This window comes from Blennius ocellaris (assembly GCF_963422515.1).
Source record: "Blennius ocellaris genome assembly, chromosome: 5".
Lineage (NCBI taxonomy): Eukaryota > Metazoa > Chordata > Actinopteri > Blenniiformes > Blenniidae > Blennius > Blennius ocellaris.
Window position 1 is genome coordinate 25,292,004 of NC_137654.1, and position 112,425 is coordinate 25,404,428.

Consider the following 112,425-nt stretch of genomic DNA (forward strand, 5'->3'; position numbering starts at 1 on the left):
TTTCTGAGATGCATTGGTAAAACTTATTAATGGCTTTCATCGCTTCTTATTCACGATTTATTGACCTAGCTATTGTATTTTCACCTTCTTCATATGTATGTTACTTGGACACATTAACCACACCCTTTATATAGTGAATATTGTTGGTAAGAAATGGAAAGCTGGAAATTAATCAGAATAAATTTGGCTTCCGTGCAGTCAACAGCTGCAAAGGTGGGTCCAGGATTCACCAAAGTCATTGGTCCTCATTAGGTACAAAATAGTGTTGAAAATCCATCAAAACTCCACCTCATTGTTCCCGAAAAGACAGAAAAGAACTAACAAGCTACAGCGATATTTCCCCTTGTTATTATATTCATCTTGCCGGCACAAGTGTGTTAAATAATGTTTTTTTTGCTTAAAAAAAAAAAAAAAAGGAGAAGCACCCAGATAATGTGCTAGAATGGAACAGTCCCACATTTCTGGCAGTCTGTGTGAGCTGGCTGGAGAACATCAACAGTGTTCAGGCTTGGCAGATAATTGTTACCACAACTTGCTTTACCTTTTTGGCCAAAATAGATTTTGAATGCTCCAAAAGTGCCGCACTCCCAAACACGGGTTTATTTTATGAGCTCATCCAATTATCCCTGCAGGATGGTGCACCGCTGCTAACAAGGGAGGCAAAACAGTTTGGAAAGAGGGGGGCATTAAATGTCACTTCTGGAGATGCAAACAACAACTGACATAGTTATTCCAACCTGGAAGGAACAATGCTTTCATGCCACTGAACCATGTTGATAATTGAGTGCTGCAGTGACTTATGATGTAGTTAATTCTTGTCTTTAATCAGCTTACTGAACAATGCCCGGTTCACATAGATTTACTACCACACTGCATTAAAAACACAAAACCATAATTTCAAAGTTTACTGCCTCACAAACAGATGTGATCCGAGGCCCCGACGATTAAAAATCAGAAAGCCTTGAAGTAACACAAAACACATACCAATCCTTTCTCTCAATCGACAATATGTGAAATCCAGCACGGCCAACTGACAGTATTCTATCAATTATTCAGGAGTGAAAAAAAGGCTCACAAAAAGTACTGCACCGGCGGCTATGCAGCAGTAAATCACCGTACAGCACACCATCTGCTGCCTGTCAAAGCCAACGGTAGCTACGTGCACAGGAGTGTAGTACAACATTGATCCTTAAGTCCGGGCTGATTTCCATTGTCGATGATAAATTGGAACGCGTAGACAGGACTGTGCACATGTGTGAAGAAAATATGTCTCATTCCCTGGATATTTTTCATACCGTTGAATTTTTAAAGCCATAAGTTAAGAGGTGATTTCTCAACATGCACAGAGTGAGCAGGTTTCACCTGGGCTACAGGGGAGGTAACATTCCTCTGGCTGTTACAGTCGTATTAAAAGAAAAAGAAGAAGAAAAAAAGTCTATCATTAAATATTAAGCATCTGCAAGATAGGATGTAAGGATGATTCGTCCTCTCGTCTTTGGCTCCTTCACCCTCATTGGTGTTTCGATGCTTAACCTCCTCCAGAGACGAAATGTCCCGTATTCAGGCTTCAATAATGCAACGCCTTCGTTCTCTGGGCAAAAGGCTGGCTTGTCTGACATCTGACTAATCGCTGACAAAACCACGGCTTCAGTTTACAGATTGCTGTGCTTTGACTATTTCTGGGCAAACAGCAGAATCACCCACTGTAAACCCCCCACCCCGCAGTTAATATGCAAAGTTACATCAAATAAACACATCTTTATGCGTGCCTCCGAAAAACCTTTCAAAGTGAACATAATTTCTCTGGTGAACACAATTTCCTCCATTTTTTTTCGGCTCTGCAAAGTAAAAATAGAATCACCTCATTTACTATCTATCAATGGACAATGGCTCAGTCCCAAAATAACTGAGCCATTTAAAGGACTCGTCAACTTAACAAATGTGTTGGAGCATATACAATACTCTCCCTCCAGCTCTCAGTCGGCGGCATTATGTTCCGATGAGAACAGAAATGCTGCGTTCCCTATTATACTGCTGATTATCAGTTATTCTGCATGTCAAAGTCAATACGGTGTTTTGTCATTCACCCGGTCACACAGTGACTGATTTCATTGTTGGCTGTGTTTGCGTTTCCTGATGTCTCCATCGCATTTTGCCCGTTCTATGTTTACACTCGCTCTCCTCTGAAATGTTAACTCGGAGATCCCCCACAGGCAAGAGTGGACACAAAAAAAATGCTCTCTTTAGAATGAAAATTACGGCCTGATTTCGGTTACCTGGTTAGAGCTTCGCAGCACGTCTCCCTCCCCCAACACTCAAATATCTATAATCTGTGATTGAACACAGGTCAACCATAACGTTGTGACGACTGATAACACTGATTGTCTGGTAGTGGTCGAGTTAAATTACTCAAAAAGTGAACATTTTGTCCTCCCAGCTGATGTGCAGATGGATTCGAGTTTTATCAGGGTCGCATAAAACATTGTGATTTGTGTCTGTTCCCGGTCTGCAGTGATCAGTATCTATCAAAGGTTTCTGGAGGAAAAACAGTGAACTGGGAGCTAAAGCTCATTGATATAAGGAGTCTCACTGAAGCACCAACTAAATGATACTGCTGCCAACGATCTAGTGCTGGTAAACATGGCATTCCTTCATAGGTGTAGTGAATAGTGATGCAATAATTACCAAAAATGTAATACCTGCTAAAGCCAGTAATGTATTAAGATGTCAATAATGTAATAAAATAGAAAAACAAGCTTCCATCAATTGAAATGGTAGTAAAGTATCCTCAGTAAACAAATATGTCAACTATTCCACCCACTATACCCTTTTTTTTAAATTACTACACAAAAAGTACAATAAAATATTTCCTTTTCAAGAAACTTAATATATTTTTAATAACTTAATCATGGAATAATCAGCAGAGAGTGCAATAATAAACTTGTAAAATGATTGCCTCAATGTTTATCAGAATACTGGCACGTCATGATATTATTGGCTATATTACATCAAATGTTTCGATACTAGCAGGTACTACATTATCAGGGAGATCCAGCGGAGTCCATACCTCAACAGGTCAAGGCTATCTGAGTAACAAAACATCTACCGCCACAATATGAGACAAGTTGTTTGATGTATATTTAACGAGATCGAGTCTCCACTTTTTGAAATGCTCCACCGTCTCTACACTCTTTACCCTCCGCTGTCAGGTGAGCTTAAATAAACTTTCAGGGTAAAAAAAAAAAAGAGCAGAGGACTCCGTTTCTATTCACCAAGATATGAGCCACAAAAATGTACTCCATCAGATAAAAACTCCACTTCAAAGTGACTCAGAAAACTCTGTTTTGGGGAGGAATGGTACCAATCAGTTTCTAAGCTGTGCATTATTTATTGTCTACATGTCTTCTGGTTACATCCCCTCTTATGGACTGGTCTTGTTTATTGAATCTTATTTGATTATTGACTGAAGACAAATGCCTTTAAGTTGAGTCATATGCTTAATTCCCATTTTAAATCCATCATAAGCACACTTCTGAGTGAACAGGGGGGTGGGGGGGGGGGGGGGGGGGGGGGGGGTTGGACCACTGCTTCATTAGAAAAGAGATAATTGTCCATCATTGGAACCCCAAAGCATTGCTCTGGAGAAACTTTTTAATTTACAAATTTCCGCCCCTGGGATCGCATTAACAACAGCAACACCAAAAGTAGAGACTGTTTCACCCGAAGAGATGCGAAGATAATTTAATAACATAATAATGGAGTTATAATAGAAAAATAATAATAACCACATTCTTGCACTTTCAAAATGAAGCAGGCTTAGAGATGAGTCACATCCATACATTGTTTCCACTCGTTGAGCTGCACTGGCCCTTTAATAGTCAAACAAACTAATAAGGCTTTAGTCTGCAGTCACTGAGACCAAGACGGGAATTTACGTCTCATTTGGTAACAGTAACAGCAATTTAATAAGCAATGTCCTTCAGAATAGCAGTGTACTTCCGACAGCAGCACTCAATTATTAGCTCCACCACATTTAACACATTGCATCGTCGCAAAAAGCGCCGCTGGCAGGGTTTTAATGTCTTCCAATATTGTCGTTAAATACTGATATCTGCGAACGATTCTGGCTTCGGAGAGTCAGAGGAGACGTAATTCCAGCCAGTGCGCTCTTAGTCTGTCATGCCCGTCTGATCTGTGGGTGTTAATGTGTGTGTCACAACACGGGCAACAACAGCTATAATTTCACAAAGCGCAGCTTTCAGGAGGAAGGTAAAGCGAGGACATTTTAAATTAAAGAGTTGACTCAAGCTGTATTGAACTGACTTCTGTCATTTTCTGGAAATTCCAACAACAACAACAACAAAAAAAACTGCTTCCGGTATCAAAGGCTCAGTTTAGCACCTACTACCAACATTATGTCTTAAAAAATCCCACTGGGAGCATAAAAGCTTAGCTGGCAGCCCGAGCAGTTTAAAAAAGTGCACCAACACATAATGCACAGTTCAACTTCTATGGCTGCTTAACTTTCCAATTTGGATTCATTTCTTCATCTTATAATATCAAAATGGTGAGGCTGCAAAAATGAAAAGAGCGTTTGCTGAAAAAGATTCTTAGACGTTTCAGCCGCATGCCATGAACTAGATAAGGGGAAAATGTCAATCTCAATGCATGTAAGAATTACTCAGTAATTCACAGTTTTGCCGTATGCATTCAGACCGAGAGCGGGACAATCAGCTAGTCACCAGAGGTCCATTCATTTCTGGTCGAGCCGAGGCTCCGGGGAAACCCGGCCAGCGTGGGGTCAGACGTCAAGCTCGCCAGCTGAGATGGAGCCAAGCTGAGAAGTTGTCCACTAATCACGTATAACAAACACATTTACACAGTTTCTTGTTTTTCAAGCTGATTCCCTTTGAAAAACAAATAATCAGTCCAGAAAGTGACAAATGAACAGAGTTCAAAGTTTATTTACACGTTTATAGTTTTAAACTAAAGCTTTGATCGGTGAGCATGTCAATTAGAAGATATTGATGTGAACAGCACATTCTCATGAATAACAGTGTTTTAATGAAGTTATTTGAAGTTTAACTGTCCAATTAACTTTTTTGTTGCAGCATTTCTTCTCAGAAATTAACCGGAACAATTTCCAGAGGAAAAACGAATCCCCCTGAGCCTCAAAGGGCTCACCCCACACTTTGACAACCACTGAGCTAATGAAAGCCTGTCCATGTAAATGTTTCTTTTTCCTATCATTATAATGATATCAACAAACCCCAAACTGCATTAAAGTGTTTTATGTGTGCCCAAAACAAAAATATGGGGTTAAATCCAGAAACTCCTGCTGTGTGAATTCGGTAAAAGCTAAAAAAATAAAGAAATTATGATAATGAAAATGGTTGCACCATCATTATCTTAATTATCTTAAACATTGTCCCTGAAGTTTATTGTGTGTATTTGATGCCTTTAATTACAATGTTGCACAAGTGTTTAAAAGCTGCTGACGTATAAGACACTTTGGTGTGAGGTGAGCATTTTGCGTCCCAGCACAGCGTGTGTCAAACATAAAGCCCGTGGGCCAAAGCCAGCCTGTAAGAGGCTCCAGTCCAGCCCCGAGCTCACACCACCGAGTAAATGTTAAAAGTTTTTGTTTACAAATTCTTAAGCGTAGCGGACAGAACACTGAGACCTGAATTGAGATTTGGACAATGCTGCCATGAAAGAGAGACCTTGTGTCATGAAACTAGTCTCAAGGTGATCTTGTCAAGGTGAGTTTTTAAAAAATACCATTAATGCAACAGCTACAGGAAAATGTCACTGTATTTTGCATCAGAAGGTTTCATGACAAATTGGCTTTATGTTGAGATCGTTGCCATTTTCTGTATTAAGTTTAAAAATATAAACATTTTCCTCATGTCTGCTCTATTCCACAAAAAAACACTTAAAATTTTAAGATTAAAGTTTATTATGGCAGAATTTGATCAGTCGTGCCTACTCAAGATGAAGCTGACCTGTATGTGACACCACTGCTGTAAACCTTAAACTAACTGAATTGAAGACAGATTGTGAGGGGTCTCAGTCATGATGAGTGATGTTAAGAAAATACCTATAACTCCTTTGTCTTACCTTATAAGCTGAAGGTTAACCTCATCCATTTTTCCTTTGTACCAGTATTGTATCGGTATCAGTGGTGTTAGCTATGGTTTTGTTTGGTATCAAATAGGAAAGGAGATCAGTTGTGTCACATTGCTCGCACTGCTAGTAGCATTAGCCATTGTTTAGTGAAGGTTAATATAGAAATGCTTGAGCTGATGTGGTTGTCCTTTGCTCTTGCAGGGAATTTTCTTTTTTTTTTTGTTACAGCCTTGCTTCCATCGTCCAGAAGGAGCATTCTGAGAAACTGTGCTGGTTTTAAAGCTGCCATTTACTCGAGCACTTGAGCTCCAATAGTAGCAAAAGGGAGCGTTAGAATTAAGCAGCCTTGCATATTGATAAAACTGTAGTTGTATAACTGACTAAAACTTCTGATGTTGACAAGTGAGGAGGAAAATGTAATGCAAATGTAATGAGTTTTGAGCGTGGACTTGGCCCAATATTTTTTTGAAACGTGTCTCACATTATAATGATTAAATATGATTTTTTTTTTTTTTTTTAATCATGTGATGTGTCCTTTGTGTTCTATTGTGAAACAAACATCCCTTTATGACATTTTGATATCATTGCATCTTGGATTTATTTACCTTTCATATAATATCCCAACATCTTTGGCATTGTTGCAGATTGTGTTAACATTTTAGACAAAAAAAAATGCAGATTGATGATTACGTTCTCGTGCAGCACGTCTTCAAACTCATGTAAAGAGAAAAAAAATACTTCATGGACAAATTGATGCCAAGATAGTCGGTGTAAAGCCTGACAACTACACAGAAAAACACAGCGACAGCTCGGTACAGAAGGATGTCAGTAAGAAGTGGGGGTGTTTTTCTGCATAACTTCTCTAAAGGCCTTCAAGTGTGATGAATGCAGTGAGGGCTGCAGTGTCAAAAGGTAGACGGTTATAAAAGAGAGGAACATTTGCAGGCAGAGTTAGAAGACCTTGAGGAATAACAAGAGAGAGACTTGGGGAAAAAAAGTAGCTCTACATCAGTTTCAAGATGATACCAATTCATTAAATTAGACCTGAATCAGCCACGATAGTGATCTTCATGATCCACTCTGGACATGTCTAATCTTAATCCTTCCCGCCTTACTACTGATAACAGCTATCAATGAGCAATCACTACACTCAACAATGGGGGTGATAACTTCTTTTTCCACATCACAGTGGAGAAAAAACATGTACGTCCTTTGTTATCCCTCCTACATGCACCCTGTCCCTGCATGCTACCAACGAACCAGGCGGGAACTACAGGTATTTGTGTATTTCTTCAGGTTGAACAGCAAACTAAATAAACTGTCCAATGTGTCAAGGACATTCTAATGAGGGAGTAAATGTGGGAACAAAACCACAATAATTTGAAAATATAATACTTTCTTTTCAGACGCATTCCAATGAGGGGGCAGAAGCCAGCCATGTCCTAGATAAACAGTAGCCTGCACTGCATTGAAAGACTCTCTATGGCAGTCAGGTTTACATAACACCAGACAATGCACGGGGATGCACATCACTTCCAGAGCTCCAGATGAATTTTAAAAAAAATACAAGCTGAAAAGCCTGTCGATGAGTTTCTTTCCAAAAATAATCTTCATGATGACTCACAAAAACATGTGTAAGAGATTCACTTTGTGGAATATATAATGTGGAAGGGTGGAGTGTAGTATGATAGATTTTCCTTTTTGTGGAGAGCAGTGACTGTAGCACTGCTGAACTGATTTAATGATTAATGAGTGATTAATTATATAAAGTTAATGTTTCAATGGGCTTGATGCTTAATATGTTTGTCCTCTATGAAAATATTTGTAAAGCTGCCGTGATGGTATGTCTCACTGGCCTATTAATCTACTACGTTTTGTATCACATAAATCTGTATAGTTACTATTTCACTAAACTTTGGGTTTTTTTGCATCGCATAAACATTAGTTAGCCTTTCTGGGATTTCTCCACATTTTCCGTTTGCCGATAAATAAATTTCTTCCATGACACATCCCAATTACTGACTACTTCCAATGAAATGTAAATAATGAATCTCTGACTCCAATGTGTCACAGCAGCACTGCAATAACGTGATGATGCACAGATTTGTATTACATCCTCTTTAAAGAACACAAATGTGGTAATACCATCCAATTAAAACAAATATGGAAAAGGTAACTCAATTAAATACATTGAGGATGAGCGATGGAACAAAATGTAAAGAATAATGCGTATGTAACGGAGTCCATACATCTTACTGATTGTTTCTGTTCCTGCATGAGAGCAAAGAATGTTTGGTCCATTATTAGACAAGAAATTGATAACAATCATAGATTGGAACCCTATATGCAAATAACTTGGTGCAATAAATATATCCATTAATGAAAGGAATAAATAAAATAAAAAAAGATTCTACAGATGCCCATGCTCCTTAACTGAATAAAGGAAAAAGGTTCAACCTATGGCACAGGATTCTACTTGTATATGTACAATGAGACAAGTATGTTAGTTTCTCCATATTTTTCAGAGGGTTTACATATAGGACAAACATGAAGAATTCAGTGTTTTGATTTGTTCACCTAATTTTTTCATTTTCAGATGATATGTATTCTGTCAAAATGTGAAATAGTGACGATGTGTGTGTGTGAACCATATTGTGTTGTGATTTCTTTCCTGATGAATACATCATTGGCAACTGATCTTACTTTAATCTTTTACATTAATAACACAAAAGATACATTTTACTTCTAAAAGCCACCAACTAAAGTTGTTAAAAGTTATTCTTTCAAGTGCTGCTTACTTTTTCCAGCAAGTATTGAATTAACTCAGCTACGAAAAAAAAGTCAAAAAAAAATTAATCTCCAGCAATTTGAACAACAATGGTCGTGAAAATATGTTTTGAATCATTTCTAGTTCGCATTTTTTTTTTTGCCACAGCAATCATAGAATATCAGAAAGAGACGGTTTTTAAAATAAAATAAAAACACTGTGCTTCATGCTGGGTAAACAGTCTGTGCTGGAGACTAGAAGCCGTTTGTGGATCGAGAATAGGCTTATTTATTCGGTGAAATGGTGATTTCCCTGCCGTGAATATTGTTGTCATGTTGAGACTGTTGACTTGGAAGTGTTTGTGTCCCCAGCGTTGACTCGGCCGCACAGTCAAACACTGTATGACAGACCGCCGCTTGTAGCTGACAGGCACAAAAGACAAATATTTGAGAGGGTCAAGCCTCAATTGGGGAAGAATGACAGCAGAGAATAAAGGTGGGCACTGCTCTGGCCTCACAGAGATGAAGATGGACAATGCACAAACGTCTGTTCCTTGTTTGTCGGATTTCTTACCGCGTTTCACGGGAAAGTGTTGTTTGGAGACACAGATGTGTGAATAGTAATAAATAAATGCCGTGGTGATTCATGAAATTAAACGTGACAAGATTTTACTCCTACAGCAGCCTCTTGGTTTACCTAACTCTCCTCCCGAGCTGTCAGATATTATACAACCACACTCAAGCTCCTGGCGAATAACACAGCGAAGCTACAACTCACAACTCAAGAGGGACCCGGTTGGTAAGATGGTGGGCAATGTGGATCACTGCATGTTTTGTTTTTTGTTTTGTTTTTTTCCAAGCAATGAGTCAGGAAAATTCCCTAGATGAGGGAGAAGATAGAAAAAAAATGCATTCACAAGGAGCTCTCTATATCACGATGCTGCAAGAGAAGTTTTAGAGAAGAATGGGAGCAATTATTTTGATCAATATGGTACAATGAGTGGCTTGTCCTTCTCGCAAGAATCAACTATTACCAGCCTTATCATGGAAGGAAATGGATTTTTGCAGCCCTCCATCATACTCATGGAGGCGCCAACCAATTTGCTGTCAAGTTAATAATATCTTTGGGAGAGATTGAATCTCCAAAAACTTATGTCTGGAACATTAAAGTACTCGAACTTCTACATATCTTTCAAGAAAAATCTTAACGAACTACGAGTAGCTGTTTGTGCATGTTTCTGAAACCTCTCGGAAAAGATCCTGATTCGCCACATGTTGGCTGAATGCTAATGAACAGCAGTAATCTATTATTCTGAGAACATCAGCAGCACAATGACCTGAGAGGGGAATGAGGGGGGAAGATGGTTCAACACTCGGTGGAGCACCTTCAGCCTCACAAAGCTCAATAAGTGACCTGCCACTCGCAACTTGAGTTGTTAATTCACAAAAAAAAAGCTCCGGTGGCACAACGGAGGTCAAACCTCCAGGAAGAAAACCCAGGGGATACAACGTCTTTGCATGATGAATATTCAGAGTTAAGAAATACTACACTCTGGTTTTTCTAAACGTATGGCGAGAATCTTGAATCTTAGTGGATATATGACTAACTGGATGCCCATAAGCCACATATGTGTAAGGCTACATTTGAACAAGGTAAAATTAAAATGATTTCGTATTACTTTATTACTGAGTTTTCCTGGTTTAGTGGCTTTGATTTTCACTGCTTAGCAGAAAGACTTAGGTTTGATTCTCAGAACCCATTGACAAAGATTCAAGTGAAAATGTATAGTTTTTGCACTTCCATTTCAAGAAAGATTCACATTTACACAGCAATGTTTTGAAAACAGAGTTGGTTTAGACAGAAAAGGCAGAAATGCTGAAAATTATGTAGTTTTCATGTCAGGCCACTTAACAATGGCGAGTACAAAGCTTATGGACAGATGATGAAGTTGGATCGCTATTACTGTTGACCATCCATCCATCCTTCCATCTTCTAAAGTGCTTCATCCAACTAACGATCAGAATGGACTGGAGCTGATTCCAGGTGACTATGGACGAGGGCAGGACACCCTGGATGGATCACCAGCCCATCACAGGGTAAACACAGAATTACAGACACACTCACAATTCAGCGTCACCAACTGAGCTCAAACGTGTTCTTTTCAAACTGTGGGAGGAAACCGGAGACCCAAGAGAGAATCAGAAATAACAAAATCCATCCAGAAAGACTCCAAAAGTCCAACCAAGAATATTTTTGCTGGGAAGCAAAAGCGCTAACTGCTTACCCACTGTGCATCCCCCACACTGTTATCGTGAGTTCAATAAATTGGGTATAGAATGTGAATGGATCTAATCTTTAAATAAATCAACATACCGCTCTACAATAAATAAACTACATTTACATCTCCTCGCACAATGTACTTCATAATTTGACAAGCACAAGCATGCTCTTGCCTTTACTTAGACTATGTTGTGCTTTCTTATCTGTAAGTCCAACCAGGGGGAATGTGGTTGGACTGCTGTTGGAACTCACAGGGATTTCAGATTCAGCATGCTGCATCCGTCTGCACGGTGGCCTACAAAATCTCAAAGAAGGAAAAAAAAAAAGAAAGAAAGCAGCCGCTATCACGCTGAGCACCTACTTGCACATCTAAAGTATTCTCCTTTCTCTCATCCATTCCTTATCCTTATTTCTACCTCCCGGTGAATATGTTGCACAGCACTCGTCTCTAGTATATCTGATTTGTAAGCAAGCATGAAAACCACAAAATTACTGAATCTCAAAGGTTACACCTACAGCAGTATAAAGATAAGACTACTCACCAGAGCGCACTGCATTTTAAACAGATTTGAACAATGTCCACAAATAGCACATTTTAAAAAATTAATCTTAACGCTTGAGTTCATTTTAAATAAATAAATTTAAAAAAAGAAAAGCTAGGTTTTTTTTGTTGACGTTTGCCCTGCTCCGAGCATTCTGCATGCCATGTGGCAACTCCCACTGCAAAACCCTGCGGGAGTGAAGAGGGAAAGAAAACATGTCTAAGATTCATATTCTAAGATTTCAGGGGTCTGAAAAATATGTTTAATGAGGCTTTGTGTTGCTTCCTGGAGCAATAAACAACAAAAAAAGGTGAAGACAATTTTTTGGAGAACATGAGGTAAGGATAAGTAAAATAAAAAAAAGAACCCTTCAAAAAAATTATACATAATTTTACGAACCCGAAAGTAAGTTTCTTAAGACAACGGCTTGCAAGCAATCATTCAATCCATTTAGACCATGTTTAGACCTACTCATTCAGTTTTACTAAGCTCTACGTTCACTGAATAATCTCAAGGCTGAATTAGTGTCGTTATTATGACGAACAAGGCAACATACCTAGTTGCAGCATCCAATTCCAGCTCCATTTATCTGTAAATGTTGTTAAGCATACATGTATATATTAGTCTATAGTTATTGAAATGTGCAAACAAACACAGTGGTCTCACACACAGACTCCCTGTGTAACATAAGTTACACAAACAGGTTATAGCAAACAGAGCTGCAACCAGGCTTGCAGAACGCAGCTTTGCATGAATCTACAGATGAGAAGAGAAAGTCCTATTAACATTGTGAGAAAAGCCAGAGGTACAAAGAAATTAAGTAGTCGATGTTGGATTACAAGTTACAAGCATAAGAGACCAGGTGTGGAAGTTATCCCACTGGAGCTTTTGTGGACAAAAAAGTGGAATATTTTGGATTATGGAGGACTCGTTGGTGTGTCATGAGACACGGGGGATATTTGTGGCTTTCTGACTCTCCAGCAGTTTTATCCCCCAAACCATCATGACTATGAACTCACTCAGGATACTTTCTCCTCATCATATTGCAAACCAGACAGCAAGAAGCGATTTCTTTTTTCAAACTGGGTGTTTCTCCAAGACAATAAAAAGGCTTATTTGAGACTACAGTCACTTGGTCTTTGTTGATTTTTGATGTTCCCTGAAAAATCATGTTGTTTATATATGAGAGTCAGTTTTTGAAGTTGTCTATGCTGGATAATCTGCTGTATGACACAGGGAATTGTTTGAGGCTATGGGAGCTTGCTTGATATTTGTGGTTTTCTGCTGTAGTCTGAAATCAGGACAATGATTGTCGTGACAATGGTAGTCAGCACCACCTTTTGGGAGTGTTCTATATATGTGCTGAGTAACAAAGGGAATTATTTGGTACTATGAGGGACTTCTTGGTGTTTTGTCGGGCGACCGTGGCTCAGGTGGTAGAGTGGTCGTCTTTCGGAGTGAGAGGTCGGAGGTTCGATCCCAGTCTACACTGGTCTATGAGTCGAAGTGTCCTTGGGCAAGACACTGAACCCTAAATTGCTCCCAGTGGTCGACTAGCGCCTTGCATGGCAGCTCTGTCCCATTGGTGTGTGAATGTGAGCGTGAATGGGTGAATGACTGATATGTGAAGCGCTTTGGGACTGCACTCAGTGTGGTTAGAAGGCGCTATATAAATCTAGACCATTTACCATTTTACCATTTTGTGCTTTCTGTTTGACTTTGTGGCTGCTTCAGGGGCTCATTCAAGATTACGTCTCCTCAGTGTAAAAAATACAATAAAATAAGGTTTCTTGTGTCTGTTAAACCATTATTTGAGAAATTTTAGGCTATGAAGGACCGGCTGATGAGTCATAAGAGACTGTTGTAATTGTGAATCAACATGGTGAGATTCATATCACAACAAAGCTGACAGATATGAGTCAATCTTAGAGTTTTGTGTGAATTTGCTGGAAAATGAAATAATTGGGACTATGGAGGGTAAATTTGATTCATGAGGAACTGTTCGGGTTGTGGCTGTATGATGAGCTCTGCTGGGATTTTTTTTTCCGCCTTGACAAGGCAAAGCCGACTAAAATAGCTGTCAGTTTTGGTTTTTTTGGTTTTGTTTTTTTCATTTTCTCTGCTCTGTGAAACAACTGTACTGATGTTGTGTCTTCTGTTGTTTTTTTTTTATTGTTTTTTTGTTGCCACTAGGCCAAGTTTGAGTCCCTTAGGATATAGGTGCCAACAGAGAGTGCATAGAGACAATATAAAAACTGATTTTGATGTTGCACCATTGGCACTGGAATGAAACTGGCGTTTGTACCAAGTTCTTAGCTGTGCAAAGGACAGTTCGTATCAACACAGGATGCATTTCAAATCCCTTTGTGCAATCCTTCCACCGGTTCGACAGGGACAGATCTCCACAGGAGCTTTAGGTGTACACCTCTGTTTCAAGTCCAAACGCAAAAGATAACAGGCATATGAAGAACATTGAGACAGGCCGCTTCAGTTTTATTTCCTGTAAAGATTTCCTGTGAAGGTTTGAGAGTGTTGTAGCAGTAATAGTTGCCAGGACTCTGGAACAGAGATGGTGATGATGATGAGGTTTCGTGACAGGGGTGCAAGTGGAGCAATGTGATATAGATGTGGTTAGGAGCCAGGCAATATCACCCTGGAGACAGAAGAGCAATGCATGTTCCTGAGCTCTGACAGCAGCGAAGACTTACATGCTTATACACACACTAAAGCCTGAATGCATTCAATGCATACCGCCATAAATATTTATTCACACCCAAGAGTGATCAGCAGACCTCTGACAGCATATTTGTCAAAGTGTGTGTCTGGGTGTGTGTATATAAATGCAAATGTAGATTGCTTGAGCGTGTGGACTGAATGATCGGTCGTGCAGGCAGAGGTATGTGATGCAGGGAAACTGCGTTTAAAAATAAAAAAAACTGCATCGGCAAGAATCTCTCTGAATACAGAGAGCCTTAAAACAGTAGGTTTCCTGTAACAGTGCTTCCTTTAATTCAGAGAGAACGCAGTCTCACCATTTAAAAAAGAAAACAGCAGCATTTGTAAGAAAGGGGCAACAAAGATGACTAAATATAACTCAGTCCTTCCGATCAAAAGCAGCTCCTCCTCTTGCCTCGTGGTCCAATGCAGACTGACGAGATGAGATTTACACCAGATGTGTCATACGGGAAGGTGCTTTGCTACAAATTGGATGATTAACAAAGCAGGGGAGCCAGCATGGAGACATTTGGCAGTGGCGTGTGGCTCAGTAGAGAGTGCCTGGCTTTGAGGGGCCAAGGGAGCAGATGGGACGGGCAGAGAGAGCTGGACCAAGCAACTGAGTGTGCCTCCTTGGTTTTGCATCACAATATCACTTCCGCCTATGTCTGTGTTCAGTCTGCCTCCGAGGAAGCAAATCCACATTTTTGAAAAAAAAGAGCTCTCTCCTTTGTGGCAGAATTGCAGCGGCTTGCTCTTCAGAGAAAGTTATCTCCGCCTTTAGCTCCACCTTCTTAACATTAATTATGCAGCTCAATGCAGCACTCCGAATCCTGACTGCAGCTCACCCACACTACAATGCTCTCTCCGTCTCTGTCACACACACGACCACATCGTGTCTCTCTCAACCATCCATCGTCAAAATGAGCCTTTTCCTTTTGCATCCCCATTGTGAATCGTGTCCCTTTGCAAAGAGTGAGAATGTGACTTAAGATTTTGCAGCTTATCTTTTCATATTTTGCAAGGTTAAACAGTCACCTACTGATGAAATATCAATTCGGTTTGCACACTAGTGTTTTCAATCTGATGCATCAGCTGCCCGACAAAGTCAATAACCCAAGCAATGTAGACATAATGTTAAAGAGCATGAATCTGAATTAATACACTCACAACAAAAATGAGCTGCCTGCTATGATTAGCCACTGTATGAATCACAAACAGCGTATATTTTCGTCGTATCGTTTCCACAGGCTGGTGCCGATTTTAGTGCAAATCAGAGGCAAACACAGTCTGATGCGGTGAGGCAAACACACTTAGAAGATCAAACACCTGTCTGGCAAGGTGTAATTGAGTCGACCACTTCAGAGCACAGCTAGAGACACAATCCGACCATGTCACGGGAAGCACAGAGACCACGCGACATGCTCTGAATAAGCCACATCAGCAAAGAAGAGGGGAAACCAGAGAACATACAACGGGGGAAGCTCTCACGCTTCAGCCAACCACCCCCCAGGCAGGCAGTGGGACGGAAACGTAGCAACTGTTTATAGGAGCAGAAACAAGCTCCTCCGTCGTTTCCTAGAGCTTTTCACATGATTAAGATTCATTTCACATCTGCATGCATGTGTTTATGTGGCATGTGCTTTACTGTAGCAGAGGGACACTATTGCAACTGTGGCCAAAAGCTGTACAATTAATCCAGCAGAACTTAAGTGTATGTCTACACTGTGTGACTCATTCATGCATACTGTGCACTCCCTGACTTTTAAACTGAATAAACTGCAAGGCGGTTTATTCTTCTATGCAAACTGTAGACCCTCTCAGCACTTATCTGAGGAATCATTATTTCTTATCTCGCACACGGGACTTCATCAACAAAACGCCAAACTGCAGGCAGGCAAACACTAGATATTTAAAGGCACATGCTGTTTGCCTCCCCATTGTTCCCATTTCAATAAGTTCAATAAGGTGCGTGCCTATGTTTGCAAGGATGCTACCTCTGGAACAAAAGCAAACAGCGAGGCAGATGTTCCTAATGAGGAAAACATGGCCAGGCAAGGAGGGGGATCGTTCAGCTGGTATGTGGCAGAGTGAATGTGTTATACGCTTACATAATCCAGGGGGAGCGTGAATTGACTACTCCCTCTCTCTCTCTACATGACAATGCGCTGGCAGGCGCAGGTCGCCTGTGTGCTCGTGTTTGCCACGTTTTCATCCATTCTCAAATTCATCGGATGTCCAGGACGCACTGTGGAGGGTCAAAAAAAAAAAGCTCTTTGTGGGGTTGTTGTTCATCGGCAGGCAGTGCAGCTCTGCTGCTGCGGGGGTCTTTTCAGTGCATGGAACCGGATGGTGAGCGGAGCACACAGCGGGGGCTGGGCACTGCAATGTACTGCAGTGCTCGTAAGCCTCGCTATGCACACCCACTCTCGCCCATTCTTGCTCCTCTGACAATCTCTCAATCTCTTACTCCATCTCTCAACCTTTCTCTGGCCTTGGGAGCGTCATTTATCTTGCGCTCCTCTTCACTTTCCTCTCTGTGCTTTAGTCCATTTCATGGCCGCTCCTCTCTGTACCGGTAATGGGGAGTGTAATCCATGTGTCTCGCGCTGTTTTTATGTTCTCCTTATAAACTGCTTTTCGCTGATACACTCATGTGCACATTAACAAGCGGACTTAGTAACATATAAACAGAAACCCCCATAAGTGGACCCACAACCTTCAGCTGGAGAGTTGCCCGGCGTGGTTATCGAGAAGGTGCAAACACACAGCCGTGTCTTTCTCACTTCAGAGGATGATACACTTGCTCAGTTACTTATTTCCTGCAGACATACCCCAGCCATAACATTACTCGGCACACTGACAGTAACCTCAACCGTCCTTTAACCTCACTTTAAAGCTTAAAGCTTGTGTGCTGACCTCAAAAACCCAATAATGTGTGGGAACATATTTTTGGCTCAAAAAGGAAACAATATCCAAACAAACGTGGTTTGCCACAAAACAAACTGTACTAATTGAATTGCCACTCTCAAGCGTTCTTAACAAACTATCACCCATATCATCCGCAGCTTTTAAAACACCTCTCATCTGAAATTAGAAAGTTAGGGGATTGTTGCCAACTGCAGTATATCAGTGACAGCCGTTGCTGCTCTGCTATGGTGCCTCCACCATCATTCACAGGGGCATGCTGAACGCCCAGGCCACACAGCCAGGGACGGAGGGTGTCACGGTTGGCATGCTTGGAAGGATGAGCAATGACGAGCACAGCAGCTGCTTACTTCTTCCAAAAACCTTCCTAAGAAGAGACACTTACGCCATAAAACTTTTCCGATTACTGCACCAACAAAGACAAAAATCGCAAAGGAAAGCAGGCCGCACGCCACAAATAATCTCCTTCCAAGCATTCACTGAAGTAGATAATTCAACATGACCAGAATTGTTTACGCTGTGACGCTGACAAGCCCGATTGAACTGGCTGCTCAAACACTGAATAATTCAATTTTGATGAATCAGTTTAGTAAAAGGTCCATGAGTTTAACCCGGCCAATGTGTCAGCTAATCAGAAAAAAAAAAGAAAAGGCTGAACCTCCTCCACCTCCCACGGGCTGTGTTCGTCTTGTAGGAGGATACTGGCTAATTCATGAAACGGCGAGGGGTCCAATTTCTGTTTGCCATTAAAAAGCTGAAGTTTGTGATTATCACTGTCTGAATGGGTTTCTCGGTATGCCAGCAGCATCCTGTGGGGACACTTTTCCTGGTTGCTCTCAACCATGACATGAAACAAAGCTTTGTGTCTCAGCAGGAGCCGGAGCTCTCAGAGCTGGATCACTACATGTTTTCTTACACAGATGTAACACGACAATGATGCTTCCAAGTAACTCTGCGGTTATTTTTGAACACATTGTCTTCATTTCCAATCGATCTTTTCTCCTACAACCCCAAGGGCATAATCAATCATGTGCATTAATCATTTAGCTTTACTTGACTACACAGTCAGCCACTCAGAAATCCATACACCTCAAATTTGCACACAGTCAATGTAGGTCCAATAAAGTGGTAAGACACTAGATGGCTTTATGGCATTCCGAGATAAAACTATCCATAATGCTATTCATTTACTCGAAGAGATATTTCTACAACACTTTTTTCTTTTGATGGATTTACTCATATACATGTCAAACTCAAATGATCCTGCTGCTGCTGCAGTGAGTTTCATTGCACAGTTTGATGTGTCATTCGGAGCTTTGCGGTGAAAAAGAGAGGCAGAACAAATCAACAGCGGTGACACTCCCACCTGATAAGACAGGTAAGACGAGGACGGTACAGAGGTTTGCAGAATGAAAACAGCAAGTATTTCAGCATCTCTGTGTTCTAGAAGGGAGAGGAGCATGAATAATGAAGAGTGTTGTCTTCACATCTTCACTGAGAAAGCAGAGGAATGGGTGTGTTCAGCTGCCGACATTGTCAGACAGAATTTTGGGAAAACTCGTGTAACAATCTGTTTATGAAACCCACTGAGCAAAACATCCAGAAAGCATACTTCTTAAGCGTGTTGGTCTGACCCGGGCAGCAAGTCGGAAGCTGGGATAAACACTTCCTGCTTTGTGCTCTGTCCATGGTGCTGAAAATGGATTAGCCTTTCTCCCCAGCCCGCTCTGTAGTGCCACAAATAACCAAAACGTGAATAATTGACACATAATTGAAAACCACTCACTAGGATCAGCAATTCTGCTCAGGTTCAAGTACATCCTGTGCTTGTTTCCACAATCCAACAGCGAAAAGACATTAACCTCACTTCTAACGGAGGCTAATATCTTTGCAATAAAAATTTGATAATCATGTCAAACACTGTAAAAAAATTTTTGTCATTCCCACACAAAACTCTGTCATTTCTTGCTGGTCTGCAGCAGGCGAGTGTTCACAGAGAAAACACACAGTGCCCACTGCTGGACAGCATCAAATGTTCATTCACAAATGATGAAGGTCAGACTTCGAAAAAGAGAGTGGGAGGTAATACATATACTGTGAATGTGTTAAGAGAAATCTGCTAATGAATTCACAATTTTAGATAAAAACTGATTGGCTTCTTTATCTCAAAAACCGGAAGTTTTGGTATTTGACCTAATTTCACAAATATGATAAACCATACCATCAGTGTTTTTTTAAAACACATTTTACGATCAAAATACCCAAATATGATCAAAATATTGTATTAAAGCAATATATTCATCAATGATTTAGTACACATTATTAAGTAAGACCTGTTCAACCAATCAGAGAGTCTACTTTTGCTGCAGGCTCAGGCTGAAGGAAGTCCCTGAACACTGGATAAACCAAACAAAAACTAATCACCGAGCTCAAAAGCTACCGGAGACAATTCAGCTCGTTATCTGAGGAGCTCCACTGACACCCAGGATACACAGCGTAAGCGTGGAGCACCAAACTGAAAGAGGCTGTGGTGGGCTCTTTAGAATTGCTGAGATCATCAGTGAATTTAACAGGAAAGGGGACAAAACTCTGATTGTCCCAAGCGGGGACAGAAGAAAAACAACAACAACAGGGGGAATTACACCAGTAAGAAGCTGGTTTGGATCCCTCAGCCCAGCACTGGCTGGATGCTGAGGCAGCTCTGCACAGGGATGTAATGGGATACTGCAGCACTAGAGAACCGTGTGCACAGAAACTTGCCTAGGAGCATCAGGGAGTCCCGCACTAACCTTCCCCCTCCCTCCCTCTCCCTCTATCCTTTCCTCTGCCTCTCCCTATCGCTGCTTTTGCTCTCAAGTCTTATGTAAAGAAAGAAAAAAAAATCACCCCCCAAAAAAGTAGAAATCACTGCATGATTTACAAGGTTAAAACACTGAAAGAACAGCTGGATCATTCACAACCAACAAACAGCACATTTTTTCAAAAAAAAAAAAAAAACAACTTCAGAAGTGGAGGAACCCAGCATGGTAATTTCAAGAGGATGAAGATGCTTACCTTTTGTGCAGGTTGCTCTCTTGTGGACAACGAGCTCTCTCCCTTCTCCACAGGCTCCGAGACACTTTGAGATAGAGAGAAAAATAATCAATCTCCTCTTACTTTCTCTTGTTTCCAGTTTGAGAATGAACAAGTCTTAACACACAGCCCTGCAGACACACCTTCACTCTGTCCTCTGTAAACTCTGCCACATACACACACCCACACAGACACCCATTCAAATGGACCCCAAGACTGGAGGACCCAAACTGATAAAGATCTAGTCAGGGGAGGGACGAGAACTACACACACTCACACACTGCAGTTTTTTTTTCTCTTTCTCTTGCCCACTCGCTCTGCTGCTTTTTTTTCCTCCTGCTGCCTTTGCCTGCACTGCCTCCTGATTGGCTAAGCTGCTCTTCAATAACATAAGCTCTCCTCTTTAATTGGAAGGGGGCCAGTTATGTGGTACACCAGAAACCCTCCCGCCCAGCTCCATCTCTTCATTTTTTTTCCTTCTTTTTTTTTTTTTGCTTAAGTGCCTGTGGAGAAGAATGCTGAGCTCTGCAATTTCATACGCATCGTGCAAAAAAAAAGGGAATGGAGGACAGAGAGAGGAGGAGGGTGGGGGGGTGAAGGATGTGAGAGAGGGAGTGGGAGTGAGACGAGCGGGTGGGCGCATCAGAGATGGATGGTCGACTGCAGTGGGACAGGCACAAGCTGCAGGGGGAACAAAGAGCCGCGAGGGGTGTCAGGTGGAGGGAGAGGACAGATTGGGATGCACCGTCCACCAGCCGCAGAGTGGGTCAGATGGAGGGAGACCTCCCTGCACTGGCTGCAACACGGCGAGGTGGCTCTGCTGCAGTGTGCAGTGTAATTGCCAGGCATGAAGGGGGATGGGAAGGAGGGAGGGAGAAGAGGAGGAGGAGGAGGAGGAGGAGAATGGGGATTGGTTGCAGTGATGCTGAAGTACAGTCCTCCAGCCAGTCTGCATGCATGTATGAGGGGGAAATGGGAAGCCCGCCGCAGTGTACACAGCGGTTAATGTCTTTTTACTCATGAATTATTGAAGGTGCCCCGAAAGGAGAATGGGAGGGTCACAGGAGGCACACTACTGAGTATGTTCAGACAGTCTCACTGCTACCGAGGGTTACGATCATTACCGAGACCTGAGGTACTGTGTGCTTTAACTGCATTTCCTGATCTCACTCCTCCAATAGACTGTGCCGTGTAAAGACTCTGTGCCATTATGTCGCCTCTCTGTCACTCCACTTGAGTTTTGTGATGCGTTAAAAGGACTTTCCCCATGCAGGAGAAAATGGATGTGTGGGATTGACTGTGGTGTCAGATTCCTCGCTCCTCCGTCCCTTCACCCACATCTGGTCCATTGTGTCCCTGCTGCTTTAAAGTACATCTCCAGAGCGGATCAATAATGGATCCCACAGCCATCTGTACGGGCTACAATGAGCACTCCAGAAGTTGTACAATGGCCACAGACAAATGCAAATAACACAGTTTACCCAGTCAACAGTGGGAATGGCTCGTGTATGAATGGGCAAACCAGGGAAAAAAAAAAAACTGGTTCTTCAGACTCGGTGTCCAAGTATATATTAACATAGAGAACACAGGAGGTTAAACTTGTGGTGTCATGAATTCAGAACAGAGAGATATTGCAGAAGTTCATGAGGCTTTTGGTTTTAGTAAATGTTTATTTACATTCAATCAACAGCATTTCCCCATAAAAAGATCGATATTGTCAAACTGTGTATATGAAAAGTGCACTAAGAGCATGAACCCTGAATACTTCCTGCATCATTTCATCTGCGTATGAATTCCTTCATCACCATGGTCTGTTCTTTCTCATGGAAGACTGTAGACTGTGATGGAGATGTTTGTGTTTTTGAACACATTTCCCAGGATGCCAGACACTTTGTCCCACTTTAGTCGGTCCAGGCCGCAACCGATCCTGTCAAGAGGACACATTCGTCGCAACTGAAGTCGAAACACGCAGTGACTTTCAAAAACATATTCTAAACGAACACAAGGATACCGACCGAGGCATTGAGATTCTCGTGACTCCGTTGGTCACACAGTGTGCCTTCATGTCCTCCAGGCTCTCTTTCAGTTGGGAATAGGTCGGCTTCTGGTAGGCCTTTTTCTTTGTGACCTGCAAAGAATAAAATGAAGGCAACCATTTTTTAACAAACTGACTCACTTATCGAGATTTATCTTAGGCTCTCAAAATGGTTGAGAAGACTGTTAAATCTTTACCAGGTTGTAGATAAAACGCTGATCCCTTTTCAGTATGGCACACTGTCCAGGTTTCTTCTCTGTTGGAAAACAGGAAAGGTATTTGCATTGAAACATGTAACCGAAAATGGTTCATAAATCAAAGGGCATATATTTACATCCAAGAATAATAATTTTAGGTATTAAACCCCAAACTTTGAGGCACTTCTATGCAATCACTATTGTGATTGAGGTTGGAGAGCCTCCTAGTCTGTATAGCAGTGCACCACCTGATTGATCCTTTTAGTTTAGCGGTGTCGTGAAGCCATATTTGAACATTTAAAACTAGTTTGCCAAATGGCTCTAGAAAGAGCAGTCAGGCAAATCATCTTGCAGTAAGATTGTGGCACATTTTACATGAATCTGGCAAAAAATGTCTATCCCGAAAAGAGCCATTTTCATGCGGAAAGTCACTTTTTGAAAGATATATTGCCTAATAATGAAATATAGAGCCAGTGGTTTACTGTGTTGAGAAAAATCATAAAGTATAGGTCACATATTGAAATTACAAGTGCTTCTCACTTTGTTGAATCAATATAGAAGTAGACAAATTTGTGTATCAATATAAAGTGTAAAAAAAAAAGTAGAGGAATGGTGTACATAAGACAAATTATAAGGCAATGTGAAACAGGATTGCAGTATTGCACTACCACAATATGAAATAGTGAAGACAGAGGTTTTGTTATATATATATATGTGTGTGTGTGTGTAAAGAGGAAACTGGGTGGGGTGTATAGTGTGCCTGTACTGGCAAAATGAGACATATTTGTCACTGATGATAAAATAATTAAAAGACTGACGCACCCTGTTTCTTTAAATCATCCACTCCTTTAAACGTCTTCCTGAACATGACCGCTATGCCTGCCCCCATGCGGCAGTCCTCGCTGATGCAGTGAGCCAGAGACTCGACTTCCGGACAGGAAAACAGATCCCCGGAGACATAGTTCAAACTCCAGCCGCCTTCTGATGTCTGACCGGCAGGGGGCGGCTTTGGATCGCGAGATGGAGCCTGGTGACAGAGGCAATAAACAAACCACATGCCACGTCTTTTGTTAATCACTATATGTCCAATTACGTCTTCGCAGCTGAAATATACGAAGCTTAAGTAAATGAGCTATAGTGTCCTTACCTTAACTGTGTAGAAGTCAATTCGTTTCTGGACTAGAAGCGACATTGCTGAGAGAAAGTCCACTTGTATTCTGGATTGAGTCGAGAACTGCAAACAACGCCTTATTGTCTGCATTTATTGTTGAAACGTATTTGATCCTTTAAATTACCCAAACAAAAACGAAAGTACTACTTACAAACAGCTCGAAGTGCGACCGTGTCCGTGGCAGACGTCAAGAACAGTAAGAAACGCGGACGTTATTTATAATCTCGCGATACCAAACGAGAATGGGACTAGCCCATTTTCACACTTCCGCGTCTAAAACCAGATGTGGGGATAACCAGCGTCCATTGGCTATCGGTTTAGCATTGGACAGTGATACTCATGGCTCAGTCTCGACGCACTTGTTGTTGTTGTGTTCTTGGTTGCTCTTGTGCTGCAAGAAAACAACCTTATCTCTCTTACCACGCCTTTTCTACGGACCCGGACCAACGTAGGCAGTGGATCCAAGCCATTAGAAGGGAGGAGGGTCCGACGTTCTGTATAAAGACGGGGGGCACTTTTGTATGCAGCCGGCACTTCGCCCCAGAGGATTTTGTTAGCGGGAGTTTGTTACCACGGCCCACTTTGTTTGGAGGACTACATTTCAGAAAATTCTGAAGACCTATTTAAGTTAACAATGTATAATCTAAATTGATAGTGGATTATGCTGCAAATGAATATCCACCAAATCAAAACATGAATGTTTGCTAAATATTTAGATAATACATATTTTGTAATGGACATGTCTACCAGGTTTTAATATATATTACCTGCCCACCCGATAGTTGTAACCTTGACCAAAAAAAAGCATTTTTAAAACACGTTGCATTTCCAGTGACACTTGCAGAGACAGAAGATGCATAAGTTGACCAAGTGTGGGCACAACGCACATGTTGGCAAGACTGTGCTCCATCATAGGAATGGCAGGAATGTCTGGAGCCAGATGGTGCAGCATGATGCCACCGCAGGACTTGTACTGGTACTGGTAGGACATCGGTGAGCCCCGTGGCACAGGCCCAAATTTGGATGGGACCAACTCCAAAGTTGAGAGGCCATCTAAAACAAGAGCCATGAGTGGGTGGGACTCCAGTTGGCGTAGTTTTTCTCCTGATGCCAAGATGTCGGGATCAGGAAGTGGTCCTACAAACATACATGAGTGACATAATCACAGTAAGTTATGACAAAAGAAACATTACAAGCATAAAAATATTACCAACCAATACCTCTGTAAGCTCTGTACAGCGTGAACTGAAGACATCGTTTTCCGACCGTTTTGGGCTTTTGCACCACCACCTCACTGGCAGGTTCAGGATGGATCCCCTTATAAGAAATAAACAAATAAATATGTCAAATAAATAAATAAAGGGACAGGTGAGCAATTTGGTATGACATGGATGGATAGATTTCTGAGAGTTAAGATTCGTACTTAAATTACTAAAACTACAAAGGAGATTGTCATATGCTAAATGATATTACAAAAGAAAAAAAAAAAAAAGGTTCCACTTTTTCTTTTTTTGCCTGTGTTCTTGGTCTCTGTCATCTTTGCAGCCCATTTGTGCAGGCCAGTGCAGGAGGAACAGTTGGCAGCTGGAGCTGGGAGTAGTGTGCGGTCTGATAAAGGAGGGCAACTACATGGTTGCAAAAGCCTTTACCAGCAGCACAACTACAGGAAAAGGCCAACAACTCAGCCTTATCAACACCCAGTCAGATCTAAAAACAGATAGGTGTTTTTTTTTTTTAGCAAATATATAAATTGATACTTGTTAAAGCATAATTAGCTTTAATTAAGTAACATAATCATGTTTGAAGATGAACTGCAACCGCAGCAGAAGAGAAATAGTAAGCTCTCAGTCATACAGGAGTTGTCCATTGTACATGAAGGTTCTTCAGCTGGCATAAACAGGAACTGCGAGGTTCCTCATTTTTCCTCATGGACCTGAAGCATTTAGCTCTGACCACTACGTGTCCCTCCCTCCCTCCACAATATTTGATACTATAAGCATGCAGAAGCAAAGCAGGGTTAAGGTGAACATCTGGCATCATCATCATCATAACTAATATCGAGCACGTTTTCTTTCACATATTAATAGCAAACACATCAGAATGTTAACATATCATTTCAAAGTCTATATCATGCCTCTATTAAATACATCAAATAATTTAGCACACTAAATTAGACTTCTTAATCACGACATTATGTACATCATACGAAGCTAGCGGTTAGCTCGCTCAGCTACGTCTTTTCTTACCTTGATAGCGATGGATATATTCTTCATGGGAGAACATATACCCCTTTTCAAGTTTATTTGTTTGTGGATTCGCCGCTGCGATTGCCTCCGCATCGGCGAATGAAAAAGCTGGCAAGTCAAGGAGCGCTGATGAAAAAACACGGTCCATTTTCAAAGAGAGCGGCACAAACAGGAAGTGACTTGGCGCTATTTCCCGTTGTCGTGAAAAACGTCCGATGGATCCAGAGACGCATAAAGTCTGACGCTGCTGACGTACCACGCGGCCGCCATATTGGATGGGGCACCCTGCGCCCCCAGTGCACTTATTTTTTGAGAGAGAGAGAGAGAGAGAGAGAGAGAGAGAGAGAGAGAGCGAGAGAGAGAGAGATAGAGGTCTTTGATAGGGGTTGTGGATGTTTATTTATTTTAGTGCTGTCAGTCGATTAAAAAAATCTGTAATTAATTGCGATTAATCACATTGTTGAATTCAAAAACTATTTCTATAGTGTCCTTTTAGCTTTTGAAACGGTTTCTCTCCAAGATTAGCAAAATAATAAAACTGTAAATAAATATATTATTTACTTATTGAGGGAGGCATATTAAGGAGAAATATGTTTCCCTTAATATTGTAAAAATGTTATCCACATCATAAAGTGAGTCAGTAATTTATGGTTTGGACTTGAACTTGAACTGCTTTAATTTGAATAACATTGAAAGAATGTGTTCTAAAAGTTTGGACTGTTTGTTTATATGTATATTTGTATACAGTTTATGGTATTCATGTATGAGTGCTGTTGTCCAAGTCATTCATAGTCTCCTGTATATAATATATTTCTCCAATTATCAGTACAAAAACAATGTATAACATTAAACATATTATGATCACGTTTAATTTCTTGTTAAATATTTTTACATTGACCAGATGTTACATTTTGGGTTTTAATTTAAAAAACAATTATCACATTTCGGGCTCAGCACTTTTGTTACATTATCAACCTACTATATGTTCCATAGGGAAAGAAGAGGAATAAGTATTTACTGTGCATGCCCATAATGTAAAGGCCGTGGCCTCACAGTGAAAACGTTGTAGATTCAAATACTGGCCTGAACTTTCCATGTGGAGTTTATATATTTTCTCAGTGTGTGCATGGGTTTCTTTTGCAGCTACTCCGGTTTGCTCCCATGGTCCAAAAACATGTATGTGAGGTTAAATCAGTGACCCTAAAGTGCCTGGAGGTGTGAATGTTAGTTCAAGTGGATAAAGCAGTATAGAAGATGAATAGAAAAAGAAACCCCTCTTCAGTCTATGTTTGTGTGTTTATTGAACAGCTTTATGACACAAAACAGAACAAGATGAAACAAGTGCATTATGATGATAGCATACTTCCAACTGAACCTACAAATCCAGCTACATCATCATAGCAATAGATAGTTCTGGAGTATCTACGGCTTCTTCGCTCCATAGCATGATTTTATCTGAAGCAAAATACGTTTGTAAGCTAAATGCAGATTTTCTGTGGACGAACATCTAACATCTAACTGCAGTGTTGTTTTCTTTTATGTACATGTATACTACAACAGATTTTTTTTTAAAGAAATCAGATAAAATTATCTCACAGGAGTATTGTGCTTGACAGATTGTTAGTCCATGTCTCAGTCTCAGCAGTCTCCGCTGCGCCGTCGTTCGTTGATCCAATCCCCAGGGTTCACGTCCATCTGCAGCATCTTCATCACCCACTTGTCCCTCCGTGCCCCATCAATGAACTCATCCAGCGAAAGCTCCCCTAAGAGGCGACTGACAGTTACTTTTCAGGATTATGTGACGATATAGCTGTCTATTTTTCTTTTTAAAATCTTCATTTCAATCAGCAGAAACACATTATAGAGTGAACCTTTCCTTGCAATTTAGACAAGCAACAAAACCCACATGAGCACTGGCACACTGATCACCGCAGCCTTTCACAGACTTTGTAAATCAACTTTTAAGCCGTCAGAAAGCTGCCAGGAGCACTCACCGTCTCCATTTTCATCAACCAGCTCAAATATCCGGTCAACCACTTGGTCTGGGGACAGCAGGTTGCATTCTTCATCCAGCTCTCCGTGGCAGGCTTTCTTCAGCCGATAAATAGACTGAGAGACACAAAAGGATGTAGCAGTGTCTATAATGCAAACCTTCCCAACAATTTATCTCAAGATGCACTTTAAAATGTCCGGAAACCTTTGTCAGAAGGATACATAAAATGTTGTTATTGTTTTTTTTCTTATCTTGAAAAAAAAAAAAAAAAAAGAGAGAAGAGAATTTTACCTCCACAATTTCAAGAAGCTCTGTTTTATCGATGCAGCCGCTTCCGTCCTTATCGTACATTTTGAAGGTCCATTTGAGCTTATGCTCCAATTTCCCCCGAAGGACTAAGTTCAAAGCTGCCACGTACTCCAGGAAATCGATGGTGTTGTCCTGTGTGTGTGTGAAGAAAAGGGGCTCAAATGAAATGTAGGATTACCTCGATATTATGTAGAGATAAATGTTCCTTTACTTTCATCATCGTGATTTAAAAATGAAAAGCTTCAGGACAAATATTGTAAATATCAGATTGCCATTAGTTATTTATTTACTTGTCCTTGGAATTGAACCTGTATTGAATAATTGAAAAACCAATTAAATCCAGCACTGACATTCAGGCATGGCTCCGTGCATTATTAAAAAAATAATAGCTATTGCAACCATTCCAAATCTGGAAACTATACTTTCACTTCTTTTTTAATTGCTTTTTACAAAACTCTACGTTCATAACTGCAACAGACTATTTTCCTCCCCATCAATTAATAAAAATGTCTCATAAAAAAAAATCTATCCAGCAAATGTCATTTCAAAAGATAAAATAACTCTAAATGAGACTTATTATTCCTACAAATTAAAAAAAAAAAACATTGTACTTACGCCGTTCTTGTCAAAGGCTCGAAACATGTTTTCAATGTAATCTGCAGCCTCCTTGTTGTCGGTGACACCAAAGAAGCTCTTGAACTCGTGCATGAACAGAGTTCCACTCGGACACTCCACCACAAACTTTTTGTACCATTCCTGCAGCTCTGCCACGTCAATTTCCTTGTCTGGGTCACTTTCCTCACTCAGGCGCTGACCCATTGTGAAATTATATTTATTATTATTATTTCTTTTATATATATATATATATATATATATATATATATATAACTCCCGAAATGTTCTTACATCACCCGGGACTGCTTAACCCAGTTAACTACTTTAAAGATTTTCCTCTACATTAAATAAAAAATGTATATATACATATATAACAGTCACGGCTCAGTTAGACAGCCTAGAAATTATTTAAAAAAAATTGCAAATTTGCCAAAACACAAAGTTTTGGAAAGTCCATCCACACTGGATTGTAATTTGGCTGCTCTATTGTAGAAAATCCCATCTGAATGTGAGGATGAACCTGAGACTGCTGTGGATCACATGATGAGGGATTAGAATTGAACTCTTGTCATAATCAATTAGCAGCGAAGTGATCATGGCCCTGTTACCTTGTGTGGCTGCTTGTTTCTGCACCAAATTAAGAACCGTGTCTATATTCGGGATATTGACTGTATTTTGACTTAAATCAACCAGACTCTCTAAAGAGTCATATGAAATATCTCTTCATATTTGTTCCATCCATTTGTCATTTACACAGGTTATACAGCTCAGGGTCATTGGATGCTGGACCCAATCCCACCAGACATGTGTGAAGGCAAAGTACATCCTGTACAAGTTATTAGCCCATCAGAGGGAAAACAAACAGAGAAACACATTCATGCCTACAGGCAATTTAGATACAATTATTCTTATTATTCTTATTATTCTTGTTATTCTTATTATAGACAAAATGTTATAGCACCAAGCTGTCACGTGGACACAAGTCCGCTCAGATTTGAGCTTTTCGAGTAAAAGATGAAGATGATCAGCATGGATAGAGATGTCATTAGTAGGGTTGGGATAACTAATTAAAATCATTAGTCAAATAGTCGGGTGCCTTCAATCGTCGACGAGTCGTCAGTTAATTCTGATAGTAAATGAAGTTCAAATCTAAAGCTCCAAAATGAACTGTATTTAAGGAACAAAACTGCAAAATTGTGCATACAAGAAGAGAACATGGTATTAACACAGTGACCTGTAAGGCAATCTTTGCCAAGACATTTATTCAAAGGATTAAATTGTATATCAGCCCCACGATGGAAATATACACATTTAACCTGTCATTGTAAAGCAAACATGGAAACCACAAACATACATCGCCTGAATAGTTATAAATCATGATAATCAAAAGATCTGACTCATCAACTAGTAATAGTTGACTGTTGTGACTTGTCATCCCAACCCGAGTTATTAGCACAAATACATAAAGCATTCTTTTATGACTGACCATAATAAATTCTTCCACACAATTAACCTTTGAGCTAAAAAGGTCAGAATAAGACTGTCTCAAGCCTAAGCATTAGCAGAGGGAGCAACACAGCCAATAATACACACGGGGAACAATTTACCAGTGATGGAGTTTTACAATCCAACAGGTCCGAATGAAAATATGCATTGTGGGAGACAAAGAACAGGATTCAGGGAAACCCACAAATTCCCTAACGTAGAAGGAAGTGGTAAACAATATGGTCACTGCACAGCCTCATGTATTTACTTCCATAATAGGAAGCTCCAGTCTGATGATTCATTTGGGGTCAAATATTCTGTTATCCCACAAAGCCTTGACCTTCAGGTACCAAGTTATTTACTGTCATTAACTGCAGCCCAGATTGCTCTTTGCACACTTCCTGTGGCCTCACTTAAGTCCATAATACATGTGTTGTTGCTAATGATAGGCTTCAAGATTGCACAAAGGGTTGATGGGTTTATTATATTTTGTGAAATTGTAAGAAACTTTGACCCATCAGTCACCATTATGCAGCTCAAAAAAAGTGAAATTGGAGAGAGTTTAACTGTTGAATTAATATTGAAGGCAGTGAAACGGACTTCATGAGATGCAGGAACACATTGAATAGTAAATTATGTGGGCACATTCTGAACTGTATATATAATTGTGTTTATTTGTACATATGTAGTTATGTTCTTATAATCAACATGTCTGATATAATTTATTATCTTCATCATCATCATCAACTTGATGTTTTTGAAGGAATAAGAGCATCAGTCTGCCACTGTTTACAGTTGGGGGCTCGGCCTGGTGCGACACCTCGCTGGCCACTTCACCATATGTGCTGACGACAGGGACAGCGATAATCTTAGCTTAGAGGTTTCAAGGCCACCGGGGAATCACCGTATGTTATCCGCTCATTGAAATGATTCATACAGTCTGTTTCTTATGCAAGAGATATTTTAAATATCGCCTGCAGTTTTATCCTCCTGCCAAACAGCTCATAATTATTGTTCCTGTCACAACTACCCCCCCCCCCCCCAAGCAGAAATCAGTTCTCGACACGAAATGTTAATATTTCAGCTTGTGAGTGACGAGCCAGCAAAGAGATTGGTCAGGGTAACAAATGTGCCACATGTGGTCCAGATCAAGGCATGTGGGTATCAAGACAGCAACTGGACAGCTTTTTTGCTCTCCAGAGCGTTTCACTTCTCATTCAAAAGCTTGGTCGATAAACTGAACTGATGAATGCCACAATCCATCAATACAGATTAGTTCAAAACCGCACTTTCCTGCGGCGAATTTCAAAGCGGCCTTATTCTTGGTTGATTTTAGCAGTTTTATTCGCTGCCACACTGTGCAAAGTTGATCTTTTGTAAACCTTGATGACAGTTTTATTCAACACATCTGTGAACAGTGCCATCAAGATAATAAATGCACAAACCCAGAATCAAACGGTTCTTCTAGTAAGCATTCACTGGTGTCATTTTGACTAGTGCATTATTTTCTACTGCACTGGTTGTTAGTGGCTTTAGCTCATGGCAGCAGTAATGCACAGGGCAGCCGTCCACGATACGACATAACATCAAAGATTTGAAGCCACTATCAAGGATATCGCCACAATTGTCCACTTTTTCTCTGAGATTGACAAAACCAAAAATTGTGTCGCTGCCTTTATTTGGCAACTCTAAATGAACAGTGATTGTCTTCATTTTCTTACCCTGTGATGGGCCATTGACCTGCCAATGATGTCCCTTGAATCAATCGGTCACTCTTAACGTACAGAGCACTTTTCACCAACAGCTCACCACCAACTCTCAAATGAAAGGACTCTTTCGTTCAAATTCAGTTAGTCATTGAGTAATCTGGTTGGATTCCATTTGAATATCTGGTGAAAATGAACTTCTACTTTTACTCGTGGGAGTGAAAGACAAATGGATGCCACACTTCAGATTTTTTGTATTTATTGCTTTCCATGAATACTATGATACAAGCTCAAGCCTTCACTTTCCAGCAATTATCAGATTTACAAAGGCAGTGGACAAGTATAACAAGTCTACAAAAACTGATTTACTGTAAAAAACCTTAATTATCAAAAGTGTCTGGTTGTACACCTAAGGTATGACATAGAGGAAATGTAGAAGTACCTTGTGTGTCGTCTACACAGTTGAAATGGTTACTTTTACACAAAACCAATATTCATTCTAACCAAACGCGATACAACCAGCAATATTGTGTTATATTGGCTTCATACAGTGATAAAGCAAAACTACAACATTTTCCACATCCTTCAAAATCAACGCTTACAAGTGCAAGATAATGTTAATAAGATTATTTTCATGGTATGTACTTCAGAGTAAAAGCAAGAGAAAAGGAAAAAGACCAATTGTGAAATGATGCTTCACGTTCTGACGGATAGATCTCGTCCTCCACCTGAAGTGACACACATTCATCAGGAAGGGAGTCGACGCAAATGTGCTGAGGCCAAAACACCATCAAATTAAGCTTTTCTGGAGAACGCATGCCAAATGACAAGACAAAATTGCTGAATACATTAGTTATCGTGGTTAAATTACAATGTTTAGATTAAAAAAAAAAAAAAAAAAAAATGATTAGAAAACTTTTTTTTTTTTAGTCTACAGTGAAAAAGGCAGTCTCCATAATCGTCTCCTTCCAGTTTGAATACTTGTGGATTCGAGATGCTGAAACTGCAGAGGACGCAAAGATCCCTCTTTGAGGAACTGTGAGGTCCACATGGCCTCTGGTCCTGAAGCCTGAAGGTCCACAGTGCTACAGATATACCACCGCTGTGGTATCTTACAGTGTAAAAAAAAAACCCCAAAAAACTGTCACTTTGTGGGTTGGCCAATCAGGTCAGTCATGTTCTTCAGGCTCTTTTGCAGTTCCTGCACTTTCTGAGGTGTCGGCACCGCCCTCTGTTGACAAGTCGGGTGAATTACTGGACGAGGGGGTTTGCTTGTCACTGCTGAGGCTTTCTCCATCACTGCTGCTGCTGCTGCTGCTGCTGTCGCCATTGTCCTGCTCGGAGCTCGTCCTCTTCTCCGACGAGATAGTCTGCTCTGATTGGTCCTCAGAGCTGTGGCTCTTCGGGCTGTGGGCGGTCGCTGCGTCACAGGCGTCTCCTTGTTCTTCAGAGGATTCAGTCTTTGTGCTGCTGGACTCTGAATAGTAAAATAAGCCATGGTTTACTATTAAATCCAACAAATGTCTTAGTACGAATAAGTTCAATGCAACTGATGTGTTTTATTGTGAGCCAAAAAAAATTAATCTTTCGAACAACTACACTGATCACAGAAGTAGATCCGATGGTTCTCACTCACTCAGAAAATCTGTTTATAAAACTTTACAATCTTTAAAATATATATATTCAAAAATATGATATATGTGCAGATGGGGTTGTGTTCACTGTGAGGAAATATTTTCAACAGCGTCTGTGGTCACACTTAGCCACTCGTGAGACGGAAAAAAAAAGGTGCAGAAATCTAGACAACACAAGAGAACATAATCTACTGATTCTTTATCATCATATTTAAAACACTCTATTTCAGGAAATGTTATTGACTTTGAGATGATGCAAGTAAAAGATTCCTTCATGCATCATTATAAGTGGATGGCTCTGAGGCAGAATTCACACTGGTGTCGTCATGTCATTCAGTTTTGGAACGTTACAGAAATGATCAGACACAGAACTCTTCGCTTCACATCTTGTAGGACAAATGTCAGAAGAAGAGTATTTATTCCTCTATCTGACCAGCAGTTTGGAAAGTAAACACCCACTGCTTTCAGTCCTAGATAACTTCTATTATTACACTGTTGTATTGCCCCGTACTTCTGGTGATTGTCGAACAAGCACGAGTGGTGTGTCTTTAACCCAAAATCAATCAGCCATGAATTCTGCACAAGAAATGTCTGTGTTGTTCTTGTTGGTGTCCATACAACCATTTCTGTGTTAACTTTAACTGACCGTATCAGTATTTGTCAACCGAGGATGAATTTCCACTTACCACAATGGTCTGAGACGGCGGGTCTGTCGCAGGGTGCTGCACTGTCATCTCCTCCACCACTTGAGTCTTTGGACGGCTCCTCCGCCATGCTTTCCGGCTCTTTATGACAAGATGGCTCCTTCTCTTCACTCGTTTTCTCCTCTTCCTCCTCATCAAACTTTAGCCTCTTGACCTCCTGTTTGTCAGCATCGGAATCCTCCTCTTCTTCTTCAGAGTGTTTGTTTTTGATCCCGCTGTTTGCCGTTGTCTGATTATCTGACACTGTAGTTTCACTATTAAAAAAAAATAAACCAATTAATCTGATTTATCCAGTCAAGTATGACATAACATGACACTCGGGATAAAACAACGTAGAAACTCACACCAAACTTCGTTACCTGATATGATGCTGATCCTCTTCTTCTTCCTCTTCATCCTCCTCCTCCTCTTCTTCCGTGGTTGGCTCTGGCTCTTTGCTGACCGGACAGTCAGGAAGCCCATTGGTGGAGAGTGAGGATGACATTGACAGCTTTGGTCTGGTGAGTGATTTTGGTATGCCTGGTCCATTCACATTTCGACTACAACAAGAAGAAAAAAAAAAAAAAACGTTACCACCATAATTCAGATGAAGATGAATCATAATGTACACAACATTGCCTTGGACCCCGAGTGAAAGACCAATACTGAGAAACTATATTTAGTTAGAAATGCAATGCAGAAACACAGTCTTCCCCCAGGCTGTCACTCTGATGAACATTACTGAGTCACAGAATTTCAGACCTGCTGCAGTGGAATAACCTGGAACAAAACTGTCACTTTAAATGTACGCATACTATTTAATTTAACTGATCATCTATGCACATTAATGTAAATACTGAAAGTTTAACTACCTCATGTTTACCTCATCATCCTTTGCACTTCTCACCACTGCACCACTTAGTCTCTGAATGCTTGTTTATATTTTTTGTTGATTATTACTTCTGTACAAAGAGAGCACAATCTACCAGAGTCAAATTCCTTGTGTAAAACACACATGGCCAATAAAGCCGATTCTGAAATAAATGAAAACTAGTATATAATATTACCAAAATATCCCAAAGGCTTATACAATAAAAAAGGTGATTTTATGAAGCCACTTTTAATGCTTGTTTCTAAAAACATCCAAGAATATCTTTCGACGAACCTGACGGCTATGTTTACATGTGAATTATTGATATTTTTCTGCATGTTCTGGCCTGCTGCATTGTGAGTGATAACAAGGAGCTGCACCTTCTTAGGATGAGTTCAGGTGCCTGTCATCTTGCCATGTACATTCTGATCAATAAATAATCCTCATATTAGGAGTAAACATATGAACTGTCCATAGCTGATTGATACACACCAGAGAGAACCACTAATATTGACGATACACAGAAAGTAATCCCTGACCAAAAGTCGGTCCCACCTGTCTGAATATAGAGAGGAATTGCCAGGAAACATCACTCCATTCATTCTGTTTACAGTCGATGCTCCATTTTTCCTTCGGGAAAAAAAACGAAAGGCACGAAAACAATTGTATGTTAATTATATTTCTATGTGTATAGTATAAACAATTTTTTTTAAAACAAAACCAGCAGCTATTAGGAAAAGAAGGTAAACGTAGCTGAGTTGTACTTACTCTGATGTGGCGTACACACAGCTGACCACCATTACATTCTGGAAGACATAAACAAATACACATTTAAAAAATACAGTTTACACCCATAGATTGACCATTTAATACAAGAATAATAATCAGCATGGCAAGTCAATGTAATGTTGTGCTGACCTTCTCCAAACCCCTGAGAAACTTGTCTGTTCCTGCGTAGTTTCGTTTTGGGTCCGTCAGGAGTTCACAGAGTCGCTGGATGGTGAATGGGATTCTGAAACGATCAATCGACATAGTGTATTCTAAGTTTACGAATGCATGTCGATCTCAATAAATTAAAAAAAATAGAAATAAATGAATGAATACTATTATCGAGGTGAAAAATAACTTATGTTTCAATTGTAAACCCTTAAAACAATTTTAAACGAGCAACGGCTGCTTTTTGGTATCGTTTTGGTTTCAGTCAGTTTCATCTGAACTAAACTTCTATTTGAAGTATACAAAATGTGAATGATGAATAAACTATAATAGCTGAAGAGAAACCCGGCTACCTTTGGCACGTATTACTCAAGTCTTCATCATTCTTTGTGAGTTTTTTAATCTGTAAACGCTTTATAAATAAACTTGACTTACTTACTAGTTGTTTTATTCAATAAATACAAACACTGATAATATTCGAAAATCGGTGTCATGTACATGATTTCCAGGGTTGTTATCAAAATGCACTACATTACTTATTATGACATCATCACTCACCCATTGTAACCATCTACGATCTTTAAGATCCTTGTCTTCATTTCTTCAAAAGGGATATAGTCCACGTTGGGATTATGCAGTCCCCTCTGCTCTGGTGCAGACGCCTGGAAATCGTCCATGACTTGTTCCAACTTGAACAGGAAGTAGGTTCTGAACTGTGACCACGAGAGCCTGCAAAATATCCAAAGTGCAAGCACGTCTCCATGTCATTCACACGTAAATGACTTTAGAAGGAAGACATGTGACTTATGATTAGGGCTTCACGGCAGTAGTTAAAAATGAAATATATCATAATGTTGAGAAATGTAACCAAGATACGACTTACGATAAACAAACATTTATGTGAATAAAACATTATATGCTAATGTTTTACTGTATGGCTGAAGTTCCCACCAGCAGCATTTCCAGAGTTGCTTCCCTTTGTTCTCTGACTCTCAATAACTGACATGCGGAGCACATGGAAGATAATGTACGCAGTTCAGTCTGTCTTTGGTGATATGTATGTTGCAAGTGTTGATATTGGCCATAAGTGTGCAATACATAATGCAGCCCCAATTAAATTAAAACATTATTGATGAGTTCAATATTATTTTGCTGTTTTTTGACGATGCAGCCCGTCCTGAAAGTTTCTACTCACGTTGGTTGTCCCGTCTTGGCAACATGACACAGGAACTGCTCTAACACAGGGCACGTCTCTTTCTTCCCTTTCTTCTCGAAATCTGTTAATGGCCACATAAAAAACAACAACTGTTTGTTAATAACTTAACTGACATACAAATCACATTCAAGGTAAAGCTGACAAAAAGTTATTTACATATGAATTGCTTATTACAAAAAAGATAATTGTACATCTATTGTGACTTTCAAACTGCATGGAAGTATTTTGTGTTTTGGTTACAAAGTTTTGCTTACAGAACAGCGGACATTATAATTTGACTGAACTTGTTACTACTTGGTAGGGTGCGGTTTGCAGAGTTGGATGGGCTCCTTCGTTTATTTATCTACCCTGGATAATGACAAATGACTAACCCTAACCCTAACCATCAGGATAGGAGAGAACACTTCATATCATCTTAAAACAACGAAAAGTTCGGTTGTCACCACTGTTTTCAAGATTAAAGTCATGCAATAGCCCTGAGCCTTTTCATAAAGATATTCTTGTCGATAGCAGACTGAAATGTCAACCGTTGAAAGGCAAAAGTCTCTGCAAGAAAATCCACCTGAAACATAGTTGATGCACCTGGACTTCATTTTAGATGCATTGAATCATTGCACTAAATTTGTCACACTTTTTAAACGCAAACTCGTTGACTTGATACAGAGCAGGCCTCAAAGTCAAAACGTCCACATTGAAGGGAGGAAAAACTTAGTTTAATCTGAGGGATACGCACAGAGACAAGCCTGATCCAAGCGGGAATTAAAACGTAAACACATGCATCAAAAACATTGTTACGCATGACCCAAGAGGGTATAAATAATCAATGACTAAACTTGGCGCAGATCATCGTGGAAAACGACTTAAATCAGACTACTTCTGACACTCCGGGCAAAATTAGCGTCAACTAGGTCATTATAAATAAATGCCCATCACCTGTGCGGAGAGAAAACACACTCGATAAGGACAACAACAGATTAAACCTCACATTGAACTTCAGTTTCAATGAACAATATGCAAACTTCACAGAAGTTAAGTTAGTAAGTTGGAGTTTGATAGTTAGCAGTATGTGCGACACTACCGAGCTAGCTCTTTACATAACCCGCCAAGTCTCGGCAAACGAAAAAAAGCGTCAAAGGTAAGGACCTGAAAGCACTCGTTTCGTGTATAAAATACCACTTAAAACTATCTAAAAACCCGCAGACGCTGGGAACAGAGTCTCTGGGCATCTCTTCTGAACGCTGCTTGTTGTTGGTAAGCTAAGTTACGGATGACGCTCGAAACGCAGTTAGCAAACATCGCATGTTCTGCCTGCTCGCGCCCAATCACTTGGGGAAATTATTAACTAAAACAACAGTGAGTCACTCGTGCAGAAGAGGATAAGCATTGCCTTGAAACGCTTCCAATAAGGCGTCGATGTCCATCGCTGTGTCCAGTCACAGGCAGGAAATACTGGCGAGTTAGCGGGTCGTTAGCGCCTAAGCTAACCCAACAAAGCTGGTGGCAGCGCGCACTGCGCAGGCCCGCTGTGACGTCATCACGTCTGCGGAAGAAGCGGAGATCAACAAAGCAGCACCAGTGTCCTCTTGGCCTAATAATAAGCGTTTTAATTTTAAATCGCTGGTGGTTTTTGATTGGTATAGCCGTTGCAGATACATATGTTTACTTGCAGCAGGCAGGGAGTCTGTGGAAGCTGCGTGCGCGCTGTAGCCGCCGCGGGCAGTGAGCGGGCGTCATCGGTTTTTTCTGTGTTGTGACGGCGCAAACCGGCGGAGGGACCAATGAGTCAGCAGCTGATCGGGGTTAATTTCACCTAACCAACCTATATATATATAACGATAGCGGCAGGGGGGGATAAAACGTCTGCGCTAGAGCTCCGCTCAGTTGGAGTATTTTTTTTTTTCTTTATTCCTCCCTCAGTTTTTTTTTAGCGGTAACAATGGCAGCCCCTGCGTTACAGCTGAGCACCACATCCAGCCCGGGTCTGCTGGAGCACAACATTCACATCAGAGACACAGATCTGGAACGGATTCCGACTGAAAATGACACTGACACGCTGCCTTTACATTCTCCCTGGACTTTCTGGCTCGACAGGTGAGAAACTTGTACTTGTTTTAGGCGCTCTGTTATTTTAGAGGTACTCAGCCGGTGACAAGTCAGTGAACTCTTTGTCGCTGACCCAGTAAAGAGAACAAAGACCGGAGATGAGGCCCGAAATAACTCGGGCTTACATCCTGAACGAAACCAATATTGATATTAAGAAGGCATGGGTGATTTTCAACCTTTAATAAATGCCCCCTCTCCCAAAAGAACAGAAAGAAAAGAAATCACGTAACAAGGCCAGTTGGTGATTGGTGTCGACACGTCTTTGAGCGCGTTTTCTCTCTGACCTACATACTGGCCCTCTACTCAGATTCATCCTAAAATAAACACAAATACACTTAATTATGACCGATTGTCAAATATAATATAGTTATACAATTATATAATTAAGTTTTACAAGTGTTATGGTTCTCAACTTGTTGAGTCACATGTTTGCAGGCATTGTGGAAGTGCTCTCAGTTCCCCCACTCAAATGTAGGTCAAACGTCTTCTTAATGGAAAGTAGCAGATTTATTCATTAAAACAAACTGCGATGTCATTAATACGGAGGGATTCTCGAGTAACGGTGGGTTACACAAGCGTCATTCACAGTGTGTTGCAAATCCGAGGGTGGTGTGTTCAAATGGGGTCAGTGTTGTTTACTGTTTACTAGCTTATTTGTCATCTGATTCCAGTCGAACAGCCTCCCTCCCTCCAACCTGTCTGCTCACAGGCCACAGCTCTGACCATGTCTGATGACCATGACACATGGAAAATATCTGTTTACAGAATATGAGATATGGTTATATAAACTTTTTAAAAATGTATGTTTGTTTAGATCACTTCCAGGAACTACAGCGGCTGAATGTGAGTCCAACCTGAAAAAGATTTACACCGTGGAGACTGTACAGGTATGATGGTTTTACAATCTTTTGCGAGGACATTGTGTCTTTTTCCACTTGTGATTACTTTGTGCGAGAAATTACATGCCGGATTATGTTGTAACTGGCGCCAATCATACATGCTATGTGTTCACGGTATACAGGCCTAGCCACATTTTTTTTTTCTTATGCACTCATCAGCCTTGCGGAAGTTAAAAAGCAATGCGGAGAACACCTTATTTTGGCCCCTGTAACAAATGTGAAATATTAACAAGGTCAACTGTTTGCACTTGCTCTACCGGTAAATTGCTCAATAAAACACTTTGTTTCCTGTCTTCGACTTGGCACTGGGATAGAACTTTTGGAGAGTTTATAACAACATACCTGGCGTCTCCAGCTTGCCCCTGAGATGTAGTTATCATCTGATGAGAGGAGAAAGAAAACCACTCTGGTGAGTTGATCATGACGAATATGTGTGTTTTCATATTATTCAAAGGTACTGAGTGTGTAATACGGCAGCATATAACAATGTTTATTGATTGATCAGATTTGGTTTTTGTCATAATTTATTTATTTATTTATGTATTTTAATTTCTGCTCCTTTATGAGTAAATAAACCATTTGGATTTTGACAGGGCAAATAAGAGCCCAAACCCCTGCTTGTATACTGTGCTAAAATATCTAATAAGGGGGTAAACAGTACATCAGATGCTTGTCAAAATGTCCCAGTGAAACAACCATCGCTTCAGGTCAGCAATGATTATGTTGAGGAATGCAGTCAGTCACGACAGCTGCTTGTCGTGATGGATATGATGCCCTTTCTGTCTTTCCCATCATGTATACACACACGCTTTCACTCCGACATTTCTTAATGAAACCTAACAACAGCAAGTTGAACCATTCCCTTTTTTGGAAGTGACGTTTATTTCCAAAAACAACACTGAAAAAATTATACATTACTGCTATTAACCGCCAAACAAACGGTACCATCAAGAGAGCTGCAGGACACACAGACAGCTGGAGCTGATGGGTCAGCCCAGACGCCATCTTGGATAGGTCCCCGCTTCATCTCAATTTACTTTTATTGAGAAAGGAGGACTGAAAATTCATTTTTAATGTGCGAAAACATGCTGGAATGAAACTAGCTTTCTGGAAAATAAGTTGAACATTTTGAAGAGTTTTGATTATTTTGATGGTATAAACACCTCCTTCTTCAATAGTGAATGCACTGAATGGGATGCGAGTCTGTCTGATGAGTTTATCTATCTGAAACAACAAATCTATATACATAACATGTTTGTAATCTGTTGTCAACAGTTTCCCGAATACATTTTCTTAGATTTATTTTGGACCCGGTGTTGCAGCCCTGGTGCGAAATATGTAACATTTCCTCCATCTTGTGTGCAGGGAGGAAGAAAGCAATGCTAAAGGTGGTGTTTGGAAAATGAAAGTACCTAAAGAGTGCACTGTGAGTGACATACCAAATTATTCAACATGTACAGTTATTTTTTCCATTCAAATTTGTCACATGCAATATTATCGGGAATAACTTTCATTTGTGTCATATTTATTTTTACTGATATGTCTCTTATTTTCTATGTTAATTTTTAAACCTGCAGTCTGCTGTGTGGAAAGAGCTGTTATTGGCTACTATCGGTGAACAGTTCACCGATTATTGTCCGTCAGGTAATCTATTTATTTTATTTTTTTTTTATTCTTAAGCATTCATGTCCTTATTCTTTAATGCATTTCTAAATCATCAATGATTCAATATCAACACTGTGTTCTGGTTTGTCAATGCTTCTGTGTGATTGTGTGCTGCTCTGACAGACGACGAGGTGGTCGGGGTCAGCGTCAGTGTAAGAGACCGGGAAGACATCGTGCAGGTCTGGAATGGAAACGCTTCTTGTGCTAATGAGTCGAATATCTTGGCAAGAATCTATGAGCTTCTTCCACAAATACCGTTCAAGGCAGTGTTTTATAAGCGTGAGTATTTCCTTTTCTTGTATTCCCCATGATGCAACATCAGTAGTAATGCTATTCAAATGGGTCTGCATTGCTTAAATTCTGTTTCCTTATTTTGCAGCCCACGAGGAGCACCACGCTTTTGAAGGAGGTCGAGCAAGACATTAGCACACTCTGCACTCAGAGCCATTGATATACACTTTGGGGTTTTTTTTTTGTTTGTTTTAATTTTTTAGTTTATGAGCTAATGCTGGGACAACTTTTGAAGCGGTTTAGATGCTTTGTGTATCATGTATAATCTTGATTGATTACCTCAACGTAGCCTAGCGATCATGACTCAAAGTCAATAAAACGTCACATCTTCTTGGAGCGACTGTCATTCATAACCAAATATTGTTTTAGTCGAAAGTGCAAAGAGAAAAGCAGTTTATTTGATCTCTGGCTGTGTTTGTAGGTTTTTATACTGCATTATTTCACACAACTGTAACCAAAATGGTAGATCGTGTACAGTCAGATTTTTTTAGACGTATAACAGCATACCTGTTGCAGTTTACCGAGTCCACACAAATCTAATTTTAAGGTTTAAGAGGAGGCCAAGTTTGAAAAAAAAAAAAAAGAAAAATCTCAAAAATACATTGTAGTGTTTTTATAGTTGCCTCCATTCTGTCTCTCTCTCTCTCTTTTGTAATTTACAGCCAAAATACTGTTGCCTGTACTGGAAATGTGGAAATTTTTAATAAGCTGTAAAGGTAATGTTTGAGCAGCGAATTGCACATTCTTTTTTTTTTTTTATTTCCTTGTCTAGGATATGAGCGAAAGGTGGGAGAAATATATTTTGTTGTTACAATAAAATGACCTCACTGCACAAAACACCTTGAGTAGATGCTGAGAAATATATGCAATCATTTCTATTCTGTTGAGTTTCTGACAAATTTGCTGTGTCATTGTTGTCGTTTAGTCTGAGCCTCCGCCATGAATCAAGCACTTTGTTTCCGTCTGTTTGTCTAAAGCATTAGATAGTCCGGCTTGGATTCAGTTGTGACCCATAAAACCAAAAACACCTTGGTTTGGTGTCACCTTTTCTGATGAGATGTAAGGCTGTATTCTTTTTTTTTTTTTTTTTCTGTTTTGTCTGTCTTTGCTCTATTTGTCTTCGCTTTCATTTATGTGATGCCTTTTAGTGTGTAAAACGTAGCCTCAGAAAAAAAAAATGGACGCAAAAAAAGAAAGACGTACGGCTACATTAATATTGAATCCATACTTTCAAAATGTATCTCATGATGTGATTAGCTGTCTTTCTTTTACACAAGATCATATTTACTAGTAATTTAATCCTCACCAAAGGCGCCTTTCCTATGCGTTTCTGTGTTTGTGGCTGAAAATATAGTTGTTTTCTTTCTTTCTATGAGTACTGTAACACTTGAGGTCATTTCTGAGGCGCTGCCTGGAATGCATTAAAACCCACAGAACAACTGCTGTGATTTTTTTTTTCTTCCCCCAGTTGAATCAAATGTTTTGTGTTTGTGATGCTAAATGTTCAACTAGGTTTCTGTGCTTTGATCAATTTGAGTTACCTTTCACACCACACACTTTGCCAAACTTGCTTCATTTCTTCCCGTATTGCGAGGCTGTTTATTTAATATTGTTTAAAGCACATACTGTTAGATAACGGAATAACAACACTGTTCCCTCGCACATACGCTGCTGACTTCAGATCTCGGCTCATGTAACTGATTGTTATCTTGGATGGTGCCTTGGGTTTTATCAGCAGTTTACAATGTTAACGTCTTCTGTGTTCAGCATGGTGAAATTGTGTTTAGTCAACTTTCTCTATTTGTTTTACACGTGTTACAAATAAAACGATTAAGACTAGTTACACTTCCTCTTTTGTTTCTTTCTTTTTTAAATACTGAGACTAATGTCCTATTTCACCTGATATCAAAATAAAACGCAATATTGTATTTGGTGCTGTTTTCATAGATGTTATACCCATTTAGCTTTGCCTGTATGTTAGGGTTAGTATTATTAGTGTCATTATCTTAGTTTGCTTCATACTTTATTTCATTTTCACCATATATATATATATAATATACAAAAGTCTGTCGTAAATACTAAATATACATGGTATAGCATTCAATGGAAGGGGAACATTGAAGGGTGATATTTTTTAAGACATGGATAGGTCCTAATTTTATAGGTGTGTGCACATAGTGCACTTGAACCTCTCAATTTTATAACCTCTTGTAACGGAGCTCTATTGTGTATTCAGTATTCAGTGCTTATATATCAATAGTTGAAGACAAATCCTGATGTTTGCTGTCCAGCATATAAGATTATATATGTGGTTTGGACTATTAATGGAGTGGATTGTTGTAAAGAAAAAACCATGCCATTTGTTCTTTGTAATCTAGGATTCTGGACACTGGATTATTTTCTTTTCAAGTACATTTAGTTGTTCACGGTAACCACCATTTCATGGCAGTCGGTAGTAAAATGACTCCCTCTTGTGGTTACACAATATTAGAAGGTGTGACAGGACTTTATCTCAAATCAAAACCGAATTATATTGTCTGGTTTACTGATTTAAAGGAAAAATAAGATTTTCTGCAGTGGCTGCTACTATATGTAGTATCATCCTGTGCAATCGGCTCTAAATCATTGATTGAAGAGGGCAAAACATCCTGTTGTAAAGAGAACATATCTCTACAGACGACCTCTCTATTCTACGAATATAAGTAAATTTTTGAGTTCAATATTTTTATATTACATCTTTCATATGTTTCAATTGAGAAATGCATCTTGTATTAAACGTTCTTGCTACAAATCCTGACAACCACTTGTAACAAAATAAATAAATACATGTATTACGTTAATAGTAATAAGCCCGTCACCTTTACTTTGAAAATGAGATTGGCATGGTAACATATTTACACTAGAGACGCTTTTTGTTGCAAATGTGTTCTAGATAACAGACCTGAATGAGCTAGTAACCCTCATAAGTCACGTCATTTAATTGTGACGTGATAAGATTAGAAGCTGTTTGGTTAGATTTTATCAGTTCTGCACAATATAAAATGGTGCTACATTTTTATAATACAGAGACTGTGTGTGTGTGTGTGTGTGTGTGTGTGTGTGTGTGTCAGAGAGAGAGCGAGAGAGAGAGAATTTGTTGCGTATTTGTATCTATCTATCTATCTATCTATCTAGCTATCTAGCTATCATCGACCTCCCTACCTGCAATCATATATGATATCCCTTGAAAATAAAACTAATAAATGTATATATTTGTATGAATTTACATACATATACACAAAATAACTAAATATATACCCAATGTAGACTTACATACACATAGAAATACTCATATAACACGTCTGAAAAAAGGTAAGGAGGAAATAAAACTTTAGGGGCATAGATGATGACAGATATACAGGATTTTTAGTTAGAAGAGAAGAAAAACTTTGTATATGTATGTCTTATGCGCTGGTTGTTGCATTTATGAATCAAAAAATCTAGTGATATCTTTATCAGATTGATAATGTCAAACAAAATTGTATTTTCTGGGTGTGATATGCGTCAAAATTCAAGTCCCTCTCAAGCAGTCCGCGTGTGATCATGACGTCACCATTGTTTACTTTTACATAAGCCCCGCCCCCTCCGTTAGCAACTTGTGGCTAGCTCGCGACCGAGGAAGGCACACAAGCGCCGAAGATCCTCTTCAGACACCACCCGAGCACCAGCCTGTCCGCCTTGGCATAACTCTGTAAGTAACCGCGAACACCCCGACAGCTCGCCGACTCTTGTTAAATTTGTGTCCGGCTCTTGTGAGTTGAATTCGTTGACATATTCACCGAGTGTTGTAACGAAGAGGGGGCGAGAGGAAGAGACAATTTCTCTCATGCTAGCGCCAGCACCGCTGCTAGCTTTTGTTGTAGCTGCTGGTAAATGTCTCCCCCCCCCCCTCCTGCGATGTCGGTCCACCGCTGCTCTCTCCCGTGTCGATAAAATAGCCAAATCTACAGCAGCCGCACATAAAAGAGACCGAGCTGTCTGACCCCGGGAGACCGTTAAACCTCGTGTCGTATCCGGGGTAATAAAAAAAAAAAAAAAAAAAAAGACATGCATTAGCTTCGTGCTCAGCGGAAACCTTCCCCTGCAACGGTCGGCGTGAACGGATATCGAATCCATTCATATCGCGTTAAGGTAACTTATTGACAAGTAACACCCTTATTCTCCCATAAATTAACTCCACGTGATAACGCGATCGTTCGTTTGTGTGTTTATATCGCTGGAGGTTTTGGTCAGTCCAGCTCTAAGAAGGTAATGCCGTCTAACACCCACTTAACTTGGGTCAACGTGAATCCGGCTAAACAAACGTGCGACTTTATATATGAATGACACTGAGATTGATGGGATGTAACTTTGTGTTATTTGAAATCACACGCGGACATGTTCATAGAGCCATCGCTTTCGTGGTCGTAATGTGAGCAGTATTCAGACAGCGACGGCAGAATGAAGGCAGATCTGCACCTCGCACTAAAAACAGCCATCGGCTCAACGGGGGATATTATATACTGATAGATGGCAGATAGGTTTACTCGATGTTTTTTCTTGCACAACAGTGATGATCTGTGGGTATACATTGCCGTAAGCCCCCCCTCTATCTCAGTAATGTAGGCACTATTCATCATTGTAGATTTACGTCTGTCAGCCGGGGTAACTTTAAGAGCTTGTGGAGGTTTTGTGGTCTCATCACTTGCCTTTAGGCACTGTTGATCAAAGTGTGCAAAAAGTTCCTTTAATCAGTACTCCTCATCTTATAAGATCTTTATTCCTTGAAAGATTACCAGCCACTTTAATGATTGTTAAATAATCTTTCACAATCTATATTTTTGTTTTTCCATTAAAAAAAAAAAAAAAAAGGAATCTGCTGCATCTACTTAACATTTTTTTGACATTGCCTGTTGTTACTGCATTATTAAAACGCAGTAAAGAAATTATCATCGCCCTATTATTCAGTCCATCCCCAGAACAGTCACACGGCAGAGCACAGTTGGGTAATTTCTGTTTTGTTGTATGCATAATGAAATTGATGAGGAGTAGGAGACACAGTAGTCGGTCTGGTTTTTTTTTTTTTTTTTTTGGAAGCAGAATCACCACCAACCTTTTCACAAATGTCTTCAGGAGACACTGCCCTTTGTCTTCAGTGCTAATCTTCTCTCTAATGCAAGAGTAAACAGTGGAAACCTCACAAACAACTGCCAGTTTTCATCAGATGGCCTTTCATTTTTTTAGGTGGTAAGAATTACTTCATTTGCAACCATGCAAGTTATGACATGCTCGTTAATGACACTGTGATGAGCTAACTTTTTAAGTTGGTTTCTTTATTTGTATTTCTTAAAGATTTTTTTTTTCCTACTTTCTGGTAGTGAACTGTTCCCTTTTCAGTCATTTGCATAGACTGATCAGATTGTCTGTATCTTACGCTTCAGTTGTGGCTAACCGATTCATTTGATTGAAAGATTTATTTTTATAAGTAACTTTTAGTAATACTGCAAGTAGTGACATCCTTGAGTCTACATGGTCTGTTTCTTTTCAGGCTTTCTGTGCAGCTTTCCATCTGCTTATATTATTTGTTTGCCTACTTTATTTATCTTTGTTTATGCTGCCTTAGCTTTCGACTCAAACACTCCCAAGCTGTATACATAAAGGCCTACTTGTGCATTGTACTACCTGCCACAGCCGTTTATCGCACCACCTGGTTAATGGTAAATTGTTCCAGAAGGAAGATATGTTTGCACATAAACACGGACCCAGGGCCCCTGTGTTTACAGTAGTCATGGCAGCACTCAGTTATTCAACAAATAGACCTTACATCTTCCTCCCTCACTTGTAGAGGAGCATGTTTGCACTGGTGGGTAGTGCTGCTACATGGTTGTTGTTCACTTTTAATGCTTCAGTTTTCACATAATTATACAGCGCAAGATTCATTCATATGAAGCTCTCGTTTCAGACTATGAAAGTTTTCATAATGAATCATGAACCTAATATAACCTTGAGAAGTTTTAGTCTTGGTAAGAGCATCCAGGCTGTGGTCTTCTACTACTTGTCTCCTCTGTGTTTTGATTCACCCTGATTTCCTTTTGCAGGTCAGTGAAGTCCAGATGCATGAGTCTCGGTCAGAACCAACAAGCTACAACGTTCAAGCGAGTCACTCAGAGAACGGAAATCCTGCTGAGAATGACAGTCGGCTGAGCCAGACTCCTCCTCCAGAGGCACCAAGGGTCAGTCTTTCTCAGCCACGTTCACTCAAAACATTTTGTAAACGTGCAACTTTGACAGAATCGTTCCTTTCATATTCTACAAAAAAATATATATTATTATGAATCTGAAGCTAGGGGGTTGGTTACTTCTAATAAAGGCAGTGATACAGGTTATATGTAGAAAAAATACATTTGCAGATTGAGACAGTCTGGAGTGTTTTTTTTATTTGATCTTTCTTTGTGTGTGTTTTATTTTTTTTGTTATACCAACCAATCAGGAGTCAAAGCAAAGACTTTGAATTTTGGAAGATTTGTGACATTTTACTAAAAGTTGCTTTTCAAATCACCTTCAGCTTTATTTTCATATTACCAATTAAAACATAGCCAGCGCGTGCCACTTTTACAGAGGAATATACAACAATTCCACATGAACAAGCAAAGGCAGCAGCGTGGGAAAGGAGTAAGTCAGAGGTGGCATTTCCTCAGCTCCACCAGTAGGGCTAGAAAAAGACGAATAAACAATCCTACATCAGAAAGGAGGCAGAGATCACAAACTTCCACTTCCACTATCCGAGATCCTACAGGAAAATAAAGCTGTAGACAGGTTATTAGTGATATGTAATGGTGGTGTGGAGAAAGTAGAGAACTTCAGTGTTATAAAGCAGTTCAATCAGCAGTCTAAACCTAAAGCAGCTTCACTAGAAAATGATCCAGGGTAACTTGAGACAACCCCGACTGTAAGATGTATCAAATAGAAGATGTTAAAATGAGATATGGTAGTTTTAAAAGTTCCTTTCTAAACTGTCCTGTTGTACTTTGTATCGTGTTGTTTTTATAGATATTCCTTTTTTTGAGAGAAATCTTATTGGAATCAAATGATTAATCAGAACAGTCAAATTAAGACATTAAATAAAAGCACAGCTCAATTCTGTTTAGAGGAGCTTATTTTTTATTTATTTTTAAATCTCTTGAGTACATTTAGTTACTGTGTTGCACTATTTTCCAGACGTATGGGTGCGTGCGTAAAGGTTTGTCCTCATCGCTACAAATATGTGTTGCAACTGATCTGGCTGCTTCTCCGCTCACCAAAGTGTGAATAGTGTTTTCCTGCGTCTGAAATTGTTTGCAGCTCATCTGGTACGCGAGCGCCACAGATTTTCTTGTCAGTATTCATGCACACGTCAGCTGGGTGATGATAAGGGACGTAACACAGGCTGAGTTTGAGTTACCTTGTTGTGTAAATGCATCGCAGAAGCTCTGACTCGGGTTTGTCACAGTTTCTCCAAACGGCAATGTCTTATATTTCTGTTGAAAAGAGGCGCGGGGAGGTGGTGGGGGTGGGGGTGGGGGTAGTGGGGGTAGTGCCGAGGTTGAGAAGGGGGAGGAAGAGCACAGCTCCTGCTGGGCGGAGGGATCAGTGTTATATTGTTAGTTTTGTTTATGCTCACATCATGTAGGTTAGTGAGGCTGTGGCAGAGAACATTGTTGCTGAGAACTGTTTGTCTCTTCCAGTACCCAGACAGACTTTTCAATGGAGACTATCAGGTTTGTCCAACTTGGATCTCTCTCTCTTTTTTTTTTTTTTATTGTTCTGTTATAGTAGCAGGATTTTTTTTGTTTTTGTTTTCCCCTCAATTGCTGGCTTTGTATTTATTTTTTCTAAACTGTGTTTGTGTGTCTGTGCATGGAAATGATGTCACATCATTGTGGTTTGTGTGATTTCAGATTTCATCCAATAAACTCAACTTTATTTGAGTTTATTGCCAGGAACATGCGTTTTCCTAAATGTGCTGTTTTCTTGCGCCACACCCATTAAAGGGCACATTAGCGAGAATTAAATCACATACGTGGAGACACATTGTGTTTGTTTTTCGGCAAGTTTTCTGCATTTCTGTTTGCTGTCAGTCATCTCGGAGTTCACAAGACCAGTCTTGCGGGAACAGATCTGTGTTTACACTCAGTTGCTCGCTGGTATGACTTTCAACAATAACAACAACAGAAGATGTTTGGACTTGCTGGCTGCCATGGCAACGGGGATTAGGCAGAGGCTGTTGTTGTGTTGATGGTGTCCACAGAAAAAAATAGAGGGGCCAACTGGCTCTGTCTGTGGGATAGACCTGTTTTCATTGCTTTGGTGGCCACCTCTGCTGCATTGAATTTCATAAGAAAGGACGAACTAGGAGGCAGTCATCTGTTATTGTTAGCCCAAAGCCTGTGTGAAATTCACTGTCAGTTTGTTTACCCGATTCAAAACAGACTCTGCCTTGGAGAGTAATGTTTGTTTGTGGTTCAGACCTTAATTAAAATACGAATCTCAAGTTCTGTTTTCGTAAACAGGCTCTGTATGCTTTTTTATTCATTATTTATATCTCTGTGCAATTTTGATTACTCTGTTTATGTTTACTGTAAACATCCCCTGAGCTGTGAGGCTTGACAGTGAGGGGGAGGGTGTGGTAATTTGCTGCGTGCCTAGCCAAGGAGGTTGTTGTTGTTTTTGTGGTATGGGCTGTTGTTGTTGTTTTGATGGAGCTCTAATTCCCCTAAGCCATCCAGTGGTGGTGGTGGTGTTTTTGTTTGGTTCATTTTTAGCTGAAATGGCAGTTGAGTCAGTTCAGCTTCCCAGACTGACCAATGAAGTGGGAATAATAATCAGTTCTGTGAGTAGCTCCAAATCCTCCTTTATTTTTTTTAATATAGAAATTTGAGCACGATGTAGAAGTTACAGCTGAATTAATTAGTTGAAGATGAAATATTTTAATTTAAATCTATAAAAATAGACATTTATTTATCTGTTTTCTGTGATGGCAAACTGAGTATGTGTCACCTTATCAGCTTGATTAAATCTGTTCTTTCATTGCCCTTCCTATAGTGAAGTTGTGGGGAAATGTAATTACATTTAAGTGAGATTGTGGCAGAGCGTTTTGGTTTTAATAATAAATATGTATTTATTATGGTTACAGAAACTGTTTTGTTTTTGTTTGAGTTGATACATATAATTATTTCCAGTCTAATTTTTTTTAACTGCAGTTATTTTTGAATTGATGAGGAACACTGTGTTTCTTCCATGTATCTGAAAAACAGTCAAATGTAAAAAAACAGCGCAGTAAGATTTTTTTTAAATCATTACTTTGAGGGAGAATTGTTTTGTTTTTTTCTTTTCTTTTCTTTCAACCACCGGTCTTGAGAAAGCCCCTTTCAAAAGGAAGAAGCCTCTGACACCGCCCGACCCGGCAGCGGCCGGCCATCTGTTTCCACCGGTTGGGCTTAGGGGAGGGGGACGGCAAAGAGAGAAAAGACCGTCACAGAGAACAACAAACGGCAAACTACAAAACAATCAGCAGGCTGATGGGGCCAAAAACCACAGATCACAAATCGCTCAGCTCTGCAGCGACTGATACCTGTCGTAAGCGTTAGAGAGAACTGAGAGATGAAAGGACTGACTTCCTGTGAAATCAGACAGCTAATTTTGCCACACGACTTTGTGACGTTGCACATGTTTTGCTTGTTGTTTGTTTGTTTGCTGTTATTGCGGCACAGAACAAGTGACCTCAGTTTTAGCCTTTCCCCACTGTTTATTTGTTTTTGGGGGTTTTTTTTTTTTTCTTTCAAAGCTGCCATATATTAAATGGAAGTATCTGGCTTATTAAAATTATTTACGATGCTTGCAAAGCTTTGTTTTGCCTTTACGTTGCGCTAGCGGTACACTGTATATTTTTGTTGCTTGTCACTGCAGTGTTTGTCCTCATTAAATTTCCCCTCTGTTGTTGTGTTCTGTCACAGTCTCGACAATCCCTGTGTTTTCTCCGTCTTCTTCTTCTTCTTTTTTTTTGTCTGTCTTGGTGCAGACTTTTAACTCACCGCTCTCCTCTTCCGTTTGTTTTGATTTTTTCCTTCTTCTCTTGTATGGTAAAGGTCCCAGTGTCATTGTCCATGATGACCCCACCAGCAGAGGCTCCGCAGCAGCTGCAGCAGACACAACAGCAGCAGGTCCTCACCCCTCAGCAGATCCAAGCCCTGTTCCAGCAACAGAAAGCACTCATGTTACACCAGGTGATGCATGTTTCATGTTTCTTCACAATGCATTTTTTTTTTTTTTTTTTTTAACTCTCGAACCTGACATCGATTTCTCCAACACGTCTACAGCAACAAATTCAAGAGGTCTTCAAGAATCAGCAAGAGCAGCTAAACCTGCAGCTGCTGCAACAGAAGAATGCCGGGATGGTCAGCCAAGAGGTTTGTCAATGAGATTAATAAGATTCACATGGCAGAGACGGTACTGTGCAAGTGATACAACAACACCGGAGTGAAGGGGGAGGGGGGGGTTCTTTGCAGTCTCGGTGTATTGAGTTCACCACAGCACCCACTCCTGCAGCTCGATAGATCTCAGTGCACATTCAGCTAATCTGTGTTTCCCGCTTATAAAAGGAAACGCACCCGGCTGGTCATGTCCACGGATTTATGCGACATCCTGCCGCTATAAACTTGTCCTCAAGTCGTCCATTTGCACTCTCAAAGGATGTCGTTTGTGTGCTAGCGGCTTTAATACTTCAGATCAGCCTGAGCTTGTTCGAATGAGGAAGCCGACATCAGGTGTTGGATGCCTAAAGATTTTTGAGGCAGTGATTGAGCAATAGAGTATGTTATGGTTAAAGGGTAGATGGATTTATCGACCGGTGTCTTGTTGTGGTCTCCGTCACAGCTGACAGCCCAGCAGATTGCCATCCAGCAGCAGCTCCTTCAAGTGCAGCAGCAGCATCTCCTCAACCTGCAGAGGCAGGGCCTTCTGTCTGTGCTGCCCACCAGCCCGCCTGCGGTCCCAGGTACACTCCTTTACATCTGACACCGAGTCAAATATACGTAAACCTACACTAGATAATGTTTGTTTTGGTTTTTTTTTTTTTTTTATCTATTTTATCTGAAAGTGTATGACTTTGTGCACTTCCAGGCAGTGAGAATGGTAGCATCCTGTCCACTGGTGGAGACACCAGAGAGTCTTCCAGTCAACAATCCTGTGCTAATGGCCACCAAACACTCCTGAAAAGGAAAGACAGGTGCTCCCAAATGCTACTCTTTGCTCCACTTTTTTTTTTTTTGTGTTTATCCAGATTTGGCTTGTGTTTTTCAGAACGAGTTCTAAAAGTAGATATTTTGACTCTTTGCGCAGCGGCCCAGCAGAAGAGAACACACAGAACAGCCACCCTCTGTATGGAAATGGCATGTGCAAATGGCCGGGATGTGAGACAGTCTTTGGAGACTTCCAGGCATTTCTCAAGTGAGTGCAGAAACCCGCCGACGTGACGCTCATTCACATCAGTATGAATATGCAAAGATGTCGTGAACATAGTGTCCTGATATTTTATTTTATTATTTTTTTAAGAATATTTGACCCAGAACATAGAATCTGTGATGATCAAGCATGATAACAAGCTAGGTTTCTCATTAATTCATATGTTAAAGATTATCACGTTGTAATTTTGAATGTGTTTGTGCGCAGACATTTGAATAGTGAACATACACTGGATGACAAGAGCACAGCACAATGCCGTGTGCAGATGCAAGTGGTTCAGCAGTTGGAGCTGCAGGTATGAGTTTGAGTCTTTTTACATTTTTTTTCTTTTTGGTCGAATATCCACGGGGATAAGAAATGTTCCTAACAATTACCTGCTTCTACAAATTCATCTGAACTAATAATGACAAGGGACTTTGTTGAGTTCCTCTGAAATACCCGGAGAAGTGCATGCTCAAATGTTTTGCAGTTTCTACACCCTGGAAACAGGAGTGATCCTTTTAGATAATTACACTCCTCGCGATGCCAGAAACAAAGACGTTCCCACACCGAAGCTGCGAGTTCACCGAGCCTCACCTTCTATTTCTGTCGTCCCGTCTTAACGCAGCTGAAGAAGGACAAAGAGCGGCTGCAAGCGATGATGGCTCACCTGAAGTCCTCCGAACCCAAACCCGCCGCACAGCCCGTCAGTTATTTCCCGTCAATTATAATAAGTATTATTTTGCATTTTAGTTGCGCTGACATTCTGCTGACTTAATCGCTCTGTGTGTGTGTGTGTGTGTGTGTTTCTTTTTTGTTTTGTTTGGTTTGTTTGTTTTCCAGGTCAATCTGGTGTCTAACGTGTCTTTCTCCCAGACGACGTTGCCCAAAGGCCCTCCTCCTATGAGCCTCTCTCAGAGTGCCACAACACCATCCACACCCCTGACGCCGCTGTCTGAATCCCCCTCTGTCCTCACTCCCAATAGCCTGTTCACTGGAACCCCCGTACGGAGGCGGTACAGCCGCTCCGTGAGCCAAGGTAACCGTGAGATCGTGACTCGCTTCTTCTTTGTACTGAAGTCTTCACGTGTTTGTTTTGTTTGTTTTAATCAGCCTGGCTGGAATTTTAAAGTCTGGAATTCTTCATCCTGTTTCTTCACGTGGTTGAAAACCGATCATATTACTTCTGTTTTTCCACAGATATAATCGATAATAAGGAGTTCTACCTGAGCACGGAAGTTAGACCTCCATTTACATATGCCTCTCTCATTAGACAGGTAACTTGTCCTGCATTGAATCAGTCATGAATTATGAAAAAAGATCACTGAAGATGTTTGTTGTTGTTTTTTTAAACACATTTTTTTTTTTTTGTGTCTCTATCAGGCCATCTTTGAGTCACCCCGCAATCAGCTGACGTTAAATGAAATCTACAACTGGTTCACGAGAAACTTTGCCTATTTCAGACGCAATGCAGCTACTTGGAAGGTATGACTGGTGTCCGCCCAGAATCCTCCCCTGATAATTAGATAAAGAGAATAACTCCCTTTTGAAATACGTTTAGGTTTGTGTAGTTTTCTAACCAGACTTGGCGTCTTTGTTTTTATTTGCTCTCGATCTTCCAGAACGCCGTCAGACACAATCTCAGCCTCCATAAATGCTTCGTCCGTCTGGAGAACGTAAAGGGAGCGGTGTGGACGGTAGACGAGATCGAGTTTCACAGAAGGCGGCCCCAGAAAACGGCGGGCAACGGGTACGTATGCTCCGCACGCCGAGGCCGGAACGCCGCGCTGCGGCTCCACCTGTACTGCAAACAAAACCCAGACTCTCGATTCAATTGAGGCGAGCGTTCTGCGGTATTAATGAAAAGTCGATATGTTTGTACAGGGGAATTCATTCAGCTACACCTTATACACGGCTGCGATGATTTCAAGATAAAACACAGTAACAAGCTTTAGGGCATTAAAAAAAAAAAAAAAACCCACATGACCACTAGTTAACCTTTCACAGTACATTGACATGCGGGACTAAAATGCTCTGAAGCGACTTCCACACAGGTCGGGCCGCTCCCCTTCAACAAAGCACTATCAGTCATTTATCGCGACGGGCAACACATCGGCTTTATTTCTGGTTTGTTGTGTCCCGTAACAATGACTTTATTTGTGTGGGTTACGTCAAACAGAGTGTATGTGTGTGTGTGTGTGTGTTGGCACGACTCCAGTAGAGAGAGGGAAAGTTCAGTGAGCACTAAAGACTTGTAGTTACTGCTGCTCTGTCAGCCAAAAAAAGGCTTTATAGATCAGTACTGAAGTGTGTGTGATGAATTACATGTCAGGATGGTGAAATTGTGTCTCATTTTCTTTTGTTTTTGGTTTGAAAATGAGAAAAATGGAGTTACAATGCTGCTGTGAAGGTATATGTCGAATCCTCTCAGATGCTGATGGTAACAGTCTGTTGTATTTGTGTACCATCAGATCGCTGTTGAAGAACTCTCAGAACCGTCAAGGCTTAGTGGGGTCCGGTCTTCAGGTAAGAACAAACAATCGTACAAAAACAACAAAGGTGAAATGTTTTGGATTTACACTCGTTGAACTGTTGCAGGATTCCGCAGCCTGCAGCTTGAAAATGACATGTAAATTCACTTCTTTTTTTTTTTTTTAACTTCTTTTTGTATTATATTTGATTGCACTGCAGAAAATAATTTGAGGGGACTTTTAATCCTGTTTGACGGTGAAACTAAAAATGTGCGTGACATCATAATGAGTCACCGGCGCCACGCCTTTCACGGCTGCTGGTAAACGTCAGCTCGAGGTAGATTACTTCTGCAGCCAGTAAATAAAAAAAAAACAAAAACATCCATACACAAGAAAACATGAACGATAACCGTCTCGGGCCTGATTGTGACGTAGACAATTTATTTAATGTAATTTTTTTCCTTTTACATTTACAACCCTACAATTGATAAATTTAAAAAAAAGAAAAAATGGAAGGGAAATTGTGGGTTTGATTCTTTGGAGTAAGTTATTTGCCTTTACTGACAACAGTGCTGCTTATGCGTGTGTTTCATGATAGAAATTAGTGACGAACAAGAAATTATCCCAAGCTGAATAATTACAAATTGTAATAAAATGTGCATATGTATTTATTGTAGTTCTTGTTTAATCAATGTTATAATGTTAGAATATATATATTTTTTTTTGTTTGTTTTTGTTGTCTTCAGGGTGGCGGCATCGACTGCAACAGCTCCTTCTTCAACCCAGCCTGCATGGGCAGCTTCTCGCTGAACTCCCTGCCTCATATCCTCCAAGAGCAGATGAACGGAGCTCTGGCAAACGGATCTGGATACCAGAGTGACAGCAGCGCGACGCAGTCCCCCCCGCAGGCTTTGTGAGTAACCCCCCCCTCCCCCTACTCTCCCCGACCTTGGTGCCGGCTTTCGGTCTGACCCGTTTCTAATCGCGTTCTCCTTCCTCTTCGACGCCAGCATCAAAGAGGAGCAGGAGGACGAGGAGATATGCGAAAACTACCCGTACGAATCCCCAGAGAGCACAGACGAGCACGGCCACAGTCCAGACATGAACCCCGACGACGAGCAGTGCAGCCCGGAGAGGCCCAGCCTTCACCTCGATCGCGTGCCTTCTCTCTGACCGCCCGGCGCCGCCCCGCCGCCGCCTCACTCGTGTGACTCCATATTCCAAAACCACAGCTTCATCTAACGTAACCAAACACTCTGTTCTTGGGGATTTGTTTTGTTTTGTATTTATCAGCATTTTTCTGTTATTAATCCACCGTTCCATTCTTCTTTTTTTTTTTTTCTTTTTTTTTGTACAGTTGCGTGAAATCACACACACAAAAAAAAATCTGAATACATACGTGAAAATGTCTGCTTGTGACTTTTTTTTTTTTTTTTCTATAAATTTACACAAAAGGACCACGATGAGAAGCCAAAGCAAAGGGAACACTGATAGCTTGCACTTCACAATGGAAGTTTCTCCCCTCTTCAGCTGCTTTACGCGACACGGGGGTCACACTACCTAATTTTATTTTAGTAGTCATAATATATATATTAAAAAAAAAAAAATCTTAGAGGAGGAAAAGAAGTGAGTTGCTTTAAAAATGAAGATGTTCACTGCCAACATGATCGGATATATTTGTATTTAAAGGTATAATCAACTGATGGAAGAGAATCTGTAGCTTCTTTATACTTGTCGGTCTTTTTTCACCCCTTTCATGGACATTGCTGAAATTTGCTCCAACTGAGCTTGTAAAAGTAGATCCTATAGATTAACATTATTGTAAACCGATGCATCTCTATAAAATAATAAATTCCTCATGATATATGTGAATGGAGCGTGTGTGATTGAGTTTCATCGTAGTCTGCATAGTAAGCATTTCACATTGTGGAGTCCGGTTTGTTTGTTCTTCTTTTTTTTTTAACTTGAAAACACACCTACTTCTCTCAGTGAATGGTGATTACTCTTTAATGTAAAGTAGAGGCAGTAATTACGCTGGGTGTATGTCGACTTCAGCGTCATGTCGGAATGCTGCAGTTGACAAAATGAATGGGGAAAGAAATAGTTTAGAAAAAAGAAACAAAAAACATCCACCTACTTCATGATTACCTGTTAATTTAACATATAAGTGGCCTGACTCGGTCTGTCAGATGGAATAATACGGTCATTGAATCAATATTCTCTGCTGTTGGTGACAAATGTTCTATTTATATAAATCATTGAGATTCATCAATAAAGATTCAGCTCTGTTATCATTAAATACATTTGCATGTTTTACGTGATGTAGATTTAAAGAAATCTGTTGAGATTAAAGAATTGTCCCTTTATTATTTAGAATTTGGATTTCCGATTTAGAAAATATATAGTTCTTGATTTAATAACAGTATAAATGGAAAATGCTTGCTAAAAGCAAAACCCTGCTGTAGTTGCATCTGATGGTTTAAACTGAAGTTACAGGAGAGTAAATTGTATATGGACTAAATTCTTTTTCTACGCATCACGTGTATAATGGAATTTTCACTGCACTTTTCCAGTGGTGGAATTCAGGGTTTTTGGTTTATGTCTTGCTCATAGGCGGCGATGGCTTTCACTTACCCTCTTGCTGGTCCTGGGATTCAAACCAGTGACCTTTCACTTTCCAGCTCACCTCACTATAACCACTTACCAGTGCCAGAAGTAAAATACTCCATTAGTATATCGTCTTCGGATGGTGAATGTTTCTATAACTACATTTCTCTTTCTTGATTTTCTTATAGTTATTTAAAAAATACATTTGTCCCTGCAATAAAACTAACTTAGCGATCAAATACAACTACCCCAATATACCTCAAGTAACTTTACATTTCATTTGTGTTTGCTACACAATATAAATACATTTCCTACCCCTACCGTTGATGGACTGATAAATGTCGCTACACAGATGCAAACAAAGATTATTCAGCTGGATAAACGTGCGCAACACTTCTGACATCCTTCCCTGTCTAAATAATTCACTCAAGAGTTTTGTATGTGCATACTGTTCCAACAGTGTGTGAGATCTCTTTCAGAACTTCCTCTGAATAATGGGAATCTTGCAAGAATAGGAGCAACCGGCACACTGGATTCCTGGTAGTAGTTCCTGGATGAGCTTAAACGAGCTCCGCGGTGTGATCCCCTGCAGATTAATGTCTGTCAGTCAGCTTTAAAGAGCCTGTTGACCGACCGTGTGCTTCTGCATCTGTACACAGAACAGGAAGGACCTGCAAGCGGGTGGTGAGGGATAGGCAGCGTTTCACACTCAGGACGACTTCACAGAATTTGACTTCCACCTCATGTGCCATCATATCCTGCAGGCCTGATAAAATAACCTCAAAACAAACATGTTTGTTGTTTTTTTTTTTATTATTGTGGGAGAACTGAGAAGATGCAAACAGGGAAAGTCTTTGAACCCTCCGCACGAGGTGAAAGTACTCCTTCATTCTGATTTATTCTAATTCTAATGTGAGTCGTTAAGTCATCTAGAATATAAAAAAAAAGAAAGAAAGTTAATCTGAAGTGATTGACTTGATGCATTAGCTGAGGAAGAGTTCATTTGTGTCACTGAATGAAACTTGTTCAGCTCAGAAAGTGGAACCAGATGCTTTCCCGCATGTTAATGGCACTCTGAATAATTGAACTGGAAATATTGGGAGTGAGTTATTTGCGTAGTGGCGACGGGGCCGGGTGTTGAACCAGTGCTAAATAATTATGCCAGGACTTGGAAAATGGTTTTGCTTACATCATTTTCTCAAAGGGTTTGGTCAGAGAGATCAAGCAAGAGAGTTTTTTAGTTTTTTTTTAACTGAAACTGTAGTCCCCCGCCCCCTTTTGCACCCGACCCAGGGCTGGGTCCGGCTTCTCCCTCTGTGCTGATTCATACGTGCCTGACATGGGAGGTGTTTTTTTTTTGTTTCACACTAAACAACAGTTGATGCAATTAAGCTAAGACTAAAAAAAAAACAACCCCCGTCATAACTGCAGTGTTAATTATTGACAACATTGATTTGTGTTTAGATGTGCTACGAAAACATTTTGAAGGGTATAATTTCATCCGGGGTAATTTCCGTGCCGTCCTCGATCCAGTCTGGTTGAGTCGTTTGTGGCAGAAGAAGAAGTGCGTGACGTAGCCGGCCTGTTTCATGTGAAAGCGCACAAAGCTGACGGACGGAAGATGATATTTCCCGTTTAGGTAAACGTCAACGTGATGTTACTTTTAGCTTACAAACATGACTTTGTCAGTGGCAGGTTCAATCTCCCGCCTCTCTTTGTCCATGTGTGTCCTTGAGCAAGGCACTGAACGTCAGACTGCTCCCAGTGGATGGGATTCAAGCTCCTCCATCACACACACACGGTGTCATAAAAACCTTTAAACAACAGTTAGATAAAAATGTCTATATTTTCAAAAAACAAACAAACAATTATGACAAAAAAACATACTACAATCTCAACATGAAGCCAATTTTAATACCTTCTCCAGCAAAATACATTGAAATGTTCCCAAAAGAAACTTCTCCTATCGCTGTTAGATTTTGCCTGTTACATTTTTACAACTTGCTCAGTGGTTCAGTGGCAGTTTTGCTCCACCGGCCTTTTGTTTGACACCCCTGAACTAAGCAAAAGCTCTTTCTCTGTTTAACCAGCTCCTTTTTTTCCCCCAAAATGTTTTTCCAAGAACTAAAATAAATCCACCACTTTTCAAAGAAGTGATTAGTAACTTTAATTGGGTAATAATATTATAAAGCACGTTTCTTTAGCCACGTGATGTTTGTTTTAGCTGAACTTAATGAGCTAATCTTTAGAGAGACCCACACGTTGCTCACTTGCAATAAGAAACACTATGATAGATAATGAAACCGAGCAACTTTTCTAAGTAGTCGCTTTTGTTTTTAACCGAGTGGTAAAGCAACTCCTTTAATTTTTAAAGAAATACCAAGGAGTTGTAATAAACCCCATTGAGGGCAGAACAAACATCAACTAGTGTAAGATTGATGCTGTAAAAATCAGCCTGTTGGAGATTCCAGTCAGGCAAAGATTACATTTAATCAATGTAATGCATTTAATGTATTATTTAAGTAATCGACACTGTTGTTTCTAATTTATTCTTTGAAGACTGCACACTTTTAGGAAAAGTAGTTGGTATAACACTGAGACCCAAGTCAAGATATCAGTAAAAAATACATCAGCATCAAAGATCAGATCTTTGATCAGATTTGCCAAAAGATGCACAGAGTTGGGTAATCTTTTAAAGGGATAATATAATAAAATTGAAAGACGAAGTAGTAGCTACGAATGGAAGATGAATTTTCCTTCAGCCTGTCAAACTTTTGCGAAAGATAAGTGAATGTTTTCATCAAACGTCTTTGAAGTTGTTTTCCTCTCATATTCCAACTCAAACTCAGATTGAGCTGTGTGCAGCCCCTCAAATGAAATGACTCTGACATCCGTCAGCCGGGCAATTGAAGCTCTGCAAACAACACAACATTGCGAGTCAAACACAGGGAGAACATGCAAACCCATGAGCTGCTTTTGCTTCAACACGACCCTGACGGGAAACGACTGCCCCCCTTTTGTAGCTTTGGTGGGTATAATAATATTAATACTTAGAATAATACGTTTTCAGCACAGATCTCAGGGGAGCACGTGGAGCCGCGATCGCGTCTTCGTCACGGACGTCCTGGACGTCATTCTGCAGAGCGTGACGGCTGAGGACTGCTGGCAGGCCGCCACTCTGAGAGCATGACTTCAAATGACAAGTCCAGCTGTTCCCGGGAAACCCAGTTCAATCTGGTCCAAGTGAAGGGGACGTGGACCCGGCAGGAGGAGCCGGGCCAACTGGCAGCGGGGAAACTGTCACGGGCTAAAATGTGAGTTTTTATCAAAAGTCACGTTCATGACAAACGGGTATCAATTATAGTTTTGAAGTTTTCTCGATTTTTATTTTTCACCGGGTCAGATTGGATGCTTGTGTGTGACAGGGTGAATTTAGCTTGACAAAAACAGGGATAAGAGTAATAATGCTTTGTATACGTTGGAGCATGTATCAATTTTTAAACTTCTGCTCAGTGGATGCAGTGTTTGGCTTCCACGTATATGAGTGAATGGCATGGTCAGGAGGTGGCATACCTTTCTATTTCTGTCACTTGTGTGAATCATGTTCAGCAGTCCTCATGATTTAACCCCGTGAAGGCCACTCACCGACATGCTTCAATACTTTAGGACGTTAAAATACACCTATATAGCGATGATATTTTAAAAGAAAAAGCGTCGAACTGACCAAACCCACGCAGAATTCATAATTTCTCGCAGCAATAATCCCATAAATTGGATTATAATCTTACTGACTCTCTGTAAAAGACTGACTGCGGACTGAGTACCAATGTCCCGCTATTTATAAGATTCTTACAAACATTGAGTGGATATTTAAATTGTCCGCACTAGTTTTGTGTGCTCAGGCTCTGTATTTCATTTTATATTGTAGTTAAATGCGTCGATCGAGTGCACAGACTGTAAGAAAGTCATTCTGCAAGACATCAGCACAGCAGCACCTCTCCCTGTTCAGCACAACTATTCAATCATGTTTTCTAGGATTGCCATGCGTTTATAAATATTTATTTGAAACTAAAAGAAGAAATGTGGAAGTTACAGAAAATGGTCCACTTGCACAGTGAAGGGTTAGAAGTGGTTTACAATACCATATCAGTATAGAATAATGAAATGTGACACTTATTGTGTATAACACAATCAATTACATGTATTGTAGTGTCTTTCTCGGCAGTTTAAAGGATGGATTAAAGATTTAGAGTTTGGTATAGCTTTTCAAAAGCTTTCCACATAAAATCTGAGGTTTTTATTACAGTGCAACCTAATAAAACCACATTTTTAGAAATGTAATGACACATTTTCATTCATGTAAAATCAGCAAAATATGCTAATAACCATTTCTTAAGAATGCCAAAAGTTACATTTGCATGCATATTCCTGATAAAACATCTGCAAAGCTACTTTGGAGGATATTTACTGCTGCAGTCTGTGCATCCATGAGCTCATAGTCATATGTTTACAGCCTTTGCTGCAGCGTTGCTGCATTTCTTTGCACATTACTGCCCCCTGTAGGCAATGAAGCACTGATCTGGTCCACACAAAGTACATTTTGTTTTGGATGTAAAGCATTATAATAGGAATTAAATTAAGATTTTTCCATTTTCACTCTATTCCTCCTGCTCTAATACAATAATGTAATACATATGAATAATGTAATAATTCTGGCCACGTCACATTATTACGTGATTGAAGTGGAATTAACATGTCCCCTGAAGATGTGATAGCTCGTAGAAATGTCCTTTCATCGCTCATTTGTATTATTCCTCCTGAAATTGTTTAATATCACACATGAATAACAGGACAAGACGTGGACGAGAAAATGTAGACACATTTGACTGAATGTATAAATATGTAAAAGCTTAATGAAAAGACAATTAAATGGGAAAACAAATGGAAATGGAGAACAAACTTCAGCTATTTGCTGTTATATTACACTACTGGGACTTTAATCCATTTGAAATATACAGACATATTATTGGTGGCTCTATCATTATTCACCGCACACCATTTTCGTTCATATGCCCCTTATTTTAAATGTTTGTCTGTTTGCACTACTTTTTAAAAATATATTTAAATCGGTTTTTTTAATGCCTTTTTTACCGGTTGCTAAGCAACGACATTTCGTTGCCAGTTTCCTCACTGTGTGATGTACTGTGCAATGACAATAAAGAAAGTCTAAGTCTAAGTCTAAGTCTAATTTGCCTTAATGTCTCTTTTTACTACTTTTACAGCACAAGATGTAAAAAAAAAAAAATAAAAAAAAAGTTTTAGTGAAAATAGCTGAAATTATGAGTTATTTATGTTTTAGGGGACAGGGGACACAAATATGTGAAATTCTGCCAAGATACGTTGTTGACGCGGCAGTAAATGCTCAAACCGAGTTGTATTATTGACATGGTGACATTCAAAAATTCCAAAAAATGTTTTCAATAAAACAGACAAGTCAACAAACATTCTCATAATTGATATGACTTGCAAAAAGCCAGAAGTTATGTCAAAAATTGAAAATGACATTTTAAAATGTACTAAAATGAGATTTAAAAAAAAGAAAACGTGCGACAGGAGGGACGTTGCAGGCTTATTACAAATCTATTTCGTCAGCGTGACTGTGGAAAGGTTTAATTGAGACCGCCAGTTCCCACGAAACAGCCTCATGTCTGATGATGAAATCTATCTGATTTATTTCACGTGAGTCACTCCCGGTCTGACTTGAATCACAACTGTTCCAGCGGAGCTCACCAGGAACCCGTCTTCTATTTGTGTTTGTCGACTTCCACCAGCGTTGAGACTCAGTGGGATCATGGCGTCTCCTGGACAGTGGTCAGCCCCGTCGTCTTCACCTACAGAGTCGTTCAGTGCGGGAACCTGCTGGATCCCGAGAACGACACGCTGCTCTGGGGTCACGTCGGCGACGGAGGCCGCCTCGAGGGCGCCTCGAGTCGCCCCGCCAACGTGAAGCGCTTCGTCGTCGTCGACGAGACCGTCCACCGGCTGTACGGCTCCCGGGTGGCTCGCTACTTCGACAGCAGAGGGGTCGTGTACAAGCTCCTCCCTCTGCCCACCACTGAGGAGAACAAGAGCCTGGAGTTGGTCTCCAAAATCCTGGAAGAAGTTCACCGGTTCGGGATCGACAGACGCTCGGAGCCGATCATCGCCATGGGGGGCGGCGTGTGCCTGGACGTGGTGGGCCTGGCGGCGTCTCTGTACCGCCGGAGGACTCCGTACATCCGGGTGCCGACCACTCTGCTGGCGTACGTCGACGCCAGCGTGGGGGCGAAAACCGGGGTCAACTTTGCCGGGGGGAAAAACAAACTGGGGAGTTACGTGCCGCCGGTGGCGACGTTTCTCGACCGCGCCTTCTTCCAAACGCTCCCACCGCGACAGATCTCCAATGGGATGGCGGAGATGTTGAAGGTGCTCGCCGCCGCATGGTTTTTTTGGTGACGAGTGCAGCTTTCTGCAGTGCATGAAAATCGACGGTGTGCAATTTATTAGGTAAACGATGTTGAGTATCGCGATACCGATGTGATGGTGTGTCGCCTCCAGATGATCATGGGGTTTTTTTTCCTCTTTCTTGTGCATTTTTACTTGATTTTACTGCTTTTGCACTCATGCATTGTGAGGCATGAAATAATTAAAGCTCTGACTCAACAAAACGTCTAAAATGTTTTACATTTCTGTCACATTCTTACAACCGATCGCGCTTTGTGACATTGGGTTTGCAGTATATTATTGTAGTGTGCATGGAGACGTAACTCATCACCGTTCAGCCAGTGTTTGTCATATATATGTAACAGATGTTATATAACAGTATATGTGCAACATATTTTGCAGCTCTACTGTCACCAGACACAGTTTGTGTTGATGCTGGTGCTCAAACTAATAAGATGCATCCTGTTTTCACGCAAGATATTTGTGTTCACGACCTTTTATCACAACTAAACCAAAGCCCTGCAACTTGAGGGGTTTTCTGGAGTTTCCCCCTCCAAACAACCACCAGGAAACGAGAGTGAAAACATCTTTCTCTTGCCAAGTTGTCAACAGCATCCATATTCCCCGAGGGGCTGCAGAGTGACGTCGACCCCTGAAGTGTGGATCCATAATGATGTGGCACTTTGTGTGAACTCCAAACACTGAAGTGAGAACCAAGAGTTTCTGGAAGAAGAGCATCAATCTCCAAGAGAAACCTTCTTGGCACAAATATCCTGATAAAAAATCCTCAAATACACCTTATTCTATCTAGTTTAGGAAGACAGGTCGTGGATGCAGGACTCCTTAATAAACTTTGCATTGAAAGACTTAACATCTCTTTTGATTTGGGCAGCATTAAAAGTCATTATTCACACTGTAACGCCTGATGAGTTATTTCATCTCATATCATTTGAAGGAACTGGATACCTTAAAGAATTTATGTTTCTCAAATAATTGAATCATTAGAATTGATTCAAATTACAAGTATCATTCAGATATTCCAAAATACAAAAATTAACAAAATCATTAATAATAAATAATACATGCATGTTGTGCATGTGTGTATGTTTGATCTCCTGCCGCACTTAATAGCAGAGAATACGTGATGCAATGCCCACAGTGAGGAGCCTCCACCGTCCATATCGAACTGTCCACAGTTGTTGTGCTGCTTCCCCTCTTCAGATGGCTCTGATGAAGCACCGCGGCCTCTTCGAGCTGCTGGAGTCCGACGGCGGGAAGCTGCTGCACACCAAGCTGCAGTCAGACCAGACCGCCAACACATCCCAACACCAAGACGGCGCCGTGGCGTCCGTCCGCATGGCGATAGAGACCATGCTGGAGGAACTGGCTCCCAACCTGTGGGAGGATGATCTGGACCGGCTGGTGGACTTCGGGCACCTCATTAGCCCCGAGTTGGAGATGGTCAACTATTTTTATTGAATCGTCTCTAACTGACATTTTAATGAGCTTAGAAGCAGACATGAGCAGCAATATGGGAATGGTGACCAAAAAGAATTGTTACATTCGGTTGAAGTTCTATCAATTTGTTGAAGAAAGATTCTCTATAATCTGAATTACAGACATTCGGAATATGTTAGTATATGAAAAATGTATTTATTGAAGCGGCAACAAAACAGCTTTTATACCGCTGCTCAAACAATGAATACGAGTGTATCCGCAAAACTTTCTTCACTTTTCCGGGGGTCCATTCACACGACACCAGTGTGCAGAGCTACTGTATCTGCAAAGGTTTTATCCCGGCTCCCAAGGTGGAAAGATTCTTTCACAGTCACCCTCCTGCAGACTGCCAGAGGCTATGGAGTGCTTTTACTGCGCATATCTCTCCCCTCCCTTCTGCTCATCCATTTGTAAACAAACATGGCGGCCCCATAGTGGTATTACACACTGTCAGTATTCTAGTTTTATCATCCATATCAGTAGTTTTATAGTTGAGACTCACCCCTGATAGCATCCGATGCCTCATCAGTCCATATGGATATCAGGTTCTCTCCATTTTCTCCACGTTGATAGCGTATTGTTCTCTGCACACGTCAGTGTGGTTTCATTACAAAATCAAATGACAGCGCCCTCCCATGGCCCGGCATACTAACTACATTGTGGTCTCTGTGTCCGCTGCTGCAGTGTAAACGCACTTTTTTTTTTTTTTTTTAAAGAATTAGGTGTTGTCACGTGAAACGTTGTTGTGTAAACGGGCCCAAAATTACATAAGTTCTCCCAAGAAAAATTACACTTAATTTTCTCAAGTTTTCTGTTACTATACATCATCATTTCTTTGTCTTCTGGTTGTGCAGAGAGTTTTGCCAGCGTTGCTTCACGGGGAGGCCGTGAGCATCGACATGTCCTTCATGGTCTACGTGGCCCAGCAGAAGGGGCTGCTGACGGCAGAAGAGAAGCGCCGCATTGTGCAGTGCATGCTGGGTCTGCAGCTGCCCGTGTGGCACCCGGAGTGCACGCTGGCCCTCGTGCACGAGGCTCTCGGGGAACGTCTGAGGCACTCGGCCGGCTCTGCCAGGATGCCTCTCCCCACGGGCCTGGGACGTGCAGGTGAAAAAAAAAAAAGAGAGAAAAAAGAAAGAAAAAAAGCCAGGAATCCGCCCAACCTGTTTGTTAGCCGTTGCTCTGACATCGTTAAGTAAATCACAGCCTCAAAAACAAAAATTGGGATTATTCACAGCAATTAATTGTGCAAATGTTTAGTCTCTATTGTGTCGTCATCAGAACAGCCTCACCACACAAACATCGTAAATAAGCACCTAGAAAATGATCTGACTGTCACCGTGAGTGGTACAGGAGGGAGGGGTGGGAAAATAAATCTGTTAAGTGAAGCACAAACCCAATTCAACTTTATTTATGGATTACTTAAAACAACCACCAATAAGAGACGTAAACTCTAGAACAGAACAACTAACAAATAAAATAATGTAAAACACAAAATAAGAAGCATTGAAAATGAGTTTTCAAATAAGAAATAAAGGAGGTCTCATGTTTAAGAGCAGACGAAGCAAGCAAGAGAAGGTCCAATAAATTATTTGTAATTTTGAATCCACCAAAAAAAACGACAGAAATTTTGTGTTGGTGTCGCTGGATAACAACAGCTCCCGATATTTTGGTTTCTTTAAGTTTTCACAATATGTCATTGTCTTTGTTCTCTTTTGGATTCTATTTGCATTATAAACTGATTTTCAACAATGGTCTAATCTCCAGGCTAAAAACAAAGACAGCTTAAAAAAAAGAAAAAAACAGCTAAGACTGCATAGTTTTGAGGAAAAGAAAAAAAAGTTAAAAAAAGAAAGAAAGAAAAAGAACCATACAAAAAATGAAAAAGAGATTAAGCAAAAAAGAAGAAAAAATGGAAAATTTGTGGAAAAAAATTGAAATGGCCACAACAGCTCAATAATTATAAAAATATAACCAAAGTGTACCTGCAACAGTTCATTAATGCAAAATTATTCTTTTTATGTATAGCAATCTATTTTAAGATGTTAATCTGTATTGCAGATAATCACCATGTTTTGCAGATCCAGACAAATTTTATTTGGTGGAAAATCTTGAAAAACGTCTCTATTGGTCATGAAAGTTGCAGCCCTGTGAACTTAATCTGTTTCTCTTTGAACTCTTTCGCCTCACATCCACACGAAGCCAAACGAACAGCTGTGCAGCATCTTCTCTCTCGGAAGTAGAAAAATGTCACTTCCACCCAGAGGTTGTTGATGTTATCAAAGCCTCCGGACTCTCGGCACAATGGAACTCTTTTAAACTGAAATTTAGATTCACCATATTTCCTCTAATTTGTTACACATATTAACTTCCAAATCCCTGGCTAAAAATTGCACTTTGAAACACCCTTTTAAAAGGAAAAAGAAAATAGCCGTCTCATCCGCTTTTGTCGAAGACACACCAGAGTGAGAACATTCGTTTGTTTACACACTCAAACACTGTGAATGAATCGGTGCGCACCAGCTCACATTTCCTCTCTGGAGGTTTGATGTCCTTGAGCTGTGAATCACTTGATGCACAGAGACAGAGAGAGTGAAAGAACTCCTCTCACACAAATAACGCCGTCTTTGTCACACCAAATATGCTGATTTCGCTTCTCTTCTTTCACAGAAATCTTCCACGACGCCATTGAGGATAATATTCTTGCACAAGCTTTCCAGAACTGGACCGATGAGCTTTCATCTGCAGGGAACAAATAAAAAAAACAATCAAGTATGTGTGGGACTTTGTTTTTGTTTTTTGTGGGTTTATAAGAGATGATGATGCATTCAACTGGAATAATAATAATAATAATAATAATAATAAACACACAAGCTCCACCAGCTTTCAAATAAAACTTTTAATATTTCTCACAAGATAGCTTCCACATCGAGTACCAATGAGTTTAAGTTGACTAATCTGAAACCAGTGGGTACAGTAACTACTGCTACATTCATCTCCTATAAAGTGTAACAATAAGAACAGTTGGCAAACATCAGCAGAGTCCGTTTGAACCGCAAGCGAGTGAGAACTCGCTGGCCAGCTCCCAAACAAAAAAAAAAGGTTCTTCAATAGTGGTTTGCCCATAAATGTGCCATTTACAGCCTTCAGAGTCATGACGACCTCGGATATCGGAGCTACAGTCACATTTCAGGGTTATTTGATTAAAAAAAATAATAAAAAAATACCAAACTCCTTTTTTTCTTTCCTTCTTTTTAATGTTGTGGGTTCAGTCAAAGATCTGTGTGAGTTGCACTGTTAAGGCTCAGTGAAGCTGTGCTTCATCAATGACACGAAAAAAAACACCACCTCAAGGTCCACAGACACCAGTGTTTTCAAGAACTTCTCGTCAGAAAAAGCGACAATAAAGTCAAACTCGAGCTATGTTTCTATGGGGGATTTTTTTTTTTTTTTTTTACTTTCTAATTTATCCCCCCCTCCTCCCCAACTACTCCAACATATAAAAAAACAAACACTCACCATGTACTGTATTCTTCTAGTCTGATTGCCACTGTGCTCTACATATTGCTTGTAACTACGAGAGGAGAGACACCCGCTAATAACGGTGCATCAGCTAAACAGTTTAAACATCGCTATATTAATATCTTTATATAAACGTACCGTTTCTTTTTTTTCTTTCTTTTGATTTTTTAACGTTTTGGCACACATTTTGGCAGTTTAAAACTGTGAACTACATTCATACTAGTCGCAGAAGGTTTCTAAATAGTACAACTTTGGAAACACTGCCTTCGGATTGTTAAAGACAAAGCAACGCAGAGGTACGTGTGGAGCTCCAGAGTGTTCAGTGGTAAACAAAACATTCAAATACTGAATAAACCCGAGTACAGAAACATGTTAACATCCTGCAATATAAACTCAGGGTGGCTAAACTATCTCTGACTTTGCAGTTGGGAAGATAAAAATCAACTCTGATGATGGGGCCGGAGAAAGATTAAACGTCTGACCCACTGCAAAATGTTTTATTATTGTCATGTTAACACGACTTTGATTTCTTGGATCCATCCTCTGGGATTAATAAATGCTGAGAAACACTATTTTAGCTAGATATACTTCAGTCTGAACCATAAGTGGGACGAAGTGCGATGTCCTCGTAAAAACGTTTATTGCTTCTAACTTTGTTTCCCATTTTAAAACAACGCTTTTCCTGAACTTCATCCAATCGGGTGTTTAATCAATAACAGTATTTAAAAAATAAAAAAAAATAAAATAAAATGTTTTGCTGAAGAATCTGGATGATTTTTTTTTTTTTTGCCAGTTGGGAGGAAGAACTGACTGCAGGTCTTATTGTTATGCTCATTGACATGAGAGTTAATCCCTGCAGTTCCAGGACTGTGTTGCTCTATTTACTGTGTATACTACAAGTATTACCCTGATTTGACCCCGGCTGCGACTTGAAAGACATCCGGTGTAAAAAGCAAGTTTCAATGATTTGTTATAATGACCCCTGTACAAAAAGGGGGGGGGCAGCCGGATAGACTTTACATCAATTTAAACGTTTTATTTCACATTATTGATTTGACCAGAGAAGTTCTTTCATGTTTGCATGGTAACAATAGAGCAAAATCTGAATTAAAAGGCTAATATTGAATAAAATCAACAACGAAATCTAATTTTCTGCAACCATTGTAATTTTTTTTTCCTGATGATTGATTCTAACTCTTCTCTATTAATGCTTTATTTACTATTGAACACTCTGGGCTTCCCACGCCGTTTGGCAGCAGGTCCTTTGCCGCTGCGTCTCTATAAGAAACGTCCACAGTTGATCTACGAAAGCACCAAACACCAGTTTAAACATCCGCTTACGTCAACACAAACAACCGTAAGGCACTTAAATGAAAAGATCATCACTCTGACATCGTCTCAAAACTAATCCAATAAGAAGATCACATGTTTTGTTTTTCCGGACAAAATGCGGCTTCACAGGCACAACTTCCAAACCATTTGCATAGTTTTTGCCCGAGCGGGGTTTGTTATGAACGAAGGCGTACTTGTGCTACAAAAACTGCAGAAATGTACAACGACCACACGGCAGCTACAGTCTCACACACTATCCTGTATGCAGTTGACACGCCAAGATACAATACTTAGTTTATGTTTAGATTTGAGAGAGAGAGAGAGAGAAAAAAAAGAGGCAAAAATAAAACACATTTCAATTTTACAGAGGTCATTCCAGTGTTTTGACAATGTCATGCGTTTCATACAAAATCCCAACGCGGTCTCCTTATTCTCCTTGGCAATATAAACGTCCACATAATGTGGAAAAAAAAACAACAACAACATCCTGAATGTGAAATGTCACTGAAGAGTTTTTCTTCTTCTATCTTTCTCTATATATATTTATATATGTATAAAAAAAGAATAATTTAGAAAATTGATGGACCGTCAATAAAGCTGGACATTCACCAGAATACTGTATGTGTGTGTGTGTCTACTCATAATAAATATATTATAAATGAACTCATCCGCTTTTACTAAATCAAAGAAATAACTAATATTGATCAATTTATATATATTTATATATTTCACACTTTTTTTTATTTGCTAAAAGAAACTTTATAAAAATAAATATTGAGACAAGTTGCATTGATTTTCTATTTAAGGATATTTACTGGTTTTGGCAGTGAGGAATGTTTTGGTAATATATCTCTTACACGCTGTAGGATGTTTACTTTTTATAATCCAAAAGGGCCTTTAAAAAAATAAAAATAAAAAAGTAAAAAAAAAAAAAAAATCACAACAATGACTTTGTTCACTTGAATAATCTTGAAGGAGACATGTTATCTTTAATATTAATAAATGTGCTTTTTTTTCTCTCTTATCATTTCAGGGCTGTTTTTGAACGGCCTGCTATAAATTAATTTGGAGGGGAATGTGTACATAAAGTTCTGTTTTTACATAGATACATAAATAAGATCAAATCTACAAATGATTCATGTTTGTCAAGCGAGAAAGTTCAACTGGAAGACTGACACCGACTCAGCTTACAGCCAAAACATGTGCATAGCAATACAACAAGGATGTGGACACATCTTCATAAGGCATTGGCACATTCAAGTTCAATCAAAGACACAGAGAGTGTAAAGCACTATCGTAATAAATAGATTTGTTTTCTTCTTCTATTATTGCTAGTGATTTAAAAACAGTCTTCATCTCACCACAAAATATTTACATTTCTCGCCATGATTCGTAATTTCCCTAGATTCTTTGGAATCAATAGAAAATAACATAATCTAGCCTCGATCCAAAGATAAAAATTAAAATGGAAAAACGTCTATTTTTGTAACTCATTGTCGTCAGAGTATTGATTAAAGCAAAGACACTTAAAAATCAGTCCTTGAAATCAAGGTTGGAGAGCTTGAAAAGACATAAACACATGGATATAAAAGATTCAATACATGTAAACGCAGGTGCTGGGGTGGGGTAGGGTGGAGTGGTGGTGGTGGTGGTGGTGGTGGGTGGTGGGGGGTGGGGGGGTAAAGAGACAAAAAAAATATATATATAAACAATAAAAAAAGCCTCTTGGGTGGAGATGCAGGTAAGGCGTCCTCCAGTAGGGGGTGCTAACAACCCTGCTCATTCTCATCCATGCTGACGCTGCTCTTGCGGCTGCTGTCCTTGGAGGCGTCTGGGGAGACGGACGAGAGCAGGGGGTCGCCCCCCCTCACCGGCGATAAGGTGTCCTCCATGAGGATGTCGTTGAGTTTGGAGCCCGGCTTGCCGTGGACGCCGTAGTGGCCCTCGGAAAAGTTGGAGTGGCCCTCGCCGAGCTCCAGCGTGCCGGGCGGCTCGGGGGTGCAGGCCGGGTGGTGCTGGTGGTGCGGGTGGAGCACGTACAGGTCCTGGTGACAGTCGTCCAGGGGGGGCTCCTGCTTGATGGCCCGCGCGGCGAGCTCGGCGGAGCAGAGCGCCGAGGAAGTGATCGCCAGGCCGTGAGCCCGGGCCTGCATCTCCAGTTCCTGCAGGACACACACAGACATTTAGACAGTTGCACAACACACTGATAAACTGCAGTGATTACTAATATCTGGAATGAATGAAGTATTTCTCAGCCGTCACCTGTATTCTCAGCATCAGATGTCTGTTGGCGTGCTCCAGCTTCTTCTGGCGACTCTCCAACTCTTTGGCCCTCTGCTGCTCTCGCTGCAGTTTACGGATGTAGTCCACCGACGCCTTCAGGATGGTGCCTTTGTTCCAGCGCATGTCTCTGAAAAACCACAGAGATGGTGGGGGGGTTATTTTTTTTCCCCTCAGATCACAACTTATTATATCTGCACTCCACTGAAATCTGAAGTTGTGATTTTCTGGGACTTCAAAGCAAAAAAAAAAAACCACCAGTGAATTTGAGTTCCTTCAGTGACGCCGTCTGCTGGATGCGAGTGTGATTTATGCGTGCGGAGTCCGAAAGAAAAACAGTGGATGGGAGAAAAAATAATGAGGAGAGCCGCTGCGGAGGTCACAGATGTGAGTTCTTTCGCAGAAATGAATGCTTGAAGAGAATGCATGCATTATTAACCAAGGCCACAAGCCGGTCCCGAAGATGACCCTGGAAAAACAAAGTGTTACACTGGCAGACTTTTGCGAGAGGAAAACTAATCTGTGTTAGACTTAATAGGAAAATATGATCAAACTTTCCCCGCAGTTATGTGTACTTTACATGTTTAAAGGTTAGCGCAGACTTCGGGAAGCAGGGGAGGCTTTTCCTGGATACAACCAAGTTCATAGGCAGGACTTTGTGGGATTGTAGAAAATGGTTCATGCTGAAAAGCACATGCATGCTTGTTTTCACACAGGGTGTAATTACCTGTGTTTGTTGATGTTTAGTGTAATTGTGTGTATGTGTCTACTTGCTTTACTGGCTTTAAGAGGTCAAAAAAAAAAAAAAAAAAAACCTAAACTGGGTATCCTAAACATGCCGATTTGGCTGTAGGTTCTGAAACGTTTTATAAGTATTTACAGTTTGAATTCAGCGTTTGAGGCTAATTTGTGACTGTCGGGTATGAATGAGATTGTGTTTGATTGTTTTATTTGCCCTATGATGGACTGGTGACCTTATCCATGTCTACCTGCTGAGATTGACTTCAACACCACATGACCATGATGAATGAAAGTGAATGTGTGGGTCAGAGATGTACAGTCTTTCCAAATTTCCAAAGAAACTCTGGAAAAGAACACGGACGTCCGTGTGTCCGGGGTCTGCAGAAACCCGGTGCCTTATAGCAGCCCGGGCCGAGGTTAGTAGAAGTGACGTAGAGCTAGAAACACAATACGATCTTCAGTGTTTAGCCAGAAAGTTTAAAAAAGTTTGCGTCAGGACTCGCCACATGTGACCGGATCCTCTGAAACACATGGTGACGCCGTGTCTGAACCGAAAGTCACTGAATCACAAAGATGGGGGGGCAGGACTTTTTGACTGTTGAAGCTATCTAAAATGACAAACTGACATAATAAGAGTGTGTCTTTTATGTGGACAAAAAACTAAATCATCACATTGTTAGATGATTAGTCACAGGGTGTTTCAGCTAAGTTTAGAGTCGGCAGGAAAAGGAAATATAGACGTTATTGCAATGCTGCCAAAAGGCATCGAAGCAAAATGTGTGTGAGTGTGTGAGTGTGAGTGTGAGTGTGAGTGTGAGTGTGAGTGTGAGTGTGTGTGTGTGTGTGTGTGTGTGTGTGTGTGTGTGTGTGTGTGTGTGTGTGTGTGTGTGTGTGTGTGTGTGTGTGTGTGTGTAGAACCCAGCTGGGGTTGAGCAAAACAACCATGGCTGAATAGACACAACAGAAGAGACTGCTGGGATCCAGAACTACGAGCAAGGTCAAAGGTCACAGCTTTAACGTGCTTTTAAAAAAAAAGAAAGAAGAAGAAATCATAATGATAACCTCTTAAGTGCGATATTACATTCACAGTTTATTACTGCTCAGTGATCTGAGCACAGGCACATCCCATAATTGGAATAGATTCGCTGTTTGTTTTTTAAGGGCTGTGAAAAACTAATTCTCACATGTCGTCTGAAAGGGCAAGATAAAATCAACAGGAATGTACTCGAAAGTTCAGCTGGAGATAAAATGAGGATTCAACAGGGAGCCGCTTCAGATGTTACAACATGTTTGGTACAACATTCCCTTGGTCTTGGTTTCCCTGAATAGCCACAACGGAGAGATACCGAGACAAAGAGGGAATTCTGTACCAAAGAAACAGCAACTTTTGAAAAAAAATTATTTATATCATCATCATCAGCTCAACTTTTCATATATTTTTTTTTTTTCCATTATGAAAGAACACAGCACAAGAGTTTCTCCTCAATAAGTTAAACTGCAGTTCTATTTATCCCATCTGTTTTTCCACAGTTGTGTTTTTATGGAACCTTTATATACATATATTTTTTTTTTTCTTCTTCCCTGTCGCTTAAAGATATAACAGGTCACTTACGGGTCGTTGGACTTTGGAATTAAAGTGCCGAGCTCCTTAATTCGATCATTGATGTTAAACCGCCTTCTTCTCTCGACTACAGAAGAAAGACAGAAAAGGAAACGAATAAATGATTTTGCAGAATCTCTCACAAATCAAACTTTGGGAATTCAAACACAAGTATTTAGTCTCTGTTATGAAGCAACTGAAACTCACTCAAGTTATGGTTGTCTTTTTTCTGTCTCTCTTTAGCCAGTGCTCTTACTTCTGCTTCTGGAACAACACATTTTGGTTACTCACCCTAATCAACAGCATGGAACAAGGATTAAAAAGTATATGATAATTATATGAAAAAAAGAAAAAGAGGCACACCGGCTATTTTCTAACACGCTGAAACTGAATAACGTACCCACGGGGAACCCTTCGGGCCTTTGGTAGTCGTCAAATTTGCCACAGGATCCAGACTTATCCAGCATATGCATGATGGCCGGGGATTGTGAAACTATGTGAAGAATAAAGATTTCAAAATGAGAAAGATACAAAATGGGACCCAGACAATAAATACATGACGCCTGGGAGAGTGCAAACACCAGCTAGAGCAGCTGAATAAATCAGATTAATTCACACATTTATAGTGGTGTGAAGACATAACGCTTACCGGAGTATTCCCTTTTGATGTTGGGCAGGTTGGCGGGGCAGGAGTTGCTGATGGGCAGCCCTTGCTGGGACATCCCCTGATTGCCATACATGTCCATGATGTTGGCTTGCACAGGGATCTGGGGAGGGGGGGGGGCACACGGGAGAAGATGTTGCTGAGAACGGATCACACCCCCTCCTGTCCCGTGCGGATGCTAATCAGCATCCCCACACAAACACAATGAGCAGGGTGGTGACATATAACAGCCCTATTATACCCAGTGAGAAAAGGTTACATTTGAATTTAACAGTTATAGCGAGGATCTGTCAAAAAAAAAAAAAAACACTTACCAGCACTTTCAAAGGTCATTGGTTAATACAGTTTATGTCTTTTTGTTTGAATGTGTATAAAAAGTGTGAAAAATGCACATTAAGGGAGTTTAGCTGTGGGATTAATTCTAATATCCAACCCCCCCCCACCCCCCCGACACACACACACACACACACACAACAAAAGAACTGTCAAAGGTCTGTATAAAGTGTTTGTCTGGAGTTGATCTGCCTGACTGCAGAGCTGAGATTCACATAACTGTAGCTTAGAAGGACTAATGAAGACTAATGACTGTTTTTGTGCCGAAACCACACAAAATGAAAACACAGTCATTAGGGTGACGTCTCAGAAGAGTTAAGTGGCTGGACAAACGCGCACAGACACACACCGTGTTTGCCATTTGAAGTCCGGGATCCATCAGGCCGAGGATGTCATCACTGTAACTGGACTCCAGACTAATAATGTCATCAATGACATCATCCATCTGAAATAGAAATAGAAATACAAACAAGATTTTGTTTAGTTTTTTTTTAATCTTTCTTTCATTTCACGAGCAACGCAAAGAGTACACAAAAAGCTTGCACTGACTGAGAGCTCACCTCTTTCTCGCAGTTAGAGTTCAGGGTCAGTAAGGCCATAGGGCTGTTGGGGGCGCTGTTGCCCGGCCCTGGCGGCATGCCCCCGTGGTCAGAGGACTGGTTGTTGGGGCAGGGCAAACTCAACGCCTGGGACCCGAGCTTCCCCAGGTACCGCTTCACCTGCTGCTGCTGGGAGCGCTGGATGTGGTATTTAGTCGGGTTTTCCAAGTGAGTCTGGACCTTTTGGCAGAGGGCAGAGCAGAAAAGAAAAAAAGATTAGCCTTTAAATGACAGAGACGTGGGTGTGTTACAGTAGAGGGCGAGCAGAAATGCTCCTCGTTTGGAAGAAAGGGAATATAAATACACATCTTCATCATATTTACGGAGACAATAAAATCTTACTGACAAGAGGAAGTTCACTTCAAGTTGTATGTATTTCTTTTATTAGATTATAATAACTCTAAATAAAGCTCCCGCCTGCCTCTTGTATTGTACAGAACTGACTATAATTTTAAAATGAGCCCAGCGCAGACTTCAAGTCCTGCCATGCATTATGCATTTTTTCCTTTGAAACGCTGTCAGGAGCCGTTACCTCAAAGAGTCTCAGAAGTAAACATCACCCACATCATTTCCCGTCAGCGCGACAACTTCCACCTTCTCTGCATTCAGAGTCCACTTATTTTAGGGAACCAAAAAAAATTCATGGAAAACCTTTGATTTGTGCGAATCATTAATCTCCCGCATAGCATTAATGATCCCACAGACAGATAAACAAACTTCAGAGAAAACCTCACGACAGTTTGAATAAAGCCGAGCTGCTCAAATCAGGTCTATTCAAACAACGTCACATTTTATTCTCATCATTACTATAATCATGCAAATTCAGTGAATTAAATGCTTCTGTTTAAACAATTAAAAAAACTGAGAAAAAAAACCCATGTTACATATTACAGTAAATATCAATTTAACTGGATCTCCGCTATTACTTCCGCATGTAAAAGTGCACGGATTCCTTTTAAACGTACCTCATAAGGCTGGTATCCAAGCATCTCCAGCATAATTTCCCTCTTAAAAGAAAGAAAAAAAAACAAACAAAAAAAACAACCCTCCTGTGTGCTGAAGTTTCTGTGTCAACTGCTCAGTGCTGCTCCTGAGCCGGTTGCACCAGAGGAACTAAAAGCCTGGAAGTCTGAGGACAGACACAACCAGCTCATCTTTTAAGAGGCAAGAAAAGTAATTAGTTATGCATGTCAGCGAATCTCTGTAAACACAATGAGCCTTTTCAAATTTGTGTTGTTTTATGTAAAATCTGTATTTACTCCTTTATGGTGTATCACTTGATGTCAGGATGTGGCACTAACAGTTACAGTCTTTGTTTGCAAGGCCCCGTCTTTCTTCCCCCCCCCCCCCCCCCAGAGACTTGCCCCCAGGACTGTTACTTTGCCCCATCCAACTTTTTAACCCATTTGGGAGCTTGTGTTCCCAGTTCAGCCCCATTCAATGGCCGTTTAATCCTCGCTTGCCTCTCAGCTTCCCCGTTCCTCTAAGACGACATTTTAATGGAGATAAAAAAAAGAAAACGAAAGAAAAAAACCAGCCACGCGGCGTTTCTAAACCGACGGATAACTGCCTCGGCTACATCATTGATTTAAACGTATGTTATTTGTTCCGCATATCCAGAGGACTGGGTTCATTAATGGAGGACTGGGGAAGTCACATGGTCGCCATGAACTCTTCGCTACCTCTTAATGTTTCCTCTCCATGAAAACATTTTCAGTCTGCAGATGAAATGAAACAGCATTCGTGACACGTAGGGGCCTTAAGAGTCGCAACAGTTAAATCTAACGTTGCGTCTGAAGATTCACGCTCGCACGTATTGAAACGGCCCGCTGATAAATCCTAATGAGGGTTGGTCAATAAGGGTTTATGCTCTGTGCTACAGCTGAAAGTAATACACATACAGAATGATTGGCGGGGTGATAAGATAAATGGGTTAATCTTGCTTCTGCTCCCTTTAATTCGCGAATTCAAAAACGTTTGTTCTGCATCGTTTTCTTCTTACAATAAATGAAATAAACCTACACTATCTAACTAATGAGTAAGTAGTGATACAACAGTTGCAAATACAACACTATATTAAAAATAAAAAGCATTTAAATACACTCCAAGAATGATTATTAAAATGAGTCATATATTGGATTAAAAACACTCAAAAGACAAAATGTTTTGAATTTTTTCTTAAAAAGATAAAAAACAAAAAAGTCCCAATGTCAATGGAGGTAAAACTGTTAATAAAATTGGAATAAATCAAAATTCAGAAGACGCACGCTTCATTGACTTATTCTCCTCACCAGAACACACACTCCCTTTTTATCCACATCCAAATACAGTGTCATTGTTTCCTGCATTGGGTAAACTCATGTGAGCGACATTAACACATTTTATATCCCGCAGGTATGACTGCCACCACCTTGGGCTGCAAGCTGTCATCACACGGTTGTAGTGCTGCCGGCACTGAGGGTTAATGTATTTACAGCATGTGAATGGCTGATTAAGAGGAACAATATCATGCTTTGGGCAAAAGAATGACATTCATTCATCAGTGCTGGTCACTAATGGCTTCTCTTAGCCTTTACTTTGTTCTTCTTCTGGGATTTAAAGATTCCCCTCCAGACATCTTTCAAGAAGTCTACAAAAGGCTCCATTACTTTTTTTTTTTTTTTAGTTTTTAAAAATACACTTATTCCCTCTTGATCATCACAAATGACCAAAATTTACAAATGTGAATGTGTATTTCCTAACACTTCTGCTTTTTTTGCTTGTTTAACCCTTTATAGGACACTCACTCAAACCCTTGTGTCAGATATTCAACCCCCACAGCAGAATTTAAGACTTTCAAATCAGTGGATAAACACAATTAGGATCCATTTATGTAGAACAAAGTCTCTTGAAAAGCATTCAAATACCTTAAAAGAAATCTTTAAAAACCCTCTGGAGTTTCTTAGCTTGTTCACACACACATCAAAATTACCACTATATGAATTATACTGTCTCCAAACAGGTGCCATACACAGAACTATCTGGAAGCATATACGTAGATACACAGCATGCATTCAAGCATATCACATTCATACATTATCTCCATTTTAAAAAAAATATTTAGCCATGCAGCTGGCTGTATGATCACGGTCAGTTTCTAAATATAACTTTTAAATAGACAGGAAGTCACAAAATGTGAGCTTTAGTTCTATAAATGGTTAGACGTAACATTATAAATCCTATTTAGATCCACTTTTCCTTTTCCAAGCAAAGTGAAACATTGATCCGTTACTAGGCTCTTTCACTGGGTTAAATCTGCAGATTATCAGTCTTTAGGCAAGGGGTGGAAAAACACGAAGTAAACATGACATATGCTCGCACTACACCAGCTGATGATAATTTGAGGATAATTGCCGCTGTTATTTGATCACTGGTAAAGATTAAACTCCTCTTAACAGTAATTAAAACTTAAATATTTGATAAACGTTATACAAAGTGTTTAGAGACCTAATCCTCATGGATAAATCCGACCTCTAAATGAGTGACCCACTTTACCTGCAAAACACACACGGATGATGTGTAAACAAGCTGTGAGCACTTGTGGAGGTTTTATTATACTCAATATGATATCGGATCTAAAATTCTGTTGTATATTTTGATGTCATTAACCAATTATTATTTAGGAAAATAGATACATTTTGATCTAGCTTTGAGTGATGATCTGAACTCATAAGGACACATCCATTCAGAAAATGGGCAGGTTGTAATTCAAAAGATACGTTGATGATTGTAACCAATAAAAAGCAAAGCGGGGCAATCGGATTCATATTCAGCAGACGATAAAATTCTTATCAGTTTGGACTGAATACAAAAACCTTTCTAAAACCTTATAAGCACATGATTTTGTCTGATTTCACACCATTAGCAGATAAAGATATTTGAGCACATTATTTAATCATACATTTTGTTCTGCGAAAACTACAAGCTCTCATTCCATGGATAATTTCTCCCCCAGCCACTAATCAAACCCACATCATTGAAGTCAGCATTTTTCTCTATCGATCAAGGCCCAATGATTCACACATTAGCTTGTCGGACAAGGTAAATCTTTGTCTAGTCGGTTTGAGATTTCCGTCTACAATCCCGCACTTGAGGTGTTTTCTCCGTGCCTTCGTCACTGCGTGGGGAAACAGATTTTCCGCGGCAGACAAAAGGCGATCAGAAGCTGCTTTTGTGAGCTGATCACTGTGCGCCGGGGTGTCTGGAGGTCAGAAAAAGCATGTCCAATTTGAAGGTTTCGCCACTCGCACCAGTTTCTGTGGAATTTGATTTACTTCAGGACTTTCAGGTTCACATGATGTATCATTAGATAAGAATACGGTAGGATACAAAACACTATTATGTTCCGGAAAGCAGGATGCGATACTGTAATACTGATGCCTAAAATGCTCATTTTTGAGACATTGCAGCCAAAATACACTGTGCATGTGGTGGGCGTGTCAAACTTGTAATAGTTCACAGTGCAAATTGATCCTGAGTTGACCCGACCAGTAAAATAGTAGCTTAAAAAAATCTTGCATGCCCATTATTGGACGATACTGAATGTTCTGCTTTGTTTTAGATCCAAAATGACGTCATACAATCCTCGAAAAACTATTTAAAACTAATTGGTTCAAATAGTGAAATGTCTAAAATCCACATCTTCTCAGGCATGTCTTTACAAACTCTCACAGTAAAGCGGCTTTCAATGTCTTATATACTCTTATTAAAGTCCTGTGAAGCCCAGTGAATCAATTAGAAACAGCAGCTACTTTTCAAGAAATTTCATTGACGTTTTCTTTGTAATTCTTACGTTTTTCAGTGTCCTCACGCTGGTGATAAAAGACACTTTATTGGACAAGCATAAACTTTTTTTTATATTGGACACCAGTATCAGAGGGCATTGCCCTACAAAAATTTAGTCATTTTGTCTGCACTAGTAATATCACTATGTTTACAAAATATTTTTGTTTTGGTTAATGTGAATGCAGCACATACAGATGTATGAGTGCATATAAATTGTGAGTTGATGTAAGTTTAAGTACAATGCAAAGGATCACCATTAGACTACACTGATAAAAAATAGAATTCTGCTTCATCATTAGATCCATCTGAGTGCTTTTTGTTGACAGATTGTTTCCATCTTCCACTAATACAGCAATATCCCCTGACTCTTTATATTGTATTTTTATTCATTCTATCCGTCTGTGGTGTGTGGGAACGCTGATGGCTTATGGGTATTTGGTGTTTTGAAATACAGATATTGCTAACCAGATCGCTTTTTATTCATGTTCCCCAAAAAATGTAATAAAAAAAATAAATCACAGTGTCTTGTATTTTGATCATATATATATATGACCACACATTTTTGGTAAAGACACACACAAAGATGAAATAACGGATTCCTGTACAACTGTCTCGCCCCTTTTCCACACTCACATACACTTAGTCTGAAAATAGAACCAAAGAGGACAAAAAGGGCATTATGTGCCAGAGGCAAAGGATATGAAGGTGCCCCAAATAAAAATAAGTTGCTTTCAGTTTGGAAATGTCGGTGGCCATGGCCCGATTACTGCTGATATCATGTTTAAACCTCAACAGTGCACTCATTGGAATATTTGGAAATGGTTAAATAGTGTAATATCTGTGATATTTCAGAGTCTTAAAAAGCAAAACTAGATGTCGTTTAACAAATATCTGTTGGGGCGATGACAAACTAACTAAAATGGCATAATATATTACAAATACCTAAAAAAAGGCCCAAATTCAAAAAGTTTCCGCAATTGTGCTGTTCTACCATTAAAAACCACAAGGAACTAATGTGCTACTAAAAATGCTCTGATTATTTGCCCCATGAAGGGATAAAGCCAGAAGAACGATCAAACAGGACAAACATGCAGCATTTCTCATTCTATCTATGACGTGAGCGAACTGAATGTGTGGAAGGTTATTGATGAAAGCAAGATATTAAGTTTTCAATCTGAGCACCTCATTTTTAACTGTGCAGCTACTATACGTTATTGTCCTAAAATAAAAAGCAACTTTTCATAAACCTGACTGTCCTTATATTTTGGCAAGAATATATCAATCACATAGGGAAGGAAACACTATTAATTGTCCAGAAACTATATTTAGTAACTTGTGTATTTCCCAACGATGCTAAATTGAAGGAAACACTATGATAAGGGAAAACTGTTTTGTAAGTTATTGAGACAGAGTAACAAGGGATGAGTGTCTTTAATCGGATGGGGCTGAAATGTGAAAATTTGGTGTTTTCCACACATTTTATTGCGTTATTGCCATGTAGTGTATCTTTGCAGGGACATTTTTGGAGGCAAACATGAATTTGGACTAATATAACTATCTGTCTATCTATTTTCAGCTTCATTAAAAATGTGTTTTGACAGCTGCAATTGCAGCTGATTCAAAACGAGCTCGAATGCATTCAAACAGCTTGTTTTGTCCTCAAGGAGTTGAAAAAATGGTCACACATAATTAGATGATCTCACAGCTCTGAGTGAGTTCATCGGAACCCCTCCAGGGCCGCGGACCTTGGGAAGGAACGTCCCGACCTTTTTCTCAATATTATACTGCCGTGTTTGTTGTTTGAGACAATTTTGAGCGTGACGGATTATCTGTTTTTCGAAGGTGAAAAAGGTCCTTTTCTTTGTCGTGTTTTTAAGAGAGTGGACACACATGTACATGCGAACAAGGCGGCCTGTTGTTTATCCGCTCGTTTTTTTTTTGTTTTTTTTAAGCCGTCGACGGGCCGGAGGGCGTCAGCAACACAAGCCCAAAAGAGTCAGAAACACTCAGCAGCAACAAGCACAAAGCGTCTTGCTGTGCTAAGAGAAGAGGACAGGATGACAAGCACACAGCTGTATTTTTCTGACTTTGCACGCTGCAGGCATTCAATGATGGTCCTACTAGGATACGTTAACAAGACTGCCCAGCGTTTGCTATGCAGACGAGAAGAATGGGCCACTTTGTCTCACAGTTAAGCAGCTAACAAACTCTGCAGGACACGCAGACGACAACTGTGATGCTAATGTTGCGCTGCGACATCAGAGCAACCTGTGGTCTTCTGCTCCTCGTGTCACGGGAGCGTTGCACACCTCCAAACAAATTACTCACGCCATAAAAGTCTCAGCATTTGGGTAAAAATCAGCATGAATTCTGGAAAAAAAGACATCATGAGGTGCAACTTTGAAGGTCGGAAAACAAATGATAATGTCCTGAAGCTGCGGGTTTTGAGAACTGTTGACCCCGTATGACAAAAAGTCAAAACAAACACAATGTTGAAAGCACAGATTTTGCACAAAGCACAATGGTATAATGTCCAGTTTCACAGTGGAGTAGACATGTGCAGTGAAATGACTTAACTTATGGTCCCCAGTCGTCATTATCTGCGTGGCATCCCTGTGCACTTACTGTTGCATGTCGGTCACGAGCTACACAGATTGTTTAATCCCCAAAATATGTACATTTTGTACAGGGTCGACGACTACTTTGTTCTTTTTGGTGGCACTGCAGATCCTTTGAAAAATCGAGAAATCATAATTTAACCCTTTTAGGAAGTTATCCTACACAAATTTCAAAGCAGTGTTTTTTTTTCCTCTAAAATATGCCATGGAATGAAAGGAGCGGGGGCTAATTACGAGCATTCTTCACTGAATTAGCGTTCGGTGTGTGGTAAGGCTGTGCTCGCCTTTGTCTTGATCCCTAAACTGATCCCATACTTATTCCCAAGAAGGTCAGAGGTCACTTGGTTAATTAAGGGTCCAATCAGTCTTTAGATAAACTCATCTGGGCTTAATGTTTGCACTTTTTGAGGTCCAGCAGCTCTGCCTGGTACCCCTGAGCTTTTTGTGGACTCTGCTAATCTACCCACAGACAGGGGAGCAGGTTAACCCAGCTCAACAGCGCCAAGCTGGAACGGCCTTTTCATTTGAGGACTTCAGTCAATGAAGAATGTCTGTAAGCTCTCGACAAAGCAGAGAAATTACTCCAACTTCATGCATTGTACACGGGGTGAGGGGCTCGGGGGGGGGGGGGGGGGGGTGGGTGGGTGGGGGGGCATCCTAAACCTCTCAAAGAGCTGAAAGATTACGGCGAGTTAGTAATGTTTATGCTAAATGAGAGGGGTAATGTTTTCAGTGGATACACTGTATTTGTCCTTCCCTGCTGGCCCATGCCACACACATCCAGAGTGATGAAAGTGCGGCTGAGCAAGTAACCATGAAATCTGCAAAAGTGTTGTGGGTGGGTTTAAGTCAATGGAGATTGCTGAATAGCACGCGGGATGTCAAGCATTCACTGACTACACTCAATCTGAGGTTCCACTGCAAAATTCCAAGGCAAAAAAAAAAAAAATCAAAGCTTCTTGTCTCGTGCAAGAACAGGTATGTGATCAACACCATGCTTTATACAGCAAAAAGCAGCAGCGTCAGCCTTCGGAGGCATGGCGTGCAAAATGCTATCTTTTAACTATTTCCATCAAAGAAATTATTAAGGAACTACTGTTCTTTTTTTAAAATGTTACATAACATTCAAACATTTCGAAAGCTACAGATTTCTTGAATCTTAACATATTCATAACTTCCTAAAGAGTCAAATCTGGAAGTGCTGCTAGAAATACTTCAAACGAGATAGAAATCATCAACAAAAATTTATATTTTCTAATGTTTAAATGTGTTAATTATATGTGAGCATAAAGTGTGGATAGACATGAATCATCATGGATAACTTCACATATATTGTGGCAACGTATCATCCTCATGCCCTCGTTAAAAACACAATTTTCAAAGAAATCACTGACACGAACAGCAAAATAAATATCTCAACCCTTCAGACCAAAACAATAGACCAAACTTTTCCACAGCAAAATGTTGATTTAAAAGAAAAAGCCACCACGGAAAGCATCAGTCTCAAATCAGCACACACACCTTTACGCAACGCAGCCCCGAACACTTCTTCTACTATTTCATCAATATAACTACTTCTCGGCAAATACATGTATGAAACAACGGGGAAAACTTACCAAACTGCTCTGTTAAAGATAAACTCTCAAACACAGCGGTGTCTACTCGTACAGAAAATCTTAACAGTCTCCTGTCCCTCGGACTGCCAGGGAATCAAAGCTATGAAAAGATGTGAATGTAGCTGAGCAAATAGGATTAAAGATGGCTAAATCCAAATGGCTGGAAGCACAGCATGCATTAAAGAGGAATTCTCTCAGGAAAGATAATCCGCATATACGCATTTTAGCACACTTCACTCACTCCTGTTTTTTTTTTTTTTTTTTTTTACACACACGGGCGCACACACACACACACACACACACACTAACACACACACACACACACAGTCAGAGTAGCACCACGATTGCCTGACTGTCTGCACACGAGTCAATAAAATCTATAAATACAGCTGGACCACTCAGACTGCAACAATGACACATCGAGCTTCCAACTCCAGAGGTGGAAACTTTATACAGATACTCTAATGGCTCGAGCAGCCTGCTAATCGCACACCCTCCCATGTGCACACCTCTTCCACATGCTCCAACAAGTTTGAAAAACAAACAAACCCCAAAACAACGCTTACCTTCAGCACCTCCATCGGCACCTGTGCAGCAGGTGGCAAAGTGACTGGGGCGTTGACATTGATGGCCGGGGTCTGTGCAGCAGTGGTTTGTGGGTACTGAGAGGCCTGCTGCCTCTGCTGCTCCCGCCTCTCCTGCTCTTGAAGCTGCTCCCGCATCAGCTGCTGCCGCAGCAGGATGCGTGATGTCATGGCCGAGGAGCTCAGCGGGGGCTTGGAGGAGCTGTGCTGGTCCGACGGGCTGCTGGAGATGCCAGATGAATGAGCAGAGACAAGGGAGGGGGGGGGGGGGGGGGGGGTGGGGGGGAGAGGGAGAGGAAAACAGAGGGCCGATTAGAAAAAGGTGAGGTGAAAAGAGGCAAAAAGGGCCGAGTGATAACATGGAGGGGGCAGCGAAAGTTCAACCGGGTGAAGGAGAGGTCAAGCAAAAGAGACAAGAGGCGGGAGATTAGTAGAGGAAGGTGGAAGATGGATAACGAAGTGAACACGGTGAAAGTACGACTGAAGGGGCAGAGATCAAAAGGAAAATCGGAATTCTGCAACTATTACTTGTTTCATTGTTTGGGTAATCTATTTTGACAACCTGTAACTTCAATGATTTACTGAGGGATTGGCCTGTAACTGTCAAAACATTGTTGAACCTACCAAGGAATATCAGGAAATCCTGTAAGAAATACTGTGACATTCAGTCTTGTTTTAATAGTGTGCTTCTCTTATGTTCACCCCAATAGCTTCCACTGTGTCATGCTGCACTCGGCAGCTGTGTTGCTTTCTGCCTGTTTCGAGCTTTATGGTTCATGCTCACCATCGTATTCAGTCCATGGATCAATTCCATGACGAGTCTGATGGAGACTCCGACAACGGAGCGCTTTATTTTTTTGTGTGTGGCCATTTTCTGAAAAATGAACGTAAAGCGTGACGTTTTGTAAATGACATGGAAATGGACTTTGTAAATCGAAATAAATGGACTATGATTGGCTCATAAACAATCTTGTTCCAATCAGATAGGACCAATTTAATCAGCTAGAAGTGGATACCTGTTGTTTTAATTAGATTGGTGTTTCTGTTCTGGTTTAACAATAAAACCACATTTATACTTGATTGCAAAAAACAACAACCTGCCTGTCTGTCTTTTCACTCAGCGTTTAGGTCTACCTGTGTCTCTTGACATAAAGGATGAAGAGCAGGCACCTAATCGGTGATGATGATGATGATGATTATGAATGACTTTATTTTATGTTCAAGAAGCAGGTAAAAGTGAAATGTATTCCTCTCGTTCACTTTTCTTCCATTAACTCTAAGTAACTAAACAATCTATTAATTACTGAAGTTTAGATTATTTCATGCAAATTCTTACAAATATCTATATTTCATATACAACAGTAATCACCATTTTGTACTTCCATAATCTGCAATTACATCACATCCGTCAGTCAAAATCTGAACATTCATTGATTGATAGAAGACATATTTTTTTGGTGTCCAGCACACTGGATCCTTGCCAGGCTGGTACAGTAGTTTGCACTCTCACCCAGTTTGAGGCCTGTCTGAGTTTGCATGTGCTCCTTGTGCATGTGTGGGTTTTTCCATCAGCTGCTCTGTGGTGAGTTTTTGACTTTAGTCTGCCCGGAGGTGTGCATGTGTGCATGTTATCCCTGCAGTGACTAGGAAAATGAAAAATGGACTTTACTTACAAGGCGCATTATAGTTGCGTCGCCGCAGGTTTCAATAATCATTCATCTTCACTCTTTCACGAAGCTTTCAAACCAATGGTCAGCTCAATTTGAAGCTTAACATCGAAACGCTATTATCAGATATTACGAAACAATTTCCGTACCACTGAAAATAATGTAACCAGATACTGTCCACATAATCAATGAATTCTGAAAAGGAACATCTGAATAGCTCTGAGGAAACGATCATACAACTAAATAATAGCTGTACTGCAGCATCAGAAAAGGCACAAATGTAAAAAAAAAATAAAAAATGGGAGCATCTGCACTCACACAGCCCTTCAGATGAAACTCAACAGAAAGAGGAACATTTTTCACAAAAAGGCCGCTTCAGTTTTCCCACTCGTAAATTTAGACGCCTACTCCCCAGACAGTCCTGCAGGCCTAAAATAGAGAGACTCTGCTGAAGCAGAAGTTGTCGGGATGAAGCCTTCATCGAGTGAGTGATCCTTTTGATAAGACTCGGTAAAATGTCTGGCCAATCCAGCTGTGCAGTAATCGCACTAATTAGCCCGCCGAGTCAAACACAGCCTGGGTCTGCAGCGTATTCAGTGGGTGTCGAGCCCTCAACATACCATAATTCTCCCCCAAAGCACAGCATATAATCTCATTGTCTGATACCACGCCCACTGGACCCTGCAGCAGACATCACACAAAACCAGATTTCACGACCAGCATGTTGGAAGTCAAACGAGGTGACGTTACAATTTTAATAGATACTTATTGAATCAATCTATCAGTTCATTTTGAATATCCAACGACTGAATCAAAACAGAGAGAAAAACGATTTTTAACTTGTTCTGTCCGTAGCACATTAGCTCTCTCGATCAGACAGATTTGTCCTTTTTTTTCCACCCTCATTTGTTTTTGTACAAGTTCAGAAACCATATGCATAATTTCTTCGTCTGGGAGACTTTGGCTGATTTTGTTTCTCTTTCATCCCCAAAAAAACCCCCTACTGAATCTAATATTAAAAGTCCTTGTTTCCACTGCCAAAGCAAGAGGCTTTGATTTTTCTTTCTTCTTCTAATCTACTTCAGTGTTTCAATCCCAAGATCACTTATTTAATTTCCTTTTCATTCTGCCTCCAGTTAAAAGTGAATACATTTAAAACTACTGAGGAAAAAAAATACACTTTTTTTCCCTTCAAATTGCACTCATTTAAATCATAAATATTAAATAAATAGACAAAATATGAATTCTAAAATGTGACTATTTGCTTTTATTTTTTTTTGCTTTTATTTTTTCTGACATAAGTGACCTTATACTGCCGCTTTGTCACTACTTCCCTCCATTATGAGAGTTCAACCTTCCAATTAAAACATTTTCACACTCCAGCAAGCATTTCTCGCGAAAACACATTTGTCAACACCTCAAACACAACAACCTAAAGATGTGACAGCTCAAGACCAGATATACCAGCGAGTCTCTTGTCTCATTAAGTCTGTAGTGTGACAGAAATCACAAATACAAGGTCAACCGTGTTACGATATATCTTCAATAGTCAATGAATCATCAATAATTGTGGAAGTCGTATTTTGTGTCTGATTCTAGATTCGAACCAACACTTCCTGATTTCTTCTGTGATAGCATTATACATACCGCAAGCATACCATTGGTTTGTTTTTGTGTCATTTTTAGGAATGTTAAGAGGATGTGAATCTCTAAAGTCTTTCTTTTCATAATTTCACCCTGATGGCCTGACTTTAATGCATAAAACTGCACAATCATAGCAAAATTTAATTAAATAAATAAACAAAATGAAATAGAGAGAAAACAAACCACAGCTTTATGAAGCCAAAGGCGACATAGATACAATGCTGTCCTTTGAGTAAATGCTAGCATGTTTATCGACCTATAAGTTGTTTGAGTGACCTTTGAAAAGAAAAGACAGAGCAACAGCGTGCTTGTAGCCATGAGAGACTATACTTATACGCAGAGAAGCTCTGAGCTAAATGAGAATGTCAGCATGCTTGCAGGAGGATGCTAAAAGCTACAAAGCTACAATGTTGGAAACATGAGTTTGATCATTTCAGCAGCTGAAATATGTTAAATAGCACGAGAGAAAGTAAATGCTTTTGAAGTGTCAGCATTTTTTCCCCTCTCAATCATGCATAATGTTTTACAGTTTTTCTATTTGAATTATGGGATAATGATTGATTAATGGCTTACTCTGTGCAAAACACATGCCATTTTAACGTCTATTTAATAATCACCATCATCGCTATCAAAATATTTCCTATTTATCTTTCGATTATATTAAATAATTGACAGAATGTTTGTAATATCCAAGAGTTTGAAGCCTGATCATGTTACTGAGAGTTTTTTCGGTTGAGATCTATAAAGACCGGCCCGCACCTCATGATTTTATTTAATGTAATCTTGATTATCAGATTGAGTTGTGTGTGTTTATGTGCATGATTGACCACAAACCGTTTCTACAAAGCACAGCTCAACCTCTGAGCCTCTCTCTCCTTGCTCCCTGTTTCTATCTTTTGACCGTTGGCTCTACGGGCCACAGAAACTCATAAAAAGCTCTATTGTCCTTTTTTTCATTCGTTCATGTGTGTGTGTGTCTCTCTGTGTGTGTGTACACCTCCTCTCATGTTTGTGTGTATCTCAAAAAGGGGGGGAGAGAAAAAAAAAAACAATAGCTGTACAGTCTTGCCGAGCTCCACCCACCCAACTCATGATCCCTCTGACTGTGCTCGCTATGCTCCTCCATCATACTCTAACATTAATCAAACAATCAAAGCTGAAGTCTCTGATGCAGGGTTTTCGGGATTGACCGACAGACAGCAACAAAAGCAGTGGGGAAGCTTTGCATTCATAAATACAGAAGCAACAGCGCCGATCAGAGGAGCAACAACACTCAACTGAGCTTTTATCTTGAGATGCAAAACACAGCATGCACCGAGTATATATGATGAGGCGTTATAAAAAGCTGCCTCCCAGTTTGAGAGGGAATGCCCCCTGTTGGGATCAAAGAACAGCGCTGCCTAATGGACAGAAGTGGAACAACAAAAACCTCTAAGGACAAAATAAAAATACAAATCTGAAGGGACATTATAGATTATTTCCACCTGATCTACAAGATATGAATACACTTCTTTAAGTTTTTTTCATCAACTTCATATCCAAATTGTGTGTGATTCTTCAAAAATGCATATAAGTATTTATAAATCAAATAATTTGCAATTACATCTCTGATTTCTTAGCTAAGCTTTTAGAGAGTTGACACTATTCAAAACAAAATGCTCACAAGAAAACTTTCTCAAAGCGATGGCTGTATTCACTTGTCACATGTAGCACTGGGCATGCTGCCCTTCATATGTACGTACAGTACAGTGTACACACACACGGAGACTCGTAAACTACGCCTGGATGCATGGAAACAACAACAGAACTGCTGAGGTGCCGTACTCACAAGCAGTCAAATGAGCAGGGTCTGTACACTTGCACTCCTATGGCCTCCATGTTTGTTTGTTTTTTCCTGAAGGTGCACCACCCGCCCTTGGAGAGCAGTGAAAGTCATGCTGGTGGTGCAGCGCTGAAAGTGTGTCAGAGGGGGGAGGCTCCAGGGCCCGGCCTGGAATCTCCAATCGCTACGCAGAGTCCCCAGCAGAGGACCGGCCCCCGTCCGGGGCAACAGCAAAGCAGAGCAGAGCAGAGGAGCAGAGAGGAGACGAGCCCCCTGGAAACACCCCGTCCATCGGCACAGATACTGTTTCAGTTCAAGACGTGTGTGGGCATGTGTCGAGTGGACGGCCTGCAACCAAGCGGCACTCACTGTTCCGTGAAAGCCTTTAATGATCTAAATGTCACTGTCGTCAAAGAATATCCGTTTCTCTTTAGGGCACTGAAGTTATTTGATATTTCTGCTTACGTGAAAGCGTTCAACTCTCCCTCTAACATTTTTTGAATTTTTCTTTATTCAAATGTTTGAATTTTACTATGCAAAAGTATTTCCATGTGGCTGATTTTCTCTAATGTTGGTAGGCACTGAGAACACGTGGAGCCATAAAACGCTTATTTAAGAGGAAGATATTTTCATAAACTAAAATTATATAGAAATTACAGTTCAAACCAACTCTTTGAGAGTATTTCAAGCAGGGTCAGTTCAGATTCGATTCATGAATCCCTGGGTCCAGATCTTTCTGTGTGGAGTTTGCAACGTCTCATTTTTTTTGCCAGACCTGGCAACAGTCCCTGTACTATACTGTTGCAGCAGTTAGCCAGCTCTATCTCCAGTGATGACTACCAGCCGCTCGCCAGTAACTTCCAGAATCTTCAATCTGTAGATTTATACTCCTGAGAACTAAGACGACGCGACAGAAGCAGCTTCTTTCTCTGCTGCTGCTTCTTCTTTAAATCTACCACACTGTTATTTTGCTATTTTTTTCTTCTCTCTTGATAGCCCAGCTTGTATTTATCTCTGGAATTATTCTTTGTCTCATGTTTTTTTTTTTAATCTTGGCATTTTAAGATGATCATTGTATTTTTTTATTGTGCTTTTAATCACCAGAAGCTCTTAACAAATTTCATAGTGGTATTTTGATGGGCTTTTGAAGCGTACTCTTAATCTGCCTTTAAGTCTCTGCTATGAGCAGCTGCTCCCATCTTTGTGTTCCTGCTACTGTTTCTTCCTCTGTATTTGTCCTTTCTTTTTAAATGTCTGTATTTTTGCAGAAATCCTCTCCTTGCTACCCTACAACAAACCTACCACGGGGTATAAATAGAGTCACCTTGACCTTGAGCAGGAGAAATCTCAAGTTATATAGCAACCAAGAAACACCATCACATAAAGTCTCTCTCTCTCTCTCTATCTATCTGCAGGCGCTGCCCTCCTGGCTGACTACATATTCTCTCTGCTGGAGTACAACTCAGCGATTATGACCTTACATGACAGTACATTGATCAAGCCAGACCCCCCCTCCTGATCAAACACAGCTGGCACTATTCCCCGGAGCCTATCCCTAGCAGGCTGTTCGGCAGTAATAGAAAGTGTCTGTATTCTATTCAAGAGCATTCATTATGCAGGTTGTTCAGGTAGAAGTGAAGAAAAACATTGTGGAAAATAATGTTTACGTGCAAGCAAGAAATATAAACTGTACAGGAGCGGGTGAATAAGGCAAGTCTTTATTTACTGAGCACATTTAAATGCAGATTACTGCACAATATTTCTGTATAGTGAAGAATAACACCTGTGGAGGATATATATATATATATATACAGTATATAAACTCAATGCTTCTTGACCACAAAACACACTCCCTTCAACAAAGGCAAACAATACTAATACTGTTTTGTCTCAAAAACTATCTAATTCAAACAATAACATAACCGGTTCGCAACTCTCATGCTGTATGGTCTCTTTCAACCTCAGGATTCACAGCATCCGATGTCATAGTATGACAAAACAGGGTGAGCTGTTAAAACATCCAAAAAGATAATCAGGTGGTGTTTCCAGGAAGTCAGAAGTGGTTAGGATAACTCCAAGTTGCCAGGTCTCATTTCTGTAATTAGGCTTCGTGCCCTTCAAAATCCCCTTTGCTTGTTTTTAGGAAGGACAGCTCGCACTCACCCCTGCTCTATTCCTCGCTTTGTGTTTGGACAAGGAGAATAAAGAGCATACAAGGACAATTGGGAAGATTGTATCGACTTTTCTCCGGTCAGATGAATAAATGCATGAAGCGTTTAAGCTCATCTGAGTAACAATGTCTTACAAACACGACAGAACTGCTTTCTCTTTCCCCACATCGTTTTTCCTTCGGGATGACAATAATAAACTTTCAACACATTCTTCCAATCCTAAAGGAACTCCGGTAATGATTCGTAGCTGCAGAAAATGACTGTGTCTGCATTTTCACAGGATATATAAAAAACTGAAGGAAAAAAAAAATCTATTAACACATTTGATTTCTGAGCTGCTCATCTTTAGAAAAGATTTTACATGCAGATGTGGAACTTCTTCGTTGCTATCAGCTTCAGGTTTGTGATGATTTGCTTTGATAAATTCAAAGTTTGTCTCTTAGGAATGTTTACCCAAATGACCCAAATTAACATGTCAGTTGCTTTAAAGCTTCGTCTTCTGTTGTTGAAGTTCCCACTGCTCACCAACAGAGGCAGACAAAGATCACAGGTCAGTAAAATTAGAACTACAAAAGTTGCTTTTTTTTTTTTTTTTTTTACAAAATCTAGTTTGTGGGGATTTCCAAATGAGGAAATGGAGAGCAGACATGCTCTTCAGTGAGCCAGAGAAGAGGTGGACACACGGAGCAAAGAGATCCCCACTGCAGGACGAGTCGTTCCGACTCTATTTTACTTTGGCCACAACACCTGTCTGTGTCATTTAGCCCTGACGTTCCGTCTTAGATCACGATTCCAGACCCTTCGGCCTCTCTGGCATCCCTGTCCTGGACAACCCAAGAGGACAAGCTGCTCTGGACACCAACTTTAATAACCCCCGACTTCTGACGCAGCTCTCCATCACTGGCACATTGCTTTGACTACCTTCAGGCGGAGTGAACACATTTTACATGTTGTGTCTTCATCCTTCAAATTCCCGAGCTCTAATGTCGACACAAACTTATGGAGAATCTGCGACAAAACACAAACGTATAAATTATATTATGCAATGTCGCTTTCCCATCAAAGACCTCATATTTTTCACCGCAGAGCAGCTGACACAAGGGGGGAAAAAATCAGTCCCATTCAGTCATCAATAAAAGAGCTTACATTCTCTTATTCTGTACTTCTTTATAAAGGTCAGTAAGTTTAGACACAAGTGTTCTAATGTACTTTTACACCTGAAATGAGCTCTTGTGTGTTTCAAGTGGGGAGTTGAGCTCCCGAGGGCCCCAAAAGACAAACCTAAAAGGGATTTTCCTTTAAACTTCCGGGCCACCGTAGGTTTTCTCTCACATACCTGTAAGGTGATGGTGACAGTATAGGGCAATTCAAAACTTTACAATCCGCCTTCAGCCAGTAAATCCAAGGACTGAAAACATCAGCATTTCAGCGCTGGATAAGTCCATGAAGCGTTTGGTTGTTTGGGGGATATTTTGGACTGTTTGTAATTTAATCTGCTAATGTTATTACCCTCCCTCTTTTGGGAATTTAACTCATTGACGAATTACATTGTAGAATTCCAAGTGTTTGCTTGTGAAACGGGAAGAGACAAACTTTGCTGAGATTTACACGACCCCCCCCTCTAAAAAGCTTCAGCGCAGCACCCAGGTATTGTTTTAAATACAACACAGCAAACTGGAAGAGTGTGTATTGTTGTGTTCACTGCAAACGGAGGCGGCATGTCAATCCGTCCACCGGAGCTGAGCGGGCCGTGCTGTGCAACAGCTGTGTGGTAGCACTTTAGTGGCAATTCAAAACCCAATAAAGTCTCCAGATCAAAGCCAAGTTTCGGTGGCAACGGATCTCGCCCACCTTGTTCAGTCGTTGCTGTCAAACAGATGCTCAGACCCACAGCTTTTTATTGCTTTTGATTTATCATTGACTGTATTGACGTAAGAAGGAGTAACTTATAAGCAGTCGTACCCAGTCTCAGTCCACAACATTTCCGTTTTCCATACACACAAAAAGCCACATTAAGAAATGTCTCTGTCCACATAAAAAAAAAAAAAAAACCCACAGGAAACAGTGTAGTGTTCATACCAGAGCTCTGTTGGGGCACTGTAACACTCCCATATGAGCCATACACGTGAAAGGCAGAACACATACAATGGCAAATAAATAGTCACTTGTACTACAGACACTGTGATCCTCTCACCTCGACAGTGTTGTTGGTTGGCATGGTTACTGCGTGCAGGTTAACAGAGAGGTGAGGCTATGTTTTACTGTTTTAGCTATAAAGACGAAGGCCGAGCAAGCATTTTTCACATTCATCCTTATAGGAGGTGAAAACTAGCGATGGATCCTCTCCAGTCTTCTACCTCCTTGAAATTCAGCTTGCTATTGTTTAGGTGCAGCGTGGCCATAGCCTTGATTGTCACTTCATGTTCCTCCCGATCGTTGGTTGATCGTGGCAGCAGTCAGACTCTGCAGTGTAGTGACCACGGACTGTGGCATTGGCTGTCTGCAGACCCATTGCACTTTCATCGGCTTTTCAGACTTGCTGAGTTTGATGTATGCATTTTATATATGTGTGTGTATACGTATGTGTGTATACGTCGATATAATTTATTTTGTGTAAATGTATTTTCATAAAATATCAATTTAAATATTTATATAAATTCAAATGAGTACAAATACATTTTTTCTTTACTATGTATCTGTATTCTGTGTATGTTTTTGACATGTCTGAAATGAATTGATTGGAAAAAAAACAACAAAAAAAACAACCCATAGATTTCTAGCCATAACCAAAGAGATTGACAAAATTGCTTATCTTTCATCCGAGAAGGCCACCTAGAGAATATAAAGTCCATGGGTGTTTGGTGGGTCAACATTGCTCCTTCAGATGTTTATAGTCTCAATAATGTGAGCATATTTTGAAAGTCAGGATCATATTTTTTGCATTTTTGATCAAAGTCTTGATGGTCCATTCACTTCTTAACGAATGAAATGAGCCATTTAAAAAAAAGCACTTGTATAAGCATGTTTTTATTGAGGAAAAAAGAAGAATTCTGCTTAACCTCAAAAGGTTGGGATGGGAACATATATATCATTTTACATACAGACCAGTGGTGTTTACCTTGTGACATCATTGTATGTTTAATTTGTGCTTTGTTTGCTCGCATTTGTTTTCCTGCATGATGTCATGTAAGCCCTACAGCAGCCACCGCTGTGTGAAACTTGAATATTCATTGCAGAGTTTTGACAAACATGGACACAAACCTGCAGGCTCTTCAGACTTTCGGTACAAGTTTTGTCTGAGGGTGCAATTAAACGATCCCGAAAACTCACAGTTTCAGCTATAACACATCCACTGCTAAATTTATGCAGCTTATTTACACCGCATTGCCGACTAGTCTCACCGACTGTCTCACATCTATATTGGGCACAAAAAGTCTGGCACGTCGTCTGCAGTAGTGTGCCTGCACTGTCAAACCAGTACGGAGGGAGCAAGGAAACAAATAGATCTGTGAAAGCTCTGCTGACATGTTGTCACACTCAAGAATTCAGATTTAGAACTCGCTGGGGCAACATTTGGGAGGTATCAGACACGTCAGCAATCAGACTAATTTTATCCATTTTACTCAACAATGCCTCACAATACAGTCCTTCGTGACTAATGTTGTGCTGGGTCATTGTCATGTGATGAGAAGAGGAAGTGGGGCACCTTCAATCAAAACAACTGCTCGGACAACTTCACATATTCTGAGGGGGAAATTACATTACAAAAACGGAATCTGTGATTTTTTTTTTCCAAAAGCAGCTCTGAAATGTACCGTGATCAGCTGCTGCTGCTGCCCAGCGCAGCACAACACGGCTCAGATTCAACCCATGTATGTGTAACAGTGTAATGACATTTCACTAATGAAGAAATTGAAGACATTAGGTTGAAAAATGTAGAAGTAGGTTAGAGGTTAGACCGACCCATACAAGGATGACTATTCCTCTCTGTAAAAATATAGTTTTGTGTTTTAATCGATTACACAGAAAAGTTGAAGAAGTATGAATCTGCCAGAAAATATTAACAACCACAGGGGGAGGAAATCGGGGGAATCAGGAGTTCAGCAAACTTTTGCAATAAAGCCTCTGTCTGAACACAGAGGTGCACTGTCTTCTGCACGTCTCGCCCTGACAATGAGGCCATGTATTCCTACCTCTAAAACTACGTAACGGAGAGGTGTAGAGAGAAAATACAGATTTATTTATTTTTTTCAAATAAATCAGACAGCATTCTGGGAATAGCTGAGGTCGTCATCATCTTTCGCTTCGAGGCCCTGGTGAGTTTCATAACTTCCCAGTAATGTCACGACTTAAACGCGTTTCATAATAAATGAAATACGTCATATGATTTTTCCAGAATTAAAAAAAAATTGGAACAGCTGAGCTCGACCCAAATTAAAATGCATCACTGGTTTGGGGTTTTGAGATAAGCACAGGTCACATCAGTCGACTAATCACGCCAGGCTATCATTTCCTTGTAAGCAGTGTCACATTTTTGAGAAACCTTTTGGAATTTCTGCACCAGATGTTGCATACATCTTTCTTGCATACAAAGCAGCTGGTTCAGTTAGTAGAAAAACTGCTATTTTTGCTCAATCTGAACTTCATTCTGTGATGATCCATTCGTAACTCATATATTCATAGTGTATGACAACAATCCAAACACACTAGAAGTCAAGTATGGTAGAATCCAACAAATGACCCCGGCTGAACCAATTTAATTCACCTCTCGGTGACATAAAGAAATATTATAAATGTGAGACGTGTAGAGGTATTGGTAGATAGACAGGGGATGGACAATATGTTTTTACAGATGTATTTTTCATTGTGCAAGTGGCATCAATTGTCAAATCGTTGTTAGGATGGCAACAAAGCACTCTTTAAACAAATCCTTAAAAAAAACTTCAACGCCATTGACAAATAGCCAGTCGTTTGTCAAAGGCATCTTGACATAGAACGACGTGCAAACAGACACATGAGATATTAAGATCATCCTGTGGGACTTTCAGATGAGAGTTCAAAGGTCAAATCAGACCATGGAGGCCAGACTCAGCCCAGTGTTGATTGTTTAGAGCAAGCCAGAGATAGAAATACATTTCTAATACAGAGTGGTTTAATTTTTCTGTTTATGTCCTCAGATGACACATTCATTACTGTATTTTTTTTCCTTTGAGAGAGGTTTGCTGTGTTTTGTATTTCATCCTAATTATTAATCATATTGCTGGATTTATTTTGGATGTAAACAGATTTCTTGCACAGTTGCGCCACTTGAAGGAATGTTTGCATCAATTTGTTTTTTTGGTTTTTTTTTAGATTTGTTGTCATGAAGCTTAAAACCAATCTCAACATAGATTGCACTCCTGTGGAACTGCAGAGACCCTCTGAGATTACTCCCAGGGAGGTTTTTTATAGAGAATCCACCGAAATCCAGCTCTCCGACAATCTTTATTTAAGGACAAAACAAAGTCAGACGGGGCAGCATCTCTCCAGAACTCTCACCTTTCTGAGCTAATATTTAAAGTTGATGTTGACAAGACAACACCCAAGTGTTGCATAACTTCATACCAGCAGGATAAACCGTCAGGACTGGGAGACAAGTTCAATCCACCGGTCCAGGTCCCCGACAGCCGGGACCAGCTTCGCTAACATCCCCCGAAGGAAGCCCCGGGACACGCAGAGGAGCCGACAGAGAAAGACTGAAGCGTAATTATCACCTAAACACCAAAACCGCCCCGGCGTGGGAAAAATAACTGTCCACAGCCTAAAAAGAACTGACCTGTTTTTCAAGGGCTGACTCTTCAGTTCGTAGTACGTTTTTGGCTCCTCTTGGAAATCCTCTCCAACCTCGAAGTCGGGGACGATACCCGATTCCGACTGCATGCTTGCAAGGTGTCAACTTGCGGGAGCGTTAAGCCCGTTAAAAAATAAATAACAGACGGACGATATTCGTGCCGCCGTACTTCTCTCAGTACCAACCAACTGTCAACGCAAGCCGCCTCTGTCCAGGACCCGGAGCTGTGTAGTCCGGCACGGCAGCCAACAAGCCGCGGCGAAACGGGCTGCGGGCACCGTAAAGACTACACGTCCCGTAATGCACCGGGACATTGACTGTCAGCACGGCTCTGATTGGCTGGAGCCTCCACGGTGATCTCGCATAGCCTCGTCTGCTCTTAAAAAAAGCGTTCAAGTTTAATGACACGTTTAAATGCAAACAATATTATTACTCATCTTGTTACATGACACTATTTGCACCAGTTTCAAATTGCAACCTCTAAATAATGTAACGCGGGTTATTTTTTTGCTGAGTTGCTTCAACTTAATTCACCTGACACAATAATAGACATACATTGTTTAACGGAGACAATTTTTATGATTATTATGATTTTCCTCTTTTTACTATTTTGTCTCCTTAATCATAAAATTTCGCAGATAATTCGATTTAAGTTGTATATTGTGTTTCAGTGAGAGCCTGTCATATTTTGTAGGGCCAACATGAAACACAGTCCACATTAATCTTTTCAAACATTTGAAATCATGAACATTCTCCCTGTGGAATAGGGAAGCGCCAGTTATGAGCACATTAAATGCTTGTTCTGTCTAAATAAAAGAAAAAACAATATTACTTGTGCATTTTAATGAAGGAGATGGTTCACTTTGGCAGAAACCAATCACATTAACTCAACTGAGAAGAAAAGCCAATACTGGGTCAGATGTGATCATTACAATGCACAGGGTACCAAACTAACCGAACATAATGTACAGAGTGACCTTGAAATCCTGCAACATTTGTAAAGTATGAATCAGCCTCGGGTGAAGTCATGTTCAGTCATTACAGGGATTGGCTGACATCATGTCAATAGATCACGATTGCGTCTGTTTGAAGGCTGGTGCTTTGTTTAAATTGATGTCAACTTCAGCATAAAAATACCACAAAAAATCATACATGAGCAGAGCCCATTACACGATCGAGCATGAGCAGCTTAGATTGCATGCAATTTCCTACTTTATATCCATGAAAGCATGCAGTTATTCCAACCAAAACTGCACAAACCTGGAGACTGCGTCCACTCTCATCATGCCTCTGTTTCCACTGATTTTCTGCGCAGTTATACTGATCATGGTCTTTCCCCCAAGCTCCATGCGCTCTTCTCCTCTCTGCACAAGTTTGCTCTCCCCAGTTGAACTCTCCGCCACCGCTTGGGGGTAGTATAGAGCTAAGAAAGCCTGAATTGTGAGCCCACTGGGGGTTCCTTCGGCTCCATGACAAAATGGAAATTTTTTACCAAAGTTCAATATTTGCATTACCCTCATCTTGCTGAACTGGTTTTAAAGTTTCAATTTCACCCACGCAAATAGAATGCTAATTCGGATGGATGGTGCAGACAGGGAAACTGAAAAATATATCCAAGAATATCATGAAAGCTGAAGAAAGACAAATATAGAGAACATTTGAAGCTAATATTTTCAGTATTTCCACTTCTTTTTTTCTTTTGCTGATATTTAAAACGATTTTGTGGTCAGAATCGGGAATGAGATGTAGGAGCTGCAGGGTTTCTCATTCAGTTGAGGAGGACGGAGACAAGCACACAATAGGCCAGACACACACATATGATTATGGCTGCTGCAGTTGGGTGAATAGAGGCAGTGGTTGCTTATCCCCCCCCCCCACCACCACCACCACCACCACCGAGAGGCCCCCAGAGTTTGTAGACAACAATGCTCTTTGTGATTTTTCAGGCATATATATTCCATACTTCAAACTGTCTTGTGTTTGATGCTAAATTTGGCATGGAATGACATTTTACAAATAACAAGAGATACCAGTATCAGAGCAAAACACAAACAGAACATTTTTTAAAATGCAGTCCTGTATAAGTGCATATATGTAGATGTCAATATAGATGCCAATATAGATATAGATGTAGTTATACGTACATACTATAGATATAGATGCCAATATAGATATAGATATAGTTAATGATATAGATGTAGATATACATTAACTATATATAGAGGTTCAGCAGTGACTTGCAAGTGAAATAATCCATCCAGCATCTCCACTGGAGCTAATCCAATCTGACAATGGGTGAAGGCAGTATACACCCTGGGCCGGTTGTTTTTCCATCACAAGCCAAAACACAGAAAGCCAAACCATAACAACAACAACAACAACAAACCCCCCCCCCCCCCAGCACCTTAACTGAGTCAGGTGGAACTGTGGGAGGAAACCATTATACAGAATAAAACCACGCACTTGCAGGGAGAACATGCAAATTCAACAGAGAAGTGGCCCCATGCAAACACAGAATACTGACACCCTGTTCCTTTAAATACTTAATTTCTGTATTTGTTTTTAGATGAATGTTGTTTTGGGCTGTCATGATTCTGTACAACCCCACAGACTGTCACAGTATTGATGTAAAACCTGACACTGGGTCAAAAGCTGCCCTTGTTTGCTTGCACCAATAATTTGACCTCATACTGGCCATGTGCCACGAGATAACTGAACACATGGAAATAATTACAAAGGCCAACACATCCTTTTTTACACATAGATATGCCGATTTAATTAGCTGTGACAAGGCAAAGTGCAAACATTGCAGGCTATGAACACAGAAAGAACTGTAAGTGTGGTCAAACGCCTTTTGCACGCAGGTGTGAACAAGCAAGGCCATTTCACTTTTGCTTTCAGTCACAGTTTGGCTGTCCATTGCTCCTCAGTGACCCTTTCTTGCCATTTGTTCATAAACACCTTCTGTACACTGGAGCCAAAACCAGATCCTGGAACTTGATCCGGGAGCAGCACTACAATGGTGAAGGTTGTTGTTGACTGTCATCGACTGATCAGTTTATCTTCAAGAGTAAACAGTGAAGAATTGAAGCCTCTATAAAACAATCAAGTCCCTCAAGTGAAGCTATTAACTGCTTTGTTGAGATGAGAATATAATTCACTTGTTACAGTCATTGACATAAAACGTCCAACCAGCCATGCTCTTTTACAATCGTTGAAGAATTTCAATGCTTTATTGTTGCTTAATTGAATCTGTCAGAACATATTTTTTGCTTTGTTGATAGATGTCTTTCATCCTTATAAAAGGAAACCAGATTGGAGGGTTTCTGTTAAACCTGTGGCAAAATTGCACACGAGACCCTCAACAACCTGAGTTATCTTTATAGGACCAGAACCTTGAAAAAGAAACAAAAACTTCAGTTGTTTTTCCTTTGTTGTCATGTTGTCTTTTTAGTTTGCCAAATTGCTATGAGTGTGCCTAGTAATTGGCAGTCATGGTTTACTCCTAGCTGCTCCACAAATTATTTATCAGTTTATCTTAATTTTATTTCTAATTGGAGATGCTTAACTCGTTCAATTTCAGTTTGACGGTGTGGGAGTTTTTGCATCTGACTGACATTTGACTGCAGTTAAAGGGAGACAAAAACACATTCTGTAAGGTCAATTGTGCATGAAATATGGGATAAATAATCTTAAACTGCAATGTTATTCTACACCCATTATTGCAATTGGACAATATTTCAATTCCACTCTGAAAACATGAAGATAATTGAAGACTGAGGAAGAACTAGGTTTTCCCAATGTTAATTTTCTTTTTGAACGCCTGTAGATGTATTCATTGCAAACCTTTATTAAAAATAGACCGTAAAATGTACACTTTTTTAACATATCCAATACAAACAAAAAACTGATTTGGTAATCATCCCAGTTCCCAGACTGAATTAAATTAGCAGCCTGCCATTGATGACAGACTTTAATTCCTAATGAGGGTAACAAGGGCAATGAGACAATCCTGCTCTTTTGTTTACGAAAGCATTTTTTTTCCTGTAAGGAGGAGACTCACTGGACAGATGGTTTTGGGGGATCTTAATGAGATACTTATTCAAGTCTGATGTCAGAAATCCAAGAGCAAGTGAGAGGGGTGGTGGAGGGGAGGGCTGGTGGAAGCCTCGCTCTGGCTGACAGGCTTCAGCGTTTTCTGCAAACTGAACTGACGCCGCAGTTCTTTCATTTACGATTCTAATTAGATTTCCGTCTATTTATGTTATAGCAAAGCTATCTCCATATTTTATAGTGCCACCGAATTAAATGCTATTTGGGGCCACATATTCAACTGGGGTGTCTGTTTCTTTTGGAAAATTACCAGCAGAAGCAGAGTAAAGACAGTATGAATATTTCAGGAGAGCCGTCACTTGTGAGCAGGGATGGATGTCACATGTGAAAAGCACACCAATGATCCAGCGCCACTGCGCCGGGCGCTCTGCATTGCATGTTAAAGACGATGATGGCTAAGGAGTACATTTGTGTTGCGAGTGTAGAGAGGTTTTCTTACATTTTAATACACTAAAACCTCTACATATTGGAAACCATCAGAAATGTAAAAGCAAACGAACAAGGGCACCTTTCTAGATTAAACATAGTTTGAACTTGATTCTGTAAATGTCACTGAAAGGTTCACCCAAACCCCACAGAGAGTGAAAGTATTTGCTTTGATCACAGACTCTGGGCTTTTCCAAATTGAGTTTGGAGGTTTGTGTGTCTCTCTGTGTTAGTCCTACGAAGGGGTTGCGGGTTAGAACCCCTGCCTTGTCCGCTGTGACCTGCTGCTTACCACTGACAACAAGTCCCACGAGCTCTATGGAATTTACATGTTCTCCCTCTCTTGATCCAAACGCATGGATGGATGGATGGATGGATGGATGGATGGATGGATGGATGGATGGTGGATGGATGGAACTTGTTCTACGGGTTGAGCTGTAGCTTTCTGTGAATGCTGAGCTGGTTTTTAGTCAAATAACAAACAAAATATTTGACAAATGACTTGTGTGTCACGCCTTAAATGACTGTATTTGCTTCTGCAGTATCTGTGAATGATCTCTGCTCGCAGCTGCTGTTGATCGCCGCTCACACCGTGATAAAATCAAGGATGGTTGAACTGTCAGTTTTACTATTTCCTGTGCTTTGTCAGTTTTATCACAACCGCTAAATACGTCAGCTGCTCATGTTTTTCATCACCCTGAGCTGTCCGTTGTCACTGGTCAGTGTTTGTGAGAGGAGGAAAAGCTTTTGTGTAAATATATTGTGTGAAACACACAAACTGCTTACAGTGAACTGACGGTCTGTTTTTTTTCTAATTGCCACAGGGGACAAATAAGGTAATAAAACACATTTATATGGAAGATGTCAGTGTATTACAGTAACAACATCAATAATGTAGAGATTGTACAAGTTATTGAATATGTTTCATTCAATACCTAATAACGGCCATATGATAGATAGATAGATAGATAGATAGATAGATAGATAGATAGATAGATAGATAGATAGATAGATAGATAGATAGATAGATAGATAGATAGATAGATAGATAGGTAGATTGTATAAACAGCAAAATAATATTGACACAGAAAATAGTTTGATAGTAAATAAAAATATATATAGCTATTGCAGACATTTGAAATGGAGATAAGTGCTTTTATCATTACTGATTAAAAAAAAGGAGAAAACACTTTTTCTTCGGGGTCTCTCGTGAGACAAATTAGGAATATTTACAGAGAAGTGTTGATAAATATATTGAGGGTTTAAATGGCAGCCTATAGGAGACAATTCAAATTACCGGTTGACCTATAAGCGCAGTGTAAAGGGTTGCTGCGGAACCTGGAGGCGATGATTATTATTACGGGGATCCAGCGTGAAGCAGGCCGGCCGGCAGCTGCTGGATGAGAGGGAGGGAGGGAGGAGAGAGGGAGGAGGGAGGGGGGGAGGGAGAGAAGGAGGGAGGGATGCAGGGCTTGTTCACATAATAGCCGGCGGGCGAAGGCGTGGTGAGTGTGGCTCAATACGGGGCGTGCGCGCGCGCTCCGGTACTACGGGAGGATGAACGTGGACAGCGGCTGCACCGCCAAACCGGGCGTGGAGGAAGGAGCCGCACGGGGCTGATCAATATGCCGGGAAAGATTTACCTCATCGACACCAGAAGCTGCATTTAAGGAGTGCAAAGGTAAGGAGATATGTGGCTGCGATGGAGCAGAATTAACACGCCCCGGTGAGACAAAGTAGACCGAGTCATGCGTGCTGGAGAGCCGAGAGCGCATCAATGAATGGTGCTTTTTATTTATTTATTAATTTAGCTTTCTCCTCACACTGTTTCCTCATGAAAAAAAAAAGAAACATAGAGGAGTGTGGTTTTGTTTGGCACATCTGTCCAGTCATGGGCTCAGGTGGAAACCACCCATGTACAGTAGCCTACAGTAGCACATTCATTGTTCTCCCTGCACAGTGGGAACTGGCCCTGGTGGTCTTCTGTCTCTCTCTCTCTCTGGTTCCCCTTTCTCATCTTACAGCTGATTGTAGTCTATAAACCAAGTGTGCAATAATCCTGTGAGATGCATGTTTTAGTTGGTGAATTCTGTACAAGACAACAATGGAGAGAATATGTCATGCAGTGGCTCGAGTGTGACTTGGTGAATGTTAAAATTGCTGGATGAATCATCGTTTTACCCTTTGCAGCACTGTGAATCATGCATGTCTGGGGATTTCTTTTTTGTCATTGGGCATTTCTGCCGTCCACATGCATAATTACAGTAATCGGCTTTACCGCACAGTGATGTAGTGGTTGGTACCCTCGCCCCACATTGAGACAATTCTCAATTTGAGCCGAGTTGGGTGTCATGGGTTTCCTTCCACAGTCTTAAGATATGCGTTTGAGGTTACCTGGTCACTATAAATTGCCTGTAGGCAGGGTGTGAGGGGTCCTCTCTGCGTTTGCCCTGTAAATGTTGTACCCTGACTTCACCCATAGCCCAACCCTGTACGACCCTCGATTGGATGAAGCAGTATGAAAGATGCAGGGATGGATGACTAATTTTGTACTTGGGTGGCAATTGGGTCCAATTCAAGCATTTTTAATAATCAAATAGTCATTATATGTTACATGCATTGTACGCCTCTTTGCACTTTACCCATTTTTTTCTTCCTTTTCTTTAAATTTATTGTTTCAGCTTCTATTCTAGATTTGTGTTTTTCCTGTTCTTGAGTCCAGCAAAGGTTGAAGGAAGAGACACACGTGTGGGTGTATTTAAAGCACCAGGCAGTGTGTAAACAGGAACTGTTGTTGCAAAGTTTGCGTCTGTGTGACACACAAGTTCAGCATGAAACTTCACCGCTCTTCCTTCTTCTCTCAGTGGAGGATGTCCTGGGTCATTCATCAGCTTGGTTGAAAATGTATGCATCTCTGTCAAACTGTTTGACAGGCCAAAGAGTCACGGATGCCATGTTTTGTTGTTTGAAGCAGCTTCTGTCACAAAACTCGACCCCTTATTGTCGGGGACTTAACGACTTGTTGTTGTCAGTGTGAGTGATGCTCCTCACTCTGTTTCATGCTTCTGAGATATTTCTCAGGTCTCGGTTGGCAACCATCCATCTTGAAATCAAATCCTCATGAGACTTTCTGAGAAAACCAGAGAGCGAGGGGAAGGCATCTATTTTTGGACAGACAATCCTGTATTAATATGCTTAACTCAGTTGGACAAAATCTAATAGATGTCAGAAGGTGAAGACTTACTGCAGGTCCAGCCCAACTGGAATGAGAAAGGTCGGCAGGTGAGGATTTCAAACTTTGTCTTGTTCCATTTTCCAGGAAATCTCCACAAATGGATTTAAGAAAAGCCACGTTTAAAATAGAATTTAATCCTCTATCTTCACAGGTAAACTCATACAATACATCTTTTTTTCCCCCCCTCTCCCAGTATAATAATATGACGATTCTCACATTGCAGACACCCACATGGTCTCCTTTCTGCACCCATCCACGTCCGAGCCTCAGTGCCACGCTCCTGTGCGCTGCAGAAAGTCACTGCAGTACTTTTGTGATGAAACTCTGCAGTTTGTGTTATCAGGGTTGTCAGTGGAGGACAGATTTAAAGCCCTTCAAGTGAGGACAAAATGTGGGCAAGCTCTCTAACTTGAATGGGCACACAGTCTATTCTGTGTCCTGTCGTGTGTGTTTTGGATGAAGGCATCGACACGGTTTCTGAATTTAGATAGCTGTAGTGGATTTTGAGTGACAAACCTGAAAAGAGACATGTTTTATTGAACCAGATCAACGTCATTGCAACTTTAAAGAAATGACTAAATATAACCTAAAAAAAAAAAAAAGTTGGAGTATATTTCGGTACAAAGCAAAATATCTTAATTTCTAAACCATGTTGAGCATTACCATCAGGACTTCATTTAAACTTGTAATGTGTCGTAGAGATTTAACTAAAACTATTTCACATTTTCATGGAAATGCCTATAGTTCATACCATGTGATCCAAATGCCTATTTGAAACATTCAAAGTTCTCTTTAAGTTTATAAATAAATTTAACAGATCAGCTTTCTTCATACGTTTTGATCAGGATTTACATTTCAGTGGATGTCATTAGCTGTGCTGCTGTTTTATCTTGGGGAATGACATGGCCTATTTTTAGGTTTGTGGGTCAATAATAGACGTAAATATCTCAACATCAGATAGTGAGTTATAATTTTGTTGCACGGGCCCCACGGGGATGTATTTCTCTCTGATTGACTGTTCAGGGTGTACACTGCCTTCGCTCAAAGCCAGCTAAGATAATAGTTTGAGAACACGCAATTAAAGATGTGTAAATGATATATAAAGATGTATATCATATAAAAGATGGATACATGGATTACCTTCTACCTTCTGGTTGAATAGTGACTTTGGTGATTAAACTTTTTCTGCTCCATCATCACATCAAAATGATGTTTACTTCAATGCATTTATAAGGAAATGCAAATAGGAAAACATTCGCAAAGGACAAACAACATTAAACTTGCATTAACAAAAATATATTTTAACAAGCTACAACATGCTAATCTGTTTGGTAAATTAGCATTTTATCATTATACCTCAAACTAGTAGGTTGCCATCAGGTTCTCAATGGACTTAGACATTTAGTATTGTTTGAGCACGAGTCAAAAATATTAATCGTTTTTGCTAAATCTCTGCATAGACAATGTTGAATTTGGCACTTATGACCACGGTCAATGTCTTTTTGCATCATGTTGTCATGATTTTGAGCACGCTGCAGTGTGTAAGTCTCAGGTTTTATTCAAACTGAACAAAAGTAAAATGTCCTCATTTGGTTTCTTCAGTTTTCTTGGTGCAGTCATGATCATTCAGTCTTTTTTTTTTTGTTTGTTTTTTACAAAAAAAAAAAGCTCAAACTTTGAATTTTAAACACTTTGAGCTCAGGAGGGCCTCAAAACTTCACGAGCACAAAAATATCACAAAGGCTCCCCACTTATGTTTCATCTGTTTATTTAGCTTCTCTTTATTCATCAGTGTCAAACTGAAGTGAATAATACAGTAAATTTGGACCATTGCTGTCACAGTTGCTGCTGATGGAATAATGTTTTTTTCTTTTTTCTTTTCTGCACTTGCAGTTGTGCATCCACAAGGAAAAATGTGTCACAATCTCCCGCTGGCAGTGTAGACGCCCTTTCTCGAGGTGGAAAACAGAAAAATTATACTGCATGATGACATCACTCACATGAATCTCTCTTCAGTCATGCAGCCTGTCCTTGTTGTGTCAAAGAGGCATTGCGTTATAAAAACAAAATTATTTATTCCCCTCAGCTTTAACATTTTCCACAATATCCTGAACCTCGTCGCGTCCATGAATTTCCCGGATATCACAGGCGGCCAAGACAGGCTCTCTTTGTGAGATGACGAGAGACGGATACGTTTTGACCGCCGACAACATGAGTCATGATGAGATAAGAGATGGGGAGATAATCCTGAGCTGTGTCCGTCGGCCCGCTGCCTCTGTAAAAATCACTCTATTCAATCTATGCCTGAACTCCTCTGTGTAGCTCTACTTTAAATGTCTTGGTTTGTGTGGGCATGTTATTTTTGAAGTCACATGCAAGTGAGTCCAGTTACCTTTGATGACAAAAATTGCATACGTGATCATTAGAGATGGTCATATTCTATTACATTTAATGGGGAGAAAAAGGAAAATAGATGCCGCAGCAACTGAAATGTAACCTTGACACCTCAATAGCACACCTGTTCAGGTGTGTTACCATTCAGTCATCGGTGAGAAGTGAGCAGAGGTCTGATCACTTACATTCAATAACCAGGGACTTGTAGACCACAGGTTGCGCTGCCTGGTACATAGAGGAAAACTTATCACATCCCTTGCTACAGTCAAGATGAAGCAGTTGTCTTACTTTACTCTTTTTAATTGTGTTTCTCAGGCAGACATGAGCTCATGCAAACCTTGGCATCATTTTCAAATTCTATAAACCGATGATTTACTGACCGCACGGGTGACGGATGAATGGATTTTCACCATTTGAACCAGATTTAATGTAAACGTGGCATCAAATGCATTTCAAGATGAAAAATATGAAATGCATACATCCAGATAGTTATCTCTTGTCATTAAATTATTAACCACAATCTTATGCGTCTTGCTTGAATGGTGCTCGGTCTCAGTATGGCTGTGATGATATCGAAAATGAGATTCATGGGATCCCCATCTTGATAAAAGTTGCACATCCTTGTTCTCGGGATGACAAAGGTCAGCCATGGCTACAGACAAAGAATTGCTGATTGTACATTGTTTTAACATTACAGAGGAACTGTAGGATATTGTGTACTCTAAACACAGATATTGCTGTGTTTCCCTGCACCATCACAGTGTATTAGATGTCACATCCTGTTAGCTCGTTTCTTTCTTCCCACTTGAATTCACAAGCAGATTTTTGTTTCCCTGGGCTTCTCGTTTCTGCCTCTTAGTGTTGGTCTTGGCAGCAAATGTTGATTTCATACATTGATCTTCACAATTTATATAGTTTTCTTCAAAATGAGGCGTTTGTCTACACTGGGCATGTTCATGAGAACATGTAAGCAGAGACAGCAGACACTGACTCATGTGTGATACGACTCTTCATCAATAATGCATGAAAACGGGAAACTAAGATAAGACAGGCTGCGCCTGGACATGACATTTAACCAGTCTGATGTATTAAATACTGACAGCCACTTTACTCAGGAGACTGAGAAAATCTCTTGTTAGCCTATTGTACAACTTTCAACCTTGACATAATTATTTTTTTTTGTTTGCAAAGGAAAATGTAAATTTTCGATATTTGCTCGTCATCAGAAAGACGTACATTTTTCCATTTCGCCAGATCAGACGGCCCAGACATGATGACTCTTTGTTCCAATGCACATGCATGTAACAACCTGTCAATATGCCAACCTCCCAGGTTCCCTGACTAAAGCCAAACCTGCACCCTGAGGCG

General features: G+C 40.4%; 7 protein-coding genes across 11 annotated transcripts; 3 read left to right on the forward strand and 4 right to left on the reverse strand.

The window, feature by feature from the left end:
* Nucleotides 1–22,093: 22,093 nt before the first annotated feature.
* Nucleotides 22,094–26,221, reverse strand: LOC308130395 (ADP-ribose glycohydrolase OARD1-like). Its single transcript, XM_080496753.1, is given in 9 exon segments — nt 22,094–22,256; nt 22,258–22,360; nt 22,449–22,561; nt 22,666–22,724; nt 23,488–23,692; nt 23,813–23,899; nt 23,988–24,973; nt 25,057–25,153; nt 26,083–26,221. Coding segments are annotated over 6 exon segments (570 nt in total). The 5' UTR covers nt 23,858–23,899; nt 23,988–24,973; nt 25,057–25,153; nt 26,083–26,221; the 3' UTR covers nt 22,094–22,211.
* A 1,499-nt stretch (nt 26,222–27,720) lies between these two features.
* guca1b (guanylate cyclase activator 1B) lies at nt 27,721–29,203 on the reverse strand (the record flags this gene model as incomplete). The annotated part of the gene is made up of 4 exons (XM_080496941.1): nt 27,721–27,845; nt 28,077–28,191; nt 28,367–28,516; nt 29,000–29,203. The coding sequence occupies 4 exons, from the start codon at nt 29,201–29,203 to the stop codon at nt 27,721–27,723; spliced, it is 594 nt and encodes a 197-aa protein (XP_080353067.1).
* A 3,278-nt stretch (nt 29,204–32,481) lies between these two features.
* Nucleotides 32,482–39,064, reverse strand: LOC308130356 (serine/threonine-protein phosphatase 4 regulatory subunit 2-like). Its single transcript, XM_080496678.1, has 9 exons — nt 38,918–39,064; nt 37,510–37,591; nt 36,873–37,043; nt 36,297–36,390; nt 36,147–36,184; nt 35,934–36,008; nt 34,888–35,067; nt 34,511–34,782; nt 32,482–33,667 (listed from the first exon to the last, which is right to left on the reverse strand). Exons 1-9 carry the CDS (start codon nt 38,949–38,951, stop codon nt 33,360–33,362), a joined length of 1,254 nt encoding a protein of 417 aa, XP_080352804.1. The 5' UTR covers nt 38,952–39,064; the 3' UTR covers nt 32,482–33,359.
* Nucleotides 39,065–39,326: 262 nt separating this feature from the next.
* LOC308130357 (eukaryotic translation initiation factor 4E type 3-like) lies at nt 39,327–44,310 on the forward strand. Its single transcript, XM_080496679.1, has 7 exons — nt 39,327–39,621; nt 40,448–40,520; nt 40,847–40,941; nt 41,898–41,958; nt 42,110–42,176; nt 42,321–42,476; nt 42,577–44,310. The coding sequence occupies exons 1-7, from the start codon at nt 39,467–39,469 to the stop codon at nt 42,621–42,623; spliced, it is 654 nt and encodes a 217-aa protein (XP_080352805.1). The 5' UTR covers nt 39,327–39,466; the 3' UTR covers nt 42,624–44,310.
* A 1,828-nt stretch (nt 44,311–46,138) lies between these two features.
* Nucleotides 46,139–58,733, forward strand: LOC308130871 (forkhead box protein P1-B-like). Of its 2 annotated transcripts, XM_080497376.1 has the most exons (17): nt 46,139–46,218; nt 48,605–48,739; nt 50,231–50,263; nt 52,631–52,768; nt 52,862–52,951; nt 53,418–53,538; nt 53,664–53,769; nt 53,883–53,990; nt 54,213–54,300; nt 54,613–54,690; nt 54,828–55,023; nt 55,185–55,261; nt 55,368–55,469; nt 55,607–55,734; nt 56,456–56,510; nt 57,202–57,368; nt 57,466–58,733. In XM_080497376.1, the coding sequence occupies exons 2-17, from the start codon at nt 48,620–48,622 to the stop codon at nt 57,626–57,628; spliced, it is 1,770 nt and encodes a 589-aa protein (XP_080353502.1). In that variant the 5' UTR covers nt 46,139–46,218; nt 48,605–48,619; the 3' UTR covers nt 57,629–58,733. The 2 variants fall into 2 exon arrangements, with proteins under 2 accessions (XP_080353502.1, XP_080353503.1); XM_080497377.1 differs by lacking the exon at nt 50,231–50,263.
* A 3,515-nt stretch (nt 58,734–62,248) lies between these two features.
* On the forward strand, nt 62,249–69,801 carry LOC308130919 (2-epi-5-epi-valiolone synthase-like; the record flags this gene model as incomplete). Its single annotated transcript, XM_080497434.1, has 5 exons — nt 62,249–62,376; nt 64,894–65,527; nt 66,767–67,006; nt 67,897–68,149; nt 69,713–69,801. The coding sequence occupies 5 exons, from the start codon at nt 62,249–62,251 to the stop codon at nt 69,799–69,801; spliced, it is 1,344 nt and encodes a 447-aa protein (XP_080353560.1).
* A 125-nt stretch (nt 69,802–69,926) lies between these two features.
* On the reverse strand, nt 69,927–101,015 carry LOC308130796 (microphthalmia-associated transcription factor-like). Of its 4 annotated transcripts, none has more exons than XM_080497263.1 (10): nt 100,875–101,015; nt 87,738–87,975; nt 78,075–78,293; nt 77,864–77,959; nt 77,167–77,284; nt 76,918–77,010; nt 76,725–76,781; nt 76,530–76,605; nt 74,159–74,306; nt 69,927–74,058 (listed from the first exon to the last, which is right to left on the reverse strand). In XM_080497263.1, the coding sequence occupies exons 1-10, from the start codon at nt 100,976–100,978 to the stop codon at nt 73,663–73,665; spliced, it is 1,545 nt and encodes a 514-aa protein (XP_080353389.1). In that variant the 5' UTR covers nt 100,979–101,015; the 3' UTR covers nt 69,927–73,662. The 4 variants fall into 4 exon arrangements, with proteins under 4 accessions (XP_080353389.1, XP_080353390.1, XP_080353388.1 ...); XM_080497264.1 differs by having other exon boundaries at nt 76,725–76,778; nt 87,738–87,978; nt 100,875–101,006; XM_080497262.1 differs by having other exon boundaries at nt 87,738–87,978; nt 100,875–101,006.
* Between the last annotated feature and the right edge of the window lie 11,410 nt (nt 101,016–112,425).

Excerpts from the sequence above, each read along its gene's own strand:
- LOC308130356 (XM_080496678.1), bottom strand. The coding sequence starts at position 38,951 with ATGGACATCGACGCCTTATTGGAAGCGTTTCAAG. Across the intron at positions 36,185-36,296 it reads TTCTCAGGGGTTTGGAGAAG|AATGTAATGGTGGTCAGCTG; the intron begins GTCAGCACAACA and ends TATGTCTTCCAG. Across the intron at positions 36,009-36,146 it reads TGTGTGTACGCCACATCAGA|GAAAAATGGAGCATCGACTG; the intron begins GTAAGTACAACT and ends TTTTTCCCGAAG.
- LOC308130357 (XM_080496679.1), top strand. The coding sequence starts at position 39,467 with ATGGCAGCCCCTGCGTTACAGCTGAGCACCACATCCAGCCCGGGTCTG. Across the intron at positions 39,622-40,447 it reads TGGACTTTCTGGCTCGACAG|ATCACTTCCAGGAACTACAG; the intron begins GTGAGAAACTTG and ends ATGTTTGTTTAG. Across the intron at positions 41,959-42,109 it reads AAGTACCTAAAGAGTGCACT|TCTGCTGTGTGGAAAGAGCT; the intron begins GTGAGTGACATA and ends TTAAACCTGCAG.
- LOC308130871 (XM_080497376.1), top strand. The coding sequence starts at position 48,620 with ATGCATGAGTCTCGGTCAGAACCAACAAGCTACAACGTTCAAGCGAGT. Across the intron at positions 52,769-52,861 it reads AAGCACTCATGTTACACCAG|CAACAAATTCAAGAGGTCTT; the intron begins GTGATGCATGTT and ends ACACGTCTACAG. Across the intron at positions 52,952-53,417 it reads CCGGGATGGTCAGCCAAGAG|CTGACAGCCCAGCAGATTGC; the intron begins GTTTGTCAATGA and ends TCTCCGTCACAG.
- LOC308130796 (XM_080497262.1), bottom strand. The coding sequence starts at position 100,978 with ATGCAGTCGGAATCGGGTATCGTCCCCGACTTCGAGGTTGGAGAGGAT. Across the intron at positions 77,960-78,074 it reads ACTCTAACTGCGAGAAAGAG|ATGGATGATGTCATTGATGA; the intron begins GTGAGCTCTCAG and ends TTTCTATTTCAG. Across the intron at positions 76,782-76,917 it reads GCCCGAAGGGTTCCCCGTGG|AAGCAGAAGTAAGAGCACTG; the intron begins GTACGTTATTCA and ends GTGTTGTTCCAG.